We start from the raw sequence: 144179 nt of genomic DNA, 5'->3' as shown, positions 1-144179 counted from the left end.
TCATGTCTTTTAAGTAATTCGTGCTTCATATTGTACTTGGTACATCTTGCCATTAGTTCACTACACAGTCCTTCTGAATTGGTCACATTTACCCCATTTTAATTCTGCTTGTCCTCTTACCCTCACAATTATCATCTCCCCTAACTTGAGCTGTTCATAGACTGCTCATTCTAACTTGTAATTAATCTCTTCTTTAAGTAAATAGCTTTTCTGTTCAGCCTCTGCTTTCTAAAATTTCAGTAATGTCAGTAATTTCTTTTCACGCCCTAGCATATTTTATGACTTCTTGGCAATGATGATTTGAACATGGATGTCTCCTAAGCATTTCTCCCCTCCCTGATCCTTCTTGGACTTTCTGTCCCTGGGCTGAATCTCTGCATGGTCACAGCAGTTGCCTCATTACCTCATCTCATTCTGACAGATGTGTTTTCTTTGTTTTTGTCTACCGTGGTTCTTCAGTTCCCATAGAAACCTGTTTAGATGCACAGCCAATTCAACTTGATATTTTAGCTCTCTGTTGTCTGGATACAGGAGTGGTACCCCCAGGTGGAAGACTGCCTGGGCCTGTCTCCCCGACCCTGAGCATGAGGAAGAAGCATGCCTACCCCATAAATTTGCACTCTCACAGGGGCTGAGTCCAGAGTAACCAAAGAATTATGAGGTTCTGTGATGCTCATTACAGACCTTCATTTCTTAGGTGCAAGCCAAATCACAATTCCTATAAACTCTAAAAATATGTAGTGCTTCCAGTGCTTTTAAGTTTTGACAGCAGCTGCAGCAATAACAGCTCCTCATTTCATGCCTTTAAAGGGTTTCTTTACAACTACTATGAATAGAAACTCAGATTTTCTGAAAACAGGGAGAGAATTTTCTTAGAAGTCAATGATTTCAGGTCTTTCTTGCCTGTGAGAACTTCCTATTTGTCTCATGTGAGAAGGTCTCTGTGGATCTTTTTTAATGTGCCAAGTAGAGAGTCAAGAACTGCAGTGGAATGTCAGGCTTGCTAGGCAAAGAGATATAAGGCAATATCTGTGTCTCTGCCAAACTTTTGGTTTGTCAGAATCACACCCAACTTTATGAAATTAAAATAAAACATTTAACAACCTGGAAATGTAAATTAGAGCATAAAATTTTTGATGGTTAGTAGTCTCTCTGCCTCATCTGATGCATCTGCACATTAAACCTCAGCATTTGTAACTATATGCTATATTGCAGATGACACCAAGTTGGATTGCAGATGACACCAAGTTGGGTGGAAGTGTCGATCTGCTGGAGGGTAGGATGGCCCTGCAGAGGGATCTGGACAGGCTGGATCGATGGGCTGAGGCCAAATGTATGAGATTTAACAAGGCCAAGTGCCAGGTCCTATACTTCAGTCACAACAACCCCATGCAATGTTACAGGCTTGGGGAAGAGTGGCTGGAAAGCTGCCTGGCCGAAAAGGACCTGGGGGTGTTGGTCGACAGCCAGCTGAACATGAGCCAGCAGTGTGCCCAGGTGGCCAAGAAGGCCAACAGCATCGTGGCTTGTATCAGGAATGCTGTGGCCAGCAGGAGCAGGGAGGTGATTGTCCCCCTGTACTCGGCACTGGTGAGGCCGCACCTGGAATACTGTGTCCAGTTTTGGGCCCCTCAATACAAGAAAGACATTGAGGTGCTGGAGCGTGTTCAGAGACGGGCAACGAAGCTGGTGAAGGGTCTGGAGCACAGGCCTTATGAGGAGCGGCTGAGGGAACTGGGGTTGTTTATCCTGGAGAAGAGGAGGCTGAGGGGAGACCTTATCGCTCTCTACAACTACCTGAAAGGAGGTTGTAGTGAGGTGGGTGTTGGTCTCTTCTCCCATGTAGTTAGCAATAGGACAAGAGGAAATGGGCTCAAGCTGTGCCAGGGGAGGTTTAGATTGGATATTAGGAAAAATGTCTTCATGGAAAGGGTAGTCAAGCATTGGAACAGGCTGCCCAGAGAAGTGGTGGAGTCCCCATCCCTGGAGGTGTTCAAAAAACGGGTAGACATGGCACTTTGGGACACGGTTTAGTCTAGTCTACCCGTAATGTTTTAGTGTGGACTTGGTAGTGTAGGTTAATGGTTGGACTGGATGATCTTAAGGGTCTTTTCCAACCTAAACGATTCTATGATTCTATATGTCCTAACTTGGCACCAAATCCCACAGATATTTTTCACATGACTACACTGCTAAATGTCAGCACTTATGAATAACATTATAACATTTGATTAGCTGATTTTGAAGTTCTTGAGATTTTAACACTGTGTAAATCCTATGCAGATGTATGGTGCTATGAAGTAGTAATAACTGTTGTTGTTCAGGAATTTATTTTCAACTATTGTCAAAATGTTATTGAAATATGATAATTATGGGGTGGGGGAGGGTGTGGGGGGGGAAGAGCTGTATCTAGAATAGACTGGAAAGCACTTTTCCTCTGCTTACTTCTTCAGCTCTGGGTAGATTTTTCTGTTCTTCAACACACTGTGAAATGTGGTCCTGAATACTGGTAAAAGTAATGCATTGATAGTAAATTTAAGACACAATAAAATAAATTTTCAGTGAGTGGTGCTTGATAAGGCAGGATACTTATTCCTATTCAGGCAACTGTACCTTTTTTGGTCCAAGGTCTTTCAAAAAAATTTTAGGATGTAGAATACACAATTTGGGTGTACACACAAAAGTCATAATGAATATAATAAGCATGTAGTTTCTCTTGTTGTTTGTGTTTCAGAGATTTGTATATGAAAAACAAAAACATTATATCAATGCCTTGTTTCATTTGACCTAACTGTAGCTGACAGGTGAAAAGTTTTCTCCCTTATGATCCAGTCTTTGTAATTTAATGTAATTGCTTTTATAAATCCATTGATCTCCTGAAAAAAGAAAATAGGTGATGAAAATTCAATGATGAAAAATAGAAAACTCAGTAGAGTACAAAGGATTAGCTGCCTAAATCTCTGAATGAACATCTGCAGATCCTGAAAATTTGCTTATAACAGCTGACTCATTTTCAGATCATCTGTAGCAGAAAATTATAATTTGTTGATTTTGTTTGATTTTACAGCATGAGACAAAACAGTTTTGGTGTTTTATTTGTCTGTTGGATTCTTAACAGTGGAATTATTGATGTAATATTTGCTACTTAGCATTTGTCAGTCTCTGTTGTCTTAGTGTAATTTTAAATGTTTGTCTTCCTCTTAAAATAAATAGGGGAAACTACTGAATTGATGAGAAATATCCTACATTAGACTATAGATACAATCATAGGGAATAAAGTCAGAGGTTTATTCTTCTTTTCAGCGGGGAAATTTTGCTGGCCATGAAGGGAACTGGACAAAGGAAGAGAAAGATGTTAACTTCTTCAGTACTCCAGTACCTTAACTCTTTGGGGTTTTTTGTTTGGTTGGGTTTTTTGCCACTCATTTGTAAAGAGGTGCATTTTCTTCTCTCTTTTGACAGACTCCAGGGACCAGCCAGCTCAGAACCTTTCTAGCTTAGGTCTTTCCTTAGAATTATTTAAGGTCTGTGGAGTGAGAGAAAAAAAGTCGTCTATTCTTTAATTTAAAAAAAAAAAAAAAGGTGCATATGTAAAGAAGCAGAGGTTTGGATCATTATAGAAAATCACAGGGAGGAGATGAAAGGGAGATATTTGAGGAAAAAGTAAGAGTGGGAGTCTTTGAGTGGAGAGAAAGGAGTGAAAATAAGGCTGGGTGGGGAAGGAATATGCCAGGTTTTAGGGAGAGGAAGAAGAGAGTAAAAATAATTTAGAGACACGAAATTGAAATTTAATAAAAGTGGATAAGCAGAAGTGTCAGAGCAGAAAGAAGCAATGGAAACATATGCATGAAGGTGGAGGGGCCTAGGAGAAAAGTCTGGAGGGAAGAAGAAGGTATTAGTGGTGTTGGGACATAGCATGAGTCTGTCAGATTGTGCAGCAGGAGAGAAACAAATGAAAGTGTACTTGTACTTGAGGAGCTGGAAAATGAAATGTGTGAGCTTTTAGAGTTATAAAGAAATCTCTTACACAATGTAATAAGCAAAATTGTTCTATCCTGCCCCACTTTATTAAAGATCATATGCTCTAGTGAGCACTTTCATCAGTATTGTGATCCTCCCACACTTATAAAAGAAGCAAAAGGCTAACACCCTTCCTTGAACAAACAACGTGTTGTAGGATTGTAAAGAAGTTCAAGACAAACAATAAAAACAAACAGGATTTTTCTGTGAATGTTAAAATAATTTTGCATTATAGTCTAGTGTATTAAAATTAATTGAATTGCCCGTCCTTCACCTGTCCACCAGTCAGGGCAGCATTTGGCCCTTCTGCAGTTAGATGTCTCTGATCTAACAGAACGCAACATGATAAAAGAACCACTCAGTCAAATATGTAAAGAGATTATATAGACAAAATAGCTAGCTATTGAATCCAGTTATATAGTCCTCGTGTGCTTTTTATGAGGAATATTCCCTGAAGTAGAATAACAGCTTGGGCAGCGTCTGTATTTGTCAGAATTTCCATCAATGTTGTAGCTTATTCTTTGCTAGTAATTTTTGTTACCATTGTATTTTGTTGCTTTACTTAAAATTCATAAATGTTGCTTAAGTGATAAAATGTCTGAGAATTGTCAGATATGTTCTTTTTTTATCTTACTTGTAATAATCATAATAGACTATGATATACTTTCCAGCTCTTGTTTAATAAAATGCCAATTACATTGGAATTGTTCTTGAATGATCAAAAGAAAATAAAATTTCATTCTAATGGGCTAAGATATTCAAATGTACTTTGATGAATGAGGAGTATACTGATGGAAATTACACAATCTAATTAGTTCATGCAGATGACATGTCAGACTGCATGATATGTACTGGTAAGTGACTATTACATTGCTATTGCTACTTTAATTCATGGATAAGAAAAGAATATTCCATGTGAATTCAGCATATAATAGTGTACCAGGTACAGTGTGTTTTCTTTATCTGTCCAAAGACAAAAAAAATAAATTAGGGTACATAAAATCTAGCAATCCCTTAAACAGCAAAAGTTTCCAGGATAAACATTGTTTTTTTAACTCTTCTAGAGCAAGTGAAAATAACAACTCAGGCCTTTATTTGAAAGCTAAATAAATTAACGCTGATTTAAAAAAATATGTGAGGCTAGACTGTACAATGACTACATCAGTATTGTATTACTGAAAGCAAAATAAAACTGAAGTTCTAGCTTAAGATAAGAGAGAGCTTCCAATGAATAAAAAGTTTTAAACTATGTTTTGCCACCTCAAACTGTAAAGATGTTTTCTTAGTAGCTATTACGTATATGTAATCCTCCACCACCACTACATTCATTCACTAAAAACGCACTCAGATTTTTACATCCCAAGTTTGCTGGTTTTACGTGGTGTTTGTTTCTCTTTAAATCAAAGTCCATAAAAGAACATGCAACTTCCCTTTAAAGATTTTCAGAGAACTGGGCCATAGCAGCTTAAATCTAAAAACTCATATATCCCACAAGTACTCTTGAAAAGGCTCCTCTAAAATGTCAGTTCTGGTGTAGTTTAAAAAAGACCTCAGAGCTTAAATGTTCCTCCTCCAGCTGTAACTTGTATATATTTTACAGCTCTCAGATTTTTCATTAATATTTTATTACCTGCATTATAATTTTGAGAAAAAAAAGCAGCAGCTAGGGATAACTATAATATATCCTACTGTGCTATAAGGTACAAATGGACAAGTTCAAGACTGCAGTGAAGCGCTTACAAATATCTTTGTAGCTGGAAATTTGAAACAAAAACAAATGATTATTTGATACAACATTTAAGCTGGTAGTTATGTTCCCTTGTTGCAGGCAGGAGGAAAGGGAGAAGTAAAGATTCTGTCCTCATCTTCCGATTACATGATATAGATGCTGAAGACAGCCCTTTGAAGCATATTAATCACCTGTTGAATTGCTGCTTAGCTAAAGGCCCAAATGATATTTTCCAGACTCTAGTTTTTAGATTGTTTCTTAACTAGTGTAATGATTTAAAGGTCGGTTCAAATGAGATGTGTCATTTTCATTTGATTTAATGACTTTTGATACTCAAAACCTTTACTTCCAGCATATTTAAGAGAAAATAATGCTTTCAGTGTCTACTATTAGGGTTAATCTATTTACTTGAACAGTGACTACTCATTTTTCTCTGAATTCTCTCTTCTCAGCAAGAATGTGGTCATTGCAATGTTTACTGTGAACTAATAATCTACTACACTATTTGTACTCCTTTAACTGAGGTATGAGCAAAATGCACCACTCAGCAACCTGTGCTCTCTCAGTTGGAAGTTCGTTAGATCTCAGCCGAACTTAATACCTGCTACAGTGTCATGGTTGCTAACAAAATGGTCTGATTTCTGCATTCGCGAAGCTTATGTCAAGCCCACTTGATACAACCCTGATACCTTTTATTCCCTCTAACTTCTAAATGCAGTGTAGCATTTAGAAAAAATATATCTCAGAAGGCATCCAGATGAACTGCAGAATGAAAACTTTGCAAGAAGGAGGGGAAATATATGCCTTATTATTAACTATTGTTTTGACAAAGCCTAGTGCTTTCCAGTGAGGAAGTACAATCATTTATGACAAAAGGTTGTCTTCTAATTGTATTGGTAAAACATCTCTTTTGTGTATGTTTTCAGATTTCATTTTCATGTATTCCTTGTTGACAAACTCTTGTTCACTGATCTATAGGGTTTGGTATGGTCTTTTGAAATGAAGCATGTAACACTAAAAAGTCATGTAAATATGTGTCTTGATAAGAACACAGAAAAGAATTACTTTTACAGACAGTAGCTAAAGGCTTGTTTTAAAATGATCTTGCTCAAAAGTAAGTCCAAAAATATTTTAATTAAATGAAACAATGTACAGTGCTTTGGGAAAATAACTACAAATGTTTTCTTAGCATTTCTTTAGTGATATTACTTGTCATGGAAAAAGGAAAACAGTTGGAAAGTGGAATACATGGATTCGGGAGATGAATACAACATATCAAAGCAAAATTGAAATGACTGTGCTACTTCTATTATTGTTACAGAATTTTACCTTCCTCAATGGTCTAGCACAAACTCAGATATGAGGTGTGAGAGGAAGAAGATTTTACCTGTAGTTTGAATAAATAAATAACTGTGAACATTAAACAAGTGAAAACTTGTAATGAAAACAAATGACACGTCTTGAAAGTATGACAATTATTGGTTAAAAACAATCACCAATTTTGTTAAGAAAAAGGGAAAGAATACCACAAATCCCTTTGATATTCACGCTTGCAGAAATACATATGTAGAATATGCTTCATAATAAATTACTTTATCTGCAACTTTTTTCTCAGGAACACCATGAGTTATCTGTCCTTATTAATCTGAAACATGAATTATCTTTTAAGTCTTTGAGGCACAATTAGGCTCATAATACAACTGGGATCAGTACAAATGGTATCATTTACATTGTGTGTTCTGAATAAATACTATTGTGATCATTAACTTATGAATATCCATGTTCAGTAGAGAAGTACTTCTTAATATGGTGGTTATAAGTATGCTGCACCATGTAATATACAATAATTTTGTCTTGATAGCTATAACTATGCCTAATTTCTTGTGATTAGATTATAATGTAATTAATATACCTACATGTTAAAAATGCACTCATTAAGTATGAAGAAAAGAGAACGATGATGAGGCACTAGAAATATTTCAAACTTCTACTAATGTGAAACTGTGATAATTGTCAAACTATGATTCCACAGTCATTGTGTTGTAGACACAATGTAGTTAAGATCAAATTTAAAAGTGCTATTGTGTGTTATTTTAAAAAAAATTAAGTTTCTGGAACAATCTTTAAAAATTCTATCAGAGAAAGTTTAAAAAAAAATTCTGAAAAAAAAATGAAATTTTTCTAAATCAAATTTATATTCATTATCAAATGATTCATGAACTTACTTCTTCCCGGATGAAAAATGTGCTGAACCATGAGGTAATTCTAATCAACAAAGATTACTTTAGGATATCTTATTAGAATTAGATTTCAAATCCTATTCAGGTAGTCAGTGACTTCATCTTCTTCTGGGTGAATATGCTATCCATTTGTGACCTCTCAATTTCAACAGGGGATACAAATCCATTGCAAAATGTAGAAAACAACCAGAAAGTTAGAAATCATGAAAACTCAGGAAAGCATGAACTAATTTGAGTTATTTAACCTAACAATTAGACAACTTGGTCAGGAACAGACTAACAAGATTTTAAATGCATGAAGGTGGCTGGTGGAAAGGTAAGAATAGTCTGGTTTACTGTACTGCATGGAGAAAAGGGAACGTGTTTAACCTGCAGCAGTGAAAATATCGGTAATATATTAAGAAAATATTTCTAATCATGAGTGAGGAAAAGAAATTATGTACGTTTTTATCTTTGTTTTGGTTTAATGTTGGTGGACAGCTAAGCCCCACACAGCTTCTTGCTCAGTCCCCCTGCAGCGGGATGGGGAAGAGACTCAGAAAGATGAAAGTGAGAAAGCTGATGGGATGAGATAAAGATTAATAATGAAAGCAAAAGCTGTGCATACCAGAAAAGCTGTCCTGGTTTCAGCTGGGATAGAGTTATTTTTCTTCCTAGTAGCTGGTATAGGGCTGTGTTTTGGACTTAGGATGAGAATAATGTTGATAACACACTGATGTTTTTAGTTGTTGCTAAGTAGTGCTCACACTAGTCAAGGACTTTTCAGCTTCCCATGCCCTACCAGCAAGAAGCTGGGAGGGGGCACAGCCAGGATAGCTGACCCAAATTGGCCAAAGAGCTATTCTATACCCTATGATGTCATGCTCAGTATATAAGCTGCAGGGAGTTGGCCAGGGGGGCAGTCATCTCTGCTAGGGAACTGGCTGGACATTGGTCAGTGGGTGGTGAACAATTGCATCATGCATGACTTGTTTTGTATTATGTTGTTGTTGTTATTATTATTATTACTACTACTACTATTTTACTTTATTTCAATTTTTAAACTGTCTTTATCTCAACCCATGAGTTTTCTCACTTTTACTCTTCCAATTCTCTCCCCCATCCCACTGGGGGCAGGGGTGCATTGTGAGCGAGCGGCAGCGTGGTGCTTAGTTGTTGGCTAGGATTAAACCACAACAAAAGCAAAATAAGGAATTCATTCAATACTTTCCATGAGCAGGCAGGTGTTTAGCCATTTCCAGGAAAGTAGGGCTTCATCATGTGTAATGATTACCTGGAAAGACAAATGCCATAACTCTGAAAGTTCTCCCTTCCTCCTTCTTCCCCCAGATTTTATTGCTGAGTGTGACATTGTATGGTGTGGGATGTCCCTTTGGCCAGTTGGGGTGAGCTGTCCTGACTGTGTCTCCTCCCAACATCTTGTGCACCCGCAGCCTACTTGCTGGCAGGGCAGTGTGGGAAACAAAAAAGGCCTTGATACTGTACAAGCGCTGTTCAGCAGTAACTAAAATGTCAGTGTGTTATCAACACTGTTTTGGTTGCAAATCCAAAACATAGGACCATATGAGCTACTGTGAAGAAAATTAACTCTATCCCAGCCAAAACCAGTACAATCTTGCATTTAAGGTTCACATTTGGAACCTAGGAAAATTCCACGCTTTACTACTGCACACACTTTCTATGAAATCTTGTAAAAACATGGATAGGTGGGGTTAAAGCATGGAAAATAGATATGATCTGTGTATCATTCATTTTTGAAACTCATTTCTTCAGCACGCTATTTGACACATGAACAGAAATTATTGAAAAAATTAGATTATTAAATGAGTATTTAATGAGATGCAGTAGTTCTGTGAGAGATTTAAAGTCAATATTTCTGCCAGAGTATATCTGATGACTTTGAAGTCAAGCCCCTTGCTCTTACTCACAGTACTGGAGATTACTTTCTGCAATAGCCCAACTGTATATACTCTAGTAGGCTGATACGCATTTGCCAGACATTTTAGGTGAGCAACACTTGCACGACTATACATCAATGTGCTGGGTCACCTCAACTTGGACTTTTTCAGTGGTTGGCTTTACAGTGTAGCCCCTCAGAAAATTGTCCTGACAGAACTGAGGAGACAGCAAATTTTTGGTGTGGAGGAAAGATGGGCAGCTGTGGGTGAGACACACTTGGAAGTTCTTAAGCTGGCTTTACAGTCAGATATATCATGTGTTGTAAATAAACTCTGAATGAATCCAAGGTCCCCAGAAAACATTCCACATACAGAACATCAGTCTTCCGAACCTGTAAGGAATGGGAGACATCTCAGAAACCATTTTTATCTTCTACATTATTTAGCTATAACAAGTCCATTATGAAGTTTGCTTAACTTGTTGCTTTCGAATGGATTGATAATAGGTATCAGTTGATTACTAATCACTGCTGGATATCCATGGAAGTGACTGACCGTATGCAAACTTTCAAAAATGAAGTAACTTTCTAAGATTTTTAATATGTCCATTATTTCTTTTTCACAGTCAAACATGCTGGGTTGTACAGTAAACACTGAAATGCAAAACCATATTTTGGTTTTTTCGATCATGGGGAGGTTTACATGGCACCGGCCCTGCTGGCGACAGATGGAGTTCAGCTGTCTCCAAGGGGCAAAAGGATTCTCATTCATGAGTTGGTGGGATTCATCGAGAGGGCTTTAAACTAGGTTCAAAGGGGGAAGGGGATATAACCAGGCTCCCTAGAGAGGAGCCCAAGGGTGGCATGGCAACACTGGGGGTGAAATGGATAGCCCAGCTCAAGTGCATCTGCATCAATGCACGCAGCATAGGCAACAAACAGCAGGAGCTGGAAGCCATTGTGCAGCAGGATAGCTATGACTTAGTTGCCATCACAGAAACATGGTGGGATGACTCTCATGACTGGAGTGCTGCACTGGATGGCTACAGGCTTTTCAGAAGGGATAGGCAAAGAAGGAGGGGTGGTGGGGTGGCTTTGTATGTTAGGGAGTGTTTCGATTGTGCAGAGCTCAACAATTCTGCTGATAAGGTCGAGTGCTTATGGGTAAGGATGAGGGGGAAGGCCAACAAGGCAGATATCCTGCTGGGAGTCTGTTATAGACCACCCAGCCAGGGTGAAGAGACAGATGAAGCATTCGATAAGTGGCTGGCAGAAGTCACACAATTGCTAGCCCTTGTTTTCATAGGAGACTTCAACTTACCAGACATCTGCTGGAAGTACAACAAAGCAGAGAGGAAACAGTCTAGGAGGTTCCTGGAATGTGTGGAAGATAACTTCCTGATGCAGCTGGTAAGTGAGCCTACCAGGGGAGGTGCCTTGCTTGGCCTGCTGTTTACAAACAGAGAAGGACTGGTGGGAGATGTTGTGGTCACTAGGCCATCTTGGGCTTAGCGACCATGATATGATAGAGTTTTCAGTTCTTGCAAAGTAAGGAGGAGGGCCAGCAAAACCACTACTATGGACTTCCAAAGGGTAGCTTTGGCCTGTTCAGGACACTGTTTGGGAAAGTCCCTTGGGAGGCAGTCGTGATGGGCAAAGGTGTCCAGGAAGGCTGGGCCTTCTTCAAGAAGGAAGTCTTAAAGGTGCAGGAGCAGGCTGTCCCTGTGTGCCGTAAGATGAACCGGCAGGGAAGACAACTGCCCTGGCTGAACAGGGAGCTTTTGCTGGGACTCAGGGAAAAAAGGAGAGTCTACCACCTTTGGAAGAAGGGGCAGGCAACTCAGGAAGAGTACAGGGATCTTGTTAGGTCATGCAGAGAGGAAATTAGAAAAGCAAAAGCCCAGCTAGAACTCAATCTGGCCACTGTTGTAAGAGAGAATAAAAAAATGTTTCTACAAATACATTAACAACAAAAAGAGAGCCAAGGGAGAATCTCCATCCTTTATTGAATGTGGGGGGGAACATTGCCACCAAGGATGAGGAAAAGGCTGAGGTACTTAATGTCTTTTTTGCCTCAGTCTTTAATAGCCAGACCAGTTATCCCCAGGGTATTCAGCCCCCTGAGCTGGAAGACAGGGATGGGGAGCAGAATGAAGCCCCCATAATCCAGGAGGAGGCAGTTAATGACCTGCTATGTCACCTGGCCACTCACAAGTCTATGGGGCCAGATGGGATCCACCCAAGAGTACTGAGGCAGCTGGTGGAGGAGCTTGCCAAGCCACTCTCCATCATCTATCAGCAGTCCTGGTTAACAGGGGAGGTCCCAGATGACTGGAGGCTTGCCAATGTGATGCCCACCTACAGGTAGGACCAGAAAGATGATCTGGGGAACTACAGGCCTGTCAGCCTGACCTCAGTACCAGGGAACGTTATGGAGCGGTTCATCTTGAGCACACTCAACAGGCATGTGCAGGTCAACCAGGGGATCAGGCCCAGCCAGCATGGGTTCATGAAAGGCAGGTCCTGCTTGACCAACCTGATCTCCTTCTATGACCAGGTGACCTGCATAGTGGATGAGGAAAAGGCTGTGGATGTCATCTACCTGGACTTCAGTAAAGCCTTTGACACCGTCTCCCACAGCATCCTCCTAAGGAAGCTGGTGGCTCATGGGTTGGACAGGTGTAGTCTTCGGTGGATAAAAAACTGGCTGGGTGGCCGAGCCCAGAGAGTTGTGCTGAATGGAGTTAAATTCAGTTGTGACCGGTCACAAGCAGTGTTCCTCAGGGCTCTGTTTTGGGGCCAGTCTTGTTTAATATCTTTATCAACGATCTGGATGAGGGGATTGAGTGCGCCCTCAGTAAGTTTGCAGATGACACCAAGTTGGGTGGAAGTGTCAATCTGCTGGAGGGTAGGATGGCCCTGCAGAGGGATCTGGACAGGCTGGATTGATGGGCCGAGGCCAACTGTATGAGGTTTAACAAGGCCAAGTGCCGGGTCCTGCACTTCAGTCACAACAACCCCATGCAACGCTACAGGCTGGGGGAAGAGTGGCTGGAAAGCTGCCTGGCGGAAAAGGGCCTGGGGGTGTTGGGTGACAGCCGGCTGAACATGAGCCAGCAGTGTGCCCAGGTGGCCAAGAAGGCCAACAGCATCGTGGCTTGTATCAGGAATAGTGTGGCCAGCAGGAGCAGGGAGGTGATTGTCCCCCTGTACTCGGCGCTGGTGAGGCCGCACCTGGAATACTGTGTCCAGTTTTGGGCCCCTCAATACAAGAAAGACATTGAGGTGCTGGAGCATGTCCAGAGAAGGGCAACAAAGCTGGTGAAGGGTCTGGAGCACAGGCCTTATGAGGAGCAGCTGAGGGAACTGGGGTTGTTTAGCCTGGAGGAGAGGAGGCTGAGGGGAGACCTTATTGCTCTCTACAACTCCCTGAAAGGAGGTTGTAGTGAGGTGGGTGTTGGTCTCTTCTCCCAAGTTGTTAGTGATAGGATGAGAGGAAATGGGCTTAAGCTGTGCCAGGGGAGGTTTAGATTGGATATTAGGAAAAATGTCTTCATGGAAAGGAAGTAGTCAAACATTGGAACAGGCTGCCCAGAGAAGTGGTGGAGTCACCATCCCTGGAAGTGTTCAAAAAATGGGTAGACATGGCACTCTGGGACACGGTTTAGTGGGCATGGTGGTGTTGGGTTGATGGTTAGACTGATGATCTTAGAGGTCCTTTCCAACCTTAATGATTCCTAGTTTTTACTTTCATTATAAATAATCCAGCCACCAAGCCAGGAAACATGAAATTGCTACTCTCCCCTGAATTGGTTTAGTGGTGGACTTGGTAGTGTTAGGTTAATGGTTGGACTGGATGATCTTAAAGGTCTTTTCCAACCTAAATGATTCTATGATTCTATGATTCTAAAGCAACAACATCCTTTGTAGAACTTAATTCTCTTAGATCAAAACTACTCCCCTCTTCTGTTGAATAGTAAGATGCCTATTTTCCACAGTCTTGCCAGTGGCCCATCTTTGTGTCTGTTCCAGTCTGAGGATTTTTGATTCCTTACAGGTAAATTGTGCATGACGGTTTAGGTAAGGTATGAGCATTGCTCCTCCTTCTCTTCACTGGAAATACCTGATATGCGATCGCATAGCTGTATCACACTGGTAAGTGCATTGCACAATCAAGTAATATCATGGCCAATCCCATTGTCTTTGTCATTTCCAAGAGATTAACTACCAAACACAAGAATTTCTTGTTTTTCCCTAAATGTGGTCAGATGGGCACAGCACTCTCAAGGATTTAGGCTGCCATTCTCAACCTATATGAGCAATGGTGAAATGTAGGTGAGATACACCTGTGTTCACCTTTAATTCATACTATAATAATGTGAACCAAATGCAATCATTATTATTGTTCTTGCTAATCTTGTGAAGGAAGTTCAGTTATTCTTCATATGGTGGGGAAAAATACAATGATTTTCCTTGTTCTGTTAGATTTTGTAAAGGCTTCTGATATTTTGGTGACTCAAATTAAGGTCTGGCATGGTAGAATACAAGGTCTTCACCTATTTTTGTAAGAATATCAGAGGCTATTTTTATTCTTCTGCGGTTCTTGTTAATGGTATATTGAAATATGTAAAACCCTAATAGAAAAAGAGATGTTATGGTATACATAATATACCTATTAAATATAATGCTGAATCCTAAGATGTAATTCTTTGCTCACCTCTGAGGAAGTCTTTTGAATTTAGGATCACTTTACTGCTGGAGTAAAATAAAGACAATAATATTTACTGAATTCTAACTTCAAAAGCTGATGTTTTAAATTAAAATAAATATTAGATGAAAATATAAATATTAAAAATAAATAAGAGCAATGGATAGTAACTATTTCTTTTTGACTGTGGTATTCGCCAGCTGCTGCAATTGCAGTTCCCTGCATTACTGGTTTTATATTTTGTTCTGTCAGTTATGAATGCTGTAACATTCATAATAATGCAGATGACTATATAATGCAATAGGTTGCCATACCTCTCTTTTAAAAAACAATGAAATATTTTTTGATCCTGGACTTGGCATAAAAATATAATAATTCAAGACCTGGAGTAGCTGATAGTCATGGCAGAATAGAAATTTTAAGTTCATATAATTGATGTGGTATTTATATATAATATTATTGAAAATGGTTGTTTAATTTGAAGCGGAAGTGAATCTTGGTATTTTGAGCCGTGTAGTGTCTGTCCAGAAGCTGCTATTACTCTAATACTCAGAAATCTGAACTATAAGAATATGCAATTGTAAACCTGATACAATGGCTGAATGTTGTTACTAAATGAATCCAAGTCCAGTGTATTTTAATTTTGTTTTAAAACTAATAAAAACCCCCTCTTTACATTTTACATTTACATTTGTATAATGGATTTTATTTCATGAATCCCAGGTTTTACAATTTTTTCATATCATTGTAGGTTTATTGACTCTTAGAATTTGAAAGATGTGCACAGTTGATGCAAATGTCTTTTGAAAATATTTTTCTAGATTTCCACATCCTGTCATATTGGTTTTGCACAGCATTCTTTAGCTTACTGCTTGTGTACACCCTTGCTCCTTTTGAGAGTTCAGCCATTTCAAATCCGTTTTGAAGTTGCATGATCATGGGATGTAATTCCACATTCACTCAGGCTTTTATAGATACGTGTATTTAAGCCAGCTGTATAGCAATAACCCATCAGCTCAAATCACTAGAGTTAGTCATCTATAACAAGCCTTAACAATAGCACTATTGCACAGCTACATAAATCCATAAATTTTTGTTCTTGGTCACTTTGAGAACTGTATATCTCATATTGTACAAGCATTTTATTCTTCTTTCATACAACATTGTTACTCTGTGTAACTGTTCATTGTTTGTCAGAAATTCTTACTGAGCAACACTGAAGTAAAATTACTTAATTGTTATGTCACTGATTACAGTATTCTAGCCTCTGTGGTGCCCTCAGAGTTCTGGATGAAGCCTACGCCACCTGAGGAGAGATAGCATGCCCTTTCTTTAACCTTGACTGTGGTACAGGAAAAGAGACTTCTGAGTAGTGTTAAGGTATTTTCTCTTTGTTTGGATTGCTTTTAGGAGGTGCTAAAATATACCATATAACATAAAGAGAGCATGTAATCAACATCATGGATTTTTCCATATAAAAATCAGAGCAGAACACTTCAGGCTACAGCCTAGTTTTAAATGATTCTGTTTTTACAACTGAACTTGCATGTGACAAAATATTGTGTTGCTAGCTGAGGGGGCTGCACAAGCTAAATTTTCTACTGATAATAAAATGTTGCTAAATATTATGTTTAACAAGTATTGTTGAAATGAGAGTAACTGACATTAACATGTTAAGATCTCGTAGGGAATCTAGGTTTTAACTTTACAGGGGTACAGTAGGAAATAGAACTATTCAGTTCTATTTTATGTAGTCAGAGCTGTTCTATTTGAGTTGTACATTACTGAAAGCAAAACCAAGACTTGCCCGATGATATGGCAAGAAAATGAGTAAAATGACCAGGGAGCACAAGTTAAACATATTCAACATGACTGTAAATGAATAGTTGTTGCCTCACGGTTTTCTAGTGTTTGGGGTATTTTTTTCTGCTTGTTAATAGGAACAACCAACAGATTTAAAAGGGAGCTTTAAGAACAGATATGCAGAGGAATATTTGTTTGGCTTTGCCATGTCATTTAGAGCACTTATTTTGTAAGCTACGAAGAAAAAGAACAGGAAGAGTACAACAGTGATTTTTAATAATGTAATGTCTAGGTGAAAACAAATGCCATTAATTGCTGAAATTCAATATGGAAACCACAACTCTGACATCAGAAAAAAAAATTGCAGGGTTAGTTGAAGAACCTTGCAACAGGAATATGAATAATTTGCAGGTTTTGTCAGGAATAAAGGGAGTTATAGGAGAATATAATGGAGTGGCAAAACCCTAAAACCAATGAATTTGGAAAATGAAATTCACGCAGAAGCATTGTATCCTGCTCATATGAGTTTGAAATAACAATAAGGCTAGAAAAGAGAATATTTCAGTGTTTGAACATGAAATATGATAAACACTGTAGGAAGAAAAGTTGTAGAGACATGGACTAAAGGCAGAAGCCTTTTCCTAGGGCAATATACATAAAGATCTTAGAGCATGGGTTCAATGTTTGATCTGATGAAAATGGAAGTTTCTAAAGTCTTGAGGAACAATACTGAATACTCTTTTTTACGGCTAAATAATAGTAGTTTTAAGTACATTTCAGCATGCAGCCTGAGCACTACCATTGTCTGTTCCCATCTTAAGTGCTTAATGCAAACTGATTTAAAAAGTCAAAAGTGTATCCCAGAGATCATTTTGCAAAAGAAAATAAAGAAATCCTAAAATACTTTGAGATAGTAGGTAGCTGGAATTTTCAGAAAAATCTTTGTGGTGGGTTGACCTTGGCTGGATGCCAGGTGCCCACCAAAGCCACTCTATCATTCCCCCTCCTCAGCTGGACAGGGGAGGGAAAATATCATGAAAGGCTCGTGGGTTGAGATAAGGACAGGGAGATCACCCAGCAACTACCATCATGGGCAAACCAGACTCGACTTGGAGGAAGTTGGTTTAATTCATTACCAATCACATCAGAGTAGGGTAATTAGAAATAAAACCAAATCTTAAAAACACCTTCCCCCCACCCCTCCCTTCTTCCCAGGCTCAACTTCACTCCCAATTTTCTCTACCTCCTCCCCACAAGTGGCACAGGGAGACAGGGAATGAAGGTTGCAGTCAGTTCATCACATGATGTCTCTGCCGCTCCTTCCTCCTCACATTCTTCCCCTGCTCCAGCATGGGGTCCAACCCATGGGAGACAGTCCTCCATTAAATTTTCCAGTGTGGGTTCTTTCCATGCGGTGCAATCCTTCAGGAGCAGATTGCTCCAGCACGGGTCCCCTGTTGATTTCTGTTTTTTCCCCTTCTTAAAAATGTTTTCACAGAGACATTACCACTGTCATTGATTGGCTTGGCCTTGCCTAGCACTGGGTCCGTCTTGGACCTGAATGGCATTGGCTCTATCGGACTTAGGGGAAGCTTCTAGCAGCTTCTCACAGAAGCCACTCCTGTAGCCCCCCCCCCCCCTCCCCCCCGCTACCAACACCTTACCATGAAAACCCAATCTTTAACATTATAAATTTGTTATTTACTTCAAGATAGTGGTAAACATTCTTTTTTTGGTTGTGTTAAAAGACTGACATTTGACAGTTGGATTTGGGAGAAGGGTCAAGATGTTTGTGGGGTTTAGCCATATTCTGTACATTTTTTTAAATATATCTTCCATGTTTATCTAATTTCTATGCACTGTCACTATTAATGTTATCTTTTCTGAAAGATTATTTAGTCCCCCCACCCTACCCCTGCTTTGGATTAAAATGTAAATGAACCGTGTACTTGTCTTTAGTTTCAAGTTCACCAGTCAAACTTGAGATAGACTGATTTTAAATAAAAGTAAATAAATCTCCTTGGCCTGTTCAATGTAGTGATCAAAAGACTTATAATGATATATGTATGTGCAGATGTGCAGCTTGCCATGCCCATCTCACTCATATAATTCTTTGGTCTATTGGATAGGTCACTCATAATTAAGGCACGACAGATTTTAAAACTGCATATAAAATGAAATCTAGGAAATTATGCTTTTTGACCTAATAATGTTACATGGTAGTCTATCATTTTAAATGTTTTTGTTGTTAGCAAATGGAGGTAAATGAGCAATTTAACAATACATTAAAATATTTTGTGCATTATGGTTTACTTCATCTGTAAATTGAAATGTCAGAAGTGTTTTATTATAGCTCTTATTTAAAAAGCTGAAAATCAACAATATAATTCTGAGAGAGGAATGGTTATCAGGTTGCAATGAAATGCCTGTTTAAGCTATCTCAGCAGTTTCATGGATTTGGCAGATCCTGACAATCTAGGTTTCTCCTGCTGTATTTTCTATCTTTATTGATATCAGCTGAATATATTGTGCAAACCTGCAGAATTCTGTTTATGAATTCTGATTAAGATTATTAATGTTTTATATGGATCTGTACCAGGATGGTATTTACAGTTCGTACATGGAGCCTTTTGCTTCTTCGCTGTTTTTTTTCAGCCCAGCCTTCAGAAGCAACTCAGAAAGGGGATAGTTCAGAGCTAGCAGCAGAAGGCTCTTGCTTTAATAAGGGCTCCATTGCTGACCTGTAATTCTTCTAAACAACAAGCTGACTCCCTTTAAGGAAAAACTGGTTTGTTAAAGGCAGACTGTTGACAAATTGATTCGTTCCAGTAAAAATTCCAATCAGGTTTCCCATCAAGCAGAGCAAGAGGAAAAGCAAAAAGGAATGGAAGTGGAACTGTTTGATTTTCAGTTGTGTTCAGCAGTTAAGGCTGAGCAAGACTGTCTGCATCCAGACCCAGACATGGGGGAGGGTTCCCTAGAACAGTCCCACCACCAGTGCATGTGCTGTTGAGTGTGAGGGCCTTTTTCATGAAAGGGTCTTGCACTTTTGCCATCAGGAAAAAAGAAAATAAACATGTTGCATTCCTTACTAGCACCCCATCAAATGGCTACTGCAAGATACTCAATCATATTTAACCCGTTAATCTTATACTTTTATTCATTAGGATTCCAGGTAATGCTAGGTGGATGTTTGGTTTGGATGAGTGACAGTGGTACTATGTGTGTTGAAAGTCTAACTATCTCTGGTTCAGGCTGCCTTAAGCTCCTGCCTTATTTGTTTTAATTCTTCTAGATAACTTACTTTTTCCCACACACATTTCCTGTCCCATCTTCCATCTCCTTTCACTGTCAGTTCTCCTCCTTACCTATCTCCTTGTTAGACTTCCTGTTAGTCTAGGATCTGTAGACCAATATGCACCAAATGTCATCAGCTGAGTGAGCGCAACAGTCATCTCAATCCTGGAATAATATTCTGACAGATCATAAATAGTGATATAGCCAGAAAAAGTGTAATTTGCATTGATTTGTCATATAGTGAGTAGTCAAATTAAGTGTATAATAAGTGAGCAAGAGATATTTTAGCACAAAATGCAGCTGACAGGAGGAGGTGAAATAATCTTTGGAAGGAAGTGACAATCTATTACCCACTTATCTCCATTTTTCCATCATCTGCAACTGTAGGAACTAATTTATAGCTGAGGTTACTGCTTGACATCCCAGCTTTACTATAAAAATAAGTGATTCCCATTCATTTTAGGTGCCAGATTTGATCAATATTGAATGCAAATGTTTTGTGGACCCTGGGAAAAGTGAAACACACAACTCTTTCTATTCTGTTACACAAGCCCTTTTTTCATTTTAGTGCATAGATGTTGCTTATTGCTTTTATGTAAATTAATTGTTTAATTAATTGTTTAATTTAGTTTAATGACTCATTGCATATAGTCTCAGGCATAAATTGTTAGAGATAATAAAAATAGACACTTGCCATTTATGGTTGTAGATTTAATAGACAAACCCCACAAACTTTGCAGTTGAAGACACAGTAAATAAAAATATGGAGAAATAAAAATTTAAGTTCTAATTTTTCTTTATTGTAATCTGAGTTTGTAGTGGATTTACCCTGGCTAGTGGCCAAACACCGACCCTGCTCACTCCCCTCTCTCGTGGGATGGGGAGAAAATCAAAGGAAGGTGATAGGACTCTTGGATTGAGATAATGACAGTTTAATATAGAAAGCAAAAGCTGTGTTTGCAAGCAAAGCAAAATGAGGAATCTGTTCACTACTTCCCATCAGCAGGTAGCAGTGCAGCCACTTTGTAGGAAACAGGGCTTCAGCACCTCTAAATGTTGCTTGGGAAAACAGCATAACTATGAATGTCCTTCCTTCCTGCCCCTTTCCTTGAGCTTTTGTTGCTGAGCACAATGTCATATGGTTTGGAACATCCCTTTGGCCAATTTCGGTCAGCTGTCCTGGCTGTGTCCCCTCCCAACCTCTTGTGCCCCAGTCTGCTTGCTGGGTCGGGGGGGGAGGAAGTGGGAAGACAGAAAACCTTGATGCTGTGCAAGCACTGTTGAGCCAAAACACTGGTGTGTTATCAACACTGGTTTAGCCAAAAATGCAAAGCACAGCACCATATGGGCTGCTATGAAGAAACTTAACTCCATCCCAGCCAGACCCAGCACAGTGTAGCTTGTGTAGCTGAAACTTCTGATGACCAAATGCTGCACCTATATACTTGTACTGAAGTCAGTGTTCATGAAGACAGAAACAGGAAGACTGTGTTAAAAGACAGTGGGGAAAACTGCAAACCATTTATTCCTTCCAAGTAAACTATTCAGTAATTTTATGTATATTTGTTTTGAATGTATTAATCATACCCTTGCTGTGTGTTTTGTAATGCAGGATTAGTTTTTGTAAATAGTAGTATCATTTACTACATACCTTTATATTGCATTTTCCAATGCATGTTATGTTCTTGTTTGATCTTGCTAGGCATGCTATTATTTGCAAACCTGCTGAAATACAAATTACTCAGGAACCTATTTGTATTCTGAGATTAAAGCACTTGTCTTATGTTCTTGGTTTCCAATTATTACTTATTACTTGTTCTTTATTTCTAATGTGTGAGAAGCAACATTTGTACTTCTTTTCTTAGAGGCTGTCACTAGTTACCTCCTACTGTATGAGGGAAAGCAAAAAGAGTAGCCCCTTTAATAAATTGACAGCTCTATTTTGCATTAACATTGCTTCATCTGAAACTGTCTATTTTACAATCATCTTCAAAAAGTAGTCTAGTAGACATCATATTATTTCACAGAAATATTTCCTTTACTTCTCTGTTGTCTTCATAAACTTGTGAGTGCAACTTCTTTCTGTAAGATAAATGAAAATAAAGTTCTGAGTATTGCTGTCATGTTCTGCAGAAGCAGGGGGTTCTTAAATTTGTACTTCCGCTGCAAGTAACAAAATCATACTAAGAAAACAAAACTCCCATGAAGCAAGATGGCATATTAGAGAGTTACTTTCTAATTTTAACATCTTCTGTAGAATCTTTGAATCATCTTACCTGATATAAATTCTATTTTTTTTAGTTAGTGACAATTAGCCATAACTAGCTTTTGTGATGCCTATTCACTTTTTTCATCTTTTACTTCCATTAAAGGTCCTGAAAACTGAAAATGTTTAGGTTTTGCACTGCAGTAGCTTTCAATAACATACTAGTCTCCCTCCTTCCCCTTTATGTTTAACAACTTACCAGCACTTTATGGGCAGGGCTTCATAAACTGTTTATAACTGGAACTGATTGGGCAGGAACAGATGGCTGGTGACAGGAGTTTTCAATATCACCTCTGTTGCCAAAGAAAACATATAATCTAACTAGTTCCATAGAGCCCATTTACACTTGAAAATATGGTTTAGACCCGTGAAGGTACTTGAGTCACTACTAACCACTTTGGTTCAATTATCTTTGGATACTCTTCTTTAGTTTTCTGTAGTAGTAGTAAAACTGAACATTATTCAGTAATAACTCAGCAAGTAATTGTATGTTGGTTATGTTATACTTTGGGAGAGATTTTATGTTATAGAAAGGATGATCAAAGTTGAAAAATCAGAGCAGGATGATCTCTTTTAGCCATAGAAACCTACTGTTTCACAGGGGATGTATATTCAGATAGGGCAGATGGGAACATTTTTAGAAACATCTGTTGTCCATCATTCTTCTGCACAGCAACCCAGACGCTGTTGACAACTTGTATGTAAATCATGCTGACAATTTGTACAATGTCTTTCCTGCTGTGACTGAGGTTGTTCTGGTCATACCATCTATCAGCTATAGAAGATACTGTGGTTCTGCAAGAGTGGCTCCAACTGTTTTGTTGGCCAATGAGCAATGGTAGTCATTAAATCAGCGAAAAAGTTTCTCTACCTAGAATTTATCTTTATCTTTATCTTACAGAAGGAATTGTTACCTCTTTCCCTGATTCTGTGTGAACATGAACATTAGGTACTAAATGTTATGCAGACTAGAAAAATGCTAAATTGCTTTCTATGACTGTTCTTAGCCTTTTTTCCTTTTTTTTTTTTTTTTTTTTAGTGACATTGGCAGATATTTGTCTGACCTTATGTTTTAAAATTACTTTCTTCTCAAGAATGTGACATACAAGGGGGAAATTATGCATGTATTATTGTATAAATGCCAGGCTTTTTAGTTTACAAATGCTGCTGTAAAAACCTTACATTCATAGGAAGTTGATTTATAACCCATATCAGGCTTGCATCTGCATCTTCCTAATTTTGCATAATAAATAGATCAAAAATGTTTTGGTATTCTGTCAGGGGTGTGTGTGGGAGAAGGAATGTCTAATATTTCTTTAATTCATAAGGTTCTCCAAATAATGAACTAAACCACCAGATTTTGATAGATTAATATAGAACTGTTATACACTGTTTAAATTCTCCTTTACTGTGAAGACAAAAAATATTTGTGTAGAACGATATTCTACTTAAAGACACTGGAATAGTACAGATCTATTATGAGGTGGGTAATGCATAGTTCTTATGTGGCAATTAAGAAAGTCTTGCAGCTTAGTTATGATTCGGTTTAGCATACCAGACATTAATGGCCCGGTGGTGGGACTCCCACGATCAAACGTTAATGAAAACAATTTTTGTAGGATGGTCAAATAAGTCAGAGAAAGACATTATATAATTATCTCTAAGTGCTTCCTGAGAAGTACTGAATATACTCCTAAATTTATGTAACCCTTATTGTATAAATATTCTGAATAACTTGCAGGAACATGTAGAATTAGAATACCAGAAACTGGTATATAACTGCAGACAACCCAGTGTCTGTACCTTGTTAATGTATCTAATAATCTGAGTTCTTCTGGTCATGTGAATGCATTTGTTGACATTCTGTGATGCTACCTAGGTGAGAGCAACGACTGAAATCTAGTCTTTATAATTCAGTTCAATTTATGTAAATTAGACTATACTTCAGCTAATGTAAAATTACCTGGCTTCCCATTTGATGCTATAAATAATTAAAAAAAAAAAGAATTTTTTTATGTCATTCAGAAAGAAAGGTATTCAGAGGGCCAGACAAAATTATCACAATGGCAACATAGTCCCTAAAACTTCACCCTAACATCTTTACAGAATGCCCATGTATTGGACTAGAATATGTTTCAGAAATATGCTCTGTGCTTATTTACAAACTTTCTTTACCTTTGTTAAAATTTTTAAAAAGTCAAAAATTGACTGATTTTAGTCCAAATTTCTCTAGCTTTATTTTCCCCTATTTTTTATCTTACTAAAAATACATTTATGATTGACATAATCTGTTCTATTTCTAAATAAATTTTAATCTTTTGTTAATTAATTTTAATAAGAAAGGTAGAAAATAATGATAGACTACTTATTCTGACGTGCTACTATATCATTGCTTTCTACTCTGATTATAATGGGTTTAAAATATCACTCTAGTTATTTATTTTACAAATCAGCAATCAATAATGATTTAGATTCCAACTTGCAAGTAAGTTAGAGGTGAAAAATCAAACACTTTATACTTTGTGACAGGTTTTTTCATAAATTTATCCTTTTAACAGAATATTTCACCACCTCAAATTATAATATGTATGTGTAACAATACAGAACATTAATAGCTCTTGAGAGGGAAGATTAATGCAGCAATATGGTTCCACATCTGACTGACCTATGCTATGTGCATTATCAAGAAACAGATATGAGGTCTGTACTCTGTAAACTTTTCCAAAATTAAGAAACCATGACTTGCTATGCTTTCAGCTGCAATCAGACATACCATTTAAATTGCAATAGTCATAATCATAATATTTAAACTGCAGAGAAGATTGAAAATAAACTGCATGGAGCAGTGAACCCATGGACTTATAGTTCATTAGAACTATGTAAATCATATGATGTATTTCATTTCTGTTAAATGGTGCAGAATCGCATGTGAAAAAAACCATTATTCCATTGAAGAAGGTAGAAAGTGGAGTAGGCATTTAACAATTCAGGCAATTTTGTGCTTTTGTAAACTAACGTCCAGTAATATACCTAAAAAGTAGTAAGTTAGCTATGTCTGGGGAGTTTATTGGAGTGTGCTTCTATTTAATGAAAAGTGTCCCTGAAAGATTTCCTGATTAATTCCTTTAACATTTTTTTCTATTCCAAAAAAATTATTTGGGTCATTTTGTTTGTCTATTGCCATTGATCTGAATTCTTCAGATGACAGTGCTAAAGTATTTTTACAGTCTATTTAAAAAGCCAACAAGTACCCTACATGTGGAAAAATTTTCAGCTATTGTGGGATCTGTCACTTGTTTGGGATGTATGTTAAAAGAGTAAAGCATGAAACAAAGAGCTCTACCAAGACAAGAGTGTTTCTTTCACTTCTGTATTCTGGTGAATGGGTGTCCACTCAATACTATCTACTGAGTACCCAACAGCTATAGACCCAGTTGTAAATGTGGACTAAGTAAAATACTATGATAGTTATTTACCTTCAAATTTTTGTTAACAATTTAATATAAAATGTTACTGTTCCTAGCCTCTTTTTGTATAGTTCATTTAATCACACAAATTTATGTATGTCGTAATATCAAAAATATGGGTTTGATAGTGAATAATGCACATCAGAGATTATGGATGTTTTAGACAATAGGCTATTTTTTAAATATATATTAGATATATTCTTTCTCTCTGTGGTGCTACTTAAGATAGAATTACGGATATTGGATGTTCTGCATTTCCCTTATTTTAATGTATTTATTTTCTGTTATTTGAAATTTATGTCTAATTTCCCAGGTTTACAATACCAGGTAAAGTATCAGTGCTAGTATTTTGTATCAAGGTGCTGCTCTTTATACTATATTGATTGAGTCTGAATGTCTTCATTTTTTAAGTACAAACAGCCATCCCACACACAATTAAGAAAGTTCAAGAAAATCTTACCTTATGCTAATTTCCGTTGTGTGGAATACTAATCTTAAATGGCTACATTAGTAATGCAAATGTTTCACACTACTCAACAGAACATTCTGGCACATTAAATTCAGTTCAAAATCACTTTATTTTGTCAGATGCAGTATGTTTCTTGAAAGTTTCCTAGCTTTTTAACACATTCATGTGCACTTATCCTCATATTACTGCTATTTCCTTCAACATTTTTGTCATATGCATGCAGGTTAACTCCTGCAATATAACTTGCATGCTCCTTTTTAAGCAGTCACCTGTAAGGGAAGACTGGTGATCAAAATCTTCAGAGGACAATCTCTTGAAGAGGAACTCAGGATAAATTCAAAATTGAGATTTTTTCATTTTCCTCTCTGGTTTAATATGTTGATGTGAACTTCCTGTAGAAGTTCGTGCTTTTTGTTGGAAATATCTGAAATAAATCTGGGTCTGTCATTTTAAGGCATAAAGGTCCTTGGTATCTGCACAGAAGATTGGAAGTGTATATCATTTTTACTTGAGAATTATTGGATAAATGCATAAAAACACTGGAATCAGGGATTAAAACCTGGTCTTTCCCTCAAGACAAGCATCTTCAGCAGTGAGTTACAAACTAAAATTTTTTTTTTCAAACCACATAAATCTTACTTTTCTATCTGCACTATGATCAAGTTTCATCAGGTAGGGAGGAGATAAGGGATCTCATCCCTGACTGTTCCAAAACCCAATCAAGTCTGGTCTTATTTCCTAGACAAGCACTGCCATCACAAAAAGGTTGTCTGTTCCTCCTCCTCACTTTTAGAAGCTGATGTGATGTTCCAGACCCCATGTGAGTACAGGGATTACTCGTGAAAGCCTGACTGAGGTTTCTGTTCAAGCTTATCTGTTTGCCTGATAGTCCTTGTAGGCAACAGTGTGCCACGGTGCAATGTAGAAGCACTAAATTTGCCTTAGAGAGCACAAAAGCTTTTCTACAGCCAATGAAGAATGGCAAACATACTCCAATTAGACACTGAATCACTCCTTAGAGACATATATCTACTGCCATTGCCTATACAGGGAACTAGAGGCTCCTAGTTTAACAGATCTGAAACAGCATGATGAAGGCATGTATGAAGCCTATGGTTTAAGTACCACAATCCCTAGGTTAGACAGCTCAATAGATCTCTTGAGATGGCTAGTTTGCAGACAGCAACATGGCCCATTATTCTGAAGTGAGTTTTCCATTCTGCATTTAAGAAGCATTTTTTTCGTACTTCTGCATTTATGAAGACTTTATTTTTAAATATATTGAGAAAATTCATTCAGTGTTGAGTACTCGCTATAGTTCTAAGACATATGATTCCTATTTCTTTATAACAAGGAAGGGAATCAAATTAAATCTCTGCTTTAAGCTCAAAAATCAACTAAATTTTGACTTGAAGGCTTCAAATGATGTATTTCAACAATTGTTGTCCAGTCCTATGGCAATATCTATGCTACCCCCTCAGGGAGAATGAAAGGCTCCTGTAAATACCCAGCTTGGGATGCACTTGTGGAGCAGGTCAGTCCTCGAGCTGTTTCCAAAATAAACATATGGATCCAAAAAGGTAATAATACAAAACATGAAGTTTAATCTGCATGACTTCCTAGACCTTTTAATTTATTGCCATATTGAAAATAATTTTCTTTTAGAAACTGAAAGAAGGAAACTTGAATAGGTAGATATTTTATTTATTTTCTTGGAAAGCAATGAGATATAGTAGGGATATTCCTCCAGATTTCACATACAGGTCCTTCTGAAATAGACTTTAATTATTCATGTAGACCATATATGGTGTATCTTACTGATAAATAGAAAGAAAATACCTTATTTTCACACATAATATCTCTAACAGTCCTTTTCAAATAACCTACAGTATGAGAAAGCCCTCACAAAAGTTGGAGCAGTGTTGGGCAATTGGCAACAGGCATTTTGTTGGGAGAAAGACAGCTGCTATGAAAGGTTAGAGGCTGAAGGCTATTAATGTAGAAAGACCTATACTGTAAACTTCTTTTCTTATTGTCATTGTACCTGTGTGACCTGCTTCCTTGTAATTACAGGGTATATTTGTTGAAAATATGCCACTTCCATTCTTGCCTTCTTGTCTTGCCTTATTTCCAGTGTTTTCTTCCCACAATTTTTGGCCAGATTATAGACATGCAATGAGAAGTTTCATTTTCTTCACCTCAAAATGTAGAGCAGTTGAATTAAGGAAACTTACCGAAACTAGTAAAGCTGATGTAAACTAGAATGTCAGCAAGCTTCTATAAATATGTGATTAATGTTAGGACTTTGCTGGAACAGAACAGTTCCAAATAATTATTTGGTGACATACATTAAGTTTCATGAACTTACAGAATGCATTCCAGCTCTTTTTGACTATTCTGGGATTAAGAATCAAAGACTACAAAGGAACTAGTAGTTCAGCCTTTGTTAGCAGCACTGATATTGCTGGCATGGTGATTTGCAAAAAAAGTTCATTTTATGACTGTTCTACTTTATCATAACCCTCTATAACATTCATAGATCTTTGCTTATTTTAGCTATGTAATGAGTTTTGTTTTACAGCGACAGCCTTGTGACTTAGTAGAAACAGTCTGTATTTGAACAAAATAATGCTTTCCTGTCTTATGAAAATATGAACTCTCACCTTGGTTAATATTTTATCTCTATATACCAATATATTTTAAATCCTGAGGTAATTTTTTTGAGTTCATATGTTAGAAATAAAGCATTAGTGCTCTGGATTAGAGGTTAGGTCTTGGCCCTGCAAAAATGCTTACAGTTAATAAGACATATTAAAAATAATAATAACAACTTTTGGTTCCATGGAGGTATTTCTGTGTAAATGTTTGTAAGTTAAGGATAAAAATCCATTAAACCTTGGTTTTGTTCTGACATTCCCTTTCTCAAACAGGTTTGCTAATTCTCATTAATTTTTTACCACATACATTATTCTTCTGTCTTTCTTTACCTAAATGCTAGTCAAAATAATACAGAGTACAAGTCCATAATTTCCCACAACCGTGTAATAGTGATATCAACATAAAGTCTGAAATGCAGATACGTCTGCATTAACATAAGTCTGAAATGTGCATAGTGAGGTCAAAACTGATTTTGTAGTTACCTCTATGCAACAGAGAGATTCAGGCTTAATTATCCACTGTTTTATTTAAGGTAACCAAGAAATATTTTGATTTAGTCAAAATTTAGGTGCTTACATTTGATATAATTAGCTCAGCCACTTCACGTTACTCATTGTTCAGCAACAAAACCTGTGCACTCAGCTTTTTAGTTAATACTTACTATTGTTTAACATTTGGATATTGAAAACTCATGAGAAATTAAAGCAAAGGTCTTTGCCAACAATAGTTCCTATCTATGCAGGTAAGAATGAGATTGCCTCTTTCTGTTCAACAGGTATTTTAAGCACAGCTTTATTTGTCATATGTATTTCAGAATAAATTCTCTACTCTAAGGAAATATTTAGTTAGCAATACTATAGCTGTAGGATATCACTATTCCACAGTTATAAACACTATGCTCAGATTTAGAAAGTAAAGGATAGATAGAATGATACAGACAAGGAACAACCAACAGTTCTCTCATCCTTGTCTGGAAAGTAAAATTTTGTTATGCAAAATGAATTCACCATTTTAACAGATTGCTTATTTCTGTGGAGAGACTTTTCATTTCTTTTTGAGCTTTTAGGCTCATGGGCTTTTGTTAAACTCTTTAAATTTTCTTAAAAAAAGATATTTTAAATGGCATTCATAGAGAAGTGAGGGTAAGTTTATAATCTCATGTGGTATTTTGGCATACTAATGTTAGTTTGTCATGTTCATGATCCATTTCTTCAATGTAGCCTCTGTCAAGGATCTTTGTAGGAGTGTGAAACTGCTTGCTTTTTTCATTTTTATTTCTTTTGCCCCTTCCCTTTATAGCTCTCACTATAATCTGTGAATGCCCTTTAGTTATTTGATTCTATGTCTGGTACAGTGAAACTAGGCTGTAAAAGAAAAATACCATAGGAAACAATGTGTACTCCTGGAAGACTGATGAAATGTGGTTACTTTTCTTTTTTAAATTTATATTTCACAGCTGATTTACACTAAAGCTTTAGAGTATATTCCAGACTTGATCTCAGTATGTTAATTCATTTTATTTCTTTTTTCTCTATCATCTTTTACATTTTAAAATATAATTACTATAATACCATTTCGTATTTAAAGAATTAGTCTTGCAGCTAAATTGGAACCCAGAGTGCTTCTTATTCTACAAAGCATTTATGCCTGGACTTGAATATGATAGGTCTGAATCTGGTTTTTATTTTAGTCCAGCTCCATTACATTCAGATTACTTCATATTTCTGCTGTGACATTAAATTCTTCCCTGTAATGGTGCTCATTACTTGAAACAATTTATACGAATATCTTTTTCAGTAACACTGGTTTTAATTTCAATAACACATTTGTCCCTAGATATGAATGCCAAAGTATTTATTTCAGTTTGTTTTATTGTCCCTGTAAAGCAAATAAAAGCATTTGGGAAACCATTACAAGTAGCCAGATATTTTTTGTAACTGGGTGAACAACAGTAGGATTTCTATCACTTGTTCTCTTCCCAGAAGATTTAGAAAAGTGTTGGGGGAATGAGGATACCTTTAGCCAACTATAAGTCATACTTGGTATACAGCTAGTTCTGAGGCAAAAGAGTTAGGAAACATGAAATTGAGATTATATATTGGTGTTGATAACAACAATAACCAGATTCACAGAAGTTACTTCTTTTCCTGCTGAGGATATATAAATGGAAAGAAAAATAATATTATTTTAGAGACCTAAGTCTATTTCTACATTTAGTAAGTGCTGGAACATGACTGCTCTCTTTCTATTTCTATTTGGTCAGAGGGGTTTATAAAAGTTTTCCTCTGAAAAGTTTGAAAAAAAGGATGCTCCAAATGAGCCCCAGTCTGATTGTCACAACTGTTCCCATTGGGAAATGTCCACTGGAAACAATGTCATGCAGACATTGCTACAATTAAACCTCATTTTTTCCCAAGAGCAGCTCTGAAGGCGAGATGCATAAGTCAAAATGAATAGAAATCCAGGGACTGATTAAGTTCTGTGGGTCTTATTGCTAGATATGCTGGAGGATGAAAAAGACTGTCAAAGTTCTCTAGAAACTTGGGATTTTTCCTGTTGCTCTCTTACGAGGGCAATTATAAAATTAATTGCTATCATCAAGGATCATGAAAATTGGGTGAACCCTCTCACCAACTAAGCAACAAAATTAACAGCTGTCTTGATCAAGGTAACTTTTTTGTCATATTTTACTTAGGAAAGCATAGTTGTTATTTTTTAAAATATTGTTGTATTGGGTTTGCATGGCAAGGTCTTGGTAGTGGGGGGGCACAGGGGTGGCTTCTGTGAGAGGATGCCAGAAGCTTCCCCCATGTCTGATAGAGCCAATGCCAGCCGGCTCCAAGAGAGACCCACAGCTGGCCAAGGCCGAGCCAATCAGGGATGGTGGAGGTGCCTCTGTGATAACATATTTAAGAAGGGGAAAAAACTGCTGTGCGACAACAGCCAGAAGAGAGGAGTGAGAGTATGAGAGGAACAGCTCTGCAGACACCAAGGTCAGTGAAGGATGAGGGGGGAGGAGGTGCTCCAGGTGCCGGAGCAGAGTTTCCCCTGTAGCTCACAGTGAAGACCATGGTGAGGCAGGCTGTGCCCCTGCAGCCCATGGAGGTCCATGGTGGAGCAGATATCCACCTGTAGCCTGTGGAGGACCCCATGCAAGAGCAGGTGGATGTGCTTGAAGGAGGCTGTGATTGGTAATGAATTAAACCAACTTCCTCCAAGTCGAGTCTGGTTTGCCCATGATGGTAATTGTTGGGTGATCTCCCTGTCCTTATCTCAACCCACGAGCCTTTCATGATATTTTCCCTCCCCTGTCCAGCTGAGGAGGGGGAATGATAGAGTGGCTTTGGTGGGCACCTGGCATCCAGCCAAGGTCAACCCACCACAATTGTATGAGGCAGAAGCATGCTGTTTGCAAAATATACTCAGTTTCGTTAAGGTAAAAATCATTATAGAATATGAGTTAGGTGGATGGGTCCCATATCTCTGAAAGATAAGCAGAGCAGCTTGGATCCAGAAATTTGATATTTTTAACACAGAGATAGAGAATTTGTTCTAAGTTCTGTTTAGAATGGTTTCAAATTAACTTTTGGTGGGATAGGTCTATCATCAGAAATCTTTGATGGTGTTCTAAAGCAAGAAGGATTAAGAAATCAGTGTCTCCCTTCTACTTTTCAGTTCCCATTGATAACTTTTGAACCCACTGAACAGTTACAACCAAATTTCTCAAAGATGTAAAAGTCTTAGAACTAACTTCATGTTAGAATGTTGGAAGACAAATAGAAGAGAGATACCCATATGTGACCTCAAGAAGTATGCCTGGCCTTTTACTTACTTGGTGTCTTGATCAGGAAAGAAAATGTGGGTACTGTCATAAAAGTGAGTGGAAAATGTAATGGAAGAAATAATGGAAAACTTGAGTAGAAGGGACAACGTCTCTGCAAAATGAGGAAGAGAACTATAGGTACGTTTGTCACCTCTAGGAAATTAAGCTTCATTATTTCATTTGTCCTTGGAACACCTTGTTTATTGTTAGGAAAAAAACATACTGGAGCTGCTCTGAAATGTGAAGTCTGTCACAATGGAGCTTTAATAAGACAGGTAAGTACCATTTCATGTGAATGATTTTATGATCCTGGGCCTCCAACCAAAATTTTCAGCAGTGATTAATGATGTTATGATTTTTATTATTTTAATACCCAATACTAGATGCTGTAAAAGTGCTTAATTTTCAGAAAGTACTAAATACAACCTTTGAAATGTATGATTCTTCTTTTTTGGGGTGAAGAAGGGTAGAGCTAGGTCAGAGGAAATACAATAGAGGAAACTGAGAGATTACAGGTAACATGTTTCTTCCCTTCAGTCATTGTCCTGAGATAGTTTATAGGATTGGTTAATGTCAAATGAACCATATTCTGCTGTTATGTTCATTCTACTATTGTCTTGTTTAGCAATTAGGATTCTTTAATTGGCAAATTATTCCCAGGAAAGATTGTTGTACATTATACTACCTACGGTTATACTTAACAGTTATCTTTAAAATGTTTTCTTTCTGATTTTTTATTTTTAATAAAAATAATAAATAATTAAGTAGTTCTCAGATTGTGTCAGTTTAAGTACTTAATAGCATAAGCTAAAAAGATATAATCTTGAAGTTCTGTTTACAATATAAATGGGAAAATAAATTATCTGAGATTTCAGTAAGTAAAAAAAGAACAAAGGACTGAAAACATCAGTGGGGTCATCATATCTAGTCACTTTATTATCAATCAGTCCATGAAGCTGTGCAATACCTTTCATAAATCTCATCAAGAAACCAAAACCATATCAAAAGTACTACATTATTAAACAAAGTGCAGTACAAACAGTAGAAGTTTGTTCTTACAAGTACTGGAGTAACCTACTGTTTTCCAGTGCAGTGCTTTTGTGGCTAAATCAATAAATAAAATGGTAGGTTGCTAAAATATACTACTGTGGTCCAGTCTCACCTACTTAGCTTCTCCGAGTGTGATGAAAAGGTCTCACAGAACTTCAGCATTTCTGTAGCCTGTGTTTTCTGTATAATTCTGCATTGTATTTCTGTGTGTATGTGCTAGTTTTGGCTGGGATACAGTTAATTTCCTTCATAGCAGCTTGTATGGGGCTATGGTTTGGATTTGTGCTGAAAACAGTGTTGATAACACAGGGATGCTTTATTTATTGCTGAACAGTGCTTACACAGTCAAGACCTTTTCTGCTTCTCACACCACCCCACCAGCAAGTAGGCTGGGGGTGCACAAGAAGTTGGGAGGGGATACGGCTGGCACAGCTGACCCCAACTGACCAAAGGGGTATTCCATACCGTGTGACATCATGCTCAGCATATAAAGCTGGGGGAAGAAGAAGGAAGGGGGACACATTTGGAGTTGTGGTATTTGTCTTCCCAAGTAGCCGTTACGTGTGATGGAGCCCTGCTTTCCTGGAGGTGGCTGAACACCTGCCTGCCGATGGGAAGTAGAAAATTCCTTGTTTTCTTTTGGTTGCGTGCACAGCTTTTGCTTTGCCTATTCAATTGTCTTTACCTCAACCCATGAGTTTTCTCACCCCGTCCTATTGTGGGAGGAGTGAGAGAGCAGCTGTCTGGTGCTTAGCTGCTGGCTGGGGTTAAACCATGACAAGTTAACTCTCAAAGGTTAATACAGAGAGAAGAAAAATACTGTATGAATAGGTATGAAGGGAAATGAACAAAAAAAAAAAAAAGAGTTAGAAGCTTAGATTGATTTTGCTTTTATTGGCTATATAGTCTTTGGTCATAATTATGATGAAGTCAAACTATGCCACATATATCTTGGTGAAGAAGGCATACTCATGAATTAAATCTTTAAGGAAGATCTGAATATCTCAATTTTATTCCCATTCTGATGGCTGTGGTTGAGTTTTCAAGTAATTTCATTTCTATCTGTCATTGTTGTACATTTGCTGAATGTATGTAGTAGGAATAAATGTACCTCCATCAGCAAGCTGGTTTTCTAAGCAATTACTGGACAAAAGGGTTCCTCCAGAGGATAGCCTTGAATGGAAGATTATGCCCTGAATACTCATCAGGTAAGTGTTTTGGCCAACCCAGGTGCAGGATGTATGCTGTTCTCAGGGGAATTATTACCTCTGTTCTTTCCTTTAGAAAAGGAACCTTAGAAAGGAAAGCATGTAGGATGTGCTGCGTGGAAAACTGTTCAACAAGAAGGCTTGTAACTGTGTTCTTACTCGTTGGTCACCCATTTTGCCTCTAGACACACAGGAAACAGGTTCCTACCCATCCACTCAGGAAGGATAAAGTCCACAGGGAGACTCTCACTATATGATATTATATTACCATTTTTTACAAAGTAGTATTGTAAAAGGAATTACTTCTGGGAAGGGCAGGATTGCTGCATGCATACCTGGGTTTTTCAGCCTCTCATAGTATCAACCAGCAAAGCCTGGACCTTGGGATAGGTATGAAACTTAGACCTCCAGTGCTTTGATCTCAAATTTCTTGCAATATTAAGGCACGTAGATCACAGCAGGCAAAGTCTGTAGGATGGATGGGGCCTCAGCCCTTAAAAGAAGATAGGTATCTAAGGAGGCTGAGCAATGGCTACAGGCTAATTCATAACCTGAAAGTTTTGCATAAGGCCAGGAGCTGTGAACACTGAAAAAGGGTTTGAAGAACTACAGCTCCTGAAGATTGCGTCCCTCATTCGGGGGTTTCCAATTGGAGGGTATAAGTGGTGTGCTATTCCTTTGCATCGGACACTGTCTGATCTTTTGGTGTATCATTTTCATGATGGTGAAAGAAATCGAGGTGTGAGCTGTCAAATAAAAAAAAATGAAAGGGCTTGTGTGATCTTTCAGATACTCTTTAGATTCCTATCCAAAGGTGGAGGATCCAATAAAAAAGTTCTAAACTGTCTTTCAGGGGGGTATCATTCTCTCCACAAACAACCTCCTAACTTATGCATCTGATTTTGCCTTTCCTTCTGAAAAACATGGCACTGAAACTAAGGCTGTGTGAAGCCTTTCTTGTCCTCTCTGCCACATTCTTGTCTGTATATTTGTGGACTTTGTTATTTTAGCTTTTTGGACAGAAAATTCTAACATAAAAAGTCTGCAAAATTCAACTGTGAGCATCCTGAAAAACACTAATTTGTTTAAAGATTTCCATCTTACATATTCACTAGATATTTTTTTCTGTCTATACTCTCTTTTTCATGACTACTTCACTATGAGTTGTACAGTGTAGAGACTGTAGATCTGATACAAGCCTTTAAAAGCTGCAACATTACACATAACAAATTAGTCAAGAATTATTTTGACTTCATTCTTAAAAAGCTAGAGTCTGAATATTCCTCAATATTAAGAAAATAATAGACTTTATGTAACTGGGAAATGTTTCTCAACATTTTAGTTTTAGGTTGCTCTCACTAAATAACTGCAGTTTTTGGGATTGTGTTTTTGGTTGCTTTTATTTTCTTCTCATCTGTTGTCCATGAGTCTTGTTTTTCAAATTCATGCTTTTTTTCCCCTCAAAACCTATTCTATCATATTACTTCTTCCTAGAAAATAAGTTAGTGCTGCATTTGAGACGAGACAAAATGTTACAGTATTTTATTTTTATTATAAATAAAATATGGATACTTTTAAAGGAAATTATTTTAAAATTAATAACCTAAGCTATCTTGTAGTACAGTTGTTCAACATCTATAGGGATGCTACATAGCTCTCCTTTATCGCACATAATCACTGATATCTCTCTACTGTGCCTTACACTGTGCACTGTAGCAGCTTGTTCTATAGTCAGGAAAGTATTTAATACTCTTCCATCTTATAAACATCTTCTATACATCTTATTAAAATGCAGTAGCCATTACAGAAATGTTGTATATATCTTATTAATATTACAATAACCATTAGAATGATCTATATATCTTATTAATATAGCAATAATCATTAAACTATTTTAATATTAATAAAAGTGTATAAAGATGTCATTTTAATATGCAGCCTTAGTATCTTATATACACAGTACAATTATTGTAATGTTAAAATAAAAAGAAAATATTGGTCAATAAATACATTTTTATGTAATGTGACGAATAGTTTTGAAAGAATCTCTACTATCCAAAAAAATTAAAAGCTGTATAAAGATATATTGTATGCTTAGGTAAATATACTTCACATCTAGATTGATTAATCAGTGAGAAAATTTGCGTACCTATTTAATGGATTTTATTTATTGCCAGATAGTATGATTCTTCCCATTAATTCCTCTTAAATGGAACTTATATTAACAGCCAGAGTCTTTAGGTAGCTACAAATAATTGTCTTAAAAATAAGGCGATTGGGAAGAAAATCTTATAGGAAAATGTCACCTCTTTCCACCAAATTATGATTTGATGACCTTGTATGCCTATGACAATACTGTGCCAATGAATATTTTACAATTTTCTGTATGCTTTCTAACTAGTGCATAAACTCTGGGTTCACTGATGTCTTTTCTGCAAACTGGAGAATAAATATATATACATTTTTCATTCCTACCTTGATATTTATTTTCATGAAGGCTGTAGAAAAAAATATCTTTTGAAACAATTTGCATTCTGCAGATGTAGTAGAAATCACGCTGCTGATTTGCAAGTCACTAGTGGGGGATTTACATACAACAGCCTTGCTTCTGTGTCTACGTATGTGTGTATGTGTGTGTATCTGTACATATATAAACACCCTGTTTTCTTACAAAACCAGGCTATAACCAGTAATAACAAACAAATGAAATGCTGATAATGCATTCTTAGGGTTTTGCAAACTATATTAGCTGTTTTTTCCACTTTCATGTGGAGTCATGCACTTAGACTTACAATATAAGAAAATCCTTTTTATTTCAAAAAGATGTATTCAAAAAACAAAGTAATATCAATTAACTGATGTATGAAATCCTGAAAATATGTATGCATCTTTATGTTTATTGTCACTAAGTGGATAACAGCTAAGGGACCTAAATCTCATTGTTCAAGCATACAATTTTTGTATGCATACACCCTAAATTTACTAACCTAAATAAACTAATTTTTTCAAGTGACTCTTAATTCCTTCATAGCTAAGCACTTTCCTAAGTTTCTGAAACATGAGAGGTTGCAACCTGCATAAATGTTTAATTGGAATTATTTGCTTGCCAATTTTCAGTACATGCTGTACCTTGTTAATTGTCAGACTGGAATATTTTGTAAACATTAAGCTACATATTCAATCATAATATTAAAAATTAAACTTCATTTGGAGGTATAAAAATATTATGGTTTAAAACCTGTATTTTAAAGTATTAAGACAAAATTCTCAGGTCATAAGATGTCTTAAACGCTTGCAAATGAGTTCCAGAAAGGACTTTAGATTTCAAAAAAACTCAGCAAGAAAAATGTTCTGTATTTTTCCTGCCACATCTCTTAATTCCCCTTAACTGCAGTTTTGGGTGTCCTTGAAATGAAAATTCAGATCTTAAGCAATGCTATGCATAGGAATGTTAGCCTGCTGATCACAATTTCTTCTTTTTTTTTTATCCTACATGTCTCTTCCAACAGCTTTGTCTATTTTTTTTTTTTTGCTTTAAAATGAAAACCAAAACCAAAACCCCTGAAACAAACTTCTTTTATATTTCTTAAAAGATATCAATACTATTACCTATTTAATTTGGTGACTTATCTTCAGTACTGGGATAAAAAATTGTTTGCTCAATAAGAATGAAAAAAACAGTGATAGTAACAACTTATATTGCATTTTTCACATATGGATGTTATCTTTATTTACATAGTATCCTTAGTTTTATGGGATCCATCTAACGAGGAACAACTAACTCGCTTCGAATTCAGTTTTTGTAGATTACATTACAGAATCATCTTTAGTACAAATAGTTTTGCTTGAGTAACATGTATCATATTTCTTTCTAGACAATGAAGGCTATGTACTAGTATGGAGAACTATTGGCAAAGATACTGCAGAGTTTGTTTCATTGTTCTTCAAAAATACAGTTTTAATTTATAGATAAATTACAAAGGAAATCATGCATCTGTAATAAAAAGGCAGATAATTTGCAATGAATAGTGAGAGTCAGTAATTATACTAAAGTTTCCAACAGTGTTATATGTGAGTTAATAGCTCTCCATGTTATAGACAATAATAGCTGGAAAAAAGGTGTCATTTTCAATAGACTGAAGCTATCATCAGAAGTAAATACTGCATGATTGTAAATAGGTCACTACCAATTCACTTCAATAAGTACACAAACTCCTAGAGTCTGTGACTAGATATGCTTACTTATATGGTCCCTCAGAATTTCATTTTTACATTAAATTTTGATAGCACATTGTTATATACCTGTAACAATACAGTAATATTCACTGGGAATGTCAAAGATATGCAAGTCTAAGCAGAGAACTATTACAAGCAATATCTCAGAAGAAGACTGTATAGCATGTACCCTTCTTTAAAGTGTTTTAAAATACTTTATAAAATAATAATGCATTTTAATATATTTAACTTCTAACTTATGTGCAATGACCTGATGTTGCAGTACCCAAAAATGTTTCACAGACATGAAGGAATTGACAATACTCTGACTTCATAAAATGTAGACCTAGATGATCTTTACATAAAATGTGAACACCTATTATTAGAACCTTTCTAGGTTTTAGCAATAAAAGGGAACATGAAAGGAAACACAGAAAATGAAAACTGCAAATGGTCTATTAGACAGGGGCACTCTCACTGGCCACAAATTTTGTTGATTGTTGGCAATTTTTATGGATAATGTGCCATAGTTTACCAGTTTGAGTAGCCCCCCAGTGCTGCTTAGCCAAGAGCCAAGATAACAGGTAACCTTTTTGAAGCAGTAACTTTGGCCTTGGACAGCCTTTCCTCTAGAAAATGGCTGCCGAGAAGACTTTGGTGCTTGTTCAGATATCACATATCTAGCATAACTTTAGTAGCTGCTGTACATCCAAGACCTGCAGTACAGGCAATGCCAGGTGATTTTGCACATGGACAGTAAATTCAAAGAATCTCTTCTGTGTAAAGTTTTGAAACATACATGGAAGAGATAGGAAATGGAGAAGTATATCCCACACAGAGAAGGAAGAAGTAATATATTGGCCTGACTACCCACCTCATACTTCTACAGGTTGACAGAATATAAATATGTATTGAAAAGTGCTCACAGGTAATTGAGAGCTACCTGATAGTACAGGGGAGATTGAGTCAGTGAATGTTTGAATTTTGATCTAAAATATTAATTTTGTAATAAAACTGAGGAAACTGTAATCTTCCAACTCATATATACTAATATTCTGACATTTGCAAACTATATGAAATATAGTTTTGGCAGACAAGGGATAGTAGGGATTCTATGAATGGATAGTCGCAGAAACTACCCTAGAAGATAATAAATGAATCTAATTTTAAAGAGATGCTGAGATGATCCTAAGTAAGGTACAAGCTTAGCCTACTTTTTCTCTCACATTTTACTTAGAGTACTTTGTGTTATCTAATGAACTGATATTAATCATTCAGGTACCGTGAAATACGGAAAAGCCCTAGGGGCAGTACTGTTACATTCATCTTACTGTGACAGAACTGGTGCAGAACTGCCTTAAGATATCTGTATTCCTACAGTGTGTATAATGTCACCTGGAGCTACCCCATGAACATGTGGCAGACTAATGAATTCTGTGAGCTTGCTCCTTCTCTACTAGCTGATGTAGGGAGCGTAGAATGGAGGCAGCAAGAGACAAGAAATTATGACCTTAACTCTAAAGCAAATGTCTCTGGAAGGGTAGAAAAACATAGAGAACTCTTCCATTTGTTTTGGTATTTGGCTTGCTTGTCTATTTGCTTCACTTAATCATCATTCACAACTACAACATGTAAGTACGTGGTATTTCCTAGGCTTTTGCCAGACTAAAAACTATGGACTTGTTCATATCAATTCTAGGTAATTTTTATTCTGTTTAGCTTCTGTCAAAATACTATGTGATGTGATCTTCATGGGGTAGAACAGTGTTCTGACCCCTTGTGAGGGTTGTATGTATATATTCTATTCTTCTAGTATAATTTATTGTGCCTAAATATGTTCATAGAGACACATGTATTTGAATAAATTCACCATCTTTTTCAATTTTCAATACCATTGGAAAACTGAAGCTGGATTAATCTGGAGGTTGGTTTTAACATCCTTTGTCCTTCTAAACGAGGCTGGAAAATCAGATATCAAGTACTTTAAGTACTTTACGTTGTTCTGTAACACTCTTTCTCTTATTTGTTTATCTGTTCTGTTGGTCAGAATGATGTGTACATATTACAGTGAGTTATGACTCAACGGAGATCTTCAGACTGCCACTAACTGCTAAATCAAACCTATGCTGCTTCTATTGTTTCTGAAGTTCTAAAAAGCGTTTTGTACAGTGATAGAAAAATCTTGATGAAGAAGAAAATTCAGGACATCATTCACAAGAAGGAAACTGAAGTAGAAAGAATTCAAAGGAGTTGACTTCTCTTGCAACAGGTTTATAGTGCTGTTTTTCATTAGCTTCAGCAGAATTAATCCTGATATACACTAATGTAAGGGTAAGCAAAATCACATCCTAACTCTTCAGATATAATTTGAAAGAACAGCCTGATAAAGATATACTCTGGCACACTTAGCTTCAATCAATTAAAGATTTGGAAACTAAAGTCTCAAACTGCTAAAAAATTGCATGTATTTAAAAGGGAAATTAAAATGAATTCTCACTTCAAATAATGTGTATCAATCAGATGAAAATTCAAAGCTCTTTTGTCTGTTCTAATTAGATATATTGTTCATACTCAGATTAATGCTTCAAGGAAATATTTAGATGCTGCTAATTTTAAACTACTGGAATTAAGTGAAAAACAGAAGGTTCTTTGGCATGTAATAATCTTATGGCAGGTCTTGGATCTACACTGCATAGAAAGGAGTGCTACTTTTCTACATATCAAAATCAGACTTGTCCCTACCAGGTTTACAAGGAATAATGACTGTTTTCTAATGCTTGATGCAGACACGTTAATCATCCAAAAACTTCTCCAACCTCTTCCAGTGGATCTTGGACTAAGTCAAAGCATCCTAATCATGTCTGCCACCTTCTGTGCTGTCATTCCAATTCACCTGGCTTCTTCAAGCTTAAACATTTTATGCAAACTTTTGTCCTATCTACATTGGGAGAGAAAAATTAAATACTCAAAATGATGAAAAACATACATCAAGTTCATGACTCATTTTAAGATTCTTCTTCTTGAGCAGCTAGCTTCTCCTCCGAGTGAGTCACATTTTGACTATGACACATATCTCAAACACTTACTAGATATTTGTGCATTGCATTACATCTTATGTTGAACTACTAGGTCAGATCCTGAGTTCATCTGAGCAATCTTAGTATGACTGTTCTTGGATACAAGCTTGCTGCTACCAAAGATTCCCTCCAAGAGAAGCAAAGTGTGTTCTTCTGTTGCTTCCTTTGCAATTGCTCTATTGATACTCTGATCTTTACCTGAGCCAATTCAATTGAAATAAAGCTGGTCCAATTGAAAAAAAAAAAAAAAAGTTTTCTGCTGGGTTGCTGAGATTAATTTACTTGCCTTTTGGTCAATTCCTCAACAGTCAGTTTAAGAAGTGCCAGAGCTGGCACGTAGGAGGTGGCAGAATGTTGCAGAAATTGAAGAGATGTGCAGGAGAACCTTGTGAAGAATAAAACCTCTGGGTTTGGTGCCTACAAGCTACTAAAGTGACTCATCTGTATTGTTTAGCCATGTGCCTGTTTGCTAGGCAGTGATTTCAATACCCTTATATAAATAAACATTTGTGGTGTGTTTCAGGCTTCTTGTTTGTTCTACCTGTGCTTTTAAAAGCCTCTTGTAAATACACTTCTGACTACATCAGACGAAAGCAAGCCACCCACCAACTAATTCAGTACTTTGCCTTTCTGTCTTGAAGATATTTAAATTGACATCTTGCCTAAATTCATTATCACTGTCATTCTCCTGAAAGGTTAATGTCTCCACAAATTCATTTGGACTCATTTAGCACAAAAAAACATTTTCAGCTCCAGTTGTGCAACGATACTGCACCATAATGTACTTCAAGTTATGGGGTTGATGTTAAAGAAAAAACAAAAACCAACAACCAAAACCAAACCAAAACCCAAACCCCAAAACTAATTTTCTTTGTTTTCCAGAGTTCTGATTTCTATTTGTGTCTGGCCATCTCATCCAGAGTGAGACTAAAAGCAAGAGTGTTGAGGGAGGAGGCTGCAGTGAAAGAGAAACAGAAGCCAGTCCTATTCAAAATGCAAACAGGAGTATACTCATATACTCATAAGGTTTCAGATCTTGGGTATCTTGGGTAGTAATAGTATTTAAATAAAAGCTCTGCTGAAATATTTAAGGGAATACTTTGATGCATGTGCGATCTGTGTACTCTAACCCAGCAACTTAAGGAGCAAAGACACTTTTGGTCTAGTTACTCATTTGTAGGTCCAGCTCTCTGCATTCAAACAGATATGACAAAGAATGTATCAAAACAATAGTGTTCATCACCAATCATGTATAACTGCCTGATGCAGTTTTTTAGTGCAAAAATCAATTATATTTGTTAGCTTCTGTTTATCTAATTGTGCTGTTAACAGACAGTTAACTAAATCTAAATTGTGATTTTTTTTCAGAGATGCCTATATATGGAAAGAAAGTGGAAAAAGTAGCCAAAAGTTTACGCAGTCTCAGCAGTCAGTCAAATATTAATGCTCATCATCCAGATGGCTTTGGTTTGGCACATTACTGACAAGTTTAAACCAGCTATTACTGCTTTATTTCATACTTCCCAGAGACATTTTTAAGGTTCTTAACTTGGCATTTGGTCAATTTTGAAGAGGCTGCTTGCATGCCTAGTCAAATTAAAAGGTAGGCATTTTCTAAAGCTAAGCAGAAAACCTGAGAAAGTTAACAACAGAAGCAATGTATACTAAGCAGGAAAGCTGAGAAAATTCATAGGGCATGACTGGTCGGGATTGTCTCTAGGAGCTTTGAGTGGGACGTTGTTGTCAACTGAAAATGAGCTAAGACAATTCTGAGACCTGATCCCTGAAGAGATACTAAAGAAGGTTGCAAGTTATCACCACACTTTTTTCAATCTATGCAAAATGCATGCATGAACGGGCACATGCACACTAATTTGCTACATCTAAAAGGAACACTGTTACCATAAGGCATTGATCTATTGTTTCTAGCCTTAAATAGGTAAGTACAGTTCTATCCCTCTCTGCTGAAAGGTTTCTCACACTTGGAAAAGCAGGATGATGTGAAAACAAGGATTGGAGAGAGAGAACTCACACCCGGAAGCTGAACTGTTTGAAGACAACCAAGTGGGACTTGGTCAGTTTAATTGCTGAGTTACCTATGTTTCATATTTGTATAAGGTGTGTTTGTATCAAAAGTGATCAATGACTCTTTACTTAGTAAAAAACCAAGAGTAGTCAAGAAAGATTGAGCATTTTCAGTCATAAACAAACCTGAAGTTTTGTTTAACTAGAGTACAAAGGCTTCCAAATATCTATTCCAAACACCAGCTACTGGCAATGTTGCAACATATGATTCTATATATTTGGCTTGGTTTGGTTTACATTTAAAAACAAACTGTCTACAAGTTAGTGTCTTAGAACATATATTTTATGCATAAATAATAAGAAGCCAATTTTCACATTCCTGGCTGGAAATACTGTTCCAACCCCCCCACCTCCCCATACCTCCCCACCCCCCCCACCCCCCCACCCCCAAAATACAAAACAGCAACAAAAAACCTTGAACCCCACCCAATGACAGATGTGCACGTGCAGCCTCTGGTCACCAGCGTTCCTTGTCCATCTGTTTGGGTGGCATTGTGTTTAATCACAAGTTAAGCAAATCCTTCAACAAGAAGAGTATTGTGGTTTGGCAAAAACGAATTTGGAAGAAACATTTCATATTAAGCCACATATGCCATTTTTCCTCTATGCTAGCATTGTATGTTAGTAGATTCCTCCTGCATTTGATCACATCTGTTCAGTTCTTAGCCAAAATCTATGAAATGACCAAGGGAAAAGGAAAACAGTTTATAGACATTCAAGCCTTGCACAACAGCTTGCATAGCAGTGGGTGTTTTGAGAAAGTCAGAATTCAGTTTTTGACTTTAATAGAGAAGAACTTCTCCCTCACAAGATGATGCCGTTCACTTTATAGTGCAAACCCTCACAGATTGCCAGTAAAAAAAGAACTGTGAAAAATGTGTGAGGTAACTAATTAGCATGAAAGTAAGGAGCAGTTCATAGGGTATAACATCTGCAGAAATAAGGTGTGAAACACCTTTTCAAAAGGGTTAAAGGAAGTAAGGATTTATGCTGTTCAAAGAAAACTCCTGGCTATTTTTCCTCTACTACTTAGAATTTTAGCCGCAAAGGATATTTAAAGAAAAAATCTCAAGTGTTTATCTGAAAAGAGCATGCCAAAATTTCATTCTTTCCTGTGAAAATCTAAAATAACTTCATTGAAATGTACTTACTCTCCTTCAAAATTTGCATGGAGGAAAATGAGATCAGTTTCACTGCTATAAATGTTATCATGGCAGAAACTGAATTGGCTAAATCAGGTGTTCTATTGCCATATTTCTGAAAGCATTTTATGAAAGATGAGATGCCACACAAAATTACTTTTTGTCTCAGCCTGAAAAATCTGTGTTCCATGGCCTTCTGCAACTGATCTAGCTTCCTTGAAGAAATTATATGGCCTACCTTTAAGACTGTGAACGCCATAATAAAGAATGGCTCACATTTAATGAGAAAAGGAATAAGGTTACAGGAAAGCTTTGAACACCATTATATTTTCATATCTTGGTATCTGAAAAAATGATACATGTCCTTTTTACAGCAAGTGAACCTTCCCAACAGTTTTCCATGGAAAGAATGAGTAGTCATATCCTCAAGCATCAGACATAGGACTTGACTGACCATGAATGTCTCTAACAGTCTTGAGCAGGATGCCATTACGAGCTGAAAAAGAGCTAAAACAATCCTGAGACTTCAAGCCAGAAGAGATACTAAAGAGATTAGTAATTTTTTGCTATACTTACAGTCTGTGTAAAATGAGAGGTTCTTCATAGAATTTTACTGAGAGATGCAGTTTGAGGGTGGGACATGAGACCTTTTGTTATGAAGATGATGTTGTTTTAATACAAACTCAAAAAATTTTTTCTAAAAAAGAGAATTCTTACAGATATTCATTAGTATGCAAAATCGCTAAACAAACCTCTGAAGTTTTACCTTTTTCTTATTCTCCCTAGTATTTTATGAATTGCATTGAAAATGTTACTATAGGACATCTAGTATTTCAGTACACTTTAAGTAAAAGACTTAAAATAATACAGTTGAAACAACAATTATTCCAGCCATCTAATATTTCATGTAGAATCAATCAATGCCATCATCATGTAATTGAGCCCAAAACATTAAGGTGAAAGCAGTTTGGCAGCACTGTTGCACAACATGCCTCTGCTTAAAGTGTCAGTCCAGTTAAAAAAACAAAAAAGTTTTGGGGGGTAAGGGGGATGAAGGACCCACAATCAAAACAGAAGGATTTGAAGCTTATTACAAAAAAGTCTCTTGATTTCCAAATATAGCATTAGATTATGTTGTGATTTTACTTCTTTTCTTTGCTTGGTTTAATCAATTGGCCCATCAATTATACTGAAAAAGTCTAGAAATGTTTCACCATGTCCTGATTTTTTATGCCAAAGCAAAAACTCACTAAGCTAATAAAAATTATAATAAGGGTATAAGCTATAAGGGTATAAGCAACTTTCTTTTTTCATGTTTTAAAAATATCATTGTTGCTTGCTGAATATTTGGCTTTCTATTTAAGTATACTCAAGAAAATACAACTGAAATAAGCTGATCTTTGCATATTCAACAAAACAGATGGTATCTTCCACAGGCATTAGAAATATAGGGCTTCTCACTGAAAGGCAGAAATATTTGGGTATATAAAATATACTGTAGACAGTTGTTTCTTGAATCTCTCCTTAGTGGTCTATGTGATATTTTTGAAATTTATACAAAGAAGAACACAAACTGGACCGTGTCCATATAATTCTTGCCATCCTTCACAACTTTTCTGGTTAAGATAACAGCAACCTGTTATCAAATATATTAAAATCAATTAATAAATGTGGTGTGGTATTAACATATAAATCTGATTGTCAAAGAAATTATTAAATACTAACAGTAACATTTTCCCTGAAATATAGTAGTGCCAGGCAGAGGTATGGGTAATCTTCAGTCATAGTCAGTTTTCTGAGAGTAATAAGTAAAAACCCACTATACTGCTTCTGGTTGTTTTTTCTGAATCAGGGCATGGTCACAGACTTTGGAGTTCTATTGTGTTTTTGCTAATCTTGTTTTTCTCCTTACCCATCTGGGATAGATGCCATTAAAGTAAATTAATGGTGCTTCTCTTTCAGAATTACACCAGGATATAGTAGTAGAATCTACTACAACTTCTTTTCAAATTCAGTTCCCCTCATGCCCGGAACAGACATTGGCTTATGACTATTTCTGCTGAAGAAGAGATTTAAAAAATCTACAGTGTGCTGTGGATTTTTTCTTTTTATAGCTCTGTGAGCATTATTCTGTATTGAGAAACAAATGAGGGAATTGCAGAGTTTCAGAATGAATGAAAAGGTTGATTTTTACCTTGTACATACTTGTTCCTCAGAAACAAAATATTTTAATAGAAGGTTTTATTTATACATTTTTATCTTTGCATTTTCTTTCTACTTCCTTGATTGTGCATGACAAAATCCAATATAGTTATGAAAGAGATGAAGAACTCAGAATGCATAAAGTAGATGGTCTTGATTAACTCAAATTGGATACTGCTGAAATGACATGGAAGTTGTCTCATGATATATCAAACTCCTCTACTAGACTTAGGACTCTAATTTCTTTAACATCACCAGTGGAATATCAAGACACCAAGCAGGACTAGGGCTTAAAAACATTTAATTAGGCTGTGAATGAATCTTTTGTGCTTATCAGAACTGAACTGAACCTCTCAACTGTTTGAGGTGCACCCACTGTTAAAATGGAAGAAATAAAAACGAACCGATGATAGAAACATCTGCCATCTTTGCAAGTAATACAGCAATATTTTATTGTTATATTATTTTACTAATTTTTCCTGTAATGACACTGTACAAGAAACAATGAAACTCATTGTTCAGCTTGCACTATTTTATAAATAAGAATGAATTTATATTTAATGTCCAGTTGCAGCATGAATTGATGTTAATTCATTTCACAGCATTTTAGTGCTAGGCAAAAAGTCGAGTGCTTCCCTCTCCTGTCTGACATTTTCCTTTTAAACGTTAATTACTTTTCCCTTAATACCTTATGTAAGATAATTGTTTGTGCATTAAATGTCTTAGAAATTTATAAATAGCTGACAGTGACCATGAGGAGTTATTTTCAGTGGGCTTACACAGACTGCACCTCTGCATATAAATATTGATTACTATTGCTTTTACTTACATTAATTAAATTAATACATGTAATCACAGAAATGTTTTGTTGTCATTGAAATGGACAGAGATGACAAACGGCTACGGAGTTGAAACTTAACTATTCAGACTATGTATTTCCTTGTTAGCTCTGTGGTTTGTTTTATATTTTCTTACAAACAACTTTGAGGAAGGTTTCCCCTAATCTTCCTGTTACATGTCTTCAAAGTTACTCTCAAATCTGGTTTTAGGCACCTTCACTAAAGCTTACTGCCATTCATGTTAATAGTGTTCAGGCATACTTGAGAAACAGGTGGGCCTTGCCTGTTTTGTAACACATGCTGTACTTGATGCCAAAAGAACTAGCACTCTTCTGTAACAATGAATAATCAGTCAGGTTTATAGCTCTGGAACTACACAGATTTGAACTCTGAAAGTGGTGGCCAGTTGTGGATGGTTGGGAAGAGTGAAAGTATAAAGTAAGTATGTAGTGATACTTCCACATAGAAGTTACTTCTATGATCGCTAGCAATGTAAAATTCTAGGGCTTCTTGAATGATCATAACTTGCATTGAGGAGCTTTTGAAACATTTCCTTCAACAGTTTTGTAATCCATTTAAGCATTTAGCATCTACAAAATCTTGCAGCAAGGAACTCTACAGCTTTAGGTGTGTTTTGTGTCTGAAAAATAACCTCTTTTTCTTGTTTTTGAATGTGATATTTGTTGGTTTTATTAGATTATTCCTGTTTCTTTTATTGAAAAATACAGTGAATAGAAGATCCTCTATATCATTCATGTTTTCATAGATGTCTGTCATATCTCCTGTCAGCTGAAGAATGCTAACCTGCTTCATTGTTCCTCACAAAGAAGTCATTTTCTGCCTTTGATCATCCCTTAACCTCTTCTTTACCTTTTCTAGGTTTAGAAAATCTTGTCTGGGGGAGAATGTGATAAGGACTGCAATAAAACCTTCAATATAAAGACATGACAGTCAGCAGCATAACAATTTTTTGTTCTTTTCCTAATAATTCTTAATATTTTATTTCCTTTATTTACTTAATACTGAGCTAAGGTTTTCTCACAATTAGCTATTGTAACTACAAGATCTCATTTGTGAATACCCATGTCCCATCACTGCATCACTTCACATTAATCTATAGTGATTTTATCTGCTAATTTATTGTCCAGTAATTTACAGCTGCAATGTGTCCCTTCATTTCTTATGAATGGCCCTTTTATTTCCTGGACTTAAACTTAATAACAATCATAAATAAGCTCTCTTACCCTATTATTCATCTCCTTTTCCAGATCAAAAGATCAGATCATGAAGGATTCCACTTTTGGCCTTCCTCTACTAAGATTATTGAATATTTACTCCTATCACTGATTTTCTGTCTTTTTCCCAGTGGAGGACTTTCCATTTTATTCTATGGCAGCTTAATTTCTTTAGGAGTTTTGATGAGAGAGCTTGTCAAACACCTTTTGGATATCTAAGCAGACTATGAAATGTGGAGTTCCCTCCTTTACGTGCAAAATTGTGACTGTCTTGATTCATAGCAAGTAAATGAAGTTCTTGAAGGTGATCAGATCTTCTGACTTTCTGTCCTTGTGAACAAGCAGATTACCACACTATCCGGAAACCAGCCAGAAGTACAAATGTTCATTACTTCTGTAATTCTTTATAATGATGAAATTCATGAGGGGAGATGCATAACAGAGACATGCATTATGATGGAGACATTTTTTATGCACCATTGCTAAATACACCAAAGTTCCTCTGTAAATTAAAGTTTGTCAACACTGTCATTACTTCCAAAACTTTTCAGGAGTTATTGATTAATTTCTTGAATTTGCTGTACTTTTTGTGACTGTACAGCTGTAAGTCCCACTGATTTGTCATCCTACAGCCTGTTTGGAACATAAAAGATACTTTCTAGATTTAACTGTTGGCTTTCCTCTGGCATTTTAATGAATATTATACAATTAGAATTTGTTCTGTTTCCCTCAAAAGGACAGATATAAGAGAAGCTTCCTGAAAATTTCTACACACAGTACGTAAACATGGATGCAAGTATATTTAGAAAATGTTTTCTGTCCAATGCTTAATCAATAATCAAAATATTGTTTTGCAAACATTAATGGAAATGTTTGGTAGTATTTTGCTAAGTATATGTTCAAAATACATCTGATCTGTGGTTTATAGCCAAAAATCAAAGAAAGAGTATTTGTCATATTTCTTTTAAAAGAGTTTTTTATTTTTCATTGTTTACTGAGGTTGACATCAAGTTAAAGACAATGAAGTTTTCTCAAAAATTAAATGTTTAATTTGAAAATTTTTGTTTGAAAAAAAAGAAACTTGCATTCAGAAAAAAGTTAGTTTAAAAACTGTCATTTTGATTTCATAGTTGACGATATTCCTTTAAAATAAAAATAAAAATACCTGTAAACAAGAGAAAACAAAAGAAATTTTTTAAAATATTAATTCTATCTGGCTTATTGTATTTACTAATTCCCATGTTGTTATTACTATATTTTACATCTTCAGTTATGTGGAAAGTGACTTTCCAGCCAGTTCAACCGTATTAGAATAGAGTTTGAATAAGCCTCTGAAAAACTGGAGAGACAATCGAGAAGCCCATGACATTTTGTTGGAAAAAAAAATTGTATTCACATGTCTCCTTATTTTTGCTATTATCTATTATATGTTTACTATTTACATAATGGACATAATAGATAACATTGTTACGAATAAGTGAAATTGTTTTAGCTTAAGCATCTATCTGCTCATCTTGCTGTGAACAGATTAGTGTTGGGTGATTTCTGTGCTGTTCAAGTGAGTCTAATAACAATAATACAGTGTTTGAAGGCTTCTGGTAACTTTTATAGTCAGATCTTTATTTCACTTATTTGACAAGAAGTAAGGAAGCCTAAACTCTTTTGTTGATGTGCTTATATCAGATATACGTTACTATCTTCCTAAAAAGTTCATTAATTTTTGAGTAGGTAGTGATGGGCCAAAAGAAAGTATTTACCTTTTCCCAAATGTTGGATAAAACTAGAGGAACACTGTCAAAGAATTTGACTTCTGTTAGAATAAAGGCAAACCAGTCTGAAACAACCTGGACCAATAATTGGATTTATTTGTCTCCATCATCCATGATTAGTATAGTGAGCAGCACTGTAGCCCTTAACAGGTATTTTTGTAGTTACTCCAGTAGGAGCAAATTATAAGAAGTCTGAAGGAGAATGATGTACCAAATTTGGTTCTTTTTCTTCCAACTTTGTGTAATAGGTAGCATTAGAAGAATTTAAAAAAAAACATTATAGGAACATCTGACTCAAGGGCAATAGAGTCACACTGGACAATGAGTGAGAGGAATGAAGGGGAGACTCTTGGCAGACAGTAATGTAACTGATAAATAGTTTGGCCTGGGAATAGTATTACATGTGGCTGAAGGACAAATGGTGGAAATGTGACACCTTCTAACAGTGAATGAGTGAAAAACATCTGCATATACAGGGCTGGCAGCTGGTGGATATTGACCTGATGATGTGCAATGTGAGGATTTTGTTGATGTAGGTGCTTGTTTTATTCCCTGGTTTTTTTCAGTCTGCTTAGACAGTTCTTACCATCAACCTCTTCCCTGAAGGCCTTATGCAATACTACTATTTTTATTGTTCTTTTTAACATAAGATCTTGTACACACCTCCCTTCACAAGATCCCTTTAAAAAACCAAAACAGACCAAAAACAAAACCAAGTTTTTGCAACAGACTGTAAGAACTCACTGTTTCCTGGGGGTCCAGTGGCTGTAATAATTTTGATAAGTTTCTGAATTTTTAAACATACATAAGGTAAGGGCTGTCTTGTAAGCAACTTGCAAGTTCCACTTGAAATCCAATATTAATGCATTTTCTCTTTGTTTTGTGGGGTCCTGTGGCATTTTTGTCATAAGAACATATAGAAAATTCATTCAGGCTAAGCAATGCCAAGGTCTTGTTTACTATATGTTGTTACATTTTAAGTTTCATACAATTTCATGTGGCTAGGCTTAGCAGGTACTACTTGGGGAGGAGGTATCCTATTTTACATTTTCTCCATTTTGGATTGTTTGGGAGTTTCACTTTCCAATTCCTCACTATTGTAAGGGTGTAAGAAAGACATTGGGATAGTGCCCTTGATTCCTTCTTTCTGCTGTTCCATGGTATCTGATACTCATGGCTTTTATCTTTTACTATATGGCCTTCCATTTGACTAAGCAGTTATGACTTATCTGTGGCATGTAAGAGCATGGAGAACATTGTGGACTATTCTGTGACTGCATGTAATATTAATCAAGCATCGGAACAGGCTGCCCAGAGAGGTGGTGGAGTCCCCATCCCTGGAAGTGTTCAAAAAACGGGTAGATGTGGCACTTTGGGACATGGTTTAGTCTAGTCTACCCTTGATTGGTTTAGTGTGGACTTGGTAATGCAGGTTAATGCTTGGACTGGATGATCTTACAGGTCTTTTCCAACCTAAACAATTCTATGATTCTATGATTCTATGATTCTATGATTCTATGATTAAGGACTGGACTGAGTTGCTTAAATGATCCAGTTCCTAAAATAAATTTGATATGACAATTAATTACGACTTCTGAATGCTTTTTTATGATTTGTCTGCACAGGTGACTGCATGTTGCTATGCCCACTTTCACTAGGCTGACATATTTGTACAGTAAAATGGTATATATTCGTACAGTGAAATGCTATTTACACAGTAACATCTATAATGGCGAAATGGATATTTTTTTTTTCTTTTCCTAAAATGTACTGGGAAATAAAACTCCAAGGATATGGTAAGGGGTAAACCAAATTTTCATTTATACTATTTATGTAATAATTTTAGTATTATGTTTATATATTGTTATATACTTCCACAATGTATATTACTATTTTATTTAATAATGCATACAGGATTAAACTTTAAACAATAGGTTCAGATTCTGCTGAACAATTATAAAATTACTTCCTTAAACATAGTGACAGACAAATATTTCCACATAGTTATTACTCAGAAATAAGTACTGTAATGCAAATCAAAATAATAGAGTCTAATTTGACATTTGCTGATATTTTTAAGGAATGAGAGAGCTGTGTGTGCTTGTTTTTTCTTTCTGGAAACAAAACAGAGATTCTTACTGAGTTATATGTAAAAGTGTTGGCTGGACCTGTTTCACCAAAATCTTGTTTTTAACAAAGAGGTAAAAACCAGCTGTACTACAGCTTATTTTATCTTCTACCCTAATACATAGTCAGTTAAATATGTAGGGTGTCACTGATCTCAATGTTGTTGCAGACAGAAAACAGCATTGGAAGAGTGCCTTTTGGCTATTTATGTATTTAATGGATCAATTTTGTTTGTTTGTTTCATCCTATTACATGCTGTTTGTTTTGGCTGGGATAGAGTTAATTTTCTTCCTAGTAGCAGGCATAGTGCTGTGTTTTGGATTTAGTAGGAGAATAATGCTGATAACACACTGATCTTTCAGTTGTTGCTAAGTACTGCTTATGCTAGTCAAGGACTTTTCAGCTTCCCATGCTCTGCCAGGTGCACAAGGAACTGGGAGGGGGCACAGCCAGAATAGTTGATCCAAACTGACCAAAGGGCTATTCCATACCATATGACGTCATGCTCAGTATAGAAACTGGGGGGAGTTGGCCAGGGGGCAGTGATTGCTGCTCAGGGACTGGCTGGGCATTGGTCAGCAGGTGGTGAGCAATTGCATTGTGCATCACTTGTTTTGCATATTATTATTATTATTATTACTACTACTACTACTACTACTACTACTATTTTACTTTATTTTATTTCAGTTATTAAACTGTTCTTATCTCCACCCGTGAGTTTTCTCACTTTTACTCTTCTGATTCTCTCTCCCGTCCCACCAGGGGTGGGGGAGTGAGTAAGCGGTTGTGTGATGCTTAGTTGCTGGCTGGGGTTAAACCACAACACTGTTGAAGGACAAATGCAGATTAGGAAGGAAGAAAAAATGAGGTCCCTTTCACTAGATAATCATAAAGACGATCATCTATGTGTATGGTCTGTAAGACTTCTACAAAGCTTTGTAATGCTGATTATCTGTTTCTTAATATTCTCATAATTATTTTCTATTAAGGAATATGAAAATTTCTTAGTTAGTGAAAGTATTATTGAGCGAAATGAAGAAAAATCCATAATCTTCACAGTTTCTTAACAGATCAAATAGTTTAACTTGATATCAAGTCAATAAAAATTTGGTCTTCATTGCACCAAAATAGCTTGCATAATAGCACTGTATTCAGCTTTCAACTTCATTGGGTTTAATCATTCCATTAAGAAAAAATATTTGATCAAATAAGAATGCAGCACTGCACTTTTCAAAGGCCTAATATATTTTAAATATCTGTTTATTTTATGGCAGTAAGAACTTAAGAGAGACAGAGGGGGTATTATTCTTCAGATGTGTTTCTTCCACAACACATAAGTAAATACAGACCCTATGACATCCTGCTTTTGCTCTGAAACTATTTCATCTCAGTAATGGTTCAAAATCACAGTGCTTGTTTACCAAAAAGCTTTGTGTAATCTAAAGATTGAAAGACAAAAAGAGACACCTTAAAATGTCTTGGGATACCTACTTTGTTTTGTGATAGCTAAAGTACAATTTCTGTTATGGTTGGCTAGTTGCTCAGGTTTCGTTTTACTAGACTTTTCCAAGCTATCAGAAAACTCAGTAAATGGGTGGCGGGGGAGTGCTAGTTTTATGAACACTTTGTCAGCCTTCAACCTGACAGCTTTAAAGGAGGTTAGGTTACCCTCAGATGGTTGCAATACAACACACAGTGGTTTGTTATCAAATTATTTGCCTTCAGAAAAGGATGGTGCTTAAAAATGATTGTTTAAACATCTTTTTACCCTTTATCAATTGCAGTTACAGATCACCTCTGATGATGCAATTATTCAAAACTGAGAAGTATAGAACAAATAAACTCAGCTTTTGAAACAAATTTTATGTGTTTGGATGGGTTAGTTGTACCAACATATTTTTAGAATAAGGTAATTCAAGTTGAGACAAATTAGTAGTTCATCTTTCTAGAACAGAATATAATTAGTTCAGCTCAAATATAGAACAAAATTTCTCTAAAACATGACAACTGTAGGAAGCAACACTTTTGAACAAGCAAACAGGTCTGTAACTTGTTCCTCTCCCTGTAAGCCCAAGCACTTCAGACTGTGTTAAATGTATGGAGAGTAGTGCAACACAGAAGTACTAGCAGCTGGCTGTGCTGTCATCAGAGAAATTTCATGTTGTCTTCAAGCCTGGAATTGATGGCCAGAAGAGGCAGGCAAGCATCAACATAGTTGTAAAAACTGGTTTATTTCTTAAAAATAAATACAAAAATATAAATATAAAACATTGGCAGATAGAATTTGATGAAATGAAGTTGCACAAACTTTTTTTTTTTTAAACCAGCTGCATATTACACTTATTAACACCACGTGTACATTTTGTTTTAATTTTAATGTACAGAACAGGACATATTGGACTTTTTCTTCTTTGCCATCTTAAAAGCTGCACTTGCAAGGATAAGACATGTACCTAACAGAAGCGGCTTGTACATGAGGTTGCTTAAGGGATTATCACCCTGTTCAAATTTCTGAAGGTAAGATATTGTTTATTTTACTTACTAAAATGGACAACACTGAATTTCCATAGCTTTGGCTCTTGGAAGGTGATTAAATAAAATGCTGTATATATTCCAAGTGGCATCCTACTAGAAAGAATGAATGACATTAATGGACAAATTTAAAACAAATTTTAAAAGGAAACCATTGTGCTGAGTGGCAGGAAAATTTTCCTGAATGTTAAATACTGTTGAGTGCAGAAGGTGTCTGTAAAATTACTTCCGCTCAAAGGAAACAAAAATGTAGCCTACTGTAGGTTAAGAAGTGTCTTTGTCACTTTCTCCTCCACCATACATTTCAGCTAGCTTATTAAACCGAGGGCCCCATTCTCGGAGGTAATCATAGTTTTGGTCTCCTTCGGTAGTACCCGACTCTAAGGAGCTCAAGGATTCAGCTATTGAATCATTTCCTTCATAGGCATAGGTTGCAAGCGAGTCATACGGCGGTGCAGAAGGATCAGTATCATGCTCTTTTAGCCTTTGGTTAATGAAATCTCGGACATCTGTGTTATCTGGTGCTGAAGGAGTCCTCCGTGGTACAAATAACGTTTCAGGGATAATGTCTCGTCGAAGCTTCTTATCTTCGATAACTGCAGGATTCCTCAGTGTGCCAATATCAAAGGCTTGGGTGTCTTCCTCTCCACCGCCTTCATCATTATAGCTCACAATGTTGTCTCTGATGTCCTCTTTAGAGAGGATCAAAGGCTCCTTCTTTCGTTGCCTTTTCAGAGCAGCAAACAGCACCACTATAACTTAAAGAGAGAAACAAAGAATGCGTAAAGGCCTCTATTGAACAACTTCTTAGTAGCAAATCCACCAGGTACAAGGGCTTTATTTCAGCTACATTTCAGCAATTCATTCCTGTCTGATAAATGGATAAACATCTCTATCTGTATTATGGTAGCACAGTAAAGTCCGTATCAAAATGCGCTATTTTGCACACACATTGTGCGCTCTGCTTTGCAGAACCATGAGCTTGTCTACATGCTCCTTCTGTAACTTTAATGAGTTTTAAAATAGCCAGATCTATTCTGAAGACCTTTTACCTTTTTTAAGCTCAAAGTATACTGTTAAAAACTGATTTTGAGGTGAATTACAGGTCATTAAGTGATATTCTGAAAAACTCAAAATGGAGGTTTTACAAAATTTACGATTTTTTTAATTACAGCACAGAAACCTCTGGATAGACAGTGCTTTAATATAGTAAAAATACGATTTACTGGTATATTGTGTATGAAATATATACTGCATGTTTACTTTAGATAGCTATTTAAATAAAAAAGAGACATTCCCTGAAAAAAGTTTAAAATGAAAGACATTAAAGTGATTTTTGATTACGCTATTCCTCCTTTCTGATCTTTTTTTTTTTTGACAACTTAACAAAAGAACAAAAATGAGCTGCTGGTTGCATGCTGATAGTTTTTACAGTCTGGGACTTGAATTCTTATTTAAAATGTCCAATTCCCAGACAAACAGGTTTTGCTTTTTTTTTTCTTTTTGTTTTAAGTTGCAGTTAAATTCTTCTTGCAAAATCTATGACCATTAATTTTACAGATCTGCACAGTTTTGTAAAATGTGTCACAGCTGAAGCATTTGTTCATGGGGGGAAAGATGCATTTTTTTTTCTTACCTAGCAGGATAATGATGCAGAGGAGAATGGCAACCAGTGCCCCTGTGCTGAGGCCAGCAGGGAGGAGCAAGGCCTCAGCGTTGCAGGACTGCATGTTCCCCCGGCTGTCACAGGCACACACTCGAATGGTCAGCGTGCCGGTGCTGCTCTGGATCGGGTAGTCATTGTCTGATATCACCACTGGTAGAAAGTAAGTACTTATTTCATGTCGACTAAAGCCATTCCTTCTTGTCAAAATTCTGGCAGTGTTATCTAGATTGATTAAAATATACTGTTGTATAGTATATGAATATAAAAAGTGTATCATTTATAGTACATGCAAACCATCATATTTTACATTACTGGTAGCATTTTGAAACATTACTGATATCATAGCGATATCTCTATTTTCCTAATGACATTTCAATTTGATCAGAAAGCTATTTATAATCTTTTATGTACATCTGGCCTGCACCTCTGTGCCTCTGCAGCACCTTTGAGTGTGATTCGAAAAGAGGATTTCTCAAAGTTTAAAATGTTTTATAGATTAATGCATGCAGTGCATGACACAGTTCCAGTTCGGGGCTAAAGCCCTGAAATGAAGTGGCCAACTGAGAAAAAATAACCTTCCACTTCATGCTGTTCAACAAGCACTCTGTTTTGAAAGATTCTTTCTATGGCTCTTCTGTGACAACACTCATGGGAATGCTACCTGTAAACTCAGTATGAGATTTTCCACACCAAAACACTTTCAACATACTGTAGAACAAAGAATTATGTACCTTAGGACATGGAGTAGATTTTTTGGGGAAAAATTGTCTTAGGAAATCAGAAAATGTGGAGGACAGTAAGTATTCCTGCACAGTTTTGAGAAATGAATTTACTAAACTGTGTTTGTAGCAGACATCTTAACTGTATGCAGTATACTTCAGCATCAAAAGCTGTTCACTGAGTGGCCAGAGAGAAGGGAAGGAAGAAAAGGAATGAATAACAGGGAGACACTATTTATTCTATTGTTAGGGCCACAACACTAGAGTTGCTAACTTTTTTAGAAGTAAAATTAGTAACTATTAGAAGTGAAATTTAATTTTCATCATACTTGTGATGTCTTGAGGTAGGTGGTTAGCTATCTTGCCAGCCAACTTCAGGCTGAATTAAAATAAGCCATGTGCAAATAGAAAAAAAAATAATTACAGATAAAAAAGAAATAACAAGGTCTATACCTCTGTACACTCAGGACCTAGTCACCAGGATATAATCTTTGTTTAAAATATTAAACGATATATTTTTTTCATAGTCTCTATGATGGGAAACACAAAGTTTTCCTTTATTGCATCCCTTCATTGGTTTTGGGTATTTGTATGCTATTTGTTTTCACTCAGCATCAAAAACTATGTGTCTGACGGATCTTTAAATACCTCTGCTGCTGGGGATTTTATAGCGTACCCAAACAATTTGATTTCAATTCTTCACTTTCCCTACTGTTAGAATTTTTTTCTTTATCTAACCTGAAATTCCTCGTGTTGTTTGCAGTCTATTACTTCCTGAAATCTTCATCAGGAAAAGAGGATTATTCCTATTGCCTTTATGCTTTTAACACATTTGAAGGCTGGTACCATGTCACCCCTCATTTATTTCTTCTGTAATCTAGAGCCCTCTCAGTTAGTCATACTGATAATGAAGGCCAAAACGGGTGCAAGTCCCCCTTCCCCAAGAGGATCTTCTGAAAATTTTCTCTGATAAAGAAAGATTGACAAAGGATCAAGAGCAAAGCCACAGTGGCTATGCACTCAGAGCCATTATTTTCACTAATGGTCACACAGAAGCGAAACACAACGGCAGGGGAGTCAGAACTATATGACAGAAGGCTAAAGTGAAAAATCTGAACTTGTCAGCTGAAGCAATTTTTTAAACCTTTTTTTTCTCCTTCAGTCAAATATTTCATCTGCTACTCACCCCAAACCAACACTTTTACCGATTTTCTTTATAATTTGTTTTATCCCATTTTTGCCATGACAATTTTTGCCTCTCTTATACAGATGAAAATGCAAAAGTCCTAAACCACAAACATTCAGGTGAAATTATTATTCTTGCTAGCAGTCGCTTCAATGGCTTCTCTATGTATTGATAGACTTCAAAAGCAAATATATTTCAGAAATGTATGCCAGACAGCAAAGATAAAACTTCTTCCCTGGAACACGCATGAATTTTACCTTCATTATCCTGAACAGTGAAGTTGGGGTTAACAGCAGCTAAACTGAAGAAAAATTTTTGTCCACCAAGGGGGTCATCTTTGTCTACTGCACTTATGGTTTGAATAAGCTGCAGGAAAAAAACCAAGCAAACAAACAACAAAAAACCCAAATGCACCTAGGTTTTTGATACAGTTGTCTGATTACTTTAAATAGACTAGAAGAATTAAGACAACTTCATATTCAAACTATACACATATTGACTTAGTACCTAATCTGTAGAACATAATAACTGAACAAATGTTAAACAAGCGTATCATGTAAGTTTTTCCAAGAGCATCCATACATGTTTCACGTCATGGTACATGTGCGTGTGTAAAATGGCAAGCTTCTACCTTAGTCCTCCTCTATTTCTTTTTTTCAATACTTACTTATATATTTTTGTAACTACAAAGAGGACAAAACTTGCCAAAAATTGTTTTATCTTCAGTCTAGGTAATTTGTATTCTTCATCTCTGATTGATCATTTTAAATTCAATTCAACACCTAAGATGGGAATTCAAAGGATATTTTATATTTTTGTGATACAAATGGTATTTTATCTAATAGATGTTGCTGATAGGTAAGTTAAAGTTTCAAATTATATTTCAAAATAAAAACATTTGTTTCTAAGCCACGAATTTTCTATGTATTAGTATAGCAAAATACACCAATAAGATTCCTGAGATGAAAAATGCCAGTTTGATTATATATATATATATTTCAACTCTTGCAAAACATTGAAGCATACTCTACAGATGCACAACCTCAGAGTGGGATGAGAATCTGGTGTCACAATTCTCAGAGTAAGCTGCATCAGGTGAGTTCAATACTTGGATTGACTGCTTTCTGCAATGCCTACAAAAAAAGTTTGGGTATTTTGGGGCGAAGTAAGGACAAGCACTTTATCAACATTGGTTTATGTCAGGTAAATGAATGTGGGGCTTGTTTTCACTGAAGTTTCTATACATAAGGGTGGCAAAATGTCATTTCCCAAACAAAGAACCGTTTTTGACATCTCGATTTCTTTATTTCAGAGTGTTTTTTTTATACTGTAGCAAAAAAATCCCTGTACCTATGGCTGAATTTTTGTGCATGCATGGATGAATGTTCAGTTATGTTCTTAAGTTTAACTTCCAAAAATAGGTTAACCTTTAGTCTAGGTCATTTTTATTCTTCATTTCTGATCCATCATTTTAAATTGCAGTGTTTTTTCAAGCATGGAATTACATCTAATTTTTGACACTGCTCCTTCCCTGTGGCATACTTGTTAAACCCTGTTTGTTTTTCCTCTTCCAGTTCTTCCAAATACAGCCATTTCTCTTCATATCACAGCTTTTGTCAGGACTGATCACCTTCAACATCAACAATGCAATGTACTCCTGTTTGCCTTAATAAATGCATGATTGACTCCCAACTTCAATCTTGTCCATCCAGAATACAGCAACAAATTTCTTCATGAGACAAGAACTGGATTTCTTTTAATACAGCAGCTTGCTTGCTTTCTCAACTGGAGTTTTGTCTTTCTCTAAAATTGTTTTTTGACACAAACCTCCAATAACTTACTGGATGAACAAAACAGGTAATACAAGCACAGAATATTATTTGTTTTTAAAGAATGAACCTTGTAATTATTTAGCCAGTAATTAACAAATAAATCTTTAGAGATTTTTTCAAAATTAAGTCAAGAAAACATTAGTCCACTTTGCTTCACAAGTGGAGATCATGAATGCAGTCAGTTGTTGGTGTTAAATTGATGAAAATCAACTCCTCCACTTCTGAGTGTCCATACCCATAGTTTAAAATGAGTATGTAGGATTTTTTGTAACCTAAAATCTTTTCCAGTTTACAGGGATTGTTCGCCTACTAGGGCACTGCCAACCAGTGTCCCTTAGCGTAACAAGAAACAACAAAAAAAATCTCCTACTAATTCCCTCATTCATCATTTGTTAGAATCATAGAATCATTTAGGTTGGAAAAGACCTTTAAGATCGAGTCCAACTGTAGAACTCACACTGCCAAGTCCACCACTAAACCATGTCCCTAAGCACCACATCTACATGTCTTTTAAATACCTCCAGGGATGGGGACTCCACCACTTCCCTGGGCAGCCTGTTCCAATGCTTGACAACCTTTTCGGTGAAGAAATTGTTCCTAATATCCAGTCAAAACCTCCCCTGGGGCAACTTGAGGAGATTTCCTGTTATCCTATCACTTGTTGCTTGGGAAAAGAGACCAAGAGCCACCTCTCTACAACCTCTTTTCAGGTAGTTGTAGAAGGGAGGTTGTAGCGAGGTGGGTGTTGTAGCGATTGGTTCTCTGGGAACTTCTCTGTTCAAATACTGATCACATTTAACCTTATGGTACATTTTGCAAGCAAATTCAGCTAATTTGCTTACATCAGGGATAAAAAAACCCCTTGCTTATGGTTTCTTGTTGCAAGCATCATTTAAATATTAAAATGTAAGGGTAATTCAAAAACTCCAGCAAACATTTGGCTGACTAAATGTTATGCAGTTTCAAGTTACTTTCTGATACGTTTCTTTAAAAGGCAAAGTTTTAAGGATAGTCCTAGTGAAACAGTGTGTTTAGATATATTGTCACATTTACAGCACCTCTAAATTAAATTGTAAAATACATCACAAACAAAAGCGTGATTTCTTTTGCTATTCTGAATTAGAACCTAAACTTTTAAAACATTTGTAAATTTTTTTGCAAATAAGGGTATTATTGGAAATTCACATGGGAAGTGCATTACTAGCTCATTTTCAAATGAGGCCACGTACACATTCCAATAAAGCAAGTACTCATCATCTCCTGTGTAAGCCTAGAAAGTTCTCCTTGCAGTATCGCTGGTGCACTTGAGTTCCTCCTGCATGTCATCACAAGGAACATGCTATTCACCAGACTGGAAGCTCAGTGTGGATGAAGTTTATTTAGAGTTGGCCTTTGACATTTGGAGGGAGCAGCATCTTCTTGTTAACTTTTTGAAGCACTGCATGAACTTTTGTGCTCTTTCAAGGCCTGTACATTAAGTAAGCTTCAGATAACACATGGACACAACACATAAATGAGGAAGGGGAAAGCAGATTCCTCCTGCATTGCTGGGAGGCAATAAAAGTACAGCTGTAGGTCACAGTCAATGATATAGGTTGTTTTGGTGATTTCTTTGCTTGCCTACTGCATCTCTTTTGCAGACAATTATAGCAGTATCACAGGTTTGGATGTCCTAAATAGGACATATTTGACCTGCTGATTGTTAACTTTAGCAAAAAGAGTTATCCCAACTTCTGTTTGAGAGTAGGTTGAGATATGGAATCCCCCTCAGCTGCATTCCCCTTTTTTTTTGGGGGTGGGTGGGTGGGGAGCTGGGGAGGAGGGGTCAAAATAGCTCTGTTGTACTTGTTTCCTCCACTCTCCTCTATTTCACCAGTTGTGATCAATATGAAGGTGAGGAGATACTGAGGATCCCAGTGCCACACAGGGAATTTTGGTTTCACAATTTTTTCAGACTAGCCATTTGGACTCTAACAGTTCTGCCTCTTCTCCAAGACTTGTCTAATCAAGACTTGGGTTGGAGTCAGACCTTTCCATCCCATAGTATTTCTTTTGGACAGTTCTTTGTGTTTGACTCTTCCTTTTGTTCCCTAGTGCAAGCAATTGCAACATGTGACAGAAAGTGTTTCCTAAGGCTGATACACTATACTATCTTCCGGACTTTCAGTGTATTGTGCTTGCTGCTCCAAGTCTTGTTCTTCTAGCATTCCACTCTCAGCCATCTTGGGGCACCTTATGGGGCACCTTATGGATCTCATGAAGGTGGGTCTTTGTTCACTAAATTTTTAATTATTTTCACACATCTAACCACTTTAAGCAGACTGTACCGCAGTCTGACAGGTAAATCCAATGACTCTACAATTTTTATCTGGTTATTACCCAGTTGTTTGTGGGCACAGAACTGACAGGAATAATTAAGATTGTAACTAGCCATGGGAGCTGTTTTTCAAGAGTTTTCCCTTTTGCACTGTTGCTAGGCAGCCACTTGCAATACTATCTGTGTTTTACCAAACCTGGACTCATTCTTGAAGCTTCAAGGACTGATAGAGCCTTCAGTATACTAGTTTTTAGCCATTGCTTGCTTGACTCTGAACCTCTGGGCTGTAATTGATGGCAGGGTAAGTACTTGGAGTCTCTTAAATATATGCAAATCCACTTGAAGAAAAAAGAAACATTTCTTACTTGGTACACCTCTTTATTTGTAATCAATATGTACATTAGCAGCCTTTTTGCCTTTCTCAGTGGCTTTCAAATATAAACCTACAATTGAGAGGAACTGAAATGGCACAGAGTAAACTCTTCCTTATAGGTCATCTACCACCCAGTGTTACATTGTAAATATAGGCAACAGTTATTGCAGATAATCTGCTACTGTTAACGTACATATTTTTTTTTTTATTTCTTAGTAAAACTGAACAATACTGAATCATTAAATGCTTCAGTCTATACCATTTTGTACTGTGTTTTAATAAAATGTAATTAAAGAAGCAACAGTAACTATCCAGGAAAGAAATACTTAAGTCTCATTAGAAAATCCTGTTTGTTTATAAGGGACCCTTTGAAGGAGGAAGTAAATATGATTAGCTTCTACTATCCCCCTTCCTTTCCATGAGAAACCAATTTAACACACCAGATTTTTAGAAAGAAAGTGACAGACTACAAGAAAATAGCTATTTGTCTGAAGAAGTTTAGAAGTTATCAATACTATTCCAAATATGGAAATCTGGGTAGTCTTTTGTTTCCCTGGAATTGTCATAAAATTATTCTCCACAGCCTTTATAGCTAAAGGATCAATATTGGTAATTGTACTGACATGAAACACTATTAATAATCTAAGGGGGTTCTTATATTACATAATGTATACCACTATGTATGTGATACTCTCATAAACTTATTTAATGTTGGAGTAGGATGCTTATTCCTGCACAATTCATCTTTGTGCTGGGTAGGTCCTCTTTGAGCATGAGTTCTATCCAGTGTTTAAGGAAATGTTTGTTTTTTCTAAAACACGCTACATATTTGCTTTTAAATTCTGTGCAAAGAACAGAAAATACAATTTGCTATTAAGAAAAAAACCCACAACTATTTAGAAACCCTATATTGATTTGCATTACCAAAACTTTCTCTTGCCAGAGTGAAACAAAGTAAACCACTGAGACTTCCTGAAAAAAAGTAAAGCAAGAAGAAAATTCTGATACTACTAAAAACACTGGAAGCTATAAGATCTATGGAAATATACTGAAGGAACTAAAGTAAGAATAAAAAGATGGAAGAGGAAAAGAAAATAACATTCAAGTAAATGGGCCACAAATTGTAGTATGACAAAAGAAATGAGGGAGGTGCAAAAAAGAAAGATAAAATAACACTTCAGGATCAAAGGATATAAGAAAGTTCTATAAAAAGCACCTAAAAAAAGGAGGGAAAGTGGAATTCCTAGACAATAAAACAGCAAGGAATTTTGTTTTTCAATAGGTACATATTTTTTTTAGTTATTTTTTCAATAAAAGGAATAATGATTAGAAAGACGCCTGGTGAATATAATAAGGAAATTGCTGGAAATATGTAAGATTTATAAGCCATGTTTATGCAAGGTTATGGGGGAAAAATATCCCTGCTAAAGTTTTTTTATGGGCCAAACGAGTTGATAAGAACAGGAGCAACATAAAAAGGATTCGTTCAAGAAACCTAGTGTGTTTGTATCATCTATGCTGAATTAAGATACAGGAAAAAGAAAAAAATAATAAATCATTCATATTTTAAAATGTCTTTGAAAGAGAATCCATGATGAGCTAGACTGATTTATATAACACTGGGACATGTGAAAAGGGAGTGGGCATGTGTAGATTTGGTAAAGTGAAGGCTAATAACAGCAAGATTGTAACAAGCATGCTTGGAGACCCAAGCAGACGAAAACACAACTTTCCTCACTACTTCTGAGGCACTGAACGGTGCAGGGAACCATGCTGTTTACCTACTTCCTACCTCTGGCCCAGGCAGGCAGTCCTTCGGAGAAAGGACATGATCTTTGAAAGGACCAGAACGCTGATGTCTCAAGTAACATAATGTCGAGGTCAGCTAGTAGGGAATGAAATACACCCAAGGACAAAATGTTAGATAAAGCAGAAAATTACCACTCACAAAGAAATACTTGGGCAGCAGAGCATGGAATTTGAAGCGAACCAAGAGTACATGAACTTTAAATGAACTACGCTCATTTGCATGGAAAAACCACTCCTCTTTGCCAAATTATTCCTGTCTCCACGTGAAGACCCTTATCCACTGGGCCTGTGGAGTGAAATTATGGAACATTGTGTCTTAAAACCAAGGCGAAGAGACTAAGAAACAATGATGGTACAATATGCTAATATAAGGAGCGATATGTGGCAACGTAAGTATAAATATGTTAAAATATTACTGCAAGGGTGTGCTAGCTTTGTGGAGTTACCACCTAGCACCCATCTCCGTGCAGAAATGAAATTAAATCAGTATCTTGATTCAGTGTGTGAACTGGATTATTGCACACTGGGTAACAAAATCCCTTTGTGAGACAACGACACTGGCCACCCATGACGGTGTAGGTCTGTTGATGCAAGGCCTATGTGATTTGGTATATGTTTGTTCCTCAATACTTTTAAATTTTAAGTATATAACCCCGCAGACACACATGAGTATATATGTTACAATAACCAGAGTAGGACAAGATGGTGAACTGCCAAAGGGAAATAAAAGAACACTAAACAGTTTCCCATTTAAACATGAGAACATACTTGTGCCAGGTGCAGGTGCCGGCGGCGGCAGCAGCAGCAGCGGCGGGGGGGTGGGTGATGCCGGGCGGCCCCTGCGAGGAGCGGCCGGGGCTGCCCCGCACCAGCCCCAGCCGGTTCCAGGCGGTTCCGGGCGGCTCCCAGGGCCCCAGCGCAGGGCAGGGCCGAGCCCCTCAGCCCCGGGCGGGCGCCTCGGGGAAAGCCTGGGGGAGGAAGGGCAAAAGTGCAGCTGCCCGGCAGCCGGGGCTGAGGGAAACCCTGGGAGAAACAGCCCTGCGAGCCCCGAGGGGAGAGCGGGAGGAGGGCAGGGGGGGCCCGGGCGCCCCGGCAGAGGTGCCCCTGCGGCCCCGGGAGGGACCCCGCTGGGACAGGGGTTTCCCTGCAGCCCGGGGGAAGGCCCCAGGCTGGAGCGGGGAAGAGCCCGAGCAGGGAGGAGCGGCAGAGGGGGCTGCTGGGGCTGGCCGCAGTTTTCCCCACCGCCTGCGCTGCTCAGGGGTGGGGAGCAGGTAGAGGAGTCAGAAGTGAATGAGAGCCTGAGAAAAGGGGGAGGGGAGAAGGTGTTTCCTTTTTTTGTGTTTCTTACCTTCCTACTCTATTTTTAATTGATAGTATGTTGACATGGACCTGCTGGAGCGGGTCCAGAGGAGGGCCACCAAAATGATCTGAGGGCTGGAGCCCCACTCCTACGAGGCCAGGCTGAGGGAGTTGGGGTTGTTCAGCCTGGAGAAGAGAAGGCTGCGAGGAGACCTTATTGCGGCCTTTCAGTACTTAAAGGGGGCCTACAGGAAGGATATGGGGACAATCTTTTTAGCAAGGCCTGTTGTGACAGGACAAGGAGTAATGGTTTTAAACTAAAGGAGGATAGCTTTAGACTCGATATAAGGAAGAAGTTTTTTACAGTGAGGGTGGTCAAGCACTGGCACAGGTTGCCCAGAGAGGCGGTGGAGGCCCCATCCCTGGCAACATTCAAGGTCAGGTTGGATGGGGCTGTGAGCAACCTGATGTAGTTAAATCTGTCCCTGCTCACTGCAGGGGGGTTGGGCTAGATGATCTCTAAAGGTCCCTTCCAACCCAAAGCATTCTATGATTCTGTGATCCTATGAGATTTCGCCTAAGTTGAGTCTGCTGTGCCCAGAATGGTAACTGGTAAGTGATATCCCTGCCTTTATCTCAACCCATTTTCTTTTTAGTCTTATTTTTCTCCCCTGTCCTGTTGAGGAGGGAGGAGGTGGCTGGATGGCTACCTGGCTATTGTCCAAGGTCAGCTCATGCCTTCTTTTCTTTTGGTAGGTCATTTAGAAAGGGGCCCTCTACTAACCATTACTATAGCGAAAGTAAGTATGTAGAAAAAATACACTCAGTTTCCATGCATATTCTCTAAATTCCCTTTAAAGTAGGACTGACTTCTACTTTCTACACTGATTCCTGTCTTTTACGTTAGAGGATCTTTGGAGGCTGGCTGCTGAGTTGCCAGAGTTGTGGCAGCTGAGCGATGGCAAAACCAGCTGGAATCCATCTGCCCAGATGCCCCGGTCCTGGGTCTTCCCACCTGGGAGTAGAGGACAACTGAACTTTCTGGTGTACAGGGCTGCAGCAGTGTGAGCATTTCACTCCTTTCTTCCCCTCAACTGCTGCCAAGTCAGCCCTACATAGCCCGCATGAATGCCTGTGTCCCCTTTATGCTATCACACCAAGATTGTCCTCATTTTTGGGGGGCTGAGAGATCAACAGTCATCAAAATGGCATTCTGCCACACGTGCTGCTTGTAGCTTGTAGCTTGAGCTTGTTGGAACAAGGTATTCACATTGTTTGGAAGGTCATGGTACAATCTGACACCAACAGTAATAGCAAGCAAGAAAATAATCACAGGCCCTTTGAGTCACTCAGACCCCAAAAACACGTCATAAAAGGTACTCTGTGTGTGTGTGTGTGTGTATTTTATATATACTTCTATATAAATTGAGTAAATAGAAGTTTTAAGGGAAAATAAACTGGAAAACTCTAAGATTCATTAAAATGTTTGTCATACGAGATAGGAGATGTTTAAATGATACCACAGAACTTGTGACTGATGTCACATCATAATAGTTTCAGTGATCTAATGGAAGATTTAAAATTGATCATGGATCACATGTAATTATGAAAACCTAAAAGGAAAGAAAAGTAGCATAAATGTGGGAGGAACCAAACTCAGAGAACCATGTTCAGTATGTATTGATTAGATTCAATCCCTCAGGACAGACTAAATTCCAGAATAACAAGTCTTATTTATGATCTACCAGTAAGCAAGAAGAATATGATTACATTCAAATAAATTATTCATGTCATTCCTGTGAATTGTTTTCTTTAAACAATCATTTGAAACTCAAATTAAAAAAAAAAAATGGTTATAATTATAGTCCTTTTAGTAAACTTGTTGCTTCTTTCTGATAAATGAGACACTACTGAGCTCTATAACAATCTAAATAAGCATTTATGGATGCATGCACTTATTTAGCTTCTCATTAATCATAAATTATTAGTGTTGGTTTTTTCAACTTTTGAACTGACAGAATGTAAACAGAAAACCAGTGTATTGCAGAAGTAACTTTTATATTTATTTTTAAATTATATTGACCACAATATTCTAGGTAGCTCAGAAAAATAGAGTCCCTCAAAATATGCTTACATGAAAATATAACTGTTCTATTAAGCATTTCCTGTATCCTGTGTAGTTAGCAACATGGACAGAACAGATTCTAAAACCTCAAACAGAGTAAGATATGTGGATTAATGCATTCTGATTTTTTTTTACCCAGGAAATTTTCTGTGAAACTGGAAGAGGAAAATTCAGTGTTCTACTTTTCCAATACTTATTCCATATCTCATATTGGAAGTGATTAAAATATTATTTTAGCATTTATGGAAGACAGTACAACTGTCAGAAATTCTAGATATTTAGCCAGTGATTTCTATTTATCTAACTGCTTGAATTATCTTGTAACTCTTATAGCAAACAAATGCCCTTGTTCAGTACCTTTAGATATTTTATGCATTATAAATTTGTGCCTTTAATCCTTTGTTCTAATTTCCAATTGATGTTACTTCAGAAAGAAGAATGGCAACCTGAATCTGACTTTTGTAATACAACGTGAATGTCATACCTGTAGGACTCAATCAGTTAAGACAAGCTGGCACTTCTCCCACGTTCTATTCAAATGTGCTAAAACGATTGCACTGAGGTACTACTGCTACCATTTTAAAGGATTTATTATTGGCTGACTGTGCTCTGGGACATGCTGTGCTGTAATAGGAAACCATTTTTTTTTAACAGTTCTAATAAGCAGCTGCCTATTAGGAACTAGATATGAAGCACTGCAGTCATTTCACTTAAATTGAAGTACATATTCTGTAGCCTCTAAGAGGCAAAACAAAATATTGTGTTACCAGTTCAAAAAATGTATGTGATTCTATGATTTTCTTTTCAAAAGTTTTTGGTGCAGTAATAAAAGATAAGCCTAACAATCGCAAAAAAATAGAAGATGTGCATGTAGATGTTTGTAATCACCACCAGCATGGATTGAAATACATCTGAATTTTGCTATTTGAGAGTTACTGAAAATACAGATCAAACTTCTTAGTACTCTGCCAGCTACTAGGAAGAAAATTAACTCTATCCCAGCCAAAACCAGGACATAGCTACATGTAACATTTTACTTGGTGAAGATAACAGCAAAACTAATTATGACCATGTCTCTTGGACATGTCTAGTCAGGATTTAACAGTAGTGCAGGGTTAGGTAAAGAAAAGTGGTAATTCACACACTGATGCTGTTGTAATATATTGATATTCCACTCTAAACCTCACCTACAAAGCTACTTTGCTTTCATTTTTAACATTTCAAAAGCTATTTTGGACATGATTTCTCCCAAGCAACAGGCAAGAATGATCTATGATTGAGTGCCATAGCAAAACTGGATAGTGGAAAGTGTTTATCAAAGGCATACCTGTCCAGCTCTTGCATTTTCACAGACAAAAGTATCATAGAATACAGCAAACTGTGGGGCATTGTCATTAACATCCAAAATTCTTACGTAGACGGGTACACGAGTAGTATCTTTGGGGTTGTCTGACAGGAGAAGAAAGAAGAATGATGAGTTTATTTTCCTACTAAAATTTTTCTGTTTTCTTCCAAATTTCATGAGCAAGAGACATGCAAGATTAGGTATGAAACTGGTCAAAATTTAGCATACTAACTGATACCAGGCTAGAATCATGCCTCCTGAAAAATAAGGAGATGTTTTGCTTAGAGTAAAAAATAAATTAAAATCCTGGTATCCAGTGACTAATTAAGCTTTTACATGAAAATAGGGGCTGCAACTGTTAATAATCTATGCAAATACAGTATATTAAAAGTATGCCCATTATTATCATGACAAATTTGATTATTTGGTGGTTTCAAGAGTATTATTCTGCTGTAAGGTTTTGATTTTTATTTTTAAAATGATTTGTGATCGGTTTTATTTTACACAGAAAAGACATTATTGACTTTGTGCATACAGATTTTGAAAAATTTTCAAGCCTGACTTTCCTCTCTTGTGCCTTAATTAATAGGGAGAAATTCCAACAAAGCCAATGAAAGTATCCCCCAAAAAATCAGGTAAAGAATTTATTAGAATCAGATTATGTTTAAATTGCCTTAAAAAAAAAGAATGTAGATTTTCAGACCTTAGGTTACAAAACAAGAACAGTAACCTCCCCCTTGCCAAATGTCAAACCCCTAGTATTATTTAGAGTTTCCTATCATTAATTATAGGTTAATGCAGGAAGAATACAAGTGTCCCTGTTCCCACTTGCTGATCTAGTTGCCATACCAAGAATCTGAAATAATGCCTGGAAATAAAAAAATGCAGCTATTTCTTGTAATTCTGCTGGCTGGTAGCTAATACTATATGATTTTGCAATTTTAATGGAATAGGATAAGTAACAGTAGAGATGATTCAAAATTACTGATTTTTTTTTCCCCTTTTAAGCTGCTTCAAATAAAACAGTAAATATTTAGGAGTAGCTAGCATTAATTTAACATGTTATTAATAACACCTTTGCTAAAGAGTGTGATGTAGATCTTTTTGATGTCCTGAGTTATTTAAAGTGGCAGATTTTGGGCACTGTTTTTCATAGCCTTTTGCATTTTGTACCAACTTTCCAAATTAGTTCTAGTCTTAACACTGCTGTCCCATTGTGTCATGCTTCACAGGTAGTATTTTTAAAGGTTAAAGACCTAAATCAAATCTCTGCCTTCAGTTCTTTCTCCAAAACTGATGTACCTCTTTGGAGAATGCTAGCTACTCCAACTAGGTCCAGAATGTAAATTTGCTCAAAGTATCCTGACAAGGAAATAAGTTTAGCACTATGATATAAGCATACAAGGATACTAAGTTTTTTCATTATATAAATACTTCTGAAAAGTATTCTTACAACATTGGACAGCACTGAGCACTGTGAAGGATTGTAAGCTCAGGACCATGCATCGCAAAGGAAAAAAAAAAGGTTTAAAAAAAAAAAGTACAGCTACTGTGTGTGCTCAATACAACCAGCCTATTGCTCTGGACTGCAGAAATGGGGACAGGCAGGCTAAGAGTGGTTAATTGGCTAGACATGATGTTCCATTTAGTTCTCTGCAGTGTAGCTCTTGCCAGCCATGCTTCACTGCTGATTAGCAATTTTTTTTTTTTTTGACTGTTGTAGAATTAACCCTAAAAAACCAGTGTCTGAAAGCAAGTGATCCTCATTAGCTGATTTCAAAGATCAGACCTTTGTCCCTTAGAACATTTTTTGTCAGGCAATTAATCTCAATATTGTAGCAGATTTAGGAGGATCTCTGCTTTCTTCTTTGTATTTTTAACATGAAAATATCTACAGAGAGCTTATTTAAATAGTCCAGGAAATGCTACAGCTTAGGGATCAAACTGCACCTAACTTGTAATCTGTATTGATTCCAAGAGCTGTAGGTGTAGATACCATAGGAAGAGGTAAATGAAATTATTTCTAAGGAAATGAAGAAAATGATAGACACAAAAACTTAATTACCATCCTGAACTCTGCTTACTTTAACAGCAAAATCATGTCATTGTCCTCAAAGAAAAGGAAGAAAACAGAATTACTCCTGTGTTATTATTTAATTGGGTCACACTTCAGAAGTAACTTGGACATTAAAGGTCAGTGGTGGAAGTAGGGGAAGAAAAAAGCAATGAGGAGACAGCTGCTGTTAGCTGCCTCCAATTTACTTTCCCAGAATATCTAATAGAAGGGGGTGGGGAGGGTGGGGGCGGGAAGGAAGGGAACTTTTTTCTCACGAAGTCACAGCTGTAACTTTACAGGCTAAGGAAATCTGAAAGGAAAAAGACATAGAATTGGCTTACTGATTTCAGCTGCTATAACGCTAAGATTGTGCCATTGTGATATCTCACGGTCAAGTGGCTTAGAAGTATAGATGGACCCATTTCCAGAATGAATATTAAATATCCTGTCAAGGTCAGTGTGACGATCCAGAGAAAACCTAAATATGAAAAAGAAAGAACAAGTATTGTCAAAATGATAAAAAATGGAAGAAAGCATATGTTTCACAACAAGTCAATATAACCTTTAGGTTCTATACGTTACATTACAAAGGTTAGTTTTGAGAAGACACGTATTTAGTTTCTGGAAACAGTTACGAAAATTCTTAAGGTTAGTTCTGTAGAATGAGGAACAAAAATTGCAAGAATTTCATAAATATGATGCAATGGTGTAAAATTTGATCATCTGAGCTTTTATAAACATGTATGAGAATCATAAAAAATAAATCAGAATTTAAATATAGTAATTAAAGAATTGTTTTAATCCTGAAAGGAAAAGTGTCTTTGATGTACTCTTCCTTCAGACTGAGACTGACAGCTAATTTATGAGCTTTTCAAAAGTATGTTTATAAGCTTGGCTCTACACTTTAGGATATATTGATTTACTAGAGATCAAGTTAAAAAAAATCTCTGTAAAAATAAGTTCACCTGCAGAACTTTCACTTTCATGAATATACTGATGTCAAAGGACCTTCTGTGTTGCTATAGTTGCTATACTTCTGCAGGCAAAACTTCTACTAACACAGTATGGCAGAATGTCAACCTAGAATCAGAAAAATTGCTCTTTCCTCCATTTTTTCTAATATTTAACACTGCCTTCAAAGTTAGGATTGAACCTTTGATGTGGAATTAAATGTAAGATTTTACGAAGTACTGAACATTTATCTAACTACCTGGCAGAATTGGGCCAAATTAAGTCTGCTAGTACACTTGTACAGTACAGTAGAAACAATTGTTCATGTTTCTATGAACTTTTATGAGTCATCTAAACAGTTCATCAAGTGTATCTGTTTTTACTTACTGTACTTAACTAAATTGAGCCAAATGAAAAAATGCTGTAATATGGAAATTATGTCTGTAACATTTTGGTAGGATTTGTTTGCTCACTCCACCACACACAATAACACAAATATGTAAAACAAACAAACCCCCAACAAACAAGATGACACCAAAGTGACTACAAAAGCAAAACAAAAGGAAATTAGAACAGCCAAAAAAGACTTCTGAAAGTGCTGGAAAGAGTTGCTCAAAATTTTTTTTTTACTACTAGCTGACTATAATAACTGTTAGTTAAAATTAAACAAAAACATGCTATTTTCAGAGAGATCATATTTAAGACTGTTTGGCTTATACGATAAACATTTGATTTTACTTCATCCATGGAAGGAGTTTTAATGATGAAAAGAACTTATTTTGACAGCACTCTAGCTAATTTCAATAGGCAATAATCACTTCTCTAGCTAATGAGATTTATTCCACATTGTTTCATTAAAAATTCTATACCATTTGATAATAGCCATGAGATAAGCACATACTTTTACCCCATCATATTGCTTTTAATGGCCTGCAAATGCTACCAAAATTATTATTTTCAGAAAATATCTCCATATTCATTGAACAGAAATAGAAATTAGTGCAACAGGAATCAATTGGCACTCAATTTATAGGAACCCTAACATATAGAATTTTAATAAACAGAAACTAATATTTTAAAATAAACAGATAAACAGAAAAAAAAACCAAAACCAAAACCTGAATCAATTCTACAACCTGAAGCTGTAATATTTTTTCTTAATATCAGTATTAAAGTATTATACAAACTGCCCTAATTTCAAAATATGACAACTTTCAAAACACTTTAATTTAAATGCTAGCTTTTCAGTTCCGGGGTAAACACACAGTACTTTGTATTTAATATTGATATTATAAGAAGAAAAAACTAGTAAAAATTTATCCTAGGTAATTAATGTTTGAATGAATATACAAGGTTGCTTTGGAAGTTGAGGAACAGAGCAAATTAAAGATAATTCAATCTACGCTATGCAAATTGTTTTAAAGTTCTTGTCTTCAGCTAGATAGCATTAAATGAAAGCTAAAAGAAATGACTGTACTATGAAGAGCATTATCACATATATCTTCAATTTTTTTCTTCAAACGAACTAAATCTAGATTCAATAGTCCCTTTCAATTTTTTAGACATTTCTTTGCCCTTATTACTACTGGTTTGCTCCACTCTGTTAGATTATTTTCTATGGGAGAATGAAACAAACATCAACAGGACATAGAAAAATTATATAAAATAATCTTTAGGTTGCTACTCTGTGTAAATAATACTGAAGAGGGAAATACCTGCCACATTTCTTCAATTCATCAAGTTGTGTCAGAAACAAAACGAGCAGAAGTTCCAAGTTTGTTCTTTTTCCAGTCACAATTAAGAAAATATAACTACTAAAATCATCAGTTGTCTCATGCAATTAGAGTAGATAAAGATGCAATGCTAAGTTTTTAATACATTCTTAAATTTTAGAGGCTTGGTGTTATCTCCTGTCTTTTGCATACACACGAATCACCGTAGGAGAAAATTAGATTCCGTTTCATTTCCTAATCCAGTTTTACCACCTGGGCATCATTAAGAAGTATGTGGCAATTGATTTCAAAGTCAGTAAATAAGGTTCTTTTGCCAGAATGTAATTTTTGTACTTTGTTCGGTATTTCAGACAACACACATCCAACTTGGACAGCGTTGTCTTACCTGTTTCTTAAAGCTTATGCCTTACAGAAAACCAAACAAAAAACCCCACCCCAAAATATATATGTGTATATATATATACATTCAGCTAGATGTGATATAGCATGTAGCATCTAGTAGTATACATAGAAGTGATTTTTAAAGATATTAATCTTTCAGTGTCTAATTTCTTGGGGTATTTGAGCACACATAAAGATAATTTTATTCTGTATAGCAGTCACTCTGGCAAGCCTGCAAAGCAGGAGGCACCATCCAGAGCAGGTTAGATCTGCACTGCCTGCTTTCCAGGACTGAACAGAGGAAGCATTACAAAGCTCTGTTCCTTTCCTGGGCCATAGACTGGTTTGGCACTTTTTCACAGTGTGAAGCAAATAATCCTGAAGAGTCTACTTGAAATCAATGTGTGATTTTATAAGTTTTCTGAGGTTTGAAGTAGTAGAAAATATTTCGTGTGTCTCTTGTGTACAAGTGAATGGCTGTTCTCTGAGGTGTTCAGAGGCTTATGGATAGCATCATTCTCAATTCTGTCTATCTCTGGGACACTAATAAATAAGAGTAAAAAGCATTAGCATCTTCTTCCTGTGTACAGTATGTATGTGAAAATTCATGTTCTATTACTATTTCTCTTAATTTCTTTAGCAAACGATGTGTTTACAGAGACTGGGGCATTACCTTATCGGACTTGAGGCCGAATCAGGATCCCGTGCCATTACTGTTCCTATTATTGTCCCCAATTCAATATCTTCATGCACTTCAAAAAGGTAAGAAGATCTGCTGAAGACGGGAGGTTCATCTACATCTTCTACAGAGATTTTCACAATAGTTGTATCTTTGAAAGGCCCAAGATAATAGAAGCGTGGATCCACATGAGTATTCTCAGCTTCTACTTTCAAGGTATAAAGTCGTCTTGTCTCATAGTCCAGTGGCTAAAAATGAGGATGATGATAAAGTTTATTAAATTACATTACATACTGACAGATGTGGATCTATACACATAATGGAAACTGAAGAGGACTCAAGCCTTGTCAGACCTTGCCCTGGGTTGGGGGAACCCCAATACAGTTCAGATTTTCCACAGCATATGGATCACTTGCTCTAGTAAGAAATTTCCATTGGTTTTAGAGGACGTTTCTCTTCCTAAATATTATTTGAATTACTGTAGCACCAATGACAAAAAGATTTTCAGTGCAAATTTACCAATTATTTAGTGAATTTTGCAGCTGTTTCACAAGAATATGCATTTGAAACAATCGTATAAGCATTTAAAATACTTGAAATACAGACTTGAAATACTGACATTTCAGAACAAGGAACTTAATACTAGCATTTCTCAGGAAATACTATAAAATCTTGGATATTCAAAATGGCCTGAGTATCCTTATTGTCAAACAAATGTAGCTGGCCTTAAATATTAGGAATGTTTTAGGTTTCTTTTAAGGAGGGTGTGTGTGTCAAAGTTCTCTATATCTAGAGAAACAGTAAGAGCTTAATCTTGTTCCTTTTCATTTAATTTAATGAATCCAACATCAGAGATTTTTTTTGCAAAATAGATTTGACATTTTTGTCAGCAGTTCCTTTTTCAAATGGAATGAGGAAAGGTTCAGGTTTATAATTAGAAACCACTTTGGATAGAAAAGAACCTCTATTCCTTCAAATTTTTCTAACTGTCTAGATGAAAAGTGTTAGCTAATTAATGATACTGAGGAAATGAACCAAGCTGAGGATTTACCTTTCTGACACAAAGAAGACTTCATTAACTCCCCTAAAATCTCAGGGACATATCAAAATGGGTGGTAGAAGACTTGTTTTTTCTGGCTGCTTTTAAATACAAATTAATATTCATGAAAGTTGCCAGAGTGACAGCCTAGAAATTTAAATATTCTATTTCAGAGCAGAAGTATGCAGTCCAGTGAAAGAATGTGTTTCCTCGCTGCCCCAAACTTGTTTTAAAGAAGTAGAGCAGGAGGGAGAATATCTGTGAATATAATTGAGAAATGCAACACAGTGCTGCTATTTAAGCTAGATCTGAGACGATTGGTGTGTCTGCAAAGTGCAGCATGCTGCTGTTAAGGGATGCTGGCTTCAAGCCTAGAAGCAAAAAAGCCATGTTAGTTCTGCTTTATTCTAATTAGCTGGCTTAATTTGCCAGAAGGCACACCATGCAGATGTAGTTAACTTGCTACTAGTACATTCACATCCAGTTTGGACATCTCTTCAGGCTATGCTGCAAAATACGGATATAAAACATGTGGATTATACAGGTATTCCAACATATCACCAATAATGAACAAAACTGTTGCTCAAAATTGTGGCAAAGCAATTGTTTTGTCTGTGAGAACCAGTATAGAGAAACTTGTATAGAAAAAGTTCTTTTTCAGCAGGTATTAAATTCAGACTTAGTAATTTAAGGGCTCAGTAAAAGAACATCACCTATTTGTAGTTATTCACCATTGAAAACAGCAAAGACAATCAACATGGCTAAATAATAATTAAAAAAAAGAATATTTTCATAAATGAACAAACTGAACATTTCTTCTTCCTTGCTAGTTAATGCTGTTGTCTGTGCTATCCAAATAAGCTACTTATTTATCAATTTGAGAAAGGATCCTGGAAACTGCAAAATGTGTCAGATTGTTAATGACAAAATGAGAAGATCTTGTTCATTAGTATTTATTGGTGACATTTTTGGAGCTGCTGTGTTATAACTTATGAATTTTTTATGCTTGATCCAGTTATTAGGCTGTTTTTTCAACACTGTATTGATTTAATACAACAGCAGTCTGTGTGAACAATCTGAAGCAAGCAAGAAAGGAGCATCTCAAAAGAAGCCTTCACAAACTTCTAGGAAAAGAAAAAACATTGGGCTCCAAACTTTGTATTTTCAGTCCTTCCTATGTAAACTACAATGCTGACTATGAGCATAGAAGAGCATAGAGATTAAAAAGGAACACACTGATCTTCACAAAACTTACCTTTTCCTTGGTTGCCACTATCAAGAGGTGTGGAGATATATTTCATAGTAGTGTTTAATTTATTATTCTATGCTTAAGGAGATTTGTTTTAAAAGCTAATATAAATAGTGCGTTATGTTAGAAATGCTTCCTGAAGTCTTTAGAAACACATCTCAAAATCCCAAAGAAAAGGACTGAGGGACTTCTGCAAGGGAAATTGTTGAGGAGCAGGAGAATGGCATTTCAAAGTGTGAGATCTTACACCTCTGAAAGTGCTCTGAGATGCAAGACAGAGGGCAGAACTAAAACTAGCTCTGAGACAGGAACACCATCATTATTCACTGCTCATGTGTTAACCAGCTGACATGTTGGAAACAGGAACAAAACAATATAGCTTGCGACTCAGCTTCTGTGACTGTGTGTGTGTTCTGGCATACACTGGTCACCTAAGTTGATGAGAACCTCCTAGATCAGAAAAACCTATGTCTCCCAGTAGAGAGCGAATTGTGTATTGCTTGCTGAAGGAAATAGGTTACATGAATGCTAAAGAAGTCTGTATTTGAAATCACAGAGATAATTAGTACTAACACATTGGGGATGGTCCATTTTTTACATACTTTGCTGGCAATAATGCTTTAAACCTGTGCTATGTCTCAGATATTGTTACCACCTGTTATTTCCAGCTCATCTTAAAAGGAAATAATACTGTTCAGTCACTGATGGGGGATGCTTGCAAGTGTTAAGCAGTTAGAACTGCATCATATGATCTAAGCACTTTTTTCCAATGAACATTCGTGGCATAACGTTGACACCAAAATCATTTAGTGAATGTTGTTAATAGACACCTTTCGCACAGTTATGATGCCTTCCTGTGTGTCCTTCTGTGTCACAATATCAAACATATCTGTCCCATCACCATCTATAATTCTGTACTCTACTTCTGCATTTTTTCCAGTGTCTGCATCTGTGGCTTTGACGCTGCCTATGGCTGTCCCAACGGGAGAGGACTCGGGAATGCGGAGGTGGATGGTACCTGTCAAAGAGACAAAGAGCCACTCAGGAGCCCCACAAGCCATTATACATGCATTAAGTAACATTATGTCACACAATAGCTGATTACATAATTTTGTGTATCTTTTATTCTAGAGAACTTGCCATTTAATACTGTGAGGATGGGCAAAATACGAGGCAGAGAACTATGCAGGGGAAAACTTTAGGTAGAAGATTGAAAACAAAATCATAGAAGAACAAAATCATAGAAAAACAGGATTGAAAAGGACCTCTATTCTCCTATCTCAAGGAAGAATCAACTATGTCTGTACTATTCTTGTCTATGTCATTCCTGAAACATCCCCTGGAAAGACTACTCTCTTTTCTTTTCAGGCTTCACTCTGCTTTTTTTCCCTTAATACCTAAGGTGAATCTTTTGGGATACATTTTACATCTATTTTATCATGGAAGCAATACAAAGAAGAGAATCCTTGGACTTCGCTGGCCAATTCTAAGCACAGCTTTCAAAATTAGATAGTCAGATACAATATTAAATAAATTTGAATGACATCTTAATTCAGGGATAGGTTTTTGAAAATCCACAAGCAGGAGGTGTGCCTACACTTGTTAAATCAGTTAATTCATACTTAGATAAGGCTTATGAACACTGCAATTTTGGTTTTGTGCTACTTCTCCCAGCTTACTTGGTATCCCTTTATTGTGGTGTCATACAGCTGATAAAAAACGTAGGAATAAAACTGTCATTGTTCAGACATGCTGCAATAAATTGAAATAAATATCTTACCATACATTTTAGTATTCTATGTCCTAGCCTCACTGTGAAAACTGTAAATAAGGGTTGAGCTCTCTGGTCCCATCTGTCAGAACATATGGTAGGAAAACATGTGGGACACATAATGGACTATGAAGAATTCTCAGAAAAAGATTTTTAAATGAATGCAGATACAGCTGTCATTCCAAAGATGAAAGTTAAGTCATCAAAGCTCTATTGAAAAACACTTTCTTCTCTGGCTTTAGTTAAGTGTTCCAAGACTTGCTGTTTTACTTAGAGACTTTCTAAGGTAAGTAAAAGGAGTTAGAAAGATAGTTGTGGTGGCAAAGGCCAGCAACCACAACAGGGAAAAGTTAAACAGGCTACCCAAAAGGCAGCACATATATACTTCATTACAAATAAGAAATGCAGAAAAGTCCATAAAGGAAGTTATTAGTTTTGCGCAACCAGGAAGAGTCCTGGGGAGAGGCCAATGGCAAGGCAGTACGGTAAGGCCACTGGCAACATAATCTTATCATATCTTCAAGAAAGCACAGGTGGGTCATGTGAAGATTATCAGTGTCTCTTGATAGACTATATTACAAGCAAGCTACAGAGTGACGAACTGGTTTTGGTTTTGGGAACACTCACTGAAAAAAAACCCTAGTATTCATTGGGATTTTTGAGACTTTCTCCCATTCTACAGAACTAGTTTTTTTCTGTTCCATTATGTTATAGTTTGCCAAACCTAAAAAAACATAGCAGCAAAAATTCAAAAAAATTAATACATTCACATATAGTTTGTAATTAAATGTTGAATGAAAAATATTGAAATTTAGCTTCATACAATTTTACTTCTGCAGCTTTTGATATGAAACTGATACACAGCAACAGAATTAATACTTTATGGCAATATACACTCCCCATTCTATTTATATGAATTTATTTTTACTCAGTTACATTTTGGTGTTTCACTTGAGTGATTTATGTTGCATTTGGTCTGTCATTTTCATTACCTTTCTCTAATACCTAAATCTGTGTACATTGCTACGTTAGTATATAATCCCTTTGTAATCGCCTAATGGTTAAAAAAACAGAAGAAAAAATAGCCTGTGCTCCCATTTAGTATTTATTCAGTACTGTGTGAGACTATGGTGAAAGACCACTTCTTTTCCCCAATTAATATTTATATATTATCATTAGTTTTATGGTGTTTCAACTATTCCGCACTTTTTTTTCTGGAGTGCTTAATACTATATCCCCAAGCTATGCCTTGTGGACACTACTTTGACTCCTGCTGCAATACCCAACACATTAATTTAGTCTACAAAGTGGTAAGAGCTCATATCTTGAATTGCTAATAAGGTAGTGGAAATAGAGTGAAAATAACCAGAACCTATGATCTGAAAGATAATTTTACATCAAACCTATCCATTTATAGAAATCTCCGCTATAGTACGAGACACTTTGTTTTATTTTTTTTGTCACTGAAGACGTTTAATGCTTTGACTAAGTATGGGTTGCAGTGCAGCTTTAGACACTGTATCAGAACACAAGCTGCACCAAACTAGAATTATTCTTGCAAGACTCCGCTGTTAATCCTTTTCCTCTCACTTCTCTTCTTCCTCAAGGAGAGTAATTTAGTGTTTGCATTTAGTCCAGTGAGTGATGTTCTTTCATTTGTCTGTGAGGAATACAAATGGGAGGATCAAGGAAAGTAAAAGCTTTTCCATATACTAAGGAGACTGGAAATCAGCTGGAAGATTAAAGTCTGCACACTTGTGTCTGGAAATACTTCAGTCAGTCATAAAGAATGAAAAAGCAATCTTATTCATGTTTACCCTTCTTCCCATTTACTCTTGAATACACACATAATGTAAAGGTAAATATTTTTATAGAGTAATACAGGCTGTAGTCTCACAGGAGACATGGGCTGCCATAACTCAGATGCACTGAGTTTCAGTCAGACTCAGGCTCCTAAGTCCATAAATCAATTTTTCCATTTATCATTGGTCAACACCATCTCCTTACTTCTGAGAACACTTGGAAAGATTACAGTTGAAACAGAGATCCAACATCTGAGATCTTTGATGGCCTTTCTGTGCAGAACCTTGATAACATTTTAAATTTTATCATGTTTCCCCAGAAGAACAGCCACTGCTACCTATATGGTTTTCAGGAGATCTTTAAGAAGAGAAAAGTATTCTGAAGAGTCCTTGCTCTGTAATCTAAACAACAGAGGAATTAATGGCTCTTTTGGGGTTTTTTGAGAGAAAGTATGATAAAATACAATATGTAGAATTTTCCACAATTCTAATATGAGTTTCTTGTGGGAGCAGTTTAATATGTTATGAGACATTTTATTGAAACATGTAGCTGTAAGATGCTATTGAGTCCTGTGAAAACATAATAGACCTTTTAATATTTTTCCTGGTAATTTATAAATCTGATATGAATATGATTGTCTCACAAACATAACACACATCTTTTTTTTTTTTATTAATGGAACAGAATAAGAATAATTTAACTTAATCAGTGTAAATTCCAATAGTCTCATTGAACTCTGTTAAAATCGGGAATTGTTATAAAGTCTATTTGCATTTTGAGATTAAATATAAAGATTTTTTAAAAAGTCAATAGCTATTTTTACTTTCATATATCTAGTAAAATGAGTAAGCTTTATAAATGTTTTAGTTTTCATTTCCAGTGAAGCATACCTTATATCTAGCAAAGCTATTGGCAGAGAGAAGGTAGAGAAAACCAAACCAAAACAACAACAAAAAAGCCCCCATAAGAGTAGAACTAAAAGTTTCTTTACAGCAAAGGTCACATCTGATTGACACTGACATTAGTAGAAAAATGCATAGATATTTCTGGGATGCTACATCAGATCCTCAGTTGACTCAAATGTGATGTTGGACTGCCAGATAAGTCATGTAAAAATGGTCTAGAAAGTTGATTTCATCATTCAAAGTATTAATTTAACACACTGTTTAAGAAACAGGGAAAAAAAAAAGCATAAATGTGCATGTTTGATGCTTATATGCTGTTGTAAATTTAACTGTTGAAATTAGCTTTTCTGTAAAGCTTTGAACATGACACCTCTTTGAATAGTCTTCCTCAATAGATCCAGAGAGGAGTAATACAGCATTCCTCACCTACACAGCACTGGAATTACCATAATCCTCTATATACAAATGGAAAGAAGAAACATAAGAAATCAAAAAGTTGTGGAAATACAAAGAACATAAAATGACAACTTAACAATAAATTCTGTCCAGAATAGGGCCTGTGTGGAAATGCACAAACTGTAAGTGCTCAATTGTTCATGATTTTTCTATTTGGAGTGTATATATGAAATCAGATGATGATAAACATCTTAGCTAAACACATATATATTAACTACAATATTAAATTGAACAAAACTATGTACTGTGTGTGTACTGTAAAGAGCATGTTAAAATCAGAATCATTTGAAGCTGAATCTGTTATTTTGAGCTTGAAGGCTGATCATCAGTAACTACTGGATTCAGTAGTTATACAGAAGGAAAAATGGGTGGTGAGGATACTCTAAATCCTTTAGCTATTAAGTATGTCCAAACCATCTTGCACATATTACAACTTCAGTATATGCAAAATGCTTCAAATGTATTTAAAATGCTTAACCTTTAACAAGTTTGATGTTACATAGTTTAATATCTCCATGTTACATAGAGACCAAGAATTTTTTTATATTTTAGTTCGAGGATACAAAGTCTTGATAGCTGTACTATCAGAAGTTAAAAAGCATTATAAAAGGCTTTGGTAAACTTAAGCTGTAAAAAATAAGGTTAAATGTCATTTACTTTGGGAAATTTGCTATTAGGTTTTGTAGTGCTGTAACTGGAAAAGTACAAATCTGCTTGATTCCCTTCAAGTAATTTCTTTCCATGTTCTTCATGATTAAATATTTAAGCAGATACTACAATTCAAACATTTCTGCATATCTAGAATTAGTACATGTTTTATTTGCCAGTGAGGAGTAGGTAGGATTTAAGCAATAGGTAAGGGAAAAGAAGAACATTGCTCTAATGCTCTTATGAGTCCACCTACCACCCCCTCCCACAGTACTGGAAAGTATTCCAGGTTTGCTGTAGATATATTTGACCATGTAACTGTTTTCCTAACAAACAAATGCTGTAACATTTAATATACTGCTTTAATAATGGTGAATAAATCAGTACATAAGCCTTTTGTTCGTGTGTGCCCCATAATCTAGATTTACTCTAAATTAAACCAGATGGTGATTGCTTAACTCTTCAGTTTGAAGCTCTTTGAAGCACTCTCTAAAGTGCAAGGCAACTATTAAATGCAGCTTACTCTGGGCGAATCGAGGTGGATTGTCATTGACATCAGTCAAAGTGATGTTCACGGTGGTGGTCCCTGATAATCCACCCATCTGGCCTCCCATGTCCTTTGCCTGGATAACTACTTGGTACTGCTCCCTGTTCTCTCTATTCATGTTTGGCAAAGCAGTCCTGATGATGCCTTAAATAAAGAAGGAAAAAACAAAAAATCATTAATAATCTCTTTATTTTTGATGTGCAGCAATCTGCTGCATATTTTTTGTATTTGTGAAATATATTTCTAAAATATTCATTTCATGGTTTAAGTACAAATTTCTGTTTATATGCTTTATAAATAGTCTTCAGTACAGGCTACCTGTTTGTTAAACAAACCTTAGTTCTATATCACAGCTCCCTTTCCAGTTTACTTTTAATGCTAAAAATGAGTCAAGATATTTATGCACAAGGTTTATGAGTAGAAAAAACACCTTTTATTGGTCCAAGTAGAGCCATTAAGAAAAAAAAACCAAAAAACAGCATTTTCTAGGATACAAACTTTCCTTCTTGCCTTTATCAGAAATGTTGTTACTTAAACTGTCAATAGAATCACTGTAAAGTTACTTATGCTTCATAGTGACAGCTGTAATAACTCTAAGTTTTTATATGTATTATAAGAATTATAAATTATGAGGAAAAAACCCAAGAAATATTATTTCACTTCAGTTAGTTTTTAAATTTTTTTTTAGATGATCTAAGATTTTTAAAATGAATGAAAAGGTCTACAGTTCATGGTAAATGGAAATAACGAAATAACGACAATTTTCCTGACCTGTTTCTGGTTCCACAGAGAAATATGGCTGTCCCTGAAGTATGCTGTAAATTACTCTTGCACTGTTTCCATATGAAGGGTCATCGGCATCAGTAGCTGTGACTTGCACCACAGAAGTACCTGGAACATCCATCAACTTAGTTTCACATGGTACTATGTGGACATCCAAGAACATCAATTTCCATTCAAGAAGACCCCAAAGAAAATTACAGCTAATGTCTACTGGGCTTTTCAAATATATTTATGATCTTATAATCAACTTCAGGTACATTCTTCCCTATTTCAGGATCTCATTCTACATAAATTGAATCTAAACTTCCGTAATCCCACAAACGTGATTAAGATCTAATTAGCAAAGGTAAACAACACCTATGGTTGAGCTGAATTTTTATCCTTACCCAGCTACAATCATTTCATACTTACACACTCACTTCCTCTTTTCAGAAGACTTATTTGGTTTTATTACAATAAATATCTGCTTTCCATTACTTAGAACAGATTTTTTTTTTTGTCCAGGATGTCAATGTGATATGAAATTACACATACAGGAACATGACAGAAAAAGATGATTAAATAGGTCATTGGAACTTGGGAAAAACTAGTCATCAGAGTGTAGATGCACTTGAGCCGGGCTATCGATTTCGCCCCCAACGTTGCCATGCTGCCTCTGGGCTCTTCACTAATGGGCCCTTTTATATCCCCTTCCCCCTTCAAACCTAGTTTAAAGCCCCCTCAATGAGTCCCGCCAACTCATGGGCGAGGATCCTTTTCCCCTTTGGAGAGAGCTGATCTCCATCAGCCGCCAGCAGGCCCGGTGCTGTGTAAACCTCCCCGTGATCAAAAAACCCAAAATTCCACTGATGGCACCAGCCTCTGAGCCACCTGTTACTCAGGTGAGTTTTCCCATTCCTTTCAGCACTCTTAGAATTATATATGTCTATATAATTCTTCTGTTAAAAGATACAGAGACCTTTTTGTTGAATATATTTAAGTTCTCAGGAGTATTGCCTTGATTCTGAAATGCACTTTTTGGACCATCCTAGTATGTAGCAAACTGCAGTACTAGAATGTATACTTGCTTCTAAAGAATATTTGCTCTGAAATAGCAAAAAGGTATTGTGTAAAAGAAAGAGAAGAACAAATCATGTTCAGTAACTTAAGGGCTGTGAGTTAAAAAAAAAAAAAGCAATAGAAAAAAAACCCAAACCACCAAGTACACTGATCATCATGGCATTATCCAAATAAAATTTACAAATACTCCATTTTAAAAGAGAACAGTCATCATTGAGGCATCTATCACAACAGCACAGTGTATTAACCAGAAAAGTGTACATTGCAAACCTGTGAAAGGTGGTATTTTGTCTCTATTACATGTAACTGAATTATTTCTTGTTTCTAATTTTCACATTTCCTTCATATGTTCAAACTAGCAGTATTTATTAATAGGTCAATTGTATGAGATTTTTACTTCATTTTAGTTTAAAAAATAATGCAGAATCAACTTTGAGGGATAATTTAGAAGAAAACTGAAGAACGTGTTTAATAGCTTTAAAATAAATTTAAAAAAATTCCATTTGCGATCTAATAGTGTGTCTTAATAGTTACGGCTTCCTCAGTTGTAAGTGTCATAATGCACATATAACATATTAATTAATGCTATGTTAATACACATACACATGAAACAGAACAAATCATATCAGCTATTCTTCTCTCTAGCTGCAATGAACATGGTGCAAGGGCACTGCTACGCTTCTGCCTGCCGTTCAGGATGCAGAAGTCACCACTTTGATCTTGGCTCTCACTCGTAAGAGGAAGAGAGGTATGTTCTCTAGGATTCTGCCAAGGGATCAGTGATTCCTATGAAAAACCTGACAGAAACTATGCAAAGCAGCAAACTGGAGGAGTATATTAGGGTATCAGTGTATCAGTTGTGCACATCAACTTTCAAACCATCAGCTTGTCTTGCTTTGCTTCAGTTCACTGAAGTCAATGAAGACCGCTGATGCTCAATACTACAGATATATTGTTTGCTCTGGTCTGAAACCTGGACCAGAAATCCCGAGGCACTGAAGATAACCAGTTGTGCTGGGGTTTAAAAATTAGACCGTGGGTGTGACTTAGTCAGCACTATTGGGCTGGGCCTCACTCTGCCTTTTACATAGGCACAAATTGCTTCCGATGCACTTGGCAAGAGTCTTTGGCCTTCAGGATCTAAAGCCTAATCTGAACTCTATTGGAGGACATAAAGGAGACAGTGATAATATACTGGAGAATATGGCACTAGCTATGTTATTAATCAGACATACGATTTTCTCCTTGTATACTTACAAATTTTATTTTATGATAAACCAGAATTATACAGCAGTGAGCTGGGCCCAGAAATAAATTGTCATTTGTCAGATTATTGTAGTTCTCAGAAGGCATATTTTAACATAATTTTAATTATAATGTTTGAATCTCCCTAGGGTTTGGTACTATAATAGTAATTAATATATTTGGCCCTTTTTAATGTGTTCCTTGTAAGCATCCTCAAACACCATACAAGTATTAATGACTTTGACCTCACAATGCATTTATGATGTAGATGTATTAGATAAGAATCACTGAAGATAATTAGCTAGGAAAAGGAACCCATAGAATATCCATTGTAGAGCTGAATTTGAAACTTACGGTTCCTTTTCCTTACTCCCAAGTGAGTTAAGTGATATTTAACTACAGCAAGTACCCTCCCTAGTAAATTATCCATACAAATAGCAAGTCAAATTAATAGAAATTTTCTGCTCTTTCTAGCGGAAAAGAGAGGAAATAATGACACATGTTCTCCCCTGAAATAAACTATTTAATGAAGCAGAATAATAGAGAAGAAGTGGAAAGGGCTGCATATTCAGCGAAGTCGATGTCAGAAAGGTCTTTGGCTACATGGTACTAACTTGGAGAATAATAACCTGGAAATAAGCACGTCAGTGGATATTTCCAATTCTTTTAAGATGTCCCTTTTAAAGCAAAAAAAAAGTTTAATCTTGGGGGTTTTTTGGTTTTGTTACTTTTTTTTTTCCCCCCTTTTTGTCCCCTCTCCTTATGGCAGGATTTGTGTGCAGAGTGAAACTAGAGTGTGTAAAAAATCTAAAAATGTATTATTTCAGTTTTCAAAATCTGTCATTATTAATATTATGAAATTGTAAGTCAGAAGATGCAAAAGAGTTTGGTGAGACAAGTATAAAAAAAAAAGATTTAAAAAAAATCTTTGTTTATAGGAGACAAGAAAGATGTGTTATAAGATAAATGCTATGGCAGAGAGGACTAAGCATTGTGAATTGGTGGAAGAGCACTAATGAGGGAGTGTACAAAAAGCCTAGGGAGAAAACCAAGCAATAGTAGCTTTAAATGCTGTCTGAAGAGAAAGACAAAAAGGTAACAGAGATGACAGGCTAACTGTGGGACACCCAACCTGTAGTTCACATGTAAACACAGAAAGAGGTTACATCTTATGAAACATATATTGATATCCCTAATTCAGAAGCAGAAAAGACCAGCTAGGAAACATGACAGACAGTAGAAATAGCGCTGAAGTTACAGGATGGAATAAAGATAAGGAATGATTAGAGAATATATAGGCTACAACAGGTGACTAGAGAAATACAACAAATAAAAAGATGTGAGGATAAAAAAAGAAGTTCTAAATAGCAGAAAGTTCTGAAAACTTGTCTAAAAGATAGCAGTAGGCAAAATCCACAGGAAAAGCTGTATAAAGGAAAACAGACTCATCTGCAGCTCTGAAAAGAAACCTTTGAATGAGCAGAAAGATAGATAAATAGATGAAGAATATGATGGACAGAACAGAAGATTGTAGTCAAAACTATAAGAATATTTTGAGTCATAAACTTTGAAAGTAAGGAAAGGAAAAAAGTGAAAGAAGAGAAAATATCTGGTAATCAGTACAAACACTTCAGGAGAACAAGATGTCTTCTAGGATATTGACCCAACTGTAAGACCCTGAATTGGCACATTTATCTCTGCCTTTACTATGATTAATGAGCAGCAGAAGAAAGATGAACAAGACAACAAAGAATTTATGGGCTTTTGTCAAGACACTGTATTTGATAATAGAAATAGCCACATTCTCAGATATCCATCTGGCTAATACCACAGCCTGAGGAAGAAATCAAAACTGCTGTTTCTGGTCTGAAAGCAGCTGGTGTATGGCTACATCATGATTTGATACCTTAAGGATGCAGTCAGAGGGAGTAGATAAAGACTTAATAGTCTTTTTCTTACCTCCTGGCCCCCTTTGTAGGACCTTATAGTACAGGGCATTTTAGGATGGAGCAAACCCCACACTCCAAAGGGTGCACAGATTTCAGTTATTTCAAGCTGATGCTTCTTGCACATTTTTGCTACTTGTGCAGTTCTTTTGATGCTTTTGGTGAAGAAAGCAGGACATTAGACAATAACAGCCTTCATTTATGAACTAGTAAAGAAATATTGGTGACTAAAAGTTTACCCATTTACTCAGTTCAATAACACACATACGGTGCTATACTGATGAAATGAATGATATATGCAATCTTGCTGAAAACTTAAAATGTATTAAGAGAAACCCAATAGCTCTGAACTCTGTCTGCTATCTACATTATACAGTGTAGTTCTACAAGTGATGAGGCAGATGAGTAAACTTACATAGTGTGGTATGCTACCATGTCTCTCTTCTTTCTGGTACTCAGACAGGTGCATATAGAGTTAATATGAACATCTCATCACTGTGGCTGCTGTACAGATGTGTACAAATAGACAACACAGTTGCAAAACTGCAGAATAATTCACTATTTTTGTGACACTTCTTAAAACAGAGATAAGATTAAGCCCATCCATTTGAAACAGAGATATTCAGTACTGGGATTGAGAGTGCAGGTGCCAGATGATAGCAGAGGTCTTTAGAATGCAGTCCCAGAATAACATACCAGAGGGCCCAAAGGCATAAATACAAGGTGGAAGTTACTGGTCATATTACAGACTGACTTGGATTTAAAGTATAACAAAGAAAAAAAAAAAAGAACAAATATCTAACATCTGTAGAACATCCCTTGTATGGTGAAAATACAGAGAAGATAACTAGAGGACATAAAAGATGATGACAACCTCTACAAGAATTCCAATAAAAGCCATGACATCTGATCAATATTACCATCTATCTGCAGCAGGTCCCCTTTTCACCTTTGGTAGTGAAAGAGCCATGCCTTTTCATTTGCTATTCAGCCCATTTTGCTATTACCATTCACCAATCATACTTACATATAAAAAAATCTTTCTCTATATAGTTGGTTTAAATAAATTGTAATTTTAAAAAGCAGTGTTTGTGTATGTGCATGTGCCTGCCTAGTGCTCCAACCTTCCCACCTGATAAAGTGATTGATAGTAAACTATCAAACTTGGATGCACAGAGAGTAGCAGGAGTGCAAGGCATTCTATAAACATATAGATACATTTTTAGTGAATATTTCTATCATAGTATCCTAGAATCATAGAATATCTCAAGTTAGAAGGGACCCATAAGGATCTTTGAGTCCAACTCCCTGTTCCTCGCAGGACTACCTAAAACTAATTGATACAACTAAAAGTGTTGTCCAGATGCTGCTTGAACTCTGACACACTTGGTGCTGTGACCACTTCGCTGGGGAGCCTGTTCCAGTGACCGACCATCCTCTCAGTGAAGAACCTTTTCCTGATGTGCAATCTGAACTTCCCCTGGTGCAGCTTCATTCCATTTCCTACCATTGGAAACCAGAGAGGGGATATCAGCACCTCCCCCTCCACTGCTCCTCTTGAGGAAGTTGTAGACTGCAATGAGGTCACCCCTCGGCCTTCTTTTCTCCAAGCTGAACAAACGAAGGGACCTCAGCCACTCCTTATAAGTCTTGCCCTCAAGACCTTTCACCATCTTGGATGCCCTTGTCTGGACACACTCTAATAGTTTGATGTCCTTCTTATACTGAGGCACCCAAAACTGCACACAGTACTTGAGGTGGGGCCACACCAGTGCCGTGTAGAGTGGGACAATCACCTACCTTGACAGGCTAGCTATGTTGTGCTTGATGTACCCCAGGACACAGTTGGCCCTTTTTGCTGCCAGCGTGCACTGTTGACTCATATTCAACGTGCTATCAACCCGAACTCCCAGATCTCTTTCTGCGGGGCTGTTCGCCAGCCCCTCATCCCCAGTTTGTACATATAACCAGCGTTACCCCATCCCAGATGCAGCATCTGGCACTCGCTCTTGTTAAATTTCATAGAGTTGGTGGTTGCCCAGCTCTAGTCTATCCAGATCTCCCTGTAAGGCCTCTCTATCCTTGAGGGACTCCACAGCTCCTCCTAGTTAAGTATCATCAGCAAATTTACTTAATGTACATTCAATTCCTGTGTCCAGATCATTTATGAAAAACATTAAAGAGTCCTGGACCTAAAATTGAGCCCTGGGGAACCCTACTGGTGACTGGCCACCAGCCTGATGTAACCCCATTTACTATAACACATTAAGCCTGACCCATCAGTGAATTGCTCACCAAACATATTATGGACTTGTCTAGCTGTGTGCTAGGCATTTTGCCCAGAAGGATACTATGAGAGACAGTATCAAAAGCTTTGCTAAAATCCCAAAACCCCACACCTACTGGCTTCCCTTGGTCAACTAGATGGGTGACCGTGTCATAAAAGGAAATTAAGTTGGTTAAGCAGAACTTTCCCCTCGTGAACCTGTGCTGGCTATGACCAATGACTGCGTTGTCTCACGTGTTTTTCAGTAACTCCCAGAATAACCTTCTCCATAATTTTGCCAGGCACTGAAGTGAGACTGACAGGCCTGTAATTACCAGGGTCTTCCTTCTTTCTATTCTTGAAAATTGGGACAACATTTGCCAGCTTTCAATTGACTGGGACCTCTCCGGACTCCTAAGACCATTGAAAAATAATGGAGAGAGTCCCACAATGACATTGGCCAGCTCTTTCAGTACCCTGGGATGAATCCCATTGGGCCCCATCGATTTATGTGCATCCAGCTGGAGCAGCAAGTCTTGATCAAGTTCATAGTCGGCTGGGAGTTTATCATCCCTCCAGTCATGGTCTTCCAGCACAGGACAATGACCTGTCTTTTATTCTTTATGGCAGTGGTTTTGACGCAGGGTGAAGGCTTACTTAACCTTGGTGACACCTCCAACCTAGATGAACCATCAACCTCGTTATTATTTAGTTCCACTTGTGGAGCCTCATACCTGTTATTCAAGGGCACCTGGCAAGTCATTGAGGAGGCACGTCTGCTGTGCCAGGCAGGAACTTGTCACCATTCCCTCATATCCCTTAAGTCACTGCATTCTGCTGGGTGGAGAGAGGATAGGGGATCCTCCATGTCATGTGTCCTGTCTGCCTGACAGGTCTGTCCCAGGGAAGGTAGGGTGTGGTACCAGTAGTCTCTCTCTCAGACTCCCAATATAGTGCAATGCCATACTATGCTGACTATGCTGGAATAGATAGTGAAAATACTACAGTCCTGACAGCATAGTACTTTTTACAGGACAATATAACTACTATCTGCTTGCCCAGGTAAGAGCCACAGTAATTTGGCTTTTTAATTTCTCTTTCTGGTACCTATGCCTGAGACAATATTCATATCCTAAACTCTGCTTAATGTTTTTTGACACTTGTAGAAAGGTTATATGTTTCTATATGCTTACAGAGGTGAGTACCACAGAGACAAATTCAATGCAACAGTACAATTACATCCAAGACTGTAATTTCTCTTTGCATTCCTTACATCATCGAGTCTGACACTTTCTTAGCCCATGGCCGACAGGACTGGGCAAGTAATAGGCTACTCACAATACTGTAACTCAAAAAAAAAAAAAAAAAAAAGAAAAGAATCTGGAGAGAGCAAAATAGAGCAATGAAGGAATTTCTTCCTATTTTCCTTTTGATGGGGAGGTGCTGTTGTCATAAAAAAAATAATTTTTTATGTTTCTTTTTTCTTAAATTTCTCATATACGTTTCTGTATTAAAAATGCTTGAATTGTACGATGTCTGAAAAAAATACTAATTTAAAAATATTTTGTAATTAATTACATTATATTATATTTAATTGTTATACAAACATATTGTGATGGTTTGACCCTGGCTGGATGTCAAGTGCCCACCAAAGCCATTCTATCACTCCCTTTCTCAAGTGGACAGGGGACATAAAATATAATGAAAAAGCTTGTGGGTCAAGGTAAGGACAGGGACATCACTCAGCAATTACCGTCACAGGCAAAACAGACTTGACTTGGGGAAAATCAGTTTAAGTTATTACCAATCAAAACTGAGTAGGAAAAAGGAGTGAGAACATGTGTAGGGTAATGAGAATTAAAACCAAATCTTAAAACATCTTCCCCCCACCCTGCCCTTCTTCCCGGGCTCAACTTCACTCCCCATTTTCTCTAACTCTTCCTTCCAAGTGGCACAGGGGGACAGGGAATGGGGGTTACGGTCAGTTCATCACAAGTTGTCCCTGCTGCTCCTTCCTCCTCAGAGGGAGGACTCCTCACACTCTCCCCGTGCTCCAGCGTGGGGTCCCTCCCATGGGAGAAAGGCCTCCATGAACTCCTCCAACATGGGTCCTTCCCACAGGCTGTAGTTCTTCACAAACTGCTCCAGCGTGGGTCCCTTCCACAGGGTGCAGTCCTTCAGGAGCAGACTGCTCCAGCGTGGGTCCCCCACGGGGTCACAAGTCTTGCAGGCTAACCTGCTCCAGTGTGGGCTCCTCTCTCTCCAGGGGTCCACAGGTCCTGCCAGGAGCCTGCTCCAGCGTGGGCTTCCCACGGGGTCACAGCCTCCTTCAGGCACATCCACCTGCTCCGGCGTGGGGTCCTCCCCGGGCTGCAGGTGGATATCTGCTCCACCATGGACCTCCATGGGCTGCAGGGGCACAGCCTGCCTCACCGTGGGCTTCACCAGGGGCTGCTGGGGAATCTCTGCTCTGGCACCTGGAGCACCTCCTCCCCCTCCTTCTTCACAGACCTTGGTCTCTGCAGAGTCGTTCCTCTCACATATTCTCACTCCTCACTCCAGCCGCAGTTTGTGTCCTGCTGTGTTGTTTTTTTTCCCTCCTTCTTCAATATGTTATTCCAGAGGTGCTACCACTATTGCTGATTGGCTCGGCCTTGGCCAGCGGTGGGTCCATCTTGAAGCTGGCTGGCATTGGCTCTGTCAGACATGGGGGAAGCTTCTAGCAGCTTCTCACAGAAGCCACCCCTGTAGCCTCCCCACTACCACTACCAAAACCTTGCCATGCAAGCCTTGCCAGAAGAAACCCAAGAAGACTTTTTAACATACTGAATTTAAAATTTCTAATTAATTCTATTTGCCTTGAAGGCTTTATGCAGCTTGTTCTTTTAGAACATTTCTCCTATTCTCCATTCAGCCTTTAGTTTTTAGATTTCCAAGTAGATTTATTTAAGTTGGAAAATTAAATTAGTGTTATGAAGAAATGAATCAACTTTGAGGGATACCTTATAAAATCACGTCATCCACTCATGGACTGCAGATGAACGTATGCCTCTAGGGATCAACCATAAAGCTAAAAGCCATAAAGCTAAAGCAAATTCTACCTATCAGGTAGTGAGTAGTCTAGCAGCTGAATGACCACGTTTGTAAAATCCAGGAACATGATGGATTTTAACCTAGTTACAGTACTCTAAGTTACAGTCATTTTATTAACAGAATAAAGTCTATTCATTTCAGCACAACTATTTGTGCAAGATACAGGGTTAATACCCTAAATACATCCAAGCTTTTTTGTTTTTTTACCCGTCAGTGTAGTTTTTTAGATATTTTTCTTTTTCTTATGTTTTTATTTTGTTACATTGCAGCAAAATTTACACTTTCAAAATTTGTATGATCTACGTGGATGTTCAGATACATACACTGGAACCTCGCATCCTGAATATTTTAGAATCATCAAAATAGTGTCTTGGATGTTTGAGAACACTTAAGAAACAAATGATCTTTATGTAATTGAGACTGACAAAATTAGGAATCAATAGATTATAACTGAATGCTATATAGTAACATAATATTTAATGAAAACACTGAATTTCCATAAAATCTTTATAAAAAGAATATTGTAAGCAATGCCTTCTGGAATTTATAGAAAGAACATGAGAAATAAAGTGGAACCTCTACGATGTGTCTTTTCAACGCTACTGTAATCTTGCCATATGCCTCTCTAGAAAAAACAGCAATGCTCTGCCTCAAGATGAGGCAGATCAAGATGCTCTGCCTAAAGCTATATACTTTTACTGAAATTCTTGATTCTAGAGAACTGATCAGTAAATTGATAAGTCACTATTACATTTTGTTCTGTTTTGGAACAGTAAAGAAAGAAGACTTTTCAGTTCGCCTCTTTATGTGGACTACTTTGATGAGATTCCAGGACAGCCCTATGCAATCATCTGACAGATTTCTTCCTCTTCCTTTTTTTATTTTTCTTTATACTAAAAACTTCTTGCTGAATGTTGGGACTTTTAAAAAGTCACAACTTTAATCACAACAAAATTAAATCACAAACTAAAAGCAGATTGAAATATCTTATTAAGAATAGAAAATTATTGGTATCATGCTTCCACACATTGCTGCACAGCTTTGCTGAGGCCATTCGCTTTCAATAATTATATATTTTCTTGCTCTTTTAACATTTTCCAAAGCCCAGGAAAGTAAGTACTAAAACTTCAATACCTGTATGTATAAAACATCTCAAAACACTGTTCAATCTAATTCAGGCAGTGGTAGTAATTAAAATAGTAATAATAGCCAAAAGAGGTATTGAATATATTGTGTGTTTTCTGAATAGTTAGAAATTAGTATTATATCTACAGTTATGCAATGAATAAGTAAATATTAATTTTTAAAAAGAGGCTCAATATATTTTTAAGGTTTTCAAAATTCTTCCTGAAGAATTGTATGCACTAATTAATAATAGCTAATATTCCAAAATGTTATTGCTTATGAAACTGACCAGCTGGCACGATCCAGGCCACAACTTTGTAGTTAAGATAGGAGCTGAAAATACATTGCAAACAGAGGAAAGATTAACTCAAACAGCTGTTTAAGATTCTTGAAGCTGCCATTCATGAGTGAGTTAAGGGAGGAACTGAAAACATAAGAGGGTTTGCCCATACACTAAAAAACTGAAAGCAAAGAGAATAAAGAGAGTGTCTACCTTCAGGCAGTGCATCAACAGCACATGAGTAAACACATAACTCTCCTCAGCCACAGAAAGAGAGAAAGTAGAGCCAGTTCTCCATTCAGTGCTTATCACCACTGGAGATCTCCAGTGAAAATTAAAGGAAAAATTCACTGAGATTTCAACAGGCTAATTTAGTGATCTTATTCTAACAGTTCTTAAGGAGGAGGGTGATTCACCATTAACTACTTTCTATTTATATTGCAAATCATTGTAAATTAATAATTTGAATATTCTAAGTAGAAATATATCTCAAACCACAACAATCTGTTTCTGGTTGCAATTCCGATATTTGAACAAAAAACCAAAATTAAAAGTACTTAACCCATGAGGTAGACTTCTGAACATAACTTGCTTTTCAGAAAATGGGGAAATGATTCATCAAGTAACATAGAGCAGGCATTTGTGCCTCAGTACAAAGCACTCACCCACTACTGACATTTCAGGAACACTAGCAGTGTAAATTTCTTCTGGAAACGTTGGTTCATTGTCATTGATGTCATGGATTTTGATGACAAACTCAGATTCAGGTTCCACTGGTCTCAGAGTTCTTCTATTAATAGCTTGGGCACGCAGGGTGTAAAAGGCTTTCTCTTCCCTGTCAATCCTCCGAGTAGCATGAATGTCACCTGTTTTCTCGTCAATTATAAAAAGAGTACCAGCCCCATCTCCTGACAAAATGTATTTGAGGGATCCATCTCCCTTGTCCTGGTCAGAATGAAGCTGAAAAGGAAGAAAAATAAGATAATTTTATTTAGAAGTAATGAAAAGTTTGGGTTGGGTTTTCTTTGGTTTTGGTTGCTTTTTTTTTTTTTTTTCCCCAATAATTATTATATATTAAGTCATTCAGTGTGCAGCAAACATGTTTAATAGCAATAAACAAAGTAATTCTCAGTCACCATTGACTGGCAGTCATGGTGTCATACTGAGGCATTTGTTTCCTAAATTAGCTCCAAGAACCTTTTAACTTGACTGTTGTGGCAGATTTTAGTTTTGCAGCAACACCTGTTCCCTTCTAAGAAACCTTTGCACCACAGTTCTTAAAGAAGATTTTTATGTTAATACTGACCTTTTCCTTCCTTGAAGAGTTCCTATTAAAAATTCACAACCTGCTGTGCTAGTTGTAAATTCACTAAGCAGATAAAGAACATGGGAGAATACATGACAATTAAGGAAAACAGAACAACTGGTACAACTCGTTCCATGTCGTACTAATTCTTTTTTTTACTTTATTTCATATTATTTATAGTTCTCCTAAATTGGAGAACATTTCATTTTAAGTCATTATCATTTTCACTCCATCAACTACTATAAATAGCCTAAAATAAAGAAAAAAATTATTAAGCATTCAGTATTGATTTAATACGCATTATGTAAGTAATATAAAGCTTAACTTCATCTGTTAATGACCTGTAGTACTGACTGACTTTAGCACAACCATAAAAAAAAAAAAAAAAGTTCAATTACGTTGCTTTGTTCAGTACAAAACTGTTGTTGTTGACTCATTTGATCTTTTGGATACACTTACCATAATTTCTCTCATCACCTTGTTGGAAAGTTCCTTCCAATCTCATTGATTTCATAATTAACTGAAAGAATCTGGCGTTCAGATTTATTTTCACCATGAAATGTATACTTTTTTGGTTTTGGGTTCAGCAGAAGTATTAAATCAGGTAGAAGCTCTGATTACAAAAATGAAGTGCAAATATAAAGACTTTTTAAAAATCACACTCAAAAAATATCAGAATGTTCCAAAAAGTTTAAGACAGAATTAGTGCATTTTTTCCTTTCTAAAAATAGTTATTTGAGCACAGATTAACAACATCAATTAGAACTGCAGTAAGATAATATTTAGTCATGTGAAGGGTTTTGTTAATTTAACCCCACACTTCAGATTGTGAAAAACTTCATACACGCAGCTTAGGATAAATATCTCCCTTAGCATGCAGTCATGGAAATATTTCTCTTTTTTCCTGTGCTGCCCTCATATTTTCTTCCATAGCACCCATCTTAAGTCAGTATCAGACGTAGAATATTCAACTACTGGGGCTTTGGATGTGGCTTTCCTTGCCTTTTGTGCTGAAACCAAACATGCGTAGTGGACTGGTGGAATAAGCTGAAGTCAAACAGTAAAATTCTCTGCCATGAAACATTTTCAAACACTGAATGTTTCCCACACACTTGCAATATGTGGAACAGAATGAGCTCATGTGGATTCTTGAATCAAAGCATTTGTAGTAGAAATTTAGAAAACTTTCATTGTTCTGAACTTTGATTTTCTATATAAAGGTTTTCCTATTTTCTTTCAGTTCAAAAGTAAACTTGAGAAACACTGTAAATATTTATCAAGGAATGACAAATTAAACTTTGCTTACATTACATACGTGTATGTTTACTTTACAAAATACACATTTTCTTACTACTTTCTTTATATCATTCTATAATAAATACAGAAATAGGAAGTTCCATTGAACACAAAGAGTAGGAAAATAGATGTTAAGAGAAATCTTTTGCAAATAAATCCTATTCTTTCTTTTTCTTCCATTTCTCTTGCTGACTTCAAACTGAAGGTTTCAAGCCATTCTCATTCCCCTTTTGGGGAATAAATTTTTACTGTGAACTTTAATCCCTCATGCTCCTCTCGATGGCCCATTAAATTTGTGACCTTTCACCCTTTTAAGTAACATTCTTTTTAGGGGACTGGACAGCATCTTGCAGGCTGTGGCCCATTTTATAATGTCATTTAGTGTAACTAGTCCTCAAAAGACTTTTAAGTGTTTTCTTCTCCAGGTCTTCTTAGGATACCACCTTATCTTCAAAAACATTTTGGTCCTAAGAGCTCACTGGTGGTTCATGACCACTAGGTACAATATTTTCACAGCTGAGTGATGAAGAACAGTTTTAGGAGGCTGCTCTTCCTTAGACATGTGCACTAGAAATACAAAATAAAGTCCTGTTTGAGCAAGAAAGAAAGATTGGGGGTGGGGTGATGGGGTGGGAATCTTTAAATGGCACATTGCAATTTTCCCATATGCTTTCCAAAGTCAGATCTAATATTATAAGTTCTTACAAAAGTTGACAGTAGTACAGTAGTACATTGTAGTACATTGAGGCTGAAGTGCTTGTTCTTTAACTCAGAAATCAGTTTGCAGAGTCTGGCAAAATCCATTCTAATAAATTCTTTATCTCCAGAATAGCATAACCTCGTGCAAACAGTTCCCAGAAATAGTATCTGGCCAAATTTAACTCATAAATCATGCATGGAAATTGTTTTGGAGAGTGATATTTAGCAAAAGCAGGCCAGGAACTTGTAAAATGATTTAGCAATCCCAATAACTGCACTGTGGTGCCTGAGAATGTTGCCTGGCACTAGAGGCACAGAGTGAAGTGAACAGAACTAAATCAGAAAATGAAGAAAACCTCTACACTACAAAATATGAAGCAACTATATTTAGATCCAATTCAGGATGTAAAGATCTTTTAACATACTTGTTTGTCTGATATGTAAGGTACTATCAATGTTGATGGTTTTCCATTCCTTCTCCTGTAGCTATGTGTGTGTCAAAAATTCTTACTAACTGATTTGGAAGTGAAAAATATTCTTATTACACCACTCACAAATTCATTAACCGTTTACCTCCGCCAAATTCAAGCTTCATAGGAATTTTCCCACCTATATTAGCCAAAAGACTGGAAAGGGAGCTGAATATACAATTTTGAGACATCCACATAAAGGCTTTTAGGGAGCTAATATTTGCAATTCAGAGTAACATATTTATAAGGAATACTAACTTGCATAATTTAAAGAACACTTTAAGCTATAACACTTTGCATTTTCTAAAAAAGTTTAATAATTTCACTTTGGATTGGTGTCCTGGTTTCGGCTGGGATAGAGTTAATTTTCTTCCTAGTAGCAGGCATAGTGCTGTGTTGTGGATTTAGTAGGAGAAGAATGCTGATAACACGCTGATGTTTTAGTTGTTGCTAAGTACTGCTTATGCTAGTCAAAGACTTTTCAGCTTCCCATGCTCTGCCAGGTGCACAAGAAACTGGGAGAGGGCACAGCCAGGACAGCTGACCCAAACTGACCAAAGGGCTATTCCATACCATGTGACATCATGCTCAGTATAGAAACTGGGGGGGGGGGGGTTGGCTGGGGAGCAGTGATCACTGCTCGGGGACTGTCTGGGTATCGGTCGGCGGGTGGTGAGCAATTGCATTGTGCATCACTTGCTTTGTATATTATTATTATTATATTGTTACTCTTATCATTACTATTTTACTTTATTTCAATTATTAACCTGTTCTTATCTCAACCCAGGAGTGTTTCTCACTCTTACTCCTCCAATTCTCTCCCCCATCCCACCGGGGCAGGGGGAGTGAGCGAGCGGCTGCGTGGTGCTTAGTTGCTGGCTGGGGCTAAAGCACGACAGTCCTTTTTGGTGCCCAACGTAAGGCCTGAAGGGTTTGAGATAATAACAGATTAACCAGAGTGTGTTAAGGAATTTGTTAACAGTTGCTGGTCACAATATTAGTTCATCTGATCATTACCATGCTCCTTTTTTTTCTGTACATGTTAAAGATTGGTGTTGGTTTTTTCAGTTTGCTGTGCTCTGCAGTGATTAGTGATGTTTTGCCCAGGAGATTTGTTATTAAAACACTGACCTTGAGCACTATTTGGTATCTGGGGTTTGTACTGAAGCCATTACTGTACTTCGGGTATCACCGTATGGAGAAGATTAGCAATTATACCTCTTCCTCTGAGAGGTTTCTTGTGGAGGAAATACAGAACAGTACCTTCGCTACGTTCTTCTATGATGTTTCCTCCTTCATTACAATAACTTTTCAGTATCTTGAACATCCTTGGGTAGTTAAGATACATCTATTGCTATTTCTTGGGAATACTGTTTCAGTTTTGATGAAGGTCAGTAAGCAGTTTAATAATATCATCCAGAGATCTGCCCCAAGGCTGGAGAGTTATGAGTGGCAGGGTGTGTGGGATAGTATGGGCAAGTACCTAGGGCAGTGGGGACCTCCAGTGTTTTGGAACTTCACCCCTGAACAAGTGCAGAATCCTGAAGAACTAGTAAAGTATTTGGAAGAACTATGTTGTCACCCTGGCAACTCCAGAGAGACACAAATCATTGCAACATGCTGGGGGCTGGCCCATGCCTATCGAGCCGTGGTCAACACTATTTAGAACCCTCAAGGGAAAGAGAAGGTCTCTGAATCTGATGACAAGACAACAGGCACTGCGGCCACTCCAACCACAGCCACAGGCACTGCGACTACTCCAACCCCAGTGACAGGCACTGTGGCTAAACCAGAGAACCAACCCACGCTGGTATCGGTTGCCCCTATACAGAAGAAAAAATACACAAGAAAATCAGCTCATTTAGTAAGGGTTGAAGATGAACCAGGGCCATCACGAGAACCAGAGGAGGAAGAACCCATAAATGAGATGGTAATTACTCGATCCCTATCCCTGAGTGAGCTGCGAGATATGCGGAAAGATTTCAGTCGTCATCCAGGTGAGCACATCATCACCTGGCTGCTCCGGTGCTGGGATAACAGGGCCAGTAGCCTGGATTTAGATTTAAATTTTATGTATCCACATAACAGTCCACAGTTATTGCAGAAAAAAATCAAATTCAGAATGACACTTCAGAAGGTCTTCTTGGGTGATCAGGAAACACAAATGATAGATGCAATGAACAAGGCTTCCAGACATAATTAAAGGAGTGACAATGTGTATTATATATAAGCAAGGAAGGAGAATAGCTGTCATTTCATTTTCTTAGCTCTTAATTCAATACAGATGTGATTAGAGGAATCAAGTTGGCTAAAGACCACCCTATGTGCTTGACAGCCTTGAACACTGAATCTTTACCCTGCTCTGAAATGCATGAGCAGTGTGTCAATCAGCACTGTAAGGTTTTGTCATTTTACTCTAGTATTAAAAAAAGTTCTGCGAAATATTTCTCTGCTACTTTTAGTATAAAGTGTTTCCTATAGTTATTTTGGCTAATGGGCATCTGTGATTCATGTCAGCCAAGCTGAGAAATGGAGAGACATCTGTTTCATTTAGCAATTTTATTGCACAAAATGATCAGCTGTGAAGATGTGGTTTTGTTTTCATATCTGTCACTGATATTTTGCAAACTCTTGTTTCAGTGAATTTCTTGCTGTTCTTACACAGAAATACTTTCCTTTTCAGCTGTCAGTGGTGTATGTACTTTTTATATAATTTTTCTCACTGTATAGAAAGTCAGAATGTCTGGTGGTTTTATTTTATATAGCCCTCTTTCATCACACAGTAATTGCAATTACTGTGAAAGACAGTTTTGCATATTTCGTCATCCATCTAAACTGGTTGAGCAAACTTTTAAATTGAGAAGGATTTCATATGAATGAAAAAGGAAGGTATTACTAAACAGAAGATAATATTTAGAGAGCATAACAAAATGGAGTGTTATGTGAATACTTAAAAAAGAAAGTGAGTTACCAATCCAAGACAGAGAGAAAAACAGGTTTTAAAAGATGGATTTCTTTCTTCTTCAATTACAATAAAAATGGAGTTAATTAATATATATTATCTTGTTCTTCAAGGTAAATGCAACTGTAAATAAAATGAGTTAATGAAAAGATGCCACAATCAATCTCAATATCTTTTTAGCTCTGTAGAAGATCTTTGTAAAACATCTTTCAGAAGACTTAGATGAAAAACATAACTCTGTTTTAAAAATTACTTGAAAATTACAATGTGGGAACTCGATGTCAGTTGACTTCCAATGATTCAAATCAAACCTGCCAATTACAGGTGTGGGTTTTCTTTCCCCTCCCCCTGTGAATTCCACCCAAGTCTGAAATCTAATTGAATATAAAGGTCATGGACTTTTTTTCTAATAGCATACAAAGTGTAAATCCTATTTTCACCAAAAAGTCAGAACATGCTACTGTGAAAAACGGAGAGCAGATTAGGTTAGTCAGACCCGTTTTATCATACAAACTACTGGAATTTGAAATTATTTATGACAATGCCAGATAAAGGCTTTAAGATTTGTCACACCTATTTCTGTCTGAATTTCAGATTCAGAAGTCCCTCTATGAATTTTCAGTGATTGGTATTCAGATAACTAGAGAACAGAATATGACTGTATTAACAAACCAGCCTTCAGTGTGAATTCTTACTGTAGGCATTAGTACAGTTCAAGTTGGTTTTTTATCTTAATTTAATATGCTGTGCTGTATAGGAGACTTTCCAATACAGTTTACAGGTTTTTGTAGTCTTTACCAAATGACAGACTATTCCAATATTACCTCAGTAAACACAGTTTTGCTCTCCTACTTTATAATAGCCATTTTTATTTGTATAATCTAGAAAATGTTTTTTTCTACTTTTTCTGCAATGTATTTGTCAATATTGCAGTTTAATCCAAGTATTGCAGTAACAATGAGACCACAATACATTCCTGAATTATTCTATCTTTTAGATTTTATTCAAATAAGTCCTGAATTTCTCCTAATTCTGAGGACAAATTTCAGGGCAAATTGTAACCTATTAGCACTTTTCTAAGTAATAATATTAGCCATGTGATGCCAAAACACACCTGTGGAAGCATTCACAATTTCACTTTAAGTTTTCTACAGCGCATATTATAATATTAGCACCTTCACTGGATGCTTTTTAGAATAATGATAGTCTCTCTAAACATAGTCACAACAGTGGGCAGATTTGATCCTAAATCACCAGAGAATAATTGATACAGAATTCCCAAAATGGAGATATTTATTTTAAGCATTATGAACTGAACTATTAAATGATGCAATTGTTTAACATTAGCTGCACCTATTCTAAAAGATTTTTAGACTAGCTCATGTCCTGTGCAGTATTCTCTTAGCTGCCAGATTTAACTCATGAAAGAGATTCACTTATTTCAATTTATCCTTAAGGTAACATTTAAAGCAACTCTTTTCAGTGATGCAAGAATTTGCACTAAGTTTTAATGAGACAAGTCACACATTTAATTTTCTCACTGAGTTATATTGTCAGTTTGCCAGTCCTGTGCTATTGTGTGTTATTTAAAAGAAGAGACAGTTGAAAAGGAAAAAGGCACATTTCAAAAAGAAAATTTTGTGAGACTGGGAAAGATAAAGGGAGAGCAAACTAAAATGGAAGCATACAAGTAATGCAAGATGAGGAGTGCTCTCGAATTCTTTTGCTTGCTGAGAAGAAGCTACAAACAGAAATTAAAAACTCCAGCCTGCAGTGCATTTTCAGATTATATTAGTTTACTTTAACTTGATTCATTATCCAAAGGAAAGATAAAAATCACTGTTACCATTTCTATGGAGAAAGATTACAGTAATTCCTTGCTTTTCAAGATTTTTGTGTGTTCCTACCAATGTTTTAAAAAGGTAAGAGATCAATTAAAATTAATAATATTTTTAGGGTTCCTTTAAACATCCCTGGTGAAGCAACATCTATCACAGGATTAGAAATATTATTTTCCCAGCTCCCTACAATCATCACTAGCAAGTGATATAATCTGCAAGATTTTCGATTTCCACAGACTGATCATACTGCAAAGGTATTTTTTCATCAGTAGGCTTGCATCTTTTCCCCAGTATTGTAACTTATTCTAAAGGAAAGATTTGCAATCTGGAGAAGGTAGATGGTCCTGTCACTGACAAAATCTTCTAGGATTTCAGCTGAGAAAGGCAGTTTCTTTTTTTATGACATATCGTATGAGCAGCAGAGAGTCTTCTATAGATGCACTGAGTCAACTTGCCAATGACCAAACTCCCCCCTCAAGCCAAGGTCTTTAGCTGCTGTTCGGAGAGGTAGAACAAGAAAGGTTTGGCTTCATTAGACTGTTGCAGCTTCCAATCCAGAAGACACACAAGCATTAAGCTAACACGAACTAGAGACTAGTTTATGTGAATTTGGTATGCCAAAGAGTTCTTGCATGACCCAATATGCATTTTCTCTTCCAATTTTAATGTAATGTCTCTACATCAAGTGAAGACACAAAGTAAAGAACTGTAACTGAAATTGAAGTGCCTTTACTTTCTGGCAGCTTGGCCTAATACCGCCTGTAGGTGACTGGGTATGAATAGGCAGAAGGCAATTCTTGTGTTAAAGGGGAGAAAAAAAAAAATCCTGACCTATGTCTGCTGTTCAGGTTCCCATTCATTAAAAAAGTGGACTAAATGAAGAAAGATTCTTTGTTCCTACTCCTGTTCAGCTTGATGGCACAAGCCTACTTCCATGAGTAGTCTCTGTACACTAACCTATGGTCTCAGGATGGAAATATGTCGATAAGATTTTCCTCAGACTTGTTTTTTTTCTTTTAACATACATATTTTTTATGTTTTATGTTGTCTGGACTAAAATAAAAACCTGTACTGAACATTGTATAAAGGACTAAGTAGTTTCCACAACAATCTCTATATTCCAGCAAGGAATGGCCTAGGAAGTCTAATATGCTAAAATAACACATATCTTTAATTTACTGAATTCAGAACAGCCTTTATGTATTTGAAAGCTTTGGGTTTTGTCTGTTTAATTTTGTTTTTTTAAAGGAAAAGTCACCACTAATCCTCATACTCTCTGCATTAATGACAAAAAAGAGGTAATTAAGAAGCAATTTTAGGTAATTTTTTTTTTGTTAACAAGAACTTTTTTATTATTGCTTATATATGTTTTCCTAAAGTAGCCTAGTTATTGACAAAATAGCCATTAAAACAGCATTAGTTTTTATATAGCCTAATGTACAATTTGTACTATACATAAAAAGCATTGCATTTTTTTTTAAACAAATGCAGAACACCATTAAGAATAGTGATGCTTAGTTCATTTCACCTGCTGCTGGAGGCCATTTAAAAACATGTTAAACAAGATTGTCGTTGCTTCCATCTGAAATCACTGTAAGATGTAAATTGGTAAGACCTGTGAAGATTTTCTACCTTTATTATGTGTGCATTTTCTCTTCATGAATATTCTAAAGTATATGTATCTTTGGAAGAGGTATACTTAGGGGCAACAACAAATATACCACAGAGAACTGAATGACAGTCTGTCAACCCAGGAAGTGGAAAATGTCATCTAAGGTGGAGGGTATATAACAGAATTAAGGAATAAAAAACATTAAGATGATATTTTAATAACATCCAAAATGGTGATATACATGACATTGTAATATTATTGTTAATTTAATCCAGAGGAAGGAAGAGAAGAGAGGGAAAGAAAGAGAGTAGACATATTTTTCATATGTCTCGGGAAACTACTGATGAATCTGAACTGATGCTATATCTAATATTATAAGTTTTCAAACAATGAGGGAGGAAGATGTCTTGGATCAATCCTGGCTTCATTTTATATCCTGGTGAGAACAGTGGGACTGTTCATGTAATAGATGCATAGTCCAGGACAGATGTATAACCTTATAACCCTACGGGGGTAGTCAAGGTATTAAAGCTAGATCTGTGAGAGAAGAGAGGTGGTATATTTTTAAACACTTAAATGCAACTCACATTTTTATTTGCCCATCAAATTTGTCTCCCCTTTTAGTAAATTATAAAATCCATTATTCTAGAGAATAGTATTCTCAAGAAAAATCCTATCTATATACCAATTATGAAGTAAAGAAGTTATAGTTTAAATCATTATATACAATTACATTACAGAATGGTTGTGGTTGAAAGGGACCGCTGGAGGTCATCTTGTCCAACCCACCCCTGCTCAAGCGAGGCCATCTAGAGACAGTTGCCCAGGACCATGTCTAAGACAGCTTTTGAATATGTCTAGGGATGGAGACTCCACAACCTCTTTGCGCAACCTGTGCCAGTGCTCTGTTACCCTCACAAGACAAAAGCGTTTCCTGATTTTCAGAGGGAACCTGCTGTGTTTTGCTTTGTGCCCATTGCCTCTTGTCCTGTCACTGGGCACCACTGAAAAGAGCCTGGCTCTGTCCTCTTTGCACCCTCCCTTCCGGTATTTATATACATTGATAAGATCCCCCCCGAGCCTTCTCTTCTCTGGGGTAAAGAGTTCCAGCTCTCTCAGCCTCTCCTCATAGGAGAGATGCTGCAGTCCACTCACCATCTTCGTGTCCCTTTGCTGGACTCTATCCAGTATGTCCATGTCTCTCTTGTACTGGGGCACCCAGAACTGGACACAACACTCCAGGTGTGGCCTCACCAGTGTTGAGTAGAGGAGAAGGATCACCTCCCTTGACCTGCTGGCAATACTTTGCCTAATGCAGCCCAGGATACAATTAACCTTCCCTGTGGCAAGGGCACATTGCTGGCTCATGTTCAACCTGGTGTCCACCAGAACCACCAGGTCTTTTTCTGCCAAGCTGCTTTCCAGTTGGTCAGCCCCCAGCATAAACTGGTGCCTCGGATTGTTCCTCCCCAGATGCAGGACTTTGCACTTCCCCTTGTTGAACTTCATGAGGTTCCTGTCAGCCCATTTCTCCAGCCTGTCCAGGTCCCTCTGGATGGCAGCACAACCTATCAGCCACTCCTCCCAATTTGGTGTCATCAGCAAACTTGCTGAAGGTACACTCTGCCCCATCATCCAGATCATTAATGAAGATACTAAACAGGACGGGACCCAATATTGGTCCCTGGGATGTACCACTAGCTACTGGCCTCCTACTAGACTTTGCACTGCTGATCAGCACCCTCTGGATCTGGCCATTAAGCCAATTTTCAGCCCACCTCACAGTCTGCTCATCCAGCCTGTACATCAACACCTTCTCTATGAGGAGCTCATGGGAGACAGTGTCAAAGGCCTTACTGAAATCCAGGTAGACAATATCCACTGCTCTCCCTTCATCTTCCAGGCCAGTCGCTTTATCACAGAAAATTATCAAGTTGGTCAAGCATGACTTCCCCTTGGTGAAGCCATGCTGACTACTCCTGATAATTTTCTCAACCTTAATATGCCTGGAAATGGCTTCCAGGATTAGCTGCTCCATCATTTTCCCAGGGATTGAGGTGAGGCTGACTGGCTTGTAGTTCCCTAGGTCCTCCTTCTTGCCCTTCTTGAAGATGTGGGTGACATTTGCTTTCCTTCAGTCTTTGGGTACTTCTTGGTCACTGTTATAAGTCAAGGATTATTGAGAGTGGCCTTGCAATGAATCTGCCAGCTCCCTTAGCACTCATGGGTGCATCCCATCAGGGCCCATGGACTTATGGAGGTCCAGTTTGCTCAAGTATTCCCTGGCCTGATCCTCTTCCACCAAGGATACATATTCCTTGCTCCAACATTTCCCCCTTTTCTCTGGGACCTAGGATTCCTGAAGGCTTGTCTTGCTAGTAAAGACTGAGGCAAAAAAGGCATTCAGTACTTCCATCTTTTCCATGTCCTGTGTAGCCAGGTCCTCTGGCTACGAGAGTTGGGCAATGGTCCTACATTTCCCCTAGTCTTTCTTTTGTCTCCTATGTACTTATAGAAGCCCTTCTTGCTGTCTTTGACATCCCTGGTAAGATTCAATTCCACTGGAGCTTTAGCTTTCCTAATTTCATCCGTAGATGTTTGGACAATGTTTCTGTATTCCTTCCAGGTTATGTGTCCTTGCTTCCACTCTCTGTATGGTTCTTTTTTGTGTTTGAATTTGGCCAGGAAAAACTTGTTCACACAGGCCTCCTGGCATTTTTGCCTGATTTCTTATTTGTTGGGATGGAGCTCTCTTGAACTAGGAGGAGGTGGTCCTCGAATATTAACCAGCTTTTGTGGGCTTCTTTTGGGGCCTTATCCCATGGGACTCTTCCAAGCAGATCTTTGAAGAGGCCAAATTCTGCTCTCTTGAAGTCCAGAGTTGTGAGCTTGCTTTCCACATTGCTCCCTCCCGTCAGGATCCTGAACTCCACCATCTCATGGTCACTGCAGCCAAGGCTGCCTTTGACCTTCACATCCTCAGTCAGGCCCTTCTTTTTGCTAAGTATGAGGTCCAGCACAGCATCTCTCCTCATTGGCTACTTAATCACTTGGAGGAAAAAGTTGTCATCAGTGCACTGCAGGAACCTCCTGGATTGCTTATGCCCTGCTGTGTAGTTTCTCCAACAGACATCAGGGTGTTTGAAATCCTGTATGAGGACCAGGGCTTGTGAACATGAGGTTGTTCCTATCTGTCTTTAGAAGGCATCATCCACTTGTTCTTCCTGGTCAGGTGGCCTATAGGAGATACCCACTATAATGTCACCTTTGCTTGTCCTCTCTTCAATCGTAACCCATAAACTCTCCTTTAGGTCCTCTTCCCTCCCCAAGCAGAGCTCCATGCACTCTAGTGGTGCTCTCACATAAAGAGCAACTCCCTCTCCTTGTCTTCCCTTCCTATCCTTCCTAAAGAGCCTGTTTCCCTCCATTGCAACACTCCAATCATGGGAGCCATCCCTCCGCATCTCCGTAATCCCAACAAGATCACGGCCCTGAAATTGCATGCAGATCTCTAATGCATTGTATTTATTCCCCATAACGAGTGCACTAGTATACAGGCACTTAAGAGGGGAATCCCAGCATGTTGTGTTCCTGGAGAGGGTTTGGGGGATTTGTCTACAATGGTGCCTTGTAGACACCTTGTGAGCACCTCAGTTACATAGGGAATTACTATTACATAGGGAAATTTAACTGAAATTAATCAAGTTTGTATTAAGACTGGGTGGGTAGCTATAATTAAAATGTAAATTAAAACTTCTCCTACCAAAGCAGCATATTTTATTCCTCTGTCAGATGGGAAGATACCAAAATAACCATATTCGGATAAAAATCTTGGCACAAGTCATATGGAGCATTACACATTATATGTGTATACATACAAGACAGCATCATCAGCCCAGCGTGTATTCCTCAACTACTGTACTGGAGACAGAAAGTCCATCCTGATCTTTGCTGCTACAAATTAAGAACTGTACTCCATAGTAAGTACTTTCCCTTGTAATGTTAATTGCTGTTTTCAAAAATGCGTTCTGTGTGCTACATCACTGATGAAAAATTATTTCTAACTTACATGAATTCGTAATCAGCTGATAGGCCTCGTCAATATTTCCATAAAGCTTCTATGACATTTGCTGGCATTTGTAAGACATCAGAAGCACTCTTTATCTAATCTCCCTTTTCATAATTTCCAATAAAATATACTATATTGGTTATGCTGTTGGTGTTTGGGTTTTCTTTGTGTGGGTTTCTGTTTTGTTTTGTTTTGTTTTTTAAAATCTCCTTGGTTTGGCATAAATTACTGCTTTATCATTTATACCAAAATCCTCTATTCTTTTTGTTTTGTCTGTAGAACCACAGGGAGCTTTTGCATTGTCTTTTCTCCAGAATTAGGCCCAGTTTCATGAAACTTTAGTTCTTGCCTTGTGCACTATTAGCTCCTACTTTCTTCTTTTGGCAGTAAAAAGAATCGTATGCTATTCCTAGAAAACTTCCTAATTCTCTTTTATGGTACACAGTCTTACATGGCACCTGAAATTGTATTCCTTGTTCCTTCAATGACTCTGTTTTCTGTAGCATGTCCTTATCCCTTCCTAGCAAATACATCAGTATTACTGAAATCTACCATTATTCTTAAATTATAAGCCTTGATTAATCCCATGCAGCTCTTTTCAGTGTCACACCGCTCAGTAGTCCTCTAGCTATATACATTTATTTTCCTTGGCTTTTACCAGAAAACATGCCACTCCTGACACATAGAGAATGGGCTGTCACATATCCTGACCTAACTAAAGAGATAATTAAGCAATCAGTTTCCTTATCTTCCAGCTGTATTATTTGTATAGCAGACTCATTATCCTTTTTGAAAGACCTAAGACATCCTGCTGCTTGCTAAAGGTATTTCTAAGTCCTCTGAGGAATCCTCTGTGGAGCTGGCATCCTCAGTAGCATACCTGTGTAAAAATGTGGCCATATTCCTGCACAGTAGTTCTTGCAAGTGACAGATATTTTTGAAGAACAAAAGGAGCTGAGAGTTCTGTGAAATTTTGCAAGTAAAAAATTAATATAAATTTACAAAAGTCCTGTACGTTTCCTGGCTCTGTCCCCTTATAGATGTATTTATCTGCTATTTGGTTATATCCATTTAGCCTCTCCTGAAGCTCATTTATTCTATTTGTCACATTAATTTAGCATTTCACAAGTACCTCCACTTCATTAAAAGTTTTCCTAAATTTTAATAACAAGGCCCGGAACACTGCATTATCCTTTCTATCTTTTCTGTTTCCTTCCTCAAAATAGATTGTTTCGTTACATTTCTTTAAATTCCTACTCTTTAAAATATAAAACTTACATAGAACTCTGATTTTTTCTCCCTTTTTACTTCACCTCTTACACAATTGCATTAGTCATTTTTTCACTGTCAACATTTAAAATACGAGTATAATTTTTATCATTTAGTACTAAGTTAGATAATTTATAAACATGATTGCTTAGGTAGTAATAGTTGTTAACTACTATATTCACTCCAAAATAATATTTCTTAAATATTTCTGCTTCCTAAAGATCCCATTTGTAGTGGAATTAGCAATCATAAACATGGAGACTCAGAAATTTTAATTTATGCATATTTTACATCAAATGCCATACCTCAAAAAAGGATATGCAAAAGTTCTCATTGGAAGATGGGGTTCTTAATGTAGGAGGAAGAAGTCTTTATTGCTACTTCATGTGTCTACATATCAAGTGTAATTTATTCTACTAATCACTATATTGTAGCATATGTACTTCTAAATTATATATAGTTACAAAAAACTATTAAAAATCTTTGGGAAGAAAACCCGGAAGAGCATTTTCATAACATAAAACAGTTCCTAAACTACATGGGAGGAAAGAGGTTGCTTCTTTGCTCAGCTGGTTTTGGATGAGGAAGAGACAAAGTATTCTGCATGATCATCTCTACTGTATCATGCAACCACTTTACAAAATGCTCAGAATGGCAGTCTTCTAAGTTCTTCTACAGAGTAGGTTTTCTAGTTTGGGGGTTTTATTTGCCACCACAGTTTCACCCTAAAATATCTCAAATCATCAAGTCCAACCTCTACTTCCAACCTTGTTGTCTTAAAAAATGTCATTTGCTTGAGAATTATTAAGAAAGGACAACCATTCTTTGGGCAATAAAATAAATCAGAAGTCACCAAAATATTGGCAATGAAGGACACAGTGTGATTACTTCGAACTTTACTTCAAGAGGAAACTTAATATGTTCACATCTTCCCACCACTGCTTTAAGATATATATGTGGGCAAGTTGAAAGGAAAGTTCTGAACAAAGTTCAGAAACAGGGAGAGTATCTACACTTTTGCCTAAATAAAAATTACCCAAGAAAAGCTAATTCGGTGTGGGTCTCCATTGTGTGTAAAATAATAATGCTAAATCCAGGTAGCATAACTGGACTGAAGACCATAGATGTAAGAAATAGAAGAAAGGCACAGAGTATCAGTGTAAGCTCCTTGTAAGGAGCAAGGCTTTTCTACAACTAGGAAAAGGGGAAGAGAAGGGATGAACAGATTTGCAATTGAGCACTGAGGTTTTCTTCAATTTTTACATGTTCTTGAAAGTATCCAGAATTTTTTCCCACAGAAATTTTGTATGCCCAGCCATCTGATTCTTACAGTGCAGGCAGTAATCTTTGCAACCACATAGTTTTCAAAAGTACAATATCATGAATATCCCAGAACATAATCTTCCTTCTTTCAGCTCATATTTTACATCTAGATGTTTGCATACAGTCTGTTTGGAAATGTCTTTTAGCACGCCAAGCCGCCTAATTATTCATTAACGCCTTTCTAAGTTTTTAGGTGTATTCAGACATGTAAGGTACCTTGCACCTGTGTTTCAGCGACTGGATGGTCTGTGAACTGGATCTTTGAAATGAAACAAGACAGCTTCTGTTCTCAGACTTGAAGACTATATGAACTCACCTAGGGTTGCACATTTAAAAATGCTACAGACCAAAATATTGTCAAATTACAGGGCAATTTTTCCCCTCAGTGGTCCAGTCCTCCTTTAGCACTCTCCAGTAAACAGCTGTTAAAAGGCTCAGGAAACAGAAATAATTTAGTCTGAGGAAGTAACACTGATGAGTTGGACAATGATGTTGTTTTACTCTTGCAAATAAATCCTACTTTGTCTGCCAGGGACTTCAGATATATTGACTGTATAGCTACTTACTGCCTCAAAACAGAAGGCATTGGAGGGTTTGAAAGAACTTGCCATTGCAACCTTTTTGGTTCCGATTATTTTTAATTATCTTCAAAGACAAAAACACTCTTATAAGGAAAAAGCTTCCAGCAGGAAGACATTTTAAAAGGGTAAACATCAACGTTTAACTTCTTAGAACTCTCTCCCTCATGGGTATTTTGTTGCAAGTCACCAATTTTCCCTCAGTATTACCCCCAGCTCTTCCTTGCTGTCTGTGTATATAGGATATTTAAAAGGTCATCTGCATCTGATTTAAAAAAAAAAATCAAGAGACAAAAAAAAAAGCCCCTAAAGTGTCAGTCTTTGAATTGCTGTTGAAACTATGGGCTATTTATACTTTTATCATTTCAAACAAGGTGTAGGTCAAACATTTCTAAAGGTCCTTTTTCTATTATGTTTTTAATTCCTTGAGTGAATGAATGTACTATGATGAAGTGGACTCTACTTTTCCTGAGCTATGGCTTTGAATATAAATAATTTGTTTTATCAGTTCTTTCCTTTTTGGAGTATCTTTTTGTGACAAGCAGACACAATTTTAAATTTGAAAGAGAAATTGAACTGAAAGGAACTGGAGAGTTCAGACTAAAGTACCTCCCTGTTTCTTATATATTTTAAAGCATGATGCTGTTTTAAGTGCAATGCATAACTATGTGCAAACTCTCAGTTTGGAAACCACCCAAGAGAGTTACAACGCTTCTCCGTGAAGGCAGCAAAATGCATCTTACTGGTGATTTTACACCTACTGGAAGGATGCCCATAACTTAGATTTTCTTCCCTCTAAATCCTCCTGACCACTGATGAACACTGTTGCACTTCATGCTTGCACAGAGTGGAATTGTCTCTTTTAGTAATTAGTTTCAAAATGGCAAATCACTGCTCTTGGGATTATTAGGGGGACAAAATATGTCAAACATTTTAAAATAGTTTTCTCAGAGACTGAGAAAGGCAGTGGCAGGAAACCTACCCCAGTGACTAGTAGGACCATACTGACCATTCAATCCTGTTATCACTTCTCATCAAAGTCACACCAGAACAAAGCCTTATTCCATGAATTATTTATGTTGTAACTACCACCCGCTACTGTTGTAGACATCTCCTGCACTCAGAGAAGAAAATCTGCCTTAGTTGCAACTTAAAGCATGCTCATCAAAACAAAACACAAACACACACAAAATCTCTCTGACATATCACAGTTTGAGTTCCCATGTTCTGATTCTCAATTACAGTCGCAATGCACCTGCTTTTATTCTTTGAAAACAAAAATGGAGTATATTGATAAATGGCTTGCAGTCAAGTATCAATGTGTAAAAAAGTAAAGAAAATGGAGAAGTTGAATAATCTTCTTCACTCTTGTATCAAAACTAGCAAGTTTTCATTAAACCATTCATACATTCCCAGTGGCTTGGATTTACCATACTACTTTGTAGCACTGAACACCATTAGATGCAGCTTCCAGTTACTTGACAGAAAAAGAGGAAACAATATTCAGCTACCAGTCCCTACACATATTTGCATTAGTTTCTGAGTAGACATGAAAAAGGGTAAGCACATGAAAGCAATTAGATGGATGTAGAAAATCATGAAGTGAAATCCCCACACTGTTTTGAAAGTGTTATTTGTGAAGCACTCACAGCAGATTAAAATTAAGCATGAGCATAGCGTATGATTCTACAGTACTGAGATCTGTTGACACACGGAAAAGGAAATAACAAAAAACTGCTTTAATATACATAAGGTAAGTATGTTATCATATAGGGTGCAGGTGCCCAGGTGCCGGCAGCAGCGGGGCGGGGGGGGTGGGTGCTGCCAGGCGGCCCCTGCGAGGAGCGGCCAGGGCTGCCCCGCGCCGGCCCCAGGCGGTTCCAGCCGGTTCCAGCCGGTTCCCGGCGGTTCCAGGCGGCTCCCAGGGCCCCAGTGCAGGGCAGGGCTGAGCCCCTCAGCCCCGGGCGGGCGCCTCGGGGAAAGCCTGGGGGAGGAAGGGCAAAAGTGCAGCTGCCTGTGAGGTGATAGCAAATAGGAAATACATTGTAGTGCTTTACCTCAGAAATTAAACGTACCAGTAGTAATATGTTAGAGCCATACTTGAAACAGAAAGCTTTTAAATGCCTGTGAAGGGTCATTTTGGTCGGGAAGAACTAGAAAGTCCATTTAATTTTCAACTGCTCAATAGCTCTGTTTAGCAGAATTTAATGTTCCAAGAGCTATTTCAATGAGCAGATTCCTCTACTTTGCACCTCCTACAAGAAATGGCATGCAGTTTTAGTTTGTTTTCCTTAAGCGGAAAAAAAGAATAGTGATTAAAACCACATCATGTTTTTCAAGATCTATTGCAGCTTCCATGCTTTAAATTTCAATTAAAGACCATTAACAGTGTTAAGCTATATAATACTTATGGTCCTATAGAGGCCAAGGAGAAATAAGCACAGACTATCAAATTAGTATTTGCTTGAAAGCTGAGCAAATACAACTTTTAGAGATCATATACCATTTCATCCACTATAACTCTTCCAGATATCATGACTTTTTAAATTATGCAAATTATGTATAAAACTGTACCCATAGAAGTAAAAAAGATCTGGAGAGGTGGGCCTGTGTGAACCTCATGAGGTTCAACAAGGCCAAGTGCAAGGTCCTGCACCTGGGACAGGGCAACCCCCGGTATCAGTACAGGCTGGGGGATGAAGGGATTGAGAGCAGCCCTGCGGAGAAGGCCTTGGGGGTACTGGTGGATGAAAAGCTGGACATGAGCCGGCAATGTGCTCTTGCAGCCCAGAAAGCCAACCGTATCCTGGGCTGCGTCAAAAGAAGCGTGGCCAGCAGGTCGAGGGAGGTGATTCTGCCTCTCTACTCTGCTCTGGTGAGACCTCACCTGGAGTACTGCGTCCAGCTCTGGGGCCCTCAGCACAAGAAGGACATGGACCTGCTGGAGCGGGTCCAGAAGAGGGCCACCAAAATGATCCGAGGGCTGGAGCACCTCTCCTTTGAGGCCAGGCTGAGAGAGTTGGGGTTGTTCAGCCTGGAGAAGAGAAGGCTGCGAGGAGACCTTATTGCGACCTTCCAGTACTTAAAGGGGGCCTACAGGAAAGATGGGGAGAATCTTTTTAATAAGGCCTGTTGTGACAGGACAAGGAATAATGGATTTAAACTAAAGAAGAATAGATTTAGACTAGACATAAGAAAGAAGTTTTTTACAATGAGGGTGGTCAAGCACTGGAACAGGTTGCCCAGAGAGGTGGTGGAGGCCCCATTGATGCCTAAAAATATTCAAGGTCAGGTTGGATGGGGTTCTGAGCAACCTGATGTAGTTAAATCTGTCCCTGCTCACTGCAGGGGGGTTGGGCTAGATGACCTCTAAAGGTCCCTTCCAACCCAAAGCATTCTATGATTCTATGATCCTGGACTAAGCATAGTGTTTAACTTCCAGATATTGTCTACAAGCACATTTACATGTGTCTACCTAAGACATACATGTGTCTACCCAAGCAATTTAGTGTGTTACAGTTCTTTTTTATGTGGTTGCCTTGCTTCTCTATTTGGAGTCTTGTAGTCTCAGAGAGTGGTTTCTGTCTTCTTGGGACCATGGTTCACTTTGTTCACCAGGCCGTCACTTACAATGTGACTCAAGGTCCTCTGGCCATTAGCTATGTATGGATACGTGACGTGAGCCTGGAACTGGCACAGACTTCATTGCCAGTGAAGATTTGATGCAGATACAAACCTGGCACCGTGGTGCTTCCCCTCTTTTCACCATACCAGTTGGGAAAGAAGACATATCCATTTGATTACAACTAGATTAGTGCTGTTAGCCAGACTGTTTTTCCCTAGCAGCATCCATACAGGCATTGGTGTGGTCTAAGCTCTTTCCCTTCTGTCCAACTCATACAGTAATAAAAATATAGGACATGCTGCCTTTCATTTCTGTCAAACCAGGTCTTCTCTGCTAAGCTAGAGTTTGAATGTCACCACTGTTAGTTAGGCTACTTTTTCATCTTTTTAGTTTTTTTTGGTTTCATTTTGCTACCCTTGCCTATATCCTCCTTCCTTCCTTCACTTCTTTCTTTCTTCTTTCCTTTCTTCCTTTCTCTCTTTCTTCCTTTCTTCCTTTCTTTCCCAATATGTGCTGTATCTCATTTAATGCCTCACTTGACAGTTTGATCTACCAGCACCTGATGAGGCCCCATTGGTTTTATGAAAGATGTCTCTTGCAATGCTAGGTGGTTCTGGTTGGATGAACAGTCCTATTGAATTTACCATTTTAGAGAAAAAGCACAATCCCAAAGCAGTCTGCCTGTTTGGTCTTTAAGGACAGATTTTAAGCAGAGAGGCATTCAACACATCCCACATTGATCCTTAACAGAACAAATACTGACACTAAACTCCCCGAGAAGGGCAAAACTGCTTTGGAACATCTACTCTTATCTCTGTCGGATGTGGCCTGCACCCCTAAAAAAAAGTCTAAAAGGACAGTAATCCATTCCAGTACTAGTTCACTGTGAAGCACTGGAGTTTCACTGTAGGTCTCTGTTCTTTTTCACCTTTTCCAAGATTTGCCAGTCTAAAGAGGCAACCGTAAATGCTCACTTAGGTCTTTCATTTACAGTGCCTGGCATACCTGACCAAAATTACCATCAGGTAATTGGGACACTGGGGATCATCCCCTTAAGCAGTTGGGTTGAGTATGCCCTCAGTATGTCCTACCCAAATGACTCAATCCCTCTTCCCTTGTTACCCAACACTTTTAAGAAACTCATATGCAGAGACATCTGTTCAGGGCTGGGAATCCACAGCCTTTGAGCAAATATATCTAGCTTTGGATTCAGGCACATGACATGACTGTGGCTTTTTCGGTCTTCACTAAAAGACCAATGGATATTGCAAAGCCATTGCATTCCTTAATGACTGTCAATTCTGTCCTGTGTCATCCAGCAAACCCAGTGTCTTGCAGGGATACATGCAGTACAGTAGATAACAAACAATTCATTCTTTATGGGCATAAAAACTTACTATTCAGCCAGGTCAGGTCTTTGCCACGGGTACCTTCTGCTGCTGTTTAATGAAGCAACAAGTCAGAGACTCCAATATACGCTGAAGTTTCCAAGAGAATAGTCCTTTTGCAAACAGAAAATATAAACCCTCTGCACACTTCAATTTAGAGTAAATGATGAATCTAACTAGTTATAGTCATAAACTCCTTACTGAGCTGGATCCCAACAGAGTTCTCACTCACTGAGAATCAATCAACCTCCCGGACATCCTTACAGACAGTTTTTGATGCCTCTGATGTTAAAGGAAAACAACGGTTGTACCACGTGTTTTGAGAAGTCATCATAGTTCCTGTGTTCTGGACTACAAGAAGAAGTAGAAAAGAACCAGTCCTTCAAAAAGAAAATAATTCAAAACATATTTCACTCTGACACTCTTGACCTGTGCTGAAATATTTAGGAGCCCACACATGTACCCCCAAAAGCAAGCTTTCATATCCTTGCCATAAATTGGTGCCTGAAATAACCCTCTTCACAGCCTATGTGTTAAGTCTTGCTGAGGAAAAAATAATTTGCTAAATCTTGTTGTCCCTCAAGTGTCAATTCCACCACACTGTGGTATCTTCAGTAAGATTTTTGAAGATACACAGCTGTGAACAACTTGCTTTTTACATCCAGTAGAGTTACACCAAAAAAATCTGAAGTGGAAACTGTTAAAGGACAAGCTGTCCCCTTCTACCTTGGCAGCTGAGTTTAGACACAGCAGGTCACAATTCATTCATTCAGTTTGCAGAATATCTTTTCTCCCTTTCCATTCTTCTTTATTGATCCCTGTCACAAGAATCTGCTCTAGATGAAAATTCAACCTCTACAGAACTTCAGTGCCACAGAGTTGATTCCCTTCACCTGAAAGGGAAGGCATTTTATGCTCAGTCAGATCTTCACACCAAATATTATGCCTGCATATGAGCACTTTCAATTAAAAATCCTACTCTTTAATCTCTCATGACACCAAAGGTCTTTACAAAATAGAGAGCTATGGTAGAAACACTCTTCAGGAATCAAAATACAGAAGTTTTTAAAAGGGTTTGGTAAGTATTCATCTTACCACTACAACAGCAACATTTCATTGGGATCTTTTTTTCTGTCCCACTTGATGGCAAACCCTTTGAAATCAAGACAACATGCTTACAACATGTATTACTCTCTCCAAAACCAGTGGTTTTGGTAGCTGCTGCATCAGAAAGAAAAGTCCATTCAAAATTCCTGCCCAGAATGGTTTCTGGCTTTCAATTCTTTCAGAAAATTATTTTGGTTAATATTTCCTTAAAACTGACTGTTTTTCCAACAGTGGCAACTCTGTGCACATCTGATGTTAGCTAATCTTTATCTTTTTACGTTGACAGAATATGGACTTTCAGGAAAATGCATCTTTTTACCTCTGATGTTGCCAGATTCTATGCAAAATATTTCTCATTGGGTTATGGACTGTATGAAGCAATACTAAGCAATACTAACAATACTAAGCAATATGAGGAATACTAACATTACTAACTTAAAACAGTGTATTTATAATACCAATACATATACATTTAACTAGAGTACAAGCAACATCTGAGGCGTCCCTACTTTATATTTTTATGACTGTGGTAAGCTGTCCTAGGCTCCATTCATACTTTTGCTACACACTACACTCTTGTTGAGGTGTCTAAAAGCAATGCCACTTTTGGGATTGCTGTCTTTAAGGCTTTTTTTGAGTTAAGGAAAATAAACTTTAATATGGATGAAGAATTTATTTGTAAATTTATTTTTGAATGATGATGGATTAAACCACTGTTGGTACACAGTAGTGCTTCCTTTAGGTAACAGCTATTAGAGTATAACTTTTAGATTTAAAAGAAGTATGTTTTTTCTGGATATACTTAAAATAAATTGAAGTTTTTCAGAACAAGTTTGAAACCGTGTAATACTTTGTAATTGCACCACTTTATTTGTGTCCTGGTTTCGGCTGGGATAGAGTTAATTTTCTTCCTAGTAGCTGAAATAGTGCTGTGTTTTGGATTTAGTTTGAGAATAATATTGTTGACACACTGATGTTTTAGTTGTTGCTAAATACTGCTTATGCTAGTCAAGGACTGTTCAGCTTCCCATGCTCTGCCAGGCACACAAGAAACTGGGAGGGGGCACAGCCAGGACAGCTGACCCAAACTGACCAAAGGGCTATTCCATACCATGTGACATCATGCTCAGTATAGAAACTGGGGGGGGGGGTGGCTGGGGAGCAGTGATTGCTGCTCGGGAACTGTCTGGGTATCGGTCGTCGGGTGGTGAGCAATTGCACTGTGCATCACTTGCTTTGTATATTAATATTACCATTATTATTATTTTGTTATTATTATCATTACTATTTTACTTTATTTCAATTATTAACCTGTTCTTATCTCAACCCAGGAGTGTTTCTCACTCTTACTCCTCCAATTCTCTCCCCCATCCCATTGGGGTAGGGGGAGTGAGCGAGCGGCTGCGTGGTGCTTAGCTGCTGGCTGGGGCTAAACCATGACAATTTGAAAAATAATAAACGGGCCTTGAAACGATCTACTAATAAAAAAAAATAAAAATTATGGATCAGCTTTCGGTATGTTAAGAAAGAAAAATAGAGCATATATAGACTTTCTACGCAGAAAAAAGTATAAAGGAAGTATTAACCATAACTCTAACCCCACATATGAATAAAATGTCTTTTCTGAATACGAGGTTTAAGCTTCTTTTTGAATGTCCCTGCAATGTTTCTCTGAAATTGGGAAAAGTAACTTTTCTCAGAATTACTGTCTCCTAGTATATTTTTTCAAAGATAGATCAAAGATAAATTGTGTAATACACCAAGGTCTGGTTTCCCACACTGCTCTTTTATGGTCTTAACCTTTACTAGAAACTACTGCTGTAATTATTATTTGAGGTTCTGCATATACAAAATCCACTTACATAGTTTTGATTTCTACCCTCAGGATGCTGTGTATTACATGAAGGAAAGGATGACCATCCTCTTTGCTTATAATAATAATAAATACTGACCTGAAGCAACTAGTGGATGTCCATAATCACTCAATATGGACTTTGCCACCATTTCACAAACATAGTTGACTTAAACAAGGAACTCTTCTGTTGTTACTGGATTACGTACCCCATTCATTCATTGAACCTCATTTCCATCTATTCTAGTAGAACCTTCTCAAGCTGACTTAAACAGTGAATAAATGAATGCATATGTTGCATTGTGAATTGTAGACACTGGTTTTAAGAGTAATGTGATATTCAAAAGTTTTCAAGCTCCCTTGACAGATATATAGATGCAGGATAAGAAACAAGAAAAAATATATCAATCATGAGCTCAGAAAGCAAGCAGATGTAAATCACAAATCCAGATGAATCTGGTAGCCTCAGTTTTGGAATTTCTGCTGATCATTTCACTGGCATGTTTGTCACCTGACTATTAGTGTTAATTTTAAAGATCACACTTAGTACTTATTTTTGACTGAGACCTCTCCATGACAAACATTCCTGGTCATTGACCACGAATCATTGAGTTCTAAGTTGTGCTCTTACTATGTCACATAATTTCCAAACACCATCTCCAAACACGTTGCAGCAAAATTAACAGGAAGATGGCATTTTATGTCACCCACCTACCCAAATCATTTTGGCTTTGGATAAAGTCAGATAAAAGGAAAAATCCAGAAAAGTTTTCACTATACAACACAGATGGCCTTTGGAAAGGTATGTGCAACACCAGGGAAATGAGATAGCTACTATGTAGTTTATGTACTATGATTTTAATAATTAATTATTTTTTTCTCTAATAATTTGAGAATTTAGTCTATCAGACTGTTAAAACATTAATTAGAGTAACAATCAATTTTTAGCTCCACATATAATTTCTGTTTCCTTTTGCTTATTTTGTGTAAAACTCTCCCCATGCATGTGTTTTCTACACTTTTCCCAAACTTCTCAGAAAATTACTATAGGGCAACTTTGTATACTCAGGTTAATTTTAAATTTGCTTGCTCAAATGAGTAACTTTTTTTCTCTAACCAGAGCTAAAAAGGTGAAAATGCGGTCCTAACTGCTCCTCAAGTTTCTTCTCGGTTCTGTATTTTTTATTTGCCATTTTACTTATCTTTACTTGTCACTTCCCATTTGCAAACACTTTTTTTCTCTCAGCCAAAGTAGTTCTGTGTTTATCAACATCTCTCTTTTTCAAATGCAGATGAGTTAGCCTATAAAAATGTTAACCCTTTTCCCTCCAAAGAGTCTTCCTTCACTCATGCCTGGAAGAAAATTATTAAGTGACACCACTCACACTTTATGATTTGGGATCATAAATATTCAAAAATAATGCAATAAAAAAAAGCAATCAGCAGGTTTTTGAAGGAGCCTAAATAATTTGAAATTCAGGGTGCCCTGCAAAACTATTTATTTCCTGGGACTTCTGGGAACAATACACTTCCAAATACAATAGAATAGTGTTTTGATACAGTGACACTTCTTATTTTGTGGGCAAGGTCAATTTTCATAACCTATCAGTCTGGCCTGGACTGAGGAACTGGCTTAAACACTTTGGAACACTTGAGAGGCAGGACTTTACACTTGATAAGTGTATAAAATAAATATAGGGACTATTTACAAAGCTCTCAACATACTTTGGAAATGGCTGTATCATTAAATGCTAGTGCTAAAGTTACAGTCTCAAAGCAACAAATAAAAAGTGGAAACAAAAAGGCAGTTTACTCATTCATAAGCTTGCACTCTTAAATTTGTACTTAGTATTTAAATTTCATAAATTTTAATAAACATTTCCTTTATCAAATCCCCAACATTCTTAATTCTTTGAAGAAGCATTTTATAGTATAATAATCCCATGCACCAGTACATGCTGGGGACCTACTGGCTGGAAAGCAGTTTTGCAGAGAGCTTGGGATCCTCACGGACATCAAGCTGACCATGGGCCAGCAATGTGCCCTTGCCGCAAAGAAGGCTAATCATATCCTGGGCTGCATTAGGCAAAGTACTGCCAGCAGGTCAAGGGAGGTGATCCTTCCCCTCTACTCAACACCAGTGAGACACATCTGGAGTGCTGTGTCCAGTTCTGGGGTCCCCAGTAGAAGAGAGATATGGAGTTACTGGAGAGAATCCATCAAAAGGCCACTAAGCTGATGAAGGGACTGGAGCACTTTTCATATGAGGAGAGGCTGAGAAAGCTGGGACTGTTCAGCCTGGAGAGCAGAAGGCTCAGCAGGGACCTTATTAATGTATACAAATACCTGATGGGAAGGTGCAAAGAGGGCAGACCCAGTCTCTTTTCAGTGGTGCCTAGTGACAGGACAAGAGGCAGTAGGCACAAACTGAAATACAGGAAATTCCCTTTAAATATAGAAACAAACTTTTTACTGAGCAGGTGGTCAAACACTTGAAGATGTTGCCCAGAGAGATTGTGGAGTCTCCACCTTTGGAGATACCTAAAATCTGACTGGACATAGGCAGTTCAAAACCATGTAAAAAATGAAAATCTGTAGTATAGAAAATGAAATATCTGTGTTTATCACCACCCATTACTGCTGACACTAACTTCCACTTTCAAGCAAATTACCATTTTGAATTAATTCCTTGCGCCTGTTTGGATATTATTGTGGCATTATATGTTATATATTTTTCATTAAATTGCATGGCAAAACATAAGCATCAACTGAAAATAATTTAAAGGACATTTCCATTGTCCTTTATGTATGCATCTAGTATGCTACAGTCATATGTGCAGTTCTGTTGACTTTATTGTAGTTCACTTCCTAACTGCCTCATTTCTATCACATGGTCGTCAATGAATTTTAGTCACTGCAGTTTATTGCAATTCAGGGAGCGTTAAAGAGTAAGAGTATTTTTTCTTCAAAATAGGTTACATTCTTCAAACATAAACACAGAAAAGGAATGTGTTATCTTGTATGAAACATGATAGATTCAAAGAGAAAGTATTGAAAAAGAATTTTATAATTACTTATATTATGTTTTCATACAGAAGAGATACTGAGTGGGCTGCTGGTAGGAACGATGTGCTAGAGCAAACAAATCTGTCAAAGATATCTTCATTTGTTTCATTCAAATATTTCTGAATAACTTTAGCAATATTAATTTAGTGATTCTGGCAGGACAAACAATATATATATATTGCCTGGAAATCTGCTTCCTATGCATTAGAATAAAACATAGAAACTAGGGCTCTGTGGAAAGATAAGTAAACTTGACAATTATACCAAAATCTTAATGAGACCTACCTTGCCTACATACTGATAATCAGATCCTGTGTATTCCTCTAAAAGGAAAAACTGGTTCCACATCCAGCCTCGCTTCTGGCGGTGAATTGCTTTTCCATCATTCCCTGATGCACGCCCCCCAAAGCTTTTGGGTCTGAGATCAGGAGTCCTTCTGAACAGCATTTCTGTACGACAGGGATGCAGCAGCCACATCCAGAGCAGCAGAAGTAGTAGGACTTGCTGTATTGTCATAGTTCTCCACTGCTGATGCTCTTCAGGCTGGTCAGCGATGGAGTCTAGTTTTTTCCTGACTTGCTCTTTATGTCTCTAGTTGCTGATGCACCCAAGCAATTTCCAGCAGCTCATCTCTGAACTGTGCATAGTATCCAAATCCTGAAAGTATACAGAGAAGAGACAATGTAAGTTGAAATGCATTCACTCCCTAGTGTACAACATCCCTGCCACTGTACTCTGCAGATACAAAACATTATGACATAGAAAGCAACCTGGTTAGGAATATAAAGGTTATCCAGATAGGGAGAATGTTGTGAATATGTTAGGTAGCTGCTGTCAAAACACTTCCTAAGAAAGAGTGCCCTGAGATGATCAACTATTTCCCTATTAAAATCTTTCAATTTAGGAACTTCTAAGAGTGTTCTTTATATAGACTGAGGGATTAATATTGCTGAAACTTACACATTAAATACTGCTGCCTTTGCTTCAAATGTTTTCCACCCTATTTGATTTACAAGAATTCCAGTGTTTTATTAACCTTACTATCAAGAGGACTGAAAAGACAACACAAAGTAGTTTTAGAAATGAGGAAATGGTAACACACCAGTTCTCTAGGGTGTTTTAAATGGTAAAAGAGAACATCATATGCATCAGAAGAAATACAACATGACAAGAAGCAAACTTTTAAATAGAAAAAGTTCTTGAGAAGATCTCGCAATATGGAGTGATGCAAACTTAGCCTTAAAGTGTAGGAAGTATTTAAAAAATGAGGGCCTGTTTTGCAAGTATCCTGAATAATTTTGGAAAGTACTGAAATTAATCTGATTGTGGAAGTCATATTGCAGAGAGAAGGCAAGCCTCTCCATCTTTGTTTTGTCTCCACTTCTTTTTTTTTGTTTTGCTTCATTTTCTTTTAGTTTTTCCTTCTTCTGACAGAACCATGAGATGTTATTTCAGCAAGACAAATTTAGCCAGGATCTCTTCACTTTACTTCCATCCCAGCATTTAAAGACTAACACGTTTTGCTAGTGAGATCATTTGGTAATGTTTTTATTCAGTAAATCATGAAAACCTATGATTTGTCTTCATAACAGGGTACTGTTTCTGCAAATTTTAATCAGGGTGTTTTTTCTTTTTTTTTTTAGCATGTCCACAGAAAACAAAATACATGAATGGTGGTTACAATTCCTTGTATATTCTTCCATATGTGGCACAAAACTCAAGTAGTAAAAAGCTTGGGGATTTTTTTTCTCCTCTTTTCTGATTTTGATAGATAGTAACATTGCACACAGCAATCCCATGTGTCCTCTGGTTTCAATAACATTATACTATAGCTCACTATCATATTTTTTATTTTTTGAAGTACAGCTATGTAAAACTTTCAGATTTTCTTTCTGAGTTTCAGTTTGATATTGATGTGCTACTTAAGAAATTTCCAATAAGCCTGTGTTGATTAAAAGAGTTTGCAATAAAGTATGAGGGGATAGGGTGGAAAGCCTATGAAATGTATTGATTTCTTACAGTTAAAAGACTGTGTATGCGTGCATGTGTGTGTGTGTTAATAACTGAACAGATTCAGGTCAGGAACCAGCTTTTGTCTTCAGAGTTAAATTCTCTCAGGAGGATGTTTTCCCCTCTCCTCCAACACTCGGAAAACTAAACAACTTCTCAAAGCCACTGCTTTCAAGGACTTTAGCCCCAAGACTGTTCACAGTAACTCACAGGTGTTCATTTCCATTTGTCTAAATAAACAAAAGGTTATGTATCATTTCATTTACCCCTTCTTCCTTTCTCCTAAAACTTTGTCATTTACTTGATTTGTGAACTTTGGATACTACCCAGAACAATCTGTTCTAATATAAACCACTAGTAACATATGCTGAATTATATCAGCATGTACAAACTGGAGATGTGGTCCTCCACCTTGGAAATGATTTATCACAACTCATATTTATGTTATTTTGAAACAAAGATATACTGAGTGAGAGAGGAGTACTATGATTTATTCTCAGATACTTGGAAATGTTTCCTCTCAAAGACCATAGGAATGTCAAACTTGAAATTAGCTCTTCAAGATATTATTAGTTTCCCTAAAAAATTGTAAAGGTGGTGTTTTTTTTTTCAAAAAGGAGATTTTTTTTTTTTTTTAATGTGGGGTGGGTTTTTTTGTTCTTTTTTTGCTTTCTTGTTGCCATCAGTGTATATATTCCATTATTCACACATTATTATTTGATGTAGAAGTGTTGTTAAATTCCTCTTGGGAAATAATGCTTCAATATTAGGGTTGTTATTGAATTTCCTTCTTGTTAAATTAGGTCAGCAGAATGAAAGTTCAGATGAAATTCGTTAAAGTTATAAAAGTAGCTAATGCACATGGACTTGGCAAGCGTGGCTGCTTAATGGATGTATGTACCGGCAAGGTCTTTTCCCTCCTTTGAGACTCCTGGTGGAATTCAGCTTCCTGCTTTAAATGTAATGAGTTTGATAGTAATCTACACTAAAGCAATAATATTTACTTTTAAAAGTAAGCTACCAAACAAGAAAAAACAGACTGAACTAATAACAATTAAATAAAAAGCACTGCAATAAAGGAAGTGTTTGAAAAGAAGTAGATGAAGGAAACATTTTAATATATAACTACAGAAAACAGACAGAAGTCCCAATTCTGTACTACATTACATATTTGGGCTCTGTTCTACTCTGCCAGAACTGGAACAGTCAATGGAGGAAGATAAATTTATCACCTTTTTTTTTTTTTTAATTGCCTGGAAAACTAATTGGAAGAATGTCTAAATTTTGGTGAAAATCTTATCTTAGAAGAAGGTCTGAGAGCTCAGCAGAACTGTAAGTTTTTCTGGCTTCAAGTAAGTGCTTTTGGTTTTTTTTAAGAACTGAAATGGTTTTAAATAGCTTTAAATAGTTTTAAATGAAACTATTTTGCCAGTCTTTCTCCTCAAATCTCTCTCTACCTCTTCTTTCAGAAGAACACTTCTCAACCTTTTCCCACAATAGAAAAGAAAGAAAAAAAAAAATATAGTTTTCTAAAAACTATCCAATATGTTCAAGGTTCCATATTTCTGTGTAATATACTTCTAAATTACAGTAAACTTACTATAGAGGAACATTGTGCCCAATTCTGCTCTTCTTTATACAGGTTTTTGTTTTGGAATTATTTTTAATGAGTTTTCCTGGAACAATCTCCAGTATGGAGGAGGCGGATCAATCATCACTGAAGCTATTAATCATTTCACCATTAGCTTTCAGCTATCAATTTTAAAAGAGTTAGGCAGTTCTCACTTTCCGCAGGTTAATCACTTCTATGTCTCTCAGAACATAGAAGAAAACGTTTTAATGCAACTTTTACTGTATTCATGTGATTTCAAATCTAATTTTTGCAAAATTTTGCTTGCTCAGTCATGCAACCCCCCCTAATAATACCAAAACATACTTCATACCATTTTAAACTCATGAGATTTAATGGACACATAACATGGGCCATGAATACCTTTAACTGATACACTCCTCAATTAGATTTCCATTTACTGGTTGTTCCAGGAGGTTGACCTTTTACAGCTGAGATGTTATTTCTTTAGTAAAGAATTTCCTCTTTTTTTCTGTCTTTTTGCATTAATGTATAGCTGCTTTTGGAAGTCAGCAGAATTAAATTTAAAGTAAAAACTGTAACATGGATAAAAAGCTTGTCTATATTTTTTTTAATCAAGAAATTCTAGTAAACTTCTCTCTCTCCCATGAAGAGCAAATTTGAACAGCAAAAAATTTTACTTGGAATAGCTACCATTTATAATTTTCGTTCCATATTTAACCTTGGTCAAACCTGAACTGAATTTTAATTGTGTAACATTTCAAAAAGCTCGTTTAAAGAAACATATTTATGCAGTGCCATTTCTGTTTTCACCATTTCTGTGTCAGTTGGGAGCCATTATCTATTCACATCTCTAATCTTGTCTTTCAGTCCCTTTTTGCTATGTTTGTACAAAAGAAAGATGTTTTTGGAACCAAAGATGCGTCATAACAAATTAGGTTAAACTACGCTGGAATTTTATGAGGAGAACAATCTTTAATTTTATTACAATGGAAGACATGAGCATATTTTTGTCTTGTTTTGTTCTTGCTCTGCAGAGGTGACACCAATAGAGCTATTCTTATGTATAGCCACAGTGACAAACTTTTCTTATTTTCTGCCCCATTTCTCCAAATCTTTGATCCCCCTCCAGCCACCAGTATAGAACTACCACCACAGGCTGCAGACCCTCTTTCAAAGTGGCTACAGCCATCAGCCATGAGACACAATTGCTACCATTTTTGTTTCCTCAAAGTAAGTAACGTGGTAAGGTGCCTCTGTTTCATTAGATCTTTGACTCCCAGCTTATGATGCCATAAACAAAATTCAGAACTCTGACTAGGTTTTGAAATAATAGGAACTATTTAACAAGCTAGTAAAAATGGAAGTAGGAAGGCAGCTAAGTGCAGAAAAAGCTGCATTTTCAATGAGCCTCAGAAGAGCCTCCAGCTCAGCTAATTTAGTTGTTTTAACATATTTGCCATCTTTTTATCAAAACCAGGAAGAAAATTCTAATGCTCTAGAGCACAGTATGATGAAGCAAGTATTTTGAACAGATATCTTTGCAAGAGACTCTTATGCAAAACATAACAAAACATTTCCCTCTGTATATGTTACTAAGAGGTGTAAGTTACCCCTTAAGGGAAAAAGACAACACTTTTTATAAAGGTTTTTAAGAGTACTTGAAGCAAACAAATGGACTCTTTCAAATGATCAATTCTTAATGGATTCTAATCTCATCATGCCTTGTATTATAGATTTATGTTCCTTGCTTTATCTATTATATCCCAATGAAGTTGCCTAAAGCCGTTCATAATGTAATTGCCTAGTTCTGAAATAAGGATATAATTGGTAAATTGTCAATAAGCTGCTTATTTCATAGCCTCCAGCGGAACACTTACACACAGCAGCGATTAAATTATAACATTAATTTGCAAAGTAGTCAGCTATATCTTTGAACTTTAGAACTCAATCCTCTTTATGAAGTCCTGCAACCCTTGATCTACTTAGGAATTTGAATTGAGTATGCATAGTTTGATGTTAAACTAAAAAAAGCAACTAACATTTCAGTAATTATGTATTTTAATTAGTAATAGTAATCATATTTCCCAATCATCGAAACTATTTCACTCAAATGAGAGTTTTTCGTATTATTTTCATAGTTCATGGGGAGAAAGACTGAAAAACAAGCAGGCAGAACAAAGGAAAAGGAAATACTGAGCATTATAACTTTTGCTACAAAAGTTAAGTAATATTTTAGGCAACAGAGATTACATAGAAGCCTACCTTATGTCTTATTTTTAAGCATATTTATATAGTACATATCCTAATTGTTATTAAAAAAATAAGTTAACATGCACTATACGGATTTCAAAGTGGAAGGTTAAAGATTCAGTCTACGTTTCACTGGTAGTTCAGTAAATGTGATATCCAAACAATGGATAAAATAACCTCAAGTGGACATTAAACTGAGGAGGAAGAAAGTGTTAACACCTAATTCCTCCCAGTTCCTCTGCTGCAGGGAACATTGTCTTCCTCCATGTAAAGGTCTCTGGATGCCTCACCGCAACCCTTCCTTGTTCTTCTTAAGGAAGACTGAAACCCTCAGTCTTAAGACAGCAGGACATTGAAAGGGTGCGCAGAACACCAGAGAAAAGGCAGAAGATATTAGTAAGTTATCTTGCATAATAATTTTGACTGTTTATTAATGAGGATTTTCTGTATTAATTAGATTACTTGGGTACCTAACAATAATTCTTAGCTCTCTGTATGTGGTGAATTCACTTTTTCTCACAGGCAGACATTGGGAGTAGTGCACTATTATGGTAATTCTCTACTTAGACATTTAAATTTACCTTTGTCCCTAAAATTTTGGGAGAGAAGTTATGCATGCAGCAGTGACAAAGTGGTAGGTGACTTGTGAACATACAAAAGTTATTTAAATCTTTATCATTTCTGTGCCCTGCGAGGTCCCTATAGCATTTCATTCCTTGCTGCATCCTGTTCTCCCTTCTAGATGACTCTTTCCTATCTGATCATATATACTGAGTTATCAAAATTCAAAGTATTCCCAAAAAATTAAAGAAATTATTGACATGTGCAGGATATGATTTAAAAAAAAAGAAGTGGAAAGATCATAATAGGTTGCACAACATAGGAAGAAACTTCCTAGGCACAGTTCTGGAGAAAATAATTGAGGAATAGGAGTATAGTAGTTCTGAACAATCGCAATATGGTGGATATTTTATCACTCATTTAAAAAAAAAAAGGGGGGGGAGCTAAAGAAGATATATGAACAGGAATATTATTCTTAAGAAGCATGAAATAATCCTTCCTTCCCACTCAGCCCCATTTCAAATGCTGTGTCCAGGTTTGAACTTCACAGTACCAACATGTAAATAATCAGAAATCAGGCTAGCAACAAAACGTTTAGGAAAAAAGTGTTATTTTTGAGGAAAGAACAACTACACCCCTTTGCCTAGTCTACAGGAAGAAAAAAGGTGAAGAACTGTAGTTTTCAGAAACACTGTTGAAAGTAAGAAATTATTCTCAATGCACACCACAGATAGTATAAGCAATTTATTTCAATCACAACAATGATGATTTAGGTTAAGCATTAAGAAAAACTGTACATTTACAGGGGTAGTTGGCAGCTGAAATGACATGTAACTGAAGATTTGGAAGAACAGTCTGAGCGAACTGCTTTTGGAAATGGGCTACCTGCAGCTGGTGTGACCAGAGGATTTCTCAAGATCTTTTCAAGCTCTGTCCTGTAGAACCCTATCCCATCGTTTCCATGTCATTATTTCTCCTCATTATGTCTTCCTACATCTGGTGCCACTGTTACCAGTGGCTACCCTATTCTCCTATATATGAATATGTATTATTCAGTCAAGCTCAACCCCATTCTTTTCCATTTAGCTGATTTCATCTTAAAAGCAGCTGTAGATTTACTGTTGTGGGTTGAAAGCAACTTAAATTCTCTTGCTTGCCAGCCAGAATAACATGTTCTTCCACATCAAATGATACAGTCCTAGCCACACAGTTCCTTCCCATTCAGATAAGGTCTGTGCCAGTCCTCTGAGTCTCCCTCCATAAGAATTTGGAGTTGCATTTATCCCATCAATTGTCTGCCATATTCTCCCAGACAGAGTGTGAATTAAGCTCTTTCCTACTGACCCTGAATTCACCTCATGTACTCCTTCCAAACTGATTATCCCCTTTGTGTTTAGCCCATGGTCATATTGCCTTCTGAGACATCCACATTCCATTATTAGCAGACTTTTTTCTTTTATAAAGAAGGTAGTCCTCTACTTCATCTATTTAAAAAAAAAAAACTAAAACCAGTTATAGCTTTTAGTATTTGATTATACTTTTTTATTTTTTTATTTATTTATTTATTAAAAAAACCAATCCTTTCACAATTTAAAAAAAAAACAACTGTTCTGATATTTACCATGCATGCTAGGGGAAGGGGAGAAGAGAGTGATGGTGGAGAGGAGGCCAATGACCCATTCTGATGGGAGACAGCAAACAACAAGTTCCAGAATGTTGTTTTCTTCTCTGAAGAAGCATGGAGTAGGAGGAAAATAGTGATTTATTAGAGAAAGTAAATCTATTTGCATCACTATAACATTGTGATTTAGACACAAGAGCATACACTAAAGAGAATATGTTAACACCCCATTTTGTTTTTCTTATTCTTTTCAGTCCATCTTTGACAGACCATGATTTTTCTGGACATGAAAAGATGAGAAAATTCTGTCTGGATTTTACCAAGAGTGAAAACTGAGAGATCATTGAATGTCTAGACCTGGGGACTTAATATTCTTTCTCCTTGTTCTGAAGGGTTTTCCTGAACAGGGCGAATTGTAATGAATAATGCTGAACGGTTACGAAAAAAGACATTGTTTTCCTTCAGGGCAGGTGGAATTTTAAATCTCCTAGTCTTTGCTCTCCAATGCTTTCACCTGCCAGCAAACTCTAAGCCTTATTAGGGAAATAGAATAAGCACAGAAGCGTGCCAAATATCTAAAAACTCGCCATAATCTCATCAGGAGTTTATATCTTCAGCTCAGGCTGAAACCTTAGAGCTTCAGAGAGCAGAAGCAGTTCACTAAAGCATAAAGAATTGGGGCATTGAGAGACCGTGCCTGCTTAGAAAACTGTGTAATTTAATAAAGTGTTCATTGATGTCTACACAGTGGCTCCTCAAACTTGTGTTACTGCCTGTGCCTACAGCATGGACAGTCCCATTCCTGCTAATTAGATGATAGCAGAAAGATTACATTCTTTCTTAGCAGACAGGAAGAAATGGAAACAACCATTTCTTATGGAAGCTCACAAGATGAAATATAAGAGAGGATCACATTTTAAGAAAGTTTGTTAAAGGATGTGATTGTATCTCTCACATTTATTAGAATGAAAGTGTAAGTTTTGAAAAATGCACCTTATTTCTCACAAATCCCATAAATGCTGTATTTGGCATTAAAAAAATAAATCTTGAATGACAAGGAGGTGTATTTGCAATGCATTTGAAATTTGTTACTATAAATATTTCTTAAAGTGCTTGAGTTTCACCTTGTGTTCAATTCTGTTATAATTACTTTAGTCTATTAAAAAGTCCTGCTATGGCACTTTGTATTGTTCTCAGTTTATACACCAAAGTAAAAGTCCCTTTATGGGGTGACTGCAGTTTGTTGGGCCAGGACAACCTGAAATTATGAAAAAAAAAAAAAAAAAAAATTAGGGAGTGGTAATATCATTTATTATACTGGTTTGCTATGGTTGGATAAAATTATCATAATTTCTTCACCATTAATGAGTCAGAATTATAGACCCTCCTTCATAATTTGTCTGCAAGTTGTTTTAAATATTAACCCATGACGAGAAACCTCTTAAGAATATACCACATATATGTATACTGTAAAATAATCTGTTAGCTTTTGTCCCTAACATTGTACCATCTACAGTGCATTGCAACAAGATGAAGTACTGTACATCAGGTATTCAATTTAGGCAGTATAATATTTGATGTTGTGTATGCAATGTGAAACTATCAGTTGTACGATGTACAAATGATAACAGCTGATTAGAAGATCACATCCTATTTTTTCCTAAATGGTCCTTGCTTTAAAACAGCACACAGCAGGCTTCAGCTGAGACCTTCTCAAGATCAGTTTTACACCAGGATTAACTATAAAGACCTGCAATTCACACCATAAAAATTCACCTTTTTGGATACCTCAGTAATGAAAAGGATGTTTTTGAAAAGAGATATCTGCTCTTAAGTCTCACATTAGTCTTACAATAAGACATCACATAAGGGCATGATAAACTGCTGATGGACATGGGTCAATTAGGAACCTTGGAGGTAAGGAAAACTTTCTCTTAAGATTGCTTCTGCATACCGTAAAACTCCACCAGCTCTGTAATTATACTGACACTCAGAGAGCTCTTCACACTCAGTAAACATCCTTTATACATCTACTGGCACTGCTGTATAAGAACATAGAGGTAGACACTGATCAGATAAATGAAATTACGCATATTCTGACCCTGGGCTCCACACTTGTATCAAGACTTTTCTGAATGCCCCTTGCTGTATCTGTATAGTTCTATGCTTTATACAATCTCTGTTACTGTCTCAGTTTTCAAGGTAAAAGAGATTAGGCCAATACAATAGCTTCTATTGGACTAGCAAGCTTAGCTGGAAAAGTCAGATAAACTTGTGGATTTCAGAAATGTTCCCTGAGCAAATCTTATTATATTTAAGAACAACTTTGTATAGTACAACTATTTTTGACATGTCTTTCATGGTTGCTGGTTATACAGATACATATATGTTGGTTTGCTGGTTTTCTTTATGCTGTAGTTTAATGGTTATGTTTTTTGATGTTGACCATAGAAGCTGAGAAAATGGTAATAATATAGGACTATTACAGAAATAGTCTGAAGACAGTTACTGAATTTGTGGTGAAAGCCAATAAGGAAGTGCCTACTTTTCCTGTCTAGATGTCATCTATGTACGACACTGCTTGACAAAACAAATACTTAAAAATCAATGTGCTGAAAAACACTTGTAATACCCACCTCAACAATGTGAAGAGGAACTCTTCCCAACAAGAACACTCCTCTGGAGAAATAGATCACTGAATTTTACATGTGTTTTTTCCCATAATGCAATGTGTTTCACACACTGTGCTGTACGCTTTTCTGATAAATACATGGGTGGAAATCAGCAACCCCTTTGCACTGGAATGAACTTGCACAGGCAATTGGTGAAGGGCTACACCCAGCTGCCACCAGAGACACATATTTTTCAAAAGTCATTCCATCTCTGAGTTTTCACTCCCAATTTTCAAGGGTAACCAACAAAACACCTTTCAAAGATAAACCTGGAACAGAACTTCAAAACTCAGCTGGAAGCCAAAACCAATGGACTCAAATGAGTTTCTGGTTTTATTGAACTTTATAATTTCTCTCCCTTCCCTTCTAACCTCTGTGTGTCCTCAGGTTATAAACTACCTAACTCTCTTTTTCCTTTGAGAGCTAAATATCGCTTTTTTTCTCTTCAGCACCCTTCTCATACTAGGCTATTTCATTGGTGGCAACTATACATCATTTTTTTCTTTACAGAGTTCATGTAATTGATAGATATCTAACTAAAATTAGAGAAATTGCCCTCAACTTTTGTTTAAAGTCCACTTTTTCTATTTCAGATCTAAAAAAAGGCCCTCTATGCCTGAAAGAATGTAATTTTTTTTCCAAATACAGCCAGACAGGCTAGTAAAATATTTTGACTTTATTAAAAAAGCTATAACTCATCTATAAGTCCTTGGATCATTACAGTTAAAGAAGCACTAGCAGTCTTTATGGCATTCATTATTCATTCATCCAAGATGCAGAGAAGGAATATAATCTTTCCTATTACTCCATAGAACACAATAATAAGATATTATTCTATTATTCCAGTCTGTTATTCTAGGCTGTATGAATAAGAAACTCAGGCAAAGACAAAGTGATCACCTGAGATTGCAGAGCAAGTATGTGACAGGCAAGGAGGCAAATTGCATTGTCTGAAGTCTTAAGGTACAATACTGAGTGGTCTTTCATTTATCCTCTTCTGAGAGGCTTCCCTTCTGTATCCTGTACTTATGTACCCTGTTTCAAGCCTGTTTGATGAGGTTATCAAGTTTGTGAATAGTAATGGACTTAGTATTAGCCAAGTGAAATCATTCAGAGGCTCAGTGAGGGTGGTGTGTGTGGTAGACAAGAAAAAAATAGTAAGCTCCTACCTGTAGGACAAAGCTATGCTCTGAAGAGCTATAAAGACAGTTAAATTATTATAGCTGTATAAACTCAAGTAATAGAGCATTGACATAATTGAGTGTGGACTGATGACCAACTAGAAAATGGAATAACAAGCAGAATCTACTTAGTCTGTAGGGAGACTAACAACGTTTTACAGAAGTTGTCTATGCTATTATGTGAAAGAGGATGTGCAGACCAAGAAGTGTCCATATGTCACTTTCAAATATGAATAAAATTAATTTAAAATTTGGTACTGGCTGTCATTAAAGTTTGTGAGACTACATATGAAAAAGATGAAATCGGTAAACTATTAAAACATAAATGCCAAGGACTGATAAATAACAGGAGAATGAATCATACAATGTATAAGGAACTGTTAAAGAGATATACAGGAGAGACATTGTTCTCCAGAAAGAAGTTGCTGAAAACTGAAATCACTGAAATAGTAAACACTTCCTATGCACAGGTGACCAAAAACTATTTGCTTTGCTGCCCCAAATGAAGAAACCTGTGCCAGATGAAGTATTGAATGAAGTTGTGTGGGTAAGCATGACCAAGCCTGCAAGAAAGTAGCTCCTACTCATGGCATAATTTAAAAGGAATGATTATCCCATATTGGTATGTGTGCATATCTATTTGTTTTAGCTTGGGAAGTAAAGATCTTCCAGTGAAAGCGAACTGAGACAGTGACTGGACTTAAGAAAGCCTAGAATAATACCATGTAATAATAGATAAACTTGTTCTTAAAAGAGCTGTAAAGGGAATAAAACAAGAGAATGCCTGGGAAATTTGCCAGACCTTGGCATTCATCTGAGATGTTTTCTGGTGGTCTGCACAGACTGCCTGAAGGAGGAAAGATGACAGACAGATCCTTAGGAAAAGTCTACTGGATTTGAGGTTTTGAATTTAAGTTTTTAATTTATTGGCTTAGCCAAGAGTGTATTAAAAAAAAAAAAAAAAAGCGGGGGGGCGGGAATCTTTACCTACAGTTGCGGTATTAAATTTTCTTATCTCCTAGTTTGTTCTATGTTATGGCATTAAGCCCATTAGGTGCTATGTGTAGTTTAAACATGGTAAAATACAAACTTTAAAAATCGTTAATGCAAGGAAGGAGGATTTGTTTATAAGGTAGGGGTTTTTTTTTTGTTTTTTCCCCAAGCATATTTTCTCTCCGAAAGTGTGACTTCATTAACTCCAAAATCATTCACAAATTCAGTACAGATGGCAGCTAATCAGGCAGACATGTTAACCCAGGCCATTTTTCTCCTGTTGTGATCACCAGGTCTTAGGATCTCTCACAGCCCCTCTCACTGACATTATTCAACACTGTAAACTTTTTCATAGTTGGTAAAACATAGGAAAAAAAGTAAGAGAGAATGACAGCCACCCAGTAGTCATGCCATTCAAGAAAACCTCAGGGGAAGAAAAATGAAAGCCAGGCAGAATATTACATTATAGTTGTTGCTAATCTGCATTCTGGCAATCTCTCACTGCTCTTGCCTTCTGCTTGCAACACCAATTAGTATCTCTAGGAACCATACAGAAAACCTGAATAAAACAGTGCTCTCATCAATAATTTCCAAGGTGCTAACACATTTTGAAAACGTATTTTGAGACTTGCATGACCTAATTTTTCATGTAACAATCACAAAAAGCTCCAATTAGCCATGAATTTCAGGCTAACCTTGTTGTTCTATTTAGGGACTTGAAAACTGAAGTACTCTAAATTTGTGGGCACCTGAACAGGTTGGTCATGATCCTTCTAACAGAAAAGATTTCCCTCCTTCTTTTCCCTCTCTCCTCTACTATCGCTGTGAAGCAATCATCCAACAGACTGTATTAAACTGTTTAACAGTAGCTAACAGAATATGGCATAGAGTACCATCTGCAGGGTAAATTAAGTCTATTTTGTACCATTCTGTAGTAAAAAGAAAGAGGCTTCAATATCATCTGCAGATAACAAGAAATTTCATACACAATTTCTTTAATAGAGACAATTCAGACAATAAAGGAATTTACTACTTTTACTGTGGCCTTTTGATATTTATGAAACAATGATCGGAGGGTGAGAACTTAGGTAAGGATTACTTTGGTGACAGATGTTACCTTTTTGTTCTTGTAACAGTTTTTGGCCAACCAGACTTCTAAGATGGAGCACTGGAACATAGTGAATTGGCAATCAGCAGGTGATATACAGCAGCTACATTTAAAACTAGCATCTGCTGCAGAGTTTTCATCCTTTTCACTCAAAAGAAAGGAGAAATTCTTCTTTTGGACAAAAACTAAGATTGAAGGAAAGGAAGAAAATAGTCGTATAAGCAAAGCAATGGTCTGTAATTAGTTTTTAAAATGATCAGGAAGTAGGAACAACATAAAAAGGCCAAGAGAAAAAAAAGCTGGAAGAGTACAGATACAATTAGATTGTTTGATAGGTTTTAGTATTATGCTGGTTTCTTCCTCAGCTGGATTCTGTGAGATAATCTTGATTTCATGAAAGGCTTTGGAATCAGGATTACAAAACTGTAGCTCTTCAGACAGTAATGGGTTTATCGCAAGATCTATCTGCGAGGTTGTTGGATGGCTGATAAAGTTTTAAGTTGTCCAGTTCTGGGTGCAGTTGCTCATTTGTTTTGTTTCTATGTATGTATGTATAAACATTGCAGATGTAGGGATACTTATTCAGCAAAGTATATAGTAGTGGGAATATTATATGGAGATAGAAAAATATCTATTCTGAAGGGAAACTAAGAGAAAACTAAAAGCATTCAAGACTTTGTTTTGCTTTTTAATTTATATTTTATTATTAATACTGGTCAATATTCTGTTTCAAGTAAACCCACTTCTATTGTTTCTCTGATAAGTCCACTCTGATGAACTGTGCTTCATTTGTTCTTCTGTTGTGGGTTGGTTTTTTTTTTTTTCCCCCTGTATCACTACAGTTACAGATTCCTTTTACACAGCTGTTGGACATTCATAAAGTGGCAACCAGTATTAACTATTCAACCAATAATGACCAGCCCTCCATGTCACGTCTAGTGAGATCATCTTTTGCCTAACAGCTCTCTCTACTCCAAATAGAAAATGTAAATCTTCAAGGACCTCTACTAGGTCAAGTCTTTCCCTGTTCACACCATATCCAAAGTGACAATGAGTCTTGCTAGTTCACTCAAATGATTCTCCAAGTGCACCTACAGCAGTCAGAAAACAAAATGCAAACACTGTATATGTGGTAACATTTAGCTAGCAAGTAACCAACTAAAACAGGCTGCAATACAACTTAAGGGTATTGTATTACAATAGCAAGGTAACTGTCATGGTTAAGTGAAAATGGATTTGTATGTTATAGGTTTATCCAATTCTTTCTTTGTTAAACAACAAATAGTTTAACTTAAAATTATATATTTCTACAAATAGAGTTAGCTAGAATAACAATAATTTTCCTGACAGATTCTGGTGTAGGATTACCTTTATCCCAGTAAAACTCAATGATTTATATCAATACACCTGTTCTACTGTGAATTCTGTGGTTTTACATAAGTAAAGAAATTATTTTATGATGCATGCAGCATTTATCAAATTTTCCAATTATGTGTCTTTTTTTTTTTATTTTGAATCTAAGGTGAATAAATTATTATTAAAATTGGAAACCAAATGTTTATATTTTAATTATAACTGGGGGTCAGAAGTCAAAAGTCATGCTTCTGTGTGAAAAAACACTGTTTATTTGTATTTGATGTGACTGAACAATAATTGTACAAGAGAAATACAAGACATTTAGATTACTGGAATTCTTTATGTCTGTGAATTATCTAGTTTCAGGTTTTTGATTCTTTCTAGAATTAGAGACTGTTTTATCACAAGGTGCACAGCTAATAATTTAACTTCAGGGGTTCTTTTAAACACCAGTCTTTTTTCAAACTGAAAGCAAATGATCAGTGATTAATGATTTATTGTTCTTCGAAGTTTACACACTACAAAGCAATTTTTTCTACAAAACGGTTTAAAGTGTTTTTACAGGGGCTTATTCCTACCTTGTGCTGTATGATCTGCAACATTTTAATATCATTTCTGAATGAGTGATGCTGTCTTAGGCAGTATGTAACATTTTTCTCTGCAAAATATTCTTCTGTAAACATACCAAAGGTCTAGAACAGCAAGTGAGGAGAAATCTCTCTTATAAAGATCACAAATAGGTAACCATGAGGAGACTGCAGAAAAATAAATCTCTAATTCCAAGAGTCAACAGTGTACTCAAACAGCGTCTACTCAGTGATAAACAGACTTCCATCCCATCCTATCCTCATAAGTGTAAAAATAATGGTGTAAATACCACCTAGTTCCCTGAGAAAACTGCCTTGAACAAAGGTGTTATTCTTAGGACAACAGGAATTTGATAGCTCTCCCATATTTAAAGGCAAACCCCTTCAAATCTGCATAAGTGAAATATATATAAATATATGTGGCATATAACTCAGACATTTTACATAGAATTTCTTGACATTATAAACTAATAGCTTGGACAGAAACAAAATATTTCTGTAAAACAATTAATACTTTTAAATATTCATTCAGGTATGGCAAAAAGCAAGGAAATCTCACTACTTAATCCCACTAGATGCATACAATAATAAACTAGAATGCCTCAATTCATTTGCCCATTGTATCGATTTTGGCTGGGATAGAATTTATTTTCTTCACAGTATCTTGTATGGTGCTGTGTTTTGGATTTATGACCAAAACAGTTCTGGTAACACAGAGATGTTTTAGTTATTGCTGAACAGTGCTTAAGCAGCATCAAGGCCTTTTCTGCTTCTCACCCCACCCCACCACTGAGTAGGCTGGGTGTGCACAAGAGGTTGGGAGAGGACACAGCTGGAACAGCTGACCCCAGCTGACCAAAGGGATATTCCACATCATATGATGCTGTGTGCAGCAATGAAAGCTGGGGAAAGAAGGAGGAAGTGGGGACATTCGGAGTTATGGCATTTGTCTTCCCAAGTAACCATTACATGTAATGGAGCCCTGCTTTCCTGGAAATGGCTAAACATCTGCCTGCTGATGTGAAGTAGTGAATGAATTCCTTATTTTTCTTTGCTTGTAAGTGCAGCTTTTGCTTTCCTTATTAAGCTGTCTTTATGAGTTTTCTCACTTTTATCTTTCTCTTTCTCTCCCCCATCCCACTGCAGGGGGAGTGAGGGAGCAGCTGTGTGGTGCTTACTGCCTACCAGTTAACCCATCCATTATTTTTCTCACAGAAAGCTATCTTAAATAAAGGTAACCTTTCAGGATAACAAGAAGCAGATGACCTGTACATTTTTACCAACAGATTCCTTCAAACCACTTGCAGAGAGGGAAGCACTATAGAAGATCACAGAACTATTTGTAATAGACTCTCCTTACCATTCTTGGGTTGCAAAGTCACCGGCAAAATCTGAACCTTGTATCTTCTACTAACATTATCACCTAAAAGCTGGCTAGGAAGTAAAACCTAGATTTCTTCTGGCTGAAGATTTTCACTGGTGTCACTCAGAGCACAATGTAATATATATTTAAAGTGTATAGTACCATATTTAAAGAAACCATGGGGATTTTTTCCTAAGTGATGAGAAGCACAAAGATACAGATACAAGAGTACACATGCAGATAAAATACACTGAGATACCTTCCGCAAAAAAATATTCTGGGAAGTGTCAAGATAGGAAATGTTGACTATCGGTGATCAAAATCACTCCTGAGGAAGCAAATCCATTTCCATCCAGAGCATACCATGACTTAACTAGTAGCTAAAGAATTACTGTTTTATCCAGTCTGTTTTGATATTTTTACAGAATGGCATCCAGCTTCTCCCCTCTGGAAGGCTTATGTCAGGCTGAATCTCTGTCATACTGCTACAAACATTATTCGTTGCATCTGCCAAGAAAAATGCGTGGACCCAATGCTAATGTCAGCATGGGAAGAAGCAATGCTGAACATTTAAAACTTCCTATTCTCATTTATAGCTTGCTTTACAGTAAAGTAAGCAATTACAAGAAGCTTAGGACTTTAGACAAACGTAGGAGGAAAGTTACTTGAGGTCCTACATCCATTCATTCATTAAGGTCCCAAAGAACAATGGTTCCAAACTGGAAGTAAAAGTGATTCTTAGCAGGCTGTAAAGGTAAAATAAATTAAATGGTAATACATCCCATTGACTGTTGTTTTTTTTTTTTTCTTATGATACCTTCTGCTCACTTTTGCAATTTCCATCCACTGTCATTCTTAAATTACTTGCTCTAGCCTATATTTTGAACATGGATTTTCATTGGTATGTTGACAGCTATCCCTTCTTTTCCTAATATTTTCATTTTATCCCTGGTGTTTCTTTTAGTCCTCTTCCAAACACTTGTTTGAGACAGGCAGGCCAGCATAAGAATCTGCCAGTGAAAGTGTTATATTTATGTTACTACAAGAATGTTAAGGATCTGTTCTTAGTTTCAGCAACAAAAAGCCAGCTACTTCAGTGACTGAAGTGTACTTGCTGAAGATGTTCACTGGTGTCACTCAGAGCACAATGTAATATATATTTAAAGTGTATATTACCATATTTAAAGAAACTATGGGGATTTTTTCCTAAGTGATGAGAAGCACAGAAATACAATGCTATAATATATATATATACACATTAGCAAAACTTAAATGTCAAGCAATTATTTCCTCCCTCTCCTTTAAACACAATTATAAAGTAAAATATATATATCATCTCTAATAACTGTAATATGAATGAAGACTGAAGAACTCAAGTGTAAATTTTTCCTGTGCCTATGAACAAACCTTCCAATTTGCAATGTCTTCATCACATTACTCAATGTAACTGTATAAGACAGACAGCTCTATGATAGTGAAGAACAAAACACCAAACCAAAACCACAATGAATACACCAGCTCTAGAAGACAGACAGTGTGTTTAAAAAATGGCTGTACACTGAATATGATATAAAGTCACTTTTACACTGTTGAAAGTTTTGCACCTTTGGCAACTTGTGAGGTAAGACATCAAACACCACCTGACAGACAATGACATCAGCAAGAAGTCATGTCACAGAGCAATTGGATCCTGGCAGCAGCAGTGCTGCTGTCATTTCCATCCTCAGTCCTGACAGGTGCTGCATGTGTGTCTCTTCTTCTGGTCTGCAACTGGACAGCAACCTCTTCAAAACCTCTGTGCCTCAGCATTTTTCCAAATCCTGTTCCACAACCTTTTCCAATTAATTTGGAAACTTTCTGCCCCAAAAGGTCTATT

The 144179-nt window shown here is 36.8% G+C and overlaps 1 protein-coding gene across 1 annotated transcript; it reads right to left on the bottom strand.

Annotated features, from left to right (window-relative positions):
* Nucleotides 1-56122: 56122 nt before the first annotated feature.
* On the bottom strand, nt 56123-125523 carry LOC104035783 (cadherin-10). The gene is made up of 11 exons (XM_075706101.1): nt 125293-125523; nt 97210-97504; nt 85519-85638; nt 84724-84891; nt 79448-79635; nt 76324-76577; nt 72927-73063; nt 70512-70633; nt 59687-59795; nt 57495-57746; nt 56123-56616 (listed from the first exon to the last, which is right to left on the bottom strand). The coding sequence occupies exons 1-11, from the start codon at nt 125521-125523 to the stop codon at nt 56123-56125; spliced, it is 2370 nt and encodes a 789-aa protein (XP_075562216.1).
* Nucleotides 125524-144179: the final 18656 nt, after the last annotated feature.

The sequence above is a fragment of the Pelecanus crispus genome, chromosome 2 (assembly GCF_030463565.1).
Source record: "Pelecanus crispus isolate bPelCri1 chromosome 2, bPelCri1.pri, whole genome shotgun sequence".
Taxonomy (NCBI): Eukaryota; Metazoa; Chordata; class Aves; order Pelecaniformes; family Pelecanidae; genus Pelecanus; species Pelecanus crispus.
This window is presented reverse-complemented; position numbering and strand designations above follow the sequence as displayed.

Bases quoted from the DNA above. Each gene is read 5' to 3' on its own strand.
- LOC104035783 (XM_075706101.1), bottom strand. From the start codon at position 125,523: ATGACAATACAGCAAGTCCTACTACTTCTGCTGCTCTGGATGTGGCTG. The intron at 79,636-84,723 runs GTAAGCTGCATT...TCTCTTTGACAG, and splicing joins TCCACCTCGATTCGCCCAGA to GTACCATCCACCTCCGCATT. The intron at 76,578-79,447 runs GTGTCTATTAAC...CCTCATTTTTAG, and splicing joins GCATCATAACTGTGCGAAAG to CCACTGGACTATGAGACAAG.